We start from the raw sequence: 144,179 nt of genomic DNA, 5'->3' as shown, positions 1-144,179 counted from the left end.
AGCAGCTGTAGCTGCAGTGCAAGCCTCGGAGAGCTGGTTTGGCAGTACTGGTGGGCCATGGTGGAGCCCCCAGGATGCATGGGATTGGCCCCCAATGCCAGATTTGGAACGTGGGGACAATTCCATGATCTTAGACACCTTACATGGCCATATTCGGAGTTACTATTGTGAAGCTACATTTAGGTATTGACCTATATGTAGTGCATGCGGGTAATGGTATCCCCGCACTCATGAAGTCCAGGGAATTGGCCCTGGACAGTGTGGGGGCACCTTTGCTAGTGTAAGGGTGCCCTCACACTTAGTAACTTCGCACCTAGCCCTCAGTAAATGAAGGTTAGAAATATAGGTGACTTAGAAGTTACTTAAGTGCAGTGAAAATGGCTGTGAAATAGTGTGTACACTATTTCACGCAGGCTGCAGTGGCAGTCCTGTGAAAGGGTTTGTCTAAGCTCCTTATGGATGACAAAACAAACACTCCAGCCCATAAGGATCTCCTGGAACCACAATGCCCTGAGTGCCTAGGTACCATATACTAGGGACTTATAAGGGGGGTCAAGTGTGCCAACTGGAAGTGGAATATGAAGTCACTAAACTATAGTGACTAATTTGGAAGCAGAGAGAGCATAAGCACTGAGTTGCTGGTTAGCAGAACTTCAGTGACACAGCTAAGCACTACTGACAACACACACATAGGCCAATAACTATGAGCACTGGGGTCCTGGCTAGCAGGATCCCAGTGAGACAGGCAAAACACACTTGCAAATAACACTGACACACACTCACAAACAGGCCAAACGTGGGGGTAACCATGCTAGAAAGAGGCTACTTTCTCACAGTGCTCTCTTCATGCATGTAAGGTGGTATGATTTTAAAACTTTATAGTAGATGAAACTAAAAATAGATTCATTTTGGTGGGTGGTGCTAAACAAATTGCTAAATGGAGAGTATATTTACTAAAAGCACAACTACCAAGGAAAAATGCAAAGGAAATGGCAGTTTTATGGAAATGTTTGTACAAAGCTTCACAACATAAAGTAGCTGTAACTTACCCTTCCTAAAAAACAAAGGATGAGCAAAGGACAGGTGGCAGTAGCAAGAGAAACATCATGATTCTCTCCCATGTACAAGACAAGTACAACACAGGCAGCTAACACGCTCAGGAGGGGAGTGAGTCTGTCTACCTAAACAGAAATAAACGTAGCAGAATTACAAAACCCCTGGAAGAAACAGCCAAACTGCTTATTGAATTACCATGCAGTGATTGAAAATTCATCTATTTAGGGGCATATTTAAGAGACCCTAGCGCTTCCTTGCTCCACATTCGTGGCATTTTTGTATGTTAATGTGGCCCAACAAGGCCAAAATCACAGTGGCAAATTTACGAAGTGGTGCCATGCATACATTGCCCCACTTTGTAACCCTTTGTGCTAAATTCTGCATGCACCACGCATAATGTATCCAAAGGGGGCGTTCCCCCGTTATGGGGGGCTGAAAAAATGGCACAAAGAAATCTAAGAGATTTCCTTGCGTAATTGTTTTTAGCACTTTTAATGCATGCTCGGAGCAGACATTAAAACGAGGTACACCATTGTTTACAATGGGCCTCAATGGATTTTGCAGGATTAGCGTTTGCTAACCTCTTGAAAAACGTATTCAATGTATGCACAACAGGCACTGTGCAATCCCAGTCTTGGTGCTGCACCTGTTCAAAATAGTAAGGGCCATTACTGTCCACAAGTGCATTAACTCATTAAGGTTTTGTTTCCACTGAGTGTGTCTGTCTGGATTACACTTTGAATTCTCTGCCACACCCTCTCTTTTTACATTTGTTTCCGCTCCGTTCGCACAACGAGCCATTTCCTCTGTAAAATCAGTTTATGACTGGTCCAGTGGAAAATCAAGACCCCAGTATTCCACATACCCTGACCTCTGATCTCTCTGACGTTAGAATCTTCTCCCCTGAAAACAAAATAGGATTTACTTGGGCAGTTTTTAGTGACCTTCTGGTAAAACCTATCATCCAAATTGCATAATCCACCCTAACAAAAAGCGGCTTTTCTGTGAACTGATATAGAGAGTCACTTGTGCTTTGACACCACTTGGACCACAGGAAATGAAAGTAGGTTGTGGGTCTCTGGAAGTGACACACAGGCTCATAGGGCACCACATGAGCATTTTTTTCATAAGTGACGAGGTGTTGCGTAGTGATTAGAACGGCCACCTCTGGGGAATGAAAAGACAGGTGTGCTGAACATTTTGGGGCAGATTAAAGAGCTCCTTGGCCATATATCGCCACATTAGCGTCCTTGTTTTGACACTAATGTGGCGATATTATGGCAAAAACTTCGTGCCATATTTACAAAGTGGCGCAATGCATACACTGTGCCACTTTGTAACCCCTTCTGCCATATTATGCCTGCACCAGGCATAATGTATGGAAGGGGTGGCGTTCCCCTTTTAGGAGGGGAGAAAAAAAGGCGCAAAGAAATCTAAGAGTTTTCTTTGTGCCATTTTTTGTCATTTTTAATGCCTGCTCAGAGCAGGTGTTAAAAGGGGGCACACCATTGGTTACAATGGGCCACTATGTACTGTTTAGGGTTAGTGCCAACATTTTGGCGCTAACTCTGAACAGTACATCAATAGTGTAAAAAATGCTGAAGCTATTGTCCCCTACTCTGTGCCTTGGTGTGCCATATTTTAAATACGGCGCACACATGGTGGTGGTAGAGAGGTGCTAAGGGGCGCAAGGAAAGTGGCGCTGCACTGGACGCAGCACCACTTTTCTTAATTTTGCCCCTTTGTGTTTGGAATTACTACGGTGCTGGGTTTGTACAGCAAACACATTTTTTCAACATACAAAAGCCATGTTAGGAGTCTTTAGAGTCTTACTGACTCCTACGTTGGGTTTGCTAATGGATAATGTTGGACCTGACACTCTCTTCGGGTCGCCCCAAAAATTTCGCCTTTCCCCTCCACTTTTTTCGGATTTTAGTCTTGTTATCTTTTCACAGGGCTTGTAAATGAAATGCTACCAGTGGGCCTGGGACATTTGTTGTGCTACCCACTTAAGTAATACATGTCCCTGTGCGGCCATGTCAACTTGGCATTAAAATCCCCTTACAAAGTCTTAAAGTCCCCTTTTATTACATATGTCACCCCTGAGGTAGTGTGGGGTGACATATGTAATATGTGCAGGGTGCATTGTAATTAAAAGGTTGGACCTGTACTGTTTAGTTTTATATGTCTTGATAGTGAAAAACTCCTGAACTCATTTTTCACTACTGTGAGGCTTAACTCTCCCATGGAATAACATTGAGGATTATTTATTGTATTTAATAAGCTGTCATTTCAATTGGGAGCAGGTTACTATATCATGTTGTGTCTTATTTAATGATAAAGTCCGTTTTTTTTTTACAGTTTTTAAAATAACATTTGTAGAAAGTTGTAATTTTGTTACCCTTAGCCCTGTTGTGCCTGCAGCCTAGTCTGGGCCACATGACTGGATGTATTGGACAGTTAGACTTTGTGAATTCCTCCCAGAGAGTTAGACAATAGATGGATTAGGTGTGCCTGAATGGGGCATCTGTTTGCAGAATTGGGGGCAGAGCTGAGCACAGTCCCACTTGCAACTGGATAGCCTGTGCTCTGCCTCCACACCAGAGGCTGACTAACCTCACATTGTCACTGCAGCCAGCTTGGAGCCAGGTAAGGGGAGTTGGGAAATTCTAAGCACTTCAAAGCCACTGTCTAGAAGCTCCTTTCACCTTCCAGAAGGGTGACACCAAAATAAAAAAGGGGACCTCAGACACCAATACTTCAGTAGACTTCTTGACCTGTGGATACTCTGCCAGGGAGAAGGAATGCTGTGCTGCTGGAAGGAATGACACTTTATTGGACTGCTGCTCTGAAGGACTGCTTTCCTCCTGGATTTCCGCTCTGTTGTCATGCTGCTCTGCTGCCTTCTGCCAGGGTACACGGACTGGAGCTTCATCTGTCCCTGGACCTGTAGAGTGACTCTCAAGGACTGCTTTGGTGGCCTCCTGTCCAGAGCCACAGGAACCCACACGTGGACCCAGCCTCAGTGAGTCCTGACCGCCCATATGGAGACCCTCCAGTCCTAGACCCTTGGACGTGGTGCCAAAGGTTTCCAGATAGCCAAAATTCAAAAGTGGTGACTTTAAATATTTTTGGCTAATAACTGCTTTATGAACCAGGAGGAGACCGGGACCAACCTGCTCACCTATCCGCCTGAGGTGCACTGTTGGTCATATTGACTTGGGTGCTTCTCCCGCTATGTTCTTCTATGCAGCAGCAAATCCTTTTCAGTGGTTCTTCACCAAAGGGTAATCCGGCCTCGTGGAACTGTCTTCGGCTACTTCTGCTGCCTCATCCCACTGGAGATTTTCAACTTCCGTTTCAGAGACTAAATCTAAATGTAGAAATTCACACTGCAGCTTCCCACCAGTGCTATACAATGACAATGCTTCTTCCGTGGACACCTCATGACCCGTTAGACTTCACCTTCTCAGAAAAAAAAATTATCAGACATTTTCCAAAATGCCAAAGGGAAGCGTTGACCGGCCCAATCCACTGCTTCAACCAAACCACGCTCCATCATGGTCGGCCATTTTTTTTCGACTTTGAGACGATCTTGCGTGACTTGATGTCCAAGGTTGGCGCTTTGATCTTTTAAGCACTATTTTTCCCTAAAACCTTTAATAAATCATAAATTTGGTTCTTCTGATTGGATTTTTGTTGTTTTGGTGTTAAATAAGTTAAACTTTTCTCTATTTTTCAAAATTGGTCTGGGATTTTTCTTGTCTTGTGTTTTCACTTTATTACTCTTTGTGTGCTGCATAAATACTTCACACATTTCTTCTAACTTAAGCCTGAATGCTTTTCGTGCCAAGCTACCTAGGGTTAAGGATAAGTTAATGTAGTTACTTTTTTGTGGTTCACCCTGCAAGGGGTTGAGGCTGTTGCTTGACCAGGGCTGACACCCTAGTCAAGCAGCAACCCGATTTCTAACAGATAATGATTCAGTATTTGGAAAGTGTGTCTTTTGGACATCCCTTCCAAATACAGAATAGGTATCAGATGTATCAATGAACCATTAAAATGTTAGTGGCCCCAAGCTGGGAGTGGCAACTCGTTTGCAAAAGAGAAGGGTTCCCTTTTGACCCTCACTGATAAGTGACTTTTGAATGAAGTTTCTGGGGAGTAGGCAATGGTCCAACATTAAAAAAAATATATATATATTATTATTGTTAAGTAACCACAGGCAGTTCCAACACAAAGGTTGGGAGGGAATCTTGAACAACTTCTGGTTGAGGCCCTTATTGTCATGTCTAATCCCTCTGTTCCTTGGCCAATCACCTCTTGCGATGCTGTCCACCTGCCTTCCTTCCCACCGGCACCATTCCAACATCAGGATTATGCCAGCTGTCACCGACATGTGAGAATTATTAATAACCAGTGCACTGTAAACTGGCAGTCTGTGTACCGGATTACACCTGGCTGGCCATATGTGTAGTTGAGTTTGGAAGCATCAGAGAAGTATGTAATATTTTCTCAAAAGCCTAAATGTATTAATATGTAACATTTTTCCAAACGTCTTGGACTTTCTCCATGTGGCTTTTCCAGTCACAGAGACTGACACACAGCTAACCCTCTCCTGTAAAGAATTGATATCAATTTCTCACTTTGAAATTGATCAAGTAGGTTCATTTTGTGAAGCAACGTACATTTTAGTATAGTTCTCTCAAACATGGAAACATAGATAGATAGATAGATAGATAGACACATAGATAGATAGATATATAGATAGATAGATAGATAGATAGATAGATAGATAGATAGATAGATAGATAAATAGAGTAGAATCAGAATTAGAAAAATCTTTATTCGACTGGTTCACATGCATAAACGTACACAGAAGCATTAAAATAAGATTAAAACCAATCCATTATTCCACATTTACATAAAACACAATTACAAATATGATAAAACACAAATCATCTGCTTTAACGAAATTGCAAGTGCCTGAAACAAAATCCAATATTCAGTTCCACCATAAAACAAATTAAAAACGAGTTAAAAAAGAACGGACACACAATATACATCCTATTAACTAACATGGAATATTTATAAGCCAGAGATCCAGTTTACTCCAAGCACATAGTGACCCTAGAACGCACAGCCACACCAAGCAATGAATTTACACAAATGTAGGTCTCTTCATCTCGCAAGTGCTGCAAGTAATGGTAAGTCCGGGAACAATGCCAAATGTTTCTGCATCGCATAAGGGGTACTAAGAACGGTCTGATGTAAATTTGACAAAAATCACAGAAAAATATAACTGTATTTGATCGTGTCCGCTCTAAAACGAAATGACAACAAGCGTTCCCAGCTCCTGCTGATGTTCCACAGGAAACTTGGGGCGGGGGCGGAATCCTGAAGAGGAAGATTCAAACAATTCCCAACTGTTGGATTTAAACCTATACCTACTAATGACTATTGTTTTACATATGCCAGCCATGGGATAAGACGGCCTTTATCACCGGCCAGGCAGTCAGTGATTAAGGTCCTAGTGAGTGATGCTTTCTCTGTATTCCAAATGGATCACCTAAGGAAGGAAGGACAAATTCAAATAAGGCCACTCAGGTATGTTGAGGCCAGCTCCTTGTGGCATTTAAAATGGAGAGTAGATTCGGGAACTGCTAAGATTTTTGTGCAGAATAGATTTTCTTCCCTATGAAAATCTGTGAGTTCTACAGTTCCCTAGATTCCTGCCCCATAAGTTGCTATTGGTACACATGAGGCAGTACATATTTGTAGCCAGGGAGTGAGAGCCCTGTCTCCCGGCGGGGATGGGAGGCTCAAAAGTTAACCCACTGCTCTTGTTCTGTGAAATATGAGGGCCCAGGACCCCGTTGAGCTAAATGTAACCCCCAAATAGGAAAAAGTGCTGGTGCTTAGTAAAGACTTTGACCCAACTGTGATTGCTGATATGCATGTGCGCTTGGACCACATGACATTGTGAATGATTTAGCGTAGTTCGTTGATAAATGTAGGTGTGCCATAACATGTACAATGAAATCAACCAATAAACGCAGGGCTTTGGGAGTGCAGAGTGCAGCGTCATCTGCATAAAGTAGTGTTGGAGGGGGGCACTGTTTATCCTGGGGACGTCAGTGGTGCACTCAGTTAGCACTATACTAAGTTTATTTATGTATAGAATAAATAACAAAGATGCAAGCACACAATCCTGCCGGAACCCCCGCCTGATACTGAACTCGCTTGACAGTTCCCCAGTTTGGCCAAACCTAACCCTGCCCTTGGTGCCTGTGTGTAGAGATACTAATGAGTGTACCAGAGCCATATTCATTCCTATCTCAAGAAGGAGCTGCCACAGCTGTGACTGATCACAGTCAAAAGCCATCAACAGGTCCATAAAAGCAAGGTGTAGTGTTGTCTGCTCGGCCACTCTATATTTCCGATGATTAAATGCAGATTACGACACTGCTCCACCATGCCTATTCCGCTGCAGAAGTCATATGGACAGGCATTTATGATATTTAAGATGATATTATCCTTAACCCACTCTAATATCCTATTATATAACACACTGCTAAGGATCTTTGCTGGTACGTATCAGTGATATCAGGTGATAGCATTTTAGTGAGGATCAGTCCTCTTTCTTAAAGAGAGGGATGATGACTGAAGTAACCCAACCAGGTATTGTAGCGTGGGTTAAAGTTTTAAATATAATAGTAAGCAATGGTGCCCAAAAATTCAAGTTGCGTTTCATTACATCAATTGGAACCCCATCCGGACCCGGTGCTTTACCTGCTGCACTCTCCTGAATAGCAACAGTAACTTCTTGTAGGGAAACTGTAACACATGGGGGAAGGACCTGGTCTGCAAACAGTGCATGGTTATCCTCATTGTCGGAATAAATCTGCCCATGCCTCGCTATTACATAACAACTACTAGATGTGGGTGTCTGGTTAGTAGGTCGCATACTCGCCACAGTACTCCAAAAGGATTTACTATCTTTAGTTTGTGCAGTAGCCGATAGTATGTCCAACTGCTGAGTTATAACCAGCTTCCTCCTCTTAGTTGGTGTTCATTTATATGGCTTCTGCAAAGCGGCCACAGCCATGTGGTCTCTGGAATTCTATTCATAAGCAGAAGGCTGGCCCCACCGCAGGCCGCTAATGTGATGCAGCTGGTTGAAAACCCACCTGCGGGGTAACATTGGGAGGCTATCATGTTCGATACTTAATTAGCTATTGGCAGAATCAGTAAAACCTAGAGAATTCTAATTACAGTATGTAGATGGTATTCATCGCACAGGCATCTGCTCTCCTACTCACAATAGTTTCCAGATGACATTGACAGCTGCATAACCTCTGATCATCTGATATCCATCTGATATCCATAATAAGATTATCTGCAGAATTTAGTAGTGTCTTCCTTTGTAGGCAAATAGTTTTGAAAGGCCTATTTGAGCAGCTTCATGCAACTGCTTCTAACCTCTTGTTCTTTTGTGAGGTAAGTAAAACTTTGGATGTGTGACAGATGAAAAAACTATCTGTGAAAGAGGCTTTGCTCTTGAAAGTTCTGCCATTTTGAGAGACTCACATACTTTGATTTCATCAAACTGTGGTAAAAAGCCATGTGGATAGCCTTACTGAGAACTAAGGCGATCATTACAACATTGGCGGTAAAAGCCGCTTACCGCCATACAGAAGACAGCCAGCACACCGCCGCGGCAGCGGAAATCCACCACAGCTATTATGACCCACAGCATGGAATCCACCAAAATTCAGACACCCACACAAGTCCACCACACCAAAGGTCAGTGATAAACTGGCGAAAACAAAACCTCCACCATCACGCCTTCAGAAATACGCCCACACTATCACAACCCACTAATCCACGCGGCGGTCTTTCAACCGTGGTATTCCATTGGCGGTACACACCGCCGCGCTCAAAATACACACACATTTACAAAACACATCCACATTGGACAAATCGAAATACACACACCTGATACACATACACACACCACTCTCACACACCCAATACACTATAAAACACACACCCACAAACCACTACGACCACAATTACTGAGAGAAGGCCAGAGAGAGACACCACCATCAACAATACTAGCATCCACAGGCACACTACACCATCACCCACATAACTTCTATGCACCTCACCCTACACACCCCTACATATCAGCACACTTATCACCCCACACACCACCCCACACATCACCTACACATCACCTACACCACCCCATGGCACAGCAAAGACACCCCAGGTTCTCGGAGGAGGAGCTCAGGGTGATGGTGGAGGAAATTGTCCGGGTAGAGCCACAGCTATTCAGATCACAGGTGCAGCACACCTCAATTGCAAGGAAGATGGAGCTAATGCGAAGAATAGTAGACAGGGTCAACGCAGTGGGACAGCACCCAAGAAATCGGGAGGACCTCAGGAAGAGGTGGAACGACCTACGGGGGAAGGTGCGTTCCGTGGTCTCAAGACCCCACCTTGCGGTTCAGCAGACTGGCGGTGGACCCCCACCTCCTCCCCCACCACTAACAACATGGGAGGAGCAGGTCTTGGCGACTCTGCATCCTGAGGGCCTCGCAGGAGTAGGTGGAGGAATGGACTCTGGTAAGTTACATCTTAACTATTACATCCTCCCCCCTACCTGCATGCCAGCACATACCCCCAACCTCACCCTCACCCCCATCACTCTAACTCCTCACAAATGTCCCAACATCACAAACCACACATCCTAACACCAAGCCCTACATACAACAACAAAGCATGGACACCCATCACTAAACCATGCCCACTGCACATACCCATACACCCCCTAAACCATCATCACACAATGTCCGACACAGGAATGCAAGCACTGGGGTACACGGTCACCCACCCATTGCACATTATGGCACACACAGATGTAATAAACATCCTTTTATACCCCTGCAGGACCCCTACCCAACGTCACCGGACAGGAGTATCCACACATGTCCACACCACCAACAGAAGAGGCCCACAGTGATGACAGCACCTCTGTCCAACTGGATCTAGATGACCAGCCCGGAAGATCGGGGACCTCAGGACAGTTGGTTCCCCTCACCCAGTCACAGGCCTCCACAGACCTTCCCCCCTCTGGAAACACCAGCACAGCACCCACCCAGCGGGCCCATACCTCCGTACCCAGGACACGTCAATCAGCAATGTGTCCACCACTACTGGGAACCCAGGCTAACGCACCACCCCAACAACAACAGGGACCTGGGGGCAGTGGTAGTGGGCACACGGTCCAGGGGACAGAGGCCCAGGAACACGGGGGAACTGGGAGGGCTGCTGTGCGACAGGGGGCGGACAGGCACAGGGAACCCACTCTCCACGAGGCCCTCTCCAACATCATGGGAGCCTACCACCACTCCCAGGAGACGATGGCAACGGTACTGGCCAAGTTTCAGGAGACCCAGCGCCTGCAGGAGGAACAGTATTTGGGCTTCAGGGAGGAACTCAGAGCCATGAATTCAACCCTGGGCACCATTGTTGGGGTGCTGAAGGAAGTACTCAACACCAGGAGGGACACTGTGGCACTACAAGGGGCCCCTGACACTAGCCTTGACGATGAACTGCCCACCACCTCCGCCGGCGCTAGTGGACAGGAGGCACCACCACAGGACCACCACACCAGCACCCAACCCCTGCAGAGGGAGAACCACCTCGCAAACGGTCCCTGAGATCCAGGATAAAGACAGAGAACGATGCCAAGACCCCTGCCAAGAAATGAGACCACCCTGAATGTCATCCTACTGTCCCACTTTGTCACCCTGTCCATCCTTAAACTGCCCCAGCTCCACTTCCTATGCCCATTAAGGCAATGCACATGTGAGACTAATAGATTGGACTCTGCCATGGACATTCCTTCGCCATCACCCCTCACCATTTTGCTACCCCCTCCAATATTGAGCTCTAAAATAAACACCCTTAAAGCACAAAACAATCTGGAGTCAGTCTGTGATTTCGGAATACTGTATTAGCAATTACTGTGGCAAAAAGCTCTTTCATTTGTAATGTCAACATACCTATGTCACACAGCTGTAGTCCATGAGTAATCAAAGCAGATGTCACACATTGGGACCCACATCTGTGAAATCGTAAGGGAAAGTGACAACTCAGTGACCATACACTGGGTGAAAACGACAGACAGTAGAGAAGTAGTAGTGTTTCAGTACATGTAGTAGACAGGTTTGTATTCTTACCTGTGTTTCACTGGAAATATTGCTGGATCACTGAGTCCCTGTTGTCCATGTCTTCTTCTTCTGCTTCCTCGTCTTCACTGTCCACAGGCCCACAGCTGCAACAACACTGCCATCTGGACCATCCTCCTGCAGAAAAGGCACCTGTCGTCGCAAAGCCAAGTTGTGAAGCATACAGCAGGCCACGATGATCTGGCACACCTTCTTTGGTGAGTAGAATAGGGAACCACCTATCATATGGAGGCACCTGAACCTGGCCTTCAGGAGGCCGAAGGTCCGCTCGATCACCCTCCTAGTTCACCCATGGGCCTCATTGTAGCGTTCCTCTCCCCTTGTTTTGGGATCCTCACTGGGGTCAGTAGCCAGGACAGGTTGGGGTAACCAGAGTCACCTGCAAATGGCGAGGGACAACTGTTAGACACACACTAACCTGTAGGGATATCCCCAGACCCAGACAACCATTCCCACTGTCTTGCTTCCAGGTGCTCACCTAATAGCCACAAACGGTGCCTCTGGAGTTGACCCATCACATAAGGGATGCTGCTATTCTGCAGGATGTAGGCGTCATGCACTGAGCCAGGGAACTTGGCATTCACATGGGAGATGTACTGGTCTGCCAAACATATCATCTGTACATTCATCGAATTATAACTCTTCCGGTTTCTGTACTCCTGTTCACTCCTGTGGGGGGGGGGGACAAAGCCACATGTGTCCCATCAATGGCACCTATGATGTTGGGGATATGTCCCAGGGCATAGAAATCACCTTTTACTGTAGGCAAATCCTCAACCTGAGGGAAAACAATGTAGCTCAGCATGTGTTTCAGCAGGGCAGACAACACTCTGGACAACATGTTGGAAAACATAGGCTGGGACATCCCTGATGCTATGGCCACTGTTGTTTGAAATGACCCACTTGCAAGGAAATGGAGCACTGACAGCACCTGCACTTGAGGGGGAATTCCTGTGGGATGGCGGATAGCTGACATCAGGTCTGGCTCCAGCTGGGTACACAGTTCCTGGATTGTGGCACAGTCAAGCCTGTAGGTGATGATCACATGTCTTTCCTCCATTGTCGACAGGTCCACCAACGGTCGGTACACCGGAGGATGCCGCCATCTCCTCACATGTCCCAGCGGACGGTGCCTATGAAGGACAACAGCGAGCACAGAGTCAAACAACTCAGAGGTACGTACCCACAGCTTACACAGAACACCAATCATAATCTAAAAAGTGGCCTGTATGTGTGTTGAGTCTAGGCCTAGGTATGTGTGACGCAGATAAAAATGAAGCCATGTGCGCCCCTGAAATGGCAGCTGCCTGACCTCTAAAGTGGGACAATTGGATGTGAGGTAACTGCCTGGTGTTGTACACCGTCGCGGTGGGCGGTCAAAGACCGCGGCGCAATGCTCCATTGATTAACATTGGACCCTATGGGTCCCAGGAGCCAATGACGATGTACGCCGGCAGTGACGGTACGCACCGCCGCAGACGTGACCGCCATTTTCTATCTGTTCAATCACTCGATACCTGATCTTCGACAGGAGAGGACCTACACTGCAAGTGCTGCTGTGACCTCGGTCTGGAAGAGACAATGGCTCGAGTGTCTGGGGAAAGGGCCCCTGCCTTCACATTGGAGGAGTTCGAGAAACTTGTGGACGGGGTCCTCCCCCAGAACACGCTACTCTACGGTCCTCCAGACAAACAGGTAAGTACACTGGGAGCTGTAAGAAGGAACGGGGGAGAGTGCGGCATGCATGAAACAACGGTGAGTGCATGTGCCACTTGGCAAGGGTAGGGATGGGGGCCAATGACTGTGACGGTGCACTTGGTAATAAGTTTCTCTTCCCCCTGTACAAATCATTTAGGTCAGCGCCCACCAGAAAAAAGATATTTGGCGTGCTATCGCCACATCGCCAAGGACGTCCCGACCCTGGGGGTCTACCACAGATGGAGCACCCACTGCTGGAAAAGATGGGAGGACATTCGCCGCTGGAGCAAGAAGACAGCGGAGGATCAGCTGGGGATGGCCTCCCAATGTGGGAGGGGTGCCCGTCGCACCATGACCCCCCTGATGTTCAGGATCCTGGTGGTGGCGTACCCGGAGTTGGATGGGCGCTTGAGGGCATCACAGCAGCCACAAGGGGGTGAGTACACTCTCATCCTGCTGATTTTGCGCGTAGTGGAGGTGTCTGGGTGGGGGAGGTGGGCTGTGGGTTTCCCTAGGCCAGGGCGAGTTCCGTAGGCAAGCTCCCTCCGTAAGGCAGGCCATGTGGCACCCCACTGCACCTCTGTAGAGTGCCAAGTACACCTAGTCATGCCCCTATGCCATCCATGTGTGAAGATGTCGTCCATAGCCTAGTAGGCCATTTCCCAGGAATTGAACAGTGGAGCCCAAGAGTCCTGCGTAGTGCAGGGGGCTTCTGTGTCTGTCGTGTCCGCCAACGGTAGCGGTAATGCATGCTCTCAACATGTCTTTCTTCTGTTCCCCCCCCCCCCAGGGTGTCGAAAGGCAGTTGCAACAAACCAATGCATTCCTGGAGGGCATTCATTCTGGTCAGGTGGCCCTTCAGCGAGCTTTTCAGACTCTGGCCTCAGCACTGATGGCAGCCATTGTCCCTGTGTCTAGCCTCCCCCCTCCAACTTCCTCCACCCAGACCCAATCCCATGTACCCCAGCATATCCCAAGCATACCTTCAGACCAGCATGCACACCCGTCAACACACAAGGGAAGCTCAGGCAAACATAAGCACCACACATCCCACAGGCACTCACGCAAGCATCACACACATGCAGACACACCAACATCCACTGCCTCCACTGTGTCCCCCTTCTCCTCGTCTCCCTCCTCCCTCCCAGTCTCGTCTACACTCACACCTGCATGCACTACATCTACAGCCACTACTGCCATCACAAGCACACACACCAGCACATACCGCTCACGTGCAGTCACCACCCCCACTACCATTCACACGTCCCCTGTGTCCTCTCCCAGTGTGTCTGTGACGCCACCTCCCAAGATACACAAACGCAGGCACACACCCACCCAACAGCCATCCACCTCACGACAGCATCCAGCGCATGCACCTTCACCCAAAGTCACCAAATGAACACCTCCTACAACCACAACCTCTTCCTCCACTCCCAAACCCCCTCCAGCTACCCGTCCCAGTGTCTCCCAAAAACTTTTCCTATCCAACCTTGACCTCTTTCCCACACCTCCCCCACCCTGTCCATCTCCTAGGTCCCGAACTAACACCTCAGCCACAACATCTCCGGGACCAGTGGTGCCTGTAGACACTGGAATATGGAGTGCACCGGCCACCAGGGCAGCCAGTGTGGCACGGAGCCACAGCACAGACAGTCCCCCACCTGTGAAGCATCAGAAGTTGGCCAGTGCCCGGCGGGAGAGGGGGAAGACTCCAGCCACCAAAGCCGCTCCCAGGGGTCCCGGTGGGAGTGTGGAGTTAGCTGCGACACCTTCCAAGGTAGGGAAGGGCCCCAAGAAAGCAGGAAAGTCTGGGAAGAACAGCACGGCGGAGGAGACCGCCATCATCCCGCTGCCCAGGAGGCCACAGCCGTCATCCCCGCTGCCCAGGAGGCCACAGCCATAATCCCTGCTGCCCAGGAGGCCACAACCATCATCCCCGCTGACCAGGAGGCCACAGCCATCATCCCCACTGTGCCAGAGAGGACCGCCAGCACAAGCCCCGCTGGGCTAGAGAGGACCACCAGCACAAGCCCCGCTGGGCCAGAGAGGACCGTCAGCACAAGCCCCGCTGGGCTAGAGAGGACCGCCAGCACAAGCCCCGCTGGGCCAGAGAGGACCGCCAGCACAAGCCCCTCTGGGCTAGAGATGACCACCAGCACAAGCTCCGCTGGGCTAGAGAGGACCGCCAGCAGCTGAGTCACTGCAAAGGAGCACGCCACTCCAAGCACCGCTGAACAGGGCACTGCCATCTCAAGCACCTCTGAACAGGGCACCGCCGTATCAAGCACCACTGAACAGGGCACCGCCAATTCAAGCACCGCTGAACAGGGCACCGCCAACTCAAGCACCACAGAACAGGGTGCTGCCAACTCAAGCACCGCTAAACAGGGCACCGCCGCCTCAAGCACCGCTGAACATGGCACCGCCAACTCAAGCACCGCTGAACAGGGCACCGCCGTCTCAAGCACCACTGAACAGGGCACCGCCGTCTCAAGCACCGCTGAACAGGGCACCGCTGTATCAAGCACGCTGAACAGGGCACCGCCGTATCAAACACGCTGAACAGGGCACCGCCGTCTCAAGCACCGCTGAACAGGGCACCGCCGCCTCAAGCACCGCTGGTCCATGAGCGCCAAGGGCACTGACGCTGCTGAGTCCGTCACGGGCAGAATGAAGCACTCTGGGCACCATGCCCCCTCCAGAACCAGTGGAGAGATACATCCACTACCTCTGTCCTTAGCAGGATGAAGCACTCTGGGCACAAAGCCCCCTCCAGAACCAGTGGAGAGATACATCCACTACCTCTGTCCTTAGCAGGATGAAGCACTCTGGGCACAAAGCCCCCTCCAGAACCAGTGGAGAGATACATCCACTACCTCTGTCCTTAGCAGGATGAAGCACTCTGGGCACCATGCCCCATCCAGAACCAGTGGAGAGATACATCCACTACCTCTGTCCTTAGCAGGATGAAGCACTCTGGGCACAAAGCCCCCTCCAGAACCAGTGGAGACTGTTATCCACTTGAGAGACTGTGGCTTTGCACTCCCCAGGATTGGACAGTGGGCAACCCACCCACTGTAGAGACTTGAGAGACTGGTTTTGCACTCCCCAGGATATGGCAGTGGGCAACCCACCCACTGTAGAGACTTGAGCGACTGTGGCTTTGCACTCCCCAGGATTGAGCAGTGGGCAACCCACCCACTTTAGAGACTTGAGAGACTGTGGCTTTGTACTCCCCAGGATATGGCAGTGGGCAACCCACCCACTGTAGAGACTTGAGAGACTGTGGCTTTGCACTCCCCAGGATATGGCAGTGGGCAACCCACCCACTGTAGAGACTTGAGAGACTGTGGCTTTGCACTCCCCAGGATTGAACAGTGGGCATGTGGCCCTCTCGTGGATTTGGTGTTGTGCACTCAACCGACTGAGGTGCCCCCCTTCCCCTCCCCCTGAGGTGCCTGTTTTCTTGCTCTCTGATGCCCCTGCAGTGTTCTCCCCGTCATGGTCGGGGATCTTTTGTGGGCCTCGCCCATACTGTGTGGGCCCAGTGTTCCACGGACTTAATTGGAGCACTACCTGGACTACTATGCTTGGTGTATATTTTGTTAATGGTGTATATATATATTTTTTCATACTTGATTTTAATATATTACAATGGTTACACTCATTTCCTTTTGTCTTTGCATTCTTCCAGGGAGGTTGGGGGGGTGTAACTATCATGTATTAATATGTATTAGTGTGTGTGTTGTAGTGGGTGAGGGTGGGGGTGATGCGTGTGTGTGTCACTGTTTTTTCCCTCCCCTGTGTCATAGGTGCAGTACTCACTGTGGTCTTCGCCGCCGGCGTTCGTGCTCCTGGTAGAGGAGCAGGAAGACTGTTGCAGGGAGAATTTGGAGTTCCGGCTCCATGGTGTCCTAGTTCCTCGTGGGGTGTGTAGAGGTGAGCGTTTTCCCTGCGGAATCCTGTTACCGCCGTGTTTTTATCCGCGGTGAATCGGCCCCGGAAAAGGTGGCAGATTGGCCTGTTGTGATACTGTGGGCGGTACTTTGTCCTACGCCTGTCTGTTGGCGGTGTCCACCGCGCTGTTTGTTTGTACCGCCGTAGTGGTCGAAGTGTTAAAGTGGCTGTCTTTGTTGGCGGTTCCCGCCACGTCGTAATTGCAAACTTTTTACCGCCGGCCTGTTGGCGGTCTTACCGCGCTTTAACACCGACCGCCAGGGTTGTAATGACCACCTAAGTGTTCATTTGCGATGTTCAATATAATCTTAAATTCATGATTTACCTTATCTTGCTGGACTCAGTCACCATTCTACAAGCCTTGGAATAGGAACAGAACGAAAATATTCCCACGTTGAGGTTAACAAGATTAGTCCTCACTTTTGCATGGATCACTCAAGCCTTGCTATCAGACCTGAAGAAGCAAGCCTCTTGAATTGAAGCCCAGGCCGGTGGAGTTCTGATCGTTTTAGCATCTCCACCCTTGTAATCAATATACACCTCAAATCTGGAAATGTCTATTAGGTATCTGTGCAGTGTGCTGGAATTAGAGAAACCTGTAACCCTAAATTAAGGCTCCATATTGTTCTTATTAGAATTAGTTTTGCAGAAGGACCATCAAAAATCTAACTAGCACCTATCTGAAAAATACATGAACTGCCTGGATTGAAGAAGGGCCTTTCCCCACAGGGAGAATATTCAAGACTGCTCGACATGCTCCAGCACAAGGATAAAGCAAACGTTGAACTATTAAAAATGTTAATGCATTTTCCTCGAGTGCTTTATTTTCAGGAGCTTTCTTTTACAGGATGGCTTCTTGAAAATACCCGAAATCCAAGAACTTGCAGATACAGCAGCTGCTGAACTCGTGTGCTACATGATGAAGACCAAGAGACTTATTTAGAGTTGGGTCCATGCCGGACATCTGCCAAAAAGAGGCAAATGTCTTGTCTGCAGACAGCATTGATGCCAGTGGCACTCTAGCTACAGTGGGTTGGACTTCTGACAAATTTTGACCAATATCCCATTCCATCAGATCTGACTAAGGCCCTAAATTTGAATATATAATTCCTCAACAGCTGTGTCCTTCATTCTAAAAACATTTTGGATTTGTGGGTCAGCCGGATAATAATTCTATGAGAGGATTTCTGAGATTCTCACCTTTCACATAGGAGAAAATTGGACCTATGACTTCTTTGTAAATGGTTGAGCCCAATAACCATCAAACCATATGCTTGGAAATACTTTTTCTCTTTTGATCTGCCCTTTCTAGCTTTTTCAATTTCTAGTTAATAAACATAAGCATTTCTTATTAAAATGTTTTTGGAACTTTAAATTATTTAACTCTTAACTATATTGTTTCAGATGTTACCACACTTGCTCGGCATATTACTTTTTTGTGCTCAGCCAAACTGCCAAAAGTTAAGTTATAGGATAACCTTAAGCGGAAAATCACATTGAAGTGAAATCTTGATCATCAGATTTTAGGGAAACTCAACAATGAAAACACACACATTTTTGGATTCTCTTCTTCTCAGTCTTTCAAGTGCATTTTTGGAATGAGTTTTATCTCAGGTTTGTTGGTGTAAAACACATTCATGCAGGGTTGTATAAAATGACCCCTTGTGACAACTTGCATGTTTGACAGTTCGTGAAAATTGGTGTCTCCTGATCCATTGCTCTAAACTTTCAGACCACCACAGTTTTTGTCATGTAGTGTATGGCTAAGATATTTCCATTGTACTGTAATCTACACTATGGGTAACGTGGTGAGATCAGAGGTATGTATAAAAACATAAAAGCAAAAAAGTGATGGATAGTATGCATGGATTAGTCTCAGCCATTGGTAATAATTCAAAGCCACTTTACAACCCATTTTTAGTTGCCCAATAATGCAACATTCAGTTTTCAGTTGCTTGCCTTTTTTTCATCACAGAGCTTTCATACTTATAGGCTTGTTTTCCTCAAAGACATTGTGTCTGGGTAGGAGGCTGTTTTGGTAAGAAGGGATTATCCCAAGGAGGTGTTTATCTTTAAAGGAACCTGCAATATAATGGGCATTCATATTCCAAAATGATAGTCATATGTGTAAGATTTTAATTTGACTTTAAAAATTGGTTCACAGATTTTAGTAACTATGAAACTGATTCACGACAGCCAAAAGACAGATGAGATCAATTGAGTTGGCAGCCTTTGACCACCCTGATGTATTTCATAGCTCATCTGATTTGTTGTGGCCATCATCTGAACCTGTTTGGGGCTATGGTCAGTCTATTAAGTGTTGCTATTAAAATCGTGAGGGCATTGAACAGATACATAAATGTAGGAATCTTTTTCATTTTTGTCACACTGCAGAGTCCAACTATTGTTAAAGGTAGATGGTTTCAATTTGATAGTGTACTATCTATTGTCTTCATTGTAGGTTCATTGTTGCATTCCCATGTATATTCCCTGGTTCTTTGCAGTGTTCTGCTATCTAGAGTCTCTTCATTTTAGTGGTGTACATGTTTGTATGTTATGAGAAAATAATGGGAGTTTTTTTCTCATTGTGGGCTCGATTTAGGCGTATAGGCTTAGCTTAAATGTCCAAAATTAACTTTTTCATGAAAACACTTTTGACTTTCACAAACATTTGACTAACATGAACCTCTTTCCTTTTTGCCCCATTTTCTGTGACGCTGACACCAAATTCAATAAAACAGTTTTTTGCAAAAAACAACGAAATAAATAATGTAACCTTTTCTTGATACTTTACCAGCTCAAAGTTTACATTATTTAATGAGATAGAATGAAATTTAAGTACAGTATGTCAAAGTTAGTATTTTAAGCTTTGTTATGCCAAGAGTTGTAAATTGATGTCCTGGAAGTTCACCCAATAATCTCACCAACGTCAATGGTTTGGAAGGCACCTTTTCCATCAAAGGTCTATGACTTGACTCACAAAGACAGTTGGAAATTCACTAGCTTAAGCTTGTGTTTGTGTTTTAAGTATATTTCTAGCTTTCTGGAATTTATAAAGGATTCCAGAAGTGGCCATGGAAAGCTGATATGTTTGTAGCTTTTTTGATTACTCAGGAGCAAGATGATTTTAGCATCTTGAAATGCAGCAAGTTTACTGTCCTGCTTGCATAAATATAATTCATCCATGCATCTGTCATGCCAAACTCTTTTTTTGTTTTTCAATGGGGAAAGTATTCTTTCAGTGGAGAAACCCCTTCTTTGCACCCTCACCATTTTCTTAGGGTGGCCTCAATAATTTCCTGACTTGTAAAAGTCCTTGAGAAAAGCACCTAGCTTAAATTTGCAAGTGAGCATATCCAGCTGCGAGGGCAAATGTAGGTTAAAGAGAGTTTGCACTCAGAAAAAAAAAAATCTGCACCAATGTGTCACTAAAGTGCACAAAGTGTTTTGTGAATCAGAACCCCATGATAGTGCCATGCCATGAAACTCGAACAAATTACTTTTCAACATCAGGAAGAGAAGCTGCTGTCAATGTTCACACCAAACGTGGAATATGTAGAAAAACTGTGATACGATGAATGTGTGTTCTATTGAATACATACAAAATGGAACAACACTGTCATAACATTAATGTTTTCAACTGTCCTCCTGCTCACCATGAAGCTGCCTCTGCAACTTACTTTAAAGACGTTAATGATTAGTCTGATAAACTGGTTATCATTAGTTACCATATATTTTCCACTCATTATTAGTACTAACAATATAAGGTGACCAGCGAATAGAGGTATTGCTGCTCCAAGATTATGGCAAACCTGGTATACTAATACCAATAACATGACATAATCCATTAACAAAAGGCAGGATTTTGCCAAAATCATCATCACTGGTTACTTCGAACCACTGAACTGCAACAGCAACTTTCTAAATATGGAACACAATATTGCGAACTGACAGCGGGTGAATGACGCTGCATTTAAAAAAGGGGAATTAGACAGGCGAATAACTTACAATTTTTTATGGAGGTGTTTATGTTGTGACCTTTGAACCTAAGTCAGTTGACCTACCAATGTACTTTTCTGCCTTAGCACAGCAGAGTTCTAGATTAGCTTCTAAATTTCCAAAAGGAAAAATCTAATTCATACGTTCATTTGCACAACCTAACTTTTTTAATTTTTTTCTCCATATACAAAACATTTGTCAGCAATTACAAATCAGTTTCGCTATCTCTGCCACCAATTTTGGTGGTGTCCCCCACCCTTACCCATCCTGAAAACCCATTTATGCCTACCCTTAACTGAAATCATGGATCTAAGATGTCAGCTACTAGGATCATTTCTCAATTAATAAGGCTGAAAAGATGTCTAGGATTATCTGTTTTGAAACCCTTAGGATCATAACAGGGCCCAGCAATTTCCGAAATGGCTCCTGAAAAAATGTTTTAGTTCCATAATCTCTGATTTACAAATTGCTAGATTACAAAGAGTATTCTTCACATTTTACAAATAACTCCTAAAGGTTTGACCTTCAAAGCTTATGTGATGAATACAATACTTCGCTCAATATCAGTAAAAGAGTAGGTTATCAAATTTCAAGTGAACGGGCAAAACATAACTATTAATAAAATGTTATCTTCTTAATTGCTTCTTATTCGGAACCTCGTGGAGAATTGACTCAATATATTAATGAAATAATTATGTTTTGTTAGTCTTTGAAAAAAAATAGGGCTATTCAAATTAATATTTAGGTGTGGGTTTGACATCAACAAAACCAGGGCTTTTCAAAAGAATATTTAGGTGAGGGTTTGATATCACAAGATAAATAATCACTCTAAATGCAAATTTCTTCGGATTAAATTGTATTTTCCATAACTTATTTTAAATCTGAAAAAGTGTTTGCCCATTAATATTCAAGTTGCGCTTTATCATACTTTATTTTTAGCAAACTGTTCCTTTCTATTTATGATCATTTGCTCAATCCAACGAAATGTTCTTGTTTCTGGCTCTTTTACTAATTTTTTCTTGTGTTAACTGGATAAATATCCCCTCTTGTCCCGGCCTCTTTTGACTATAAGACATATGCTCAGTCAGTTTTTGAAAGGCATAATATCTTCCCGTAGCACTAGATTGATTCGTCTGGTACTGTTTCTGGCTAAATCCATTTTGTTACCTTTGGCTTTGTTGCTTCTTTATGTTCAATAAACATTTGATAAAGATAACTGGAAATAAATATTCATTTCAGGCTATGCAATTCTTTTATGATGGTCTATTCTTAAGTATTGTTGAAGACACATATAGCACACTTGTAGTTAGAGTAAACGCAAGTGACCTTTTTTCTAACTCATTTAGGGGCAGATTTATGGAAAGTGCCAAAAAAATGATGCAAGGAATTCTCATAGATTTCTTTATGCCATTTTTCCAGCTCCCCTAACTGCGAAACACCCCGTTTGCATACATTATGCCTGGCGCAGGCAAAATGTAGCCCAAAGGTCAAGAGTGGCTCAATTAATGCATTGCGCCACCCTGTAAATAAGGTGCAGGGATTTCGGACTCCTAGGGCCACATTAACATAAAAAATAATTACATTAATGTGGCGCAAGGTGGCGGTAGGGGATTATAAATATGCCCCTTAATGTTTTCAGGGTTGCTTAGTAAGATTGTCATTTATTACATTTCCCCTTCCAAGTATCAGGCCCTTGATGTTTTATATCTGTAAACCGAATCTTACTAAATGCACTGTGATTGTGAGGAAATGGAAATAAAAGATTCAGTTTAGACAGATGATGATTTTGGTTAATAATTGCCCTATCATTGCAACATCAAGTATTATTTAACTCACTGAAGTTTATGCTATAATTTTGGGATCTACTTTGAATCTTAATAGAACTTATTTTTTCCATTAAATGTGCCCTTTGCATCTCACATATTAAGTTGGTTGTCAGGCTGACTGAGTAAGTATCAATGTGCCGGAACGTGTTCATTAGTGTCTTAAATAGCATCTTTATATCTTAAATCTACACGGGGTTCTCAGGGACAGTGTTTGTTGGGTCTGGGTAAGTCAGGATATTTTAGAGTGTGTTTCCATCTGAACATGTGCTTAGGTGTTCTATCTTCTGTATAGGTGGTTGAACACATGCATGAATGTCAGTGTCTGACAGCATTAATGACTGTTTGATGGCTTTTGGGAGTCTGATGGTGTGTGTGTTTGAGGGTGCAGATGTGGATACCTGACAATGTGTGTGGGTATTTGATTAGTTTGTGTGAGCTTCTGATGGTGTGCACATGGATGTTAGATGCTCTCTAGATGAGGGCATCTGATGGTTAGTTTTGGGTGTATCGTGTGTGGGCCAGCATTGATGGTATTTATGTGGGTATCTAATTAAGTGTTGTGTCGGGGTGTCTGATGGTTAATGTGTGGGTGTCTCATGGTTAGTGTATTTAAATCCGGTATTTGATGGTGTGTGCGGGTGTTAGATGGTTTGGATGTGTTTTCCCACCCTTGCACAAGGGCAGTGTAATAGAGGGAAGGACCCCCACCAAACATACGGGCAGACACATATATTTTTGGCAGCTACCAATGGTGGTGGTAATAAAGGGCCTTAATCCCTCACCTTGCGCAAAGGAAGGATTTTTGTTTTTGCTGTCCCTCCTTTTTAGCCATGGGCAGGGTTATAGTATCCCCTCCCCAATGTATCACACTATTGTGAGGGGGCACTCCATGCTGTGGCCAGGATGCTCACAGCTGCCTCGCCGTCCTGCTCCCATTTATAAACATTGCAACAAGAAAACACAACCCTGCTTCGTTGATACACAAATAAAGTCATGAATGGGCGGTTGATGGTGTGTGTGTGGGCGTCTGACAATATGTGTGGATGTTAATAGTGTATATCAGTGGTTCCCAACCTTTTGACTTCTGTGGACCCCCACGTTATCATTAATGGAGCCCAGGGACCCCCACTGAATCATCATTGGAATCTGGGGACCCCCCCACTGAGTCATTACTGGAAGCTTGGGCCCTAATTTGTCAATATTTATTAATATTTTTTAATCTTCTAAGCAGTCGCGGACCCCCTGAGAAGGCTTTGCGGACCCCCAGGGGTCCCCAGACCACAGGTTGGGAACCACTGGTGTATATTGCTGTTGGGTGCTGTTATCGGTGTCTGAAAATGTTGGTATGCATCTTGTGTTCTGTGTTGGCTTCTGCTGGGGTTTTGGCATCTGACATTGTGCATAGGCATATAATGACACGTGTGAGCATTTAATGATGTGTATGGTTCCTTGAAGGTGAGCGTGCAGGATTCTGATGGTATGTGTGTGGGCATCTAATTGTGTGTGCTGTGGGTGTCAGTTGGTGTGTGATGCTCTGCCTGGGTGTCTCATTGTAAACATGGGGGCCTGATGTTGTGTGTGCCAGTGTGATTGTTTGCATAAGCATTTTGTCATATATGTGAGTTTGTGTGTCAGTGAGCAATGGAGTGTTTTGAAGTCTGGTGGAATCTGAACATGTTTTAAGTCTCAGCGTTTGCAAACACCTGAAGAGATTTAGATTAGTTGCCGAACTACCAGGACTTTAATGAAAGGACCAAACATCAGCAAATCTATTGTAAAGTTTTGTTGTGTCCATCCCAACATAGAGAGTGGAAAAGATCTGCCTGGGGGATTTCCTATCATTATCCCCCCTTGCCCAATAGGCGATGGCGGAGGAGTATTGGGAACGTTTAAGTTCATTCATCTTGCACAATGTCTACTTTCTAAAACCGTGGTGAATAGGTTTAAATGTGTCTCCCTTTAGCCCAGGAGTAGGAAAGGAGTGAAAATCCCCTACCCCTTCTTGCCATAGGGCATAGTGGGCATATTTTAGGCCGACAGCAAGGGAAAATCAGTGGCCTTAAGCCTCACATCTTAAGGGGTTTTCTCCCCTGCACCCCTCATTCACCCACAATTACCCACCATTCCTTGCCCAAGAGCAGGAATGTGGTTCCCCCCGCCCCCACCTAGTCCTCAAACGATTGTCTGTTTTTTTCAAGAGACCACAAATATTTATGAAATAAAAACTCACACATACCCAACTGATAAATCACATTTTAGCATACATCTCTGAACAACAGATGGCACTGAATAAAGGAATTTGACCAATCTGCACCATGGGTCGCTCTCTCCAGGCTTAAATTTCGAACTTCAACCATGCAAATTTGCCAGGGACAAAATTACGGATGGTACAAAAACATCCTAAGGATGTGAGTTGTCAACCTTAACAACAAGCAAACGGGCCGCACAGAGCTTCATATCTTGCAATTGCAAAATCACTAGTCTTGAGTCAGATGTGGACAGGCGATTAAGGCCCCTGATATGCTAGCATCGCGTGTATGTTGAAGGCTTGGGTTTTATCTCTGACTAGTAAGCAAAACATTTTGTGATTTGCCCCTGTGCCTCATATTCTATAAATGTGTAATGTATGTATCGAAAGTGTGTTATTTAGAATTGTTTATATTACTTGTTCCACCATATCTCTGACAGGTTCTGCTTGGAAACTAAGGGGCAGATTGTGCCACATTAGCATAATTTTGTTTACGCTAATGTGGGCCAACGAGGCCAAAATCCTCGTGCCAAATTTAGAAAGTGGCACAATGCATGCATTGCGCTACTTTGTGACCCTTTGCACTACATTATGCCTACGCCAGACATAATGGGCCTGATTTAGGAAAAGTGGCGCTACAACCAGTGCAGTGCCACTTTTCTTGCGCTCCTTTAGCGCCCCCTAATGCCACCATGTGTGCGCTGTATCTAAGATACAGCACACCTTGGCGGTAGATTGGGGAACTAGCATCAAAGTTTTTGAGGCTAGTTCGGAGCTTTGCAGGATTAGTGTCAAAAATGTTGACACTAATCCTGCAAAGCCCATTGAAGCCCATTGTAATGGGGGAACGCCCCGTTTGCATTCATTATGCCTGACACAGGCATAATGTAGTGCAAAGGGTTACAAAGTGGCCCAATGCATGCTTTGCGTCACTTTGGAAATTTAGTGCGGTGATTTTGGCCTCGTTGGGCGACATTAGGGTAAAAACAATTACACTAATGTGGCACAAGAAGGTGCTAGGGGCTCTTAAATCCACCTCTATGTATGCAAAGGGAGACGAATAAATTGCGTAATTTTTTTGGCACTTGTAAAGCCTGCTCAGAGCAGGCGTTAGAAGGAGGCACACCATAGTTTACAATGGGCCTCAATGGGCTTTGCAGGATTAGCATATGTACACTCCACATTGTGGTATGTCTACATCCCGGCAACAAGCATCAATCTTGCAAGGAGCTGGATTTGTACTATGTCAAACAGCAAAAAACTAGAAATTGAGTTTACATTTCAGATGAACAATAGACAATTTACACTCAAAGCTGTAGTGTACGTGAAACAAGTACAACGCAATGCCTCTAGGTGCTTGGAATTTACCAGGTATGATTATAATCACCTTTTCAGAATCTGTGTTGAGGCTGCATAAATGGTGTAGATTTGGTACTTAATGCATCAAAATCGGCATGCACTGGTTCTTACCAGGAAGATTTCACTGCTGCATTTTAGTTTAGTTTACTAGATTTATAAAGCGCATGGCTACACGAAGGCTTCTAAGCGCTAATGCAAATTCAATATAACAGATGTTAAGGACTTTACCGCACCCAGTAATACCCACGTACGGTAAACATGGCACCACTCATAATTGCTATATAAGATTACGCAATTTACCGTAATCAACACGATGGCGTAGGCTTCTTGCAAACCATTACAGTTGCAAAAAGGGTTGACATTTGAAGGTATGCATTTTGCCAGCTATCTGTAGAAACAAAGCCGGCTTTCTATATTCCATCCAAATTGCATTTCTTTGCTAGATGAGACAACCTGAAACTGCATGTCCCCTCAAAGTGGAGATGCGCCTCTGAACAGAATGTACGGCGGTCGCCATTTCCTGAGAAGCGACTGCTGTGGTCTTCACATAATTGGGGTTATTAGTGAAAAGGGACTTCCTGATGCGTTAACTGTTAATTTACCGACAGTGATGCAGCCGCCTGTGATGTAGGCGGCTCGTTCAATATGAAATTGTGGAAATAAATATGGCAGATTTTTAGCACCTAATGTGGGTTTAAAGTTTCTGGGTGGGAGGAAAGACGGATTCCGAATTTAGCCTGATATCTCATAGTGAAGGATAAAACGTATTTTCCTCAGGGAACTATCTTCTTTTTTAGAAACCAATTAGCTGGCCTGCTTTAGGGCAAAGGAGTTTTGGAGCCTCTCGCAACATTGCATTTTGCTTCTTGAACACTCCACCTCGCCGGGCAATATGACCTTTAGAAGGCTATTTTAGTAATCTGGCGTTCTCTTATGGCCAATTATTTTGGATCGAAAGGCAGTTGCCTGCAATCACTATAATATGGGAGCAGTTATGTCACAGTGCCCTTACAGAAGTGCAGCGGTTGTGTTGAGAAGTGTTGGTTGCAATTCAAAATGTATTTTCTGCAAATATCCAAAAATATCGCTGAGATCACCGAAGATTCTAGGCCACTTCCAGAAGCATTGGAATTCATAAAAAAATCACTACGTTGCTCCGTACTGTGGCAGGGAAAGGAAGTGCTACATTGAATACGGGTATTTGTCAGGCATGAAAAGTAAGGGTAAGGTTTGGTCTACGCGGACGTGTGCCAATCTTGATTTTGGCCTGGACACTAATCCCGCGTGACCAGAATGCAGCGCACACTAACTTGGATGATCAAAAACAGTAATGGAATGTCACATAAAAATATTAAACGTTTCCTAAATGCACAACTAGGCCTGGAAGAAATTTACGTTAAGTGGTGGTAATCTTGCATAATTGCCATAATGTCTTGCGTTACGCTTGTTTTGCGAAATTCCTGAAATACACTATTAGGTCACATTGTGTAATTATTTCCTATTTGCAGCAAGCATTTAGGGTGAGAACACAGGAATGTTAACGTGAGACACTGGTGTTTTGTGTGTCTAATTTTAGTTAAAAATGCATCCTTGAGTCCAAAAAATGCATGTGAGGATGCTTCTTAACTCAGTCCCAAATGCCGGTTTTTCATTTTGCATATACACATGCGTTTTCCAAAATTCCTTCTAATTACACGGAAGCAAATTACGCGAATTTCTCCTTCCTCTGCTCGCATCACTCTGTCTCTGGCTGTCCAATGCAGGCTGTATTTAGGAGGTCTCTGTCTGGGATTATTTGAATGAGAGTCAAGTAGGGTGAATAATACATTCGATATGGCACACCCTTACTCTTGGCACCTGAACGATGATTATTCGTAGCATCCCTAAAATGTAGTTGAAATCTAAGAGCAACATGTTCCTCGAAAGAAAGACAGAATACGAATGAAGCAGCAAACCTAACCTGCAATTCCTAACTCCCGGAGCTAACACAGCCCTGCCAAGTTTCCCAGATCTATGCGTGGTGTGCTGCTGCAGTCCAAGTTTTTTCTTTGAATTCTGGGACTTGTAGTCTTGTTTGTTCCATTACAAAACAAGACTACAAGTCTCAGAATTCAAAGGAGAAGAGCTGGACTGTAGCAGCGCATCACACATTGACCTGGGAAACTTGGCAGCTATGCTAACAGCAGCACAAGGCCCTGATTCAAAGTGAACGCACATAGTCCCACCTCCATGCTACTCTATTAACAATGCTACTTCTTGTTTCTCTTTAGCAGACATGCTCCAAATAATTTTTTGAACTTTTTTTCAATGCATCCTGTCCAAGAGGGTCACAATCTTTAGCAAGTTTATTTTGAGCCATCTTTTTTTTGCAGTGAATCTACATATTGAGTAAAGGTGCAGTCTACCTCACTGCCTTATCCTGCTTTATATAGTATGAAGTGCTTCATGGTGACATTAGCTAACTTTGAGTCTTTTTCAGAAGGGTCAGGGGTGGGTGTGGGTGGGGCATTTCAGAGGAAATACACAAGTGTGGTCAGGTACCATGGGATGTCATCCTTCAGTTATTCCCTGTGTAGGCCTGATACATAGGGATGTAAGTTCAATCAGATGATGATGTTTTGCTTTACCCAGGAAGCCACATGGCTCCATGTAACGCAGTGGTTTTCATGTTATGGGTTTGAATCCCAGCAAGGCCTTTTATCCTCCTGAGGTAGACACATTCAGTCCATTTAGTTGTGTAATAGTAACACCTAATATTTGTAGGGGTAAGAAAGGGGAGATGTGCCTTTTAAACTAGGCATGCATGAAAAAAGAGTAATTTTGTCAAATACAGGTGAAATTTGTGCTTGGCAAATGGCCGGCTAATAGTAGTAACTTGGGAAGGCACAAGCAGTAATTTTGCATCAAGCTTGTTATTCTTCATTACCAGGACAAAAACTTGTGATTGCTTGGGAATGGTAGGGTGATACCGCATAGAACCAGTAATTTGGGGTGCAGAACTTGCCTTCCACAATTACTGTACAGCATGCAATAAATCCCTAAAATTGTATCTAGATTCTTTCAAAAGTCTTTGATTTTTAGTGGTCCTGGGATCATCTGGTTCAGTAATGGTCTCACGAGAGCATTGGCAAATGCTAAGTCTGAATTATTTGGTATCATAGAGTCCTCTCTCCTAGAGTCAAGGTCAGGGCCATGTAGAGAAACCTCTTCTAGGTATATCTCTAATGGCATCAGGTAGTCAGCAGCCTAGACTCTATACTTTATTGCCCTAGATTGTAAAGGGGATCATAGTCTTTTCCAACCATGTGGGGAACTCAGAGTTAAAAGCTATCAAGAAGAGGATGCTATGCCTCTTTAGGGTTAGGGTCGCCCTCAATCCTGTTTAAATAGACTTAAAACCTTAAAGCATATTTCAATACCCCTTTTGGATTCTGGACTTTGCATTTCTACTCGCACATTTCCTTCAGAGGAACATAGCACTCAGGCCACCCTTCTTTAGATTCCTGGCCATATTTCTTTATACTGCAAGGGGCCCTGGGAGAAGGTTGTGCTTTCTGTTCACATACCTGAGTCTGGTGGAGAGCGATGTCCCTTGTGAGGGTCTCATCATTAGGAAAGTAAACTTTTGTTTTGAAACCTGGGGATCATTCCCCACCTGCGATCGCGGGGTGAACAGATGTACCCTCACCAATAGCATTCTTGTCCTCTGCCACTCTTCGCAGGGCCGGACTGAGAACCAAAAGCAGCCCTGGGAAGATTTTGCCATACCAGCCCCCACACTGCATAGAGATAGAGTGAAGAGAAGCGAGAGACCCCGACTACTACATGGCAGGTTTGAGAAGTTCATCACTCGTTTTTTTTTAATTGGGGAAAAGTGATGATTTTAGCAACGCATCCGCCATACACTACAATTTTTTTGCATCTCTTCTTCTCCCTCAGTACTCCTTTGTTCTGCCTGCTGATTCTTTCTCTTGATCCCTCACGTCCTACTTCTGAATGATTACCACCAGCCCCTACTCTCGTATGCTCCCTCCTTTTCACTGTTCCTGTCCTTCTATCTCCCTTGTTATTACTTCAATGTTCCTTCTCTCCTTTTCTCAATGCCTGTCTCATTTTCATTGCTCGCCTCACTGTATGTCCTAATTTCCTGAGTAATTCTGTGTCTGACTTTCCTTTTTTCATCTTTGTTCCTTCTCCCTTTTTCTTGCCCCTTTATCTTGCTATCCTCCCTTTTTACGTTCTCCCTTCTGCTCTTCCTTAGACCCCTTTCCTCACCCCGTCTCCTCTTCTACCCGTTTCTGTTAGCTTCCCTTACTTAGCACACAGGTGACTAGTAATGATTTGAGTGCGTGAGGAGTGTCTGCTCAACGGTGGGCCTTCTCTAGACTTTTATGTCAGTGTGAAGAAGTTAGGGACTAATGAACACACATTGGCAATGAGTTTACCTAAATGCGTGCTTTGCTAATTTAGGGGCATATTTATACTCTAAACAGTGACAACGAGGAAGATACTCATAGGATATGGGCGCTCACAGAAAGTCCATAGAATAAATCACACATTTAGTTCATGGCACGGTGCTTCTGACAGGAGGATCTCCCTCAATCCTCCAATGTTTCCAGAGAAACACAAAAGCATACAAACAAAAGTCGTAGCACTCGTGGTATAAAAACAGAGTTAGACGTTGTACGTATATCCAGTCTTCTTCGTAAATTATCAACCAAACTTGTGTTTGTATCAAGGTCCAAATTTTATTAGTACTGTTCAGAAATCCTCCAAAGGAACAGCCTATTTATAATGTTCAGATATCCTCCATAAGAACAGCCAACACGTGTTTCATCCTCTGAGAAGTATCTCTCATTAAGGACTTCATCAGGGCTGAAATAAAATAAAGTAGTATCTATATATATGTTGTGGAATAAAGGATAGGAGCAGAATATTGGACCAAATTCAAAATGTGACAAAAGTGCGATTATGCAAATGCATGCTCTATTGTGACTAGTGTGATAATCATTAAAAAAGAAAAGGAAAACACAAGCTAACAAAACAACCCAATTCATAATAACCTTAAATCCAATAAAAAACATCTCGATCCGTGATCAAAATTAAGGTCTAAAAGCGTGACCAAACATGTCTGAAGATCAGAGTGCCCAAAATTCATTTTAAAATCAGTGCACATCACTGTAGACAATCTAATTAAGGGTAATCCATGTGACTAAAGTAAGAAAGGGACCCCGATTTGTGTAAAAGTAATGTTACTTAGAGGTTTACCAGTATAATCGAAAACATCCAGGAAAAAATCTATCATAAGCAATGTGGGGCGAGAAAAAACTCCACTAACCTTACTGTACTTCATATATTCACAATAATCATATCGTTAGGTAGTCATCGAATATTATCTGCGATGAGATTAAGAAACAATCAAAAAAAGGCAGTAATGCGGTCAGCCCCATCCATCTTGTATTTAAATAACAATTAAAAATAGAACTTCTATACGCTGATACGGAAATTTAGGGTGGGTATTTACAAACGGTAAAATATGCAAAATCTCACCTCCATCAAAGTGTCAGAGTGACTCAATATCGGAAAAAAGGGGAAAAAAACGCCGCGCGGTCTTATTCACCCGCAGCGTTCCCGAATCTAGTGGCCGCAGTGTATCTGAACGTCCGGATACCGGAAGTCAGATAAGACGCCTGATCGCACCAAGAGTGAAAATAGAAAAAGGACTGATATTAGGAAAAAACGGATGCCATCTTGGAGTGTCTCCGTTGGTATACAAGGAGACAAGCTTAGTATTCCTAATCCATATAACAAGTCACTAAATAATAATGTAAAGGTCACCATAAACTGGCGCCACTTCAAGGTATCTCAAATCGGACAATCTGGAAAATTATGTCATCTGCTAAGTTATATTGACAGTATATAATGTCAAGGAAAATTGGGGCAATAACTGGTAAGTACCAATGTAAGATAAAAAGTCCTAATGGATAAGGGAAATCTAATATAAGTAAACCTCTGAGTAATTAATAATCTACCCAGAAGAGATATACCCAGTGTCAAGAGAGACAGTCACATGGTTATTATATCCTTCAAATGCTCTCAGTTCCAATCCACTAAATACTTATAATCTAACATCCATAGCATATAATAAGGCAACCAACAGTGTCACTAGGCATTCAAGAACAGTCACATTGTTTGTATGTCTTCCAAAATGCTATCAATCTAAACCATTAATTATTGGTAATCTAACATAGTATTAAGTATATACACAAGCAACTGCGTACAGAATAACTGTAAGTAAGTAGTCAGCACATAGATAGCAGCATCATGTTATTACAACACAGAATGAGAATACAATCATCGACAAGGTATTCAGTTAGTGTAAATAACAACTAGAAAATAAATTGAGGACAGTAGGTTAATCCCCTAAATAGTATTCCATCTCAAAGTTGGTATTTAGGCCATCCTCCACAGCTCTAAGTTTTAAAATCCAATAGCATTCCCTCCTCCTGAGTACTAGCGCTCTGTTACCCCCTCTAGGGTCTCTTATGATGTGATCAAACCCCAAAAATTCGAATCCACAGGAGTCATTGCGTTGAGGGCAATGTCGCATGTGATTTACTATGGGGTATCTCCCATCATCTTGCCTGAGGGCTCTGAAATGTTCACTTGCCCTGATTCTGAGTGGTCTGATAGTACTGCCTATATAATATAGGCCACAGTTGCATAAGATCATATATACCACAAAATTGCTGTCACATGTGATATTGTAGTTGATATTATAAAATACCTGAGTAGAGCTCCTAAATGTGGTGATACCCGATTTGGCCCATCTGCACATGCCACAATGTCCACATTTAAAGAAGCCTTTACTTCGGTTGCTCAGCCAGTTGCCTGGGTTCTGTTTTTTGCGAAAACTAGGGCATAGAATATTTTTGAGAGTTTTGCCTCTTCTGAATGAAAAAATAGGGGTTCTGGGGATCACTTCTTTTAGATTAGGATCGGCTTTGAGAATGCCCCAATGTCTATTCATACATTTTTTAAGTAGCGTTGCTGATTCCGTATAGTTGACTATACATCTAATGGTATTGTCATTAGATTGAGGTTTATGACACAATGTGTCCGATCTTTTAAGACGCATCGCCCTGGTGCGAGCATTTTCAATCACATTAGGAGAATACCCCCGTGCCTTAAATCTGTTGCTCATATCCTTGATACATCTATCAAAATCTTCTTCCAGGCTACAATTGCGTCTTGCCCTCACCATCTCACCGTAAGGTATTGAGTTAATTTGGTGAATAGGATGTGCACTCCTAGCATGTAAAATGGCGTTACACGAAGTCCCTTTCCTGTATAGACGACTCTCTATTTTGTTGTCCTTAACAAATAGTTCCACATCTAGGAATGCAATATTAGATGTACTCTGTTCAGATGTAAAATGAATATTATAATCGTTGTTGTTGAGATATTTTACAAAATCGTTTAGTTTTTGTCGATCCCCAGTCCAGATCATCAAGCAATCGTCGATATATCTGCCCCAATAAAGTATGTCTGTCATCCAAGTACTCCCTTCTTTGCTCCAGATCTTATTCTGCTCGAAATGTCCCATAAAGAGATTCGCATAAGCTGGCGAGAATTTAGACCCCATGGCCACGCCTTGTCTCTGTCGATACCAGTCATTTTTAAACAAAAAAACATTGTCATTCAAAATCAAATCAACCATATAGACCAACATAGTCGTGTGGTCATACAGTCTCGCAGGTCTTTTGTATAAAAAATGACGCAACGCCTCCTTTCCTTGTTCGTGATTGATGCTGGTGTAAAGAGAGGTAACATCTAGTGTGACTAAGATCATACCTGGTTCCCATGTCATGTCCGTTAATATGCTAAGTATGTGCTTAGTATCTTTAATGTAAGATGGTAGATTGATTACAAATGGTTGTAAAAAAAGTCAACATATTCCGAGAGTCTCTCTGTGGGACCACCTATGCCTGATACAATAGGCCTGCCTGGGGGGGATGTAGGGTTCTTGTGTATTTTAGGCAGTATGTAAATGCAGGGATTCTTGGGTCTGTGAACACGTAGGTACATATACTCCTCTTCCTTTAAGAGAGACTGGTTAAAACACTGTAGTAAAAATTTGTTAATCTTGTTAGACAGTGCGGGAATGGGGTCTGCGCGAATCTTCTCATAGCAAGTACTGTCTCCCAATTGTCTAAGGATCTCAAGTTCATAGTCCATGGTGTTCATAATCACAATATTGCCCCCTTTATCTGCCTCCCTTATAGTGATGTCTTCATTACCACGCAGTTGTCTCAGATTAATCATTTCTGTTTGGTTTAGGTTACGGTGCCTAATGTGTGTACGAGTGGTATTTTTCAACTCTAGCTTATTGAAGTCACGCCAGACCACCTTGAAAAAAGTATCTATACAATTATCCTTAATAAGGGTGGGAGTCCAGGTAGATTTATTCTTTAAGCCGCTAGGGAGTGTTTCTGAGGGAATATCCAATTCCGATAAAATCTGTGTTAAGATAGAAGGATCTTGTTCATAATTGGCAATAGACAGTAACGTAGCCGTATCCTGAACGTCCTTAATGGATAAGGAATGGCCCTCATGGAGGGCGTCCATTAAGGTACCTTTCTGTCTGTAATCAGGTAGATTGATAAAGTGTTTTTTTAATTTAAGACGTCTAATAAATTTAAAGAAGTCGATTTTAGTACTCTGAAAATCTCCACTCCCACCTGGACAGTAACCCAAACCCTTACTAAGAAGAGTAAGATCATGAGTAGTGAGTTCAAGACTAGATAGGTTAATGACATTTATATCATTATTGACAGAGTTACCTATTTCCCCCTGTTCCAAGAGCGTGTTTTCATTCCTTTCTTTACATCGGTGTTGTCTACCTCTCCCACCACGTCTGATTTTCCTGGCTCTACCAGTCGCCGATTCGTCTCCCACTGTCCCTGTCGTATTCTCTGGACCTCTGCTAAAAAAGAGGCAGTACCCTGTTGTGCTACTATGTCACATCTAGATGTATTTGAGCCAACGCTTGTCTCACTGTTACTGGTGGATACACTGTTCAAAGACGATGAAGAGCCCGCCTCAGCATTCGGCGGGAATTCAATCCTTTTGATCAAGTGATCATATTTGCGTGAGAATGTAAAAATCCTACCATTTTTGTAGTCCAGTTCATCTCGTCTGAGTTTACGTGCTTTTCTTTGTGCAACCTCATTCTGATGTTGCTCTATGATTTCATTAAGAATTTTGAAATTTTTAGCTGTTGGTTCTTCCAAATTCATATTTTTTATTTCCGTTTCTAGTCCTGTAATCTCTATTTGGAGTCTAGTGACTTTCCTATTTGAGTTTTCTATCAGAATATTCATGAGTTTAAGTGAACTTGACACTAATTCTTGTTCCCAATCATTCAAAAGATCCGGATCAAGATCATCAAAAGTGGGAAAGATGTGCGATCTTAAACCCCTTGGTATCCTGTTAAGTTTGATATATTGTTTTAAGGTGGCTCCGTCCCACCATTTCGACACTTCCTGTTTCTTCAGTTTCTCTAATTTAAAGAATTTATCACGTAACCCCATTTTGTTGTGTGAGGTATTTGTCCCTTGTGGTTTGAGTATAGTCCCTGTCTGATCTAGGTTTCCAAAAATGTCTGCTGCTAATTTGTCACGGTCCATATCTACAGCAAAGAATACAAGACAAATAGTATACAATTAATCAGCAGGTCTGGAGCAGCACCCCTATGTTACAAGACGTAATCAAAACAGTGACAACGAGGAAGATACTCATAGGATATGGGCGCTCACAGAAAGTCCATAGAATAAATCACACATTTAGTTCATGGCACGGTGCTTCTGCAAGGAGGATCTCCCTCAATCCTCCAATGTTTCCAGAGAAACACAAAAGCATACAAACAAAAGTCGTAGCACTCGTGGTATACAAATATTGTGGCATGTGCAGATGGGCCAAATCGGGTATCACCACATTTAGGAGCTCTACTCAGGTATTTTATAATATCAACTACAATATCACATGTGACAGCAATTTTGTGGTATATATGATCTTATGCAACTGTGGCCTATATTATATAGGCAGTACTATCAGACCACTCAGAATCAGGGCAAGTGAACATTTCAGAGCCCTCAGGCAAGATGATGGGAGATACCCCATAGTAAATCACATGCGACATTGCCCTCAACGCAATGACTCCTGTGGATTCGAATTTTTTGGGTTTGATCACATCATAAGAGACCCTAGAGGGGGTAACAGAGAGCTAGTACTCAGGAGGAGGGAATGCTATTGGATTTTAAAACTTAGAGCTGTGGAGGATGGCCTAAATACCAACTTTGAGATGGAATACTATTTAGGGGATTAACCTACTGTCCTCAATTTATTTTCTAGTTGTTATTTACACTAACTGAATACCTTGTCGATGATTGTATTCTCATTCTGTGTTGTAATAACATGATGCTGCTATCTATGTGCTGACTACTTACTTACAGTTATTCTGTACGCAGTTGCTTGTGTATATACTTAATACTATGTTAGATTACCAATAATTAATGGTTTAGATTGATAGCATTTTGGAAGACATACAAACAATGTGACTGTTCTTGAATGCCTAGTGACACTGTTGGTTGCCTTATTATATGCTATGGATGTTAGATTATAAGTATTTAATGGATTGGAACTGAGAGCATTTGAAGGATATAATAACCATGTGACTGTCTCTCTTGACACTGGGTATATCTCTTCTGGGTAGATTATTAATTACTCAGAGGTTTACTTATATTAGATTTCCCTTATCCATTAGGACTTTTTATCTTACATTGGTACTTACCAGTTATTGCCCCAATTTTCCTTGACATTATATACTGTCAATATAACTTAGCAGATGACATAATTTTCCAGATTGTCCGATTTGAGATACCTTGAAGTGGCGCCAGTTTATGGTGACCTTTACATTATTATTTAGTGACTTGTTATATGGATTAGGAATACTAAGCTTGTCTCCTTGTATACCAACGGAGACACTCCAAGATGGCATCCGTTTTTTCCTAATATCAGTCCTTTTTCTATTTTCACTCTTGGTGCGATCAGGCGTCTTATCTGACTTCCGGTATCCGGACGTTCAGATACACTGCGGCCACTAGATTCGGGAACGCTGCGGGTGAATAAGACCGCGCGGCGTTTTTTTCCCCTTTTTTCCAATATTGAGTCACTCTGACACTTTGATGGAGGTGAGATTTTGCATATTTTACCGTTTGTAAATACCCACCCTAAATTTCCGTATCAGCGTATAGAAGTTCTATTTTTAATTGTTATTTAAATACAAGATGGATGGGGCTGACCGCATTACTGCCTTTTTTTGATTGTTTCTTAATCTCATCGCAGATAATATTCGATGACTACCTAACGATATGATTATTGTGAATATATGAAGTACAGTAAGGTTAGTGGAGTTTTTTCTCGCCCCACATTGCTTATGATAGATTTTTTCCTGGATGTTTTCGATTATACTGGTAAACCTCTAAGTAACATTACTTTTACACAAATCGGGGTCCCTTTCTTACTTTAGTCACATGGATTACCCTTAATTAGATTGTCTACAGTGATGTGCACTGATTTTAAAATGAATTTTGGGCACTCTGATCTTCAGACATGTTTGGTCACGCTTTTAGACCTTAATTTTGATCACGGATCGAGATGTTTTTTATTGGATTTAAGGTTATTATGAATTGGGTTGTTTTGTTAGCTTGTGTTTTCCTTTTCTTTTTTAATGATTATCACACTAGTCACAATAGAGCATGCATTTGCATAATCGCACTTTTGTCACATTTTGAATTTGGTCCAATATTCTGCTCCTATCCTTTATTCCACAACATATATATAGATACTACTTTATTTTATTTCAGCCCTGATGAAGTCCTTAATGAGAGATACTTCTCAGAGGATGAAACACGTGTTGGCTGTTCTTATGGAGGATATCTGAACATTATAAATAGGCTGTTCCTTTGGAGGATTTCTGAACAGTACTAATAAAATTTGGACCTTGATACAAACACAAGTTTGGTTGATAATTTACGAAGAAGACTGGATATACGTACAACGTCTAACTCTGTTTTTATACCACGAGTGCTACGACTTTTGGTTGTATGCATATTTATACTCTGTTTGCACTGAATTAGCATCATTTTTTTTACGCTAATTCAGCACAAACTTAACTCTATATTTATAATTTGGCGCTAGGCATGTCCAGTGCCAAAATATTGGAGTTAAATTATTTTTTTGCCTGCGGAAAACTACCATGCATCAATGAGATGCAAGGTAGGTTTTCCTGGGCAATAAATGATGATATGGCCTCAGCGCTAAAATCAAGCCTGGGGGGATGGAGGCCTTACCTAATGGCGCTAAGCTTGCTTAGCACCATTACTTAACGCCTGGGTCAGGCAGGCATTAGGGGACCTGTGGGCCTTTTCCATTGTCAGAGACCATGGAAAGCGCCCACAGGTGCCCTTCCCTGGCCCCAGGGGGCCACCCAACCCACACCAGAGGGACAGCAGAGGATGGGGGACTCCCATCCCAGGTAAGTATAGGTGAGTAGAGGTATTTCATTTTATTTTTTAAAGTGCCATGGGGGGGGCCTAACTTGGGCCCCCCTACATGGCACTGGGCCCAATGTCCATGCCCAGGGCACATATGTTGTAACTAAGACGGGAGTCATGTCCATTGGGTTGTAATGTAAGAAAATGGCGCTAATCCGGATTACAGGCATTATTTATGCCTCTGCCCATACTAGCGTCATCATTTGACCCTAAGCCCCCTGATCCACCTATGCCTCACCCACCTGGCTAGCGTTCTTTTTTATGACGCTAGCCGGGCCATACCGCTGGCTACCGTTACCCCATAAATATGACGCTCAGCCGACGTCTTGGGATGGCACTAGCCGGTGGTATACTTTTTGATGCTAAACTGCAATAGCGCAGTTTAGCGTCAAAAGGTATAAATCAGGGCCTTAGAGAGCAGAATCATCATGCACAATGCAGTCAACACAAGGCTTCACGTTTACATGGTACTGTTTTGATGAAACATTATGAAGGGCAATATAGCTGCACGTTATAAATGTATAAATTTCCAGTCATGCGGTCATGGACTTGCTTCACTAGCGTATAATAACCGAAAGAACTGAAGCTAGGCTGCAGTGCCATACACCAAGCCTCGCCGTCAGAGGTTCTCGATGACTGCGCCCTGTGCTGATTGGCTGCCAGAACAACCTCGGGCAGCTACGTTTGGTTGCACTGAGGCTTGATTTATGCCTGCACTGGCTGCTGGAATTACTGACTCCATTCCAGGCCTTTGGTGACATCGGCCACTGGCAGGTGAAAATTGGTCCCCTGGCCTCCAGCCCACCGTGGAAACAACGGATACCTGGTCCGACCAGTCTAGACCTGAAGATGAGGCTCTTTTCATTTTCCATTCTTTGGCGGTGAACTACGTCAGATAACTTCAAATAGTCTCAGTGTGGAGTACAATGCTGCACCAGTCCTCCCTAGGCATATGGTAAATGCATAATATTGTTGATACTCAAAATTGAGTGTGCCACCCAATGTTGCCACAGCCAGTGCAGGATATTCTTAGACACGTTTTGTGATTAGTTGACACTTATAAGCAGAAAGCAATCAGTTTTCGGCTGGTTGGCTAGCTGCTTTCACCTGCTATCACAGGCAATCTACACTGGTGACAGACATATCTCTACCAATGGCGTTTTTTACGCCTCCCACTGTAATAAGACGTCTATCTCTATTTGAAGGACCCATATGGGAAGCCATTCATGTCAAAATTAGGGCTTCATTCATGTCAAGATGAGAGCTCCCCACATGGGACACCTCTTGAAATGCATAGCATGCTGCAAAATGAATATGACACACGCCAAAATGAATATAATATGTGTCAAAATAAATATGATACCTGGCAGAGCGAATCTGACTTGAACCAAAGCAAATATAAAACCTGGCACAGTGATTATCCTACTTAGTGAATAATATGATTAACACACACTCCGAATTGAATAAGAGACACACTGAAATATATATCAATCATACTGAAATAAATAAAGCAATAATTGAAATAAGTAGAATATTCATAAAAAAGAATGTGACATTTCTTGAAATGACTGATGTATTGCCAGAGGAATACATTTAAATGAATATGACAGATTGAAATGAATATAAGGTACTGAACTGAATATATCATATTCTGAAAATAATATAATGCACATTGAAAATAGTATAATATTTTTAAGGGAGAATGGGCACGCTTTATTGTTTGGCTGTGACGAAGATCACTGAGATCGAAATGCATTGCTGAATAAACTAATTTTCACGAAACCTCTGCCCTGGAGTGCGCTCCTTTGATGTCCGTAAAATCAACACAGCATTGTTTGGATATATATAAATTCATATATATTCATTTATGTATATGTATGCACACATATGTATATATCTTGATTGTTTCAGGATAACAGTGCCATGTATATTAAGCAAAAAAAGAAGCAGGGAACTCTGAGCAGTTCCCCAGTTTAGGTGGAGAGCACTTTCTTTCTAAGGAGCACCTTATACCATCACCAGCGCTCGGAATCTGCCCACCTCAAATATCCATTTGTCTAGCAAAGTTTTTAAGCATAGGATTTGCACATTTCCATTCATGCCAAGCTAGAAAGTGACAAAGGGCCTCATTGAGATCTTGGCTGACAAGTTATTCAGTCACAACAGTGACAGATATCCAGTCCCCCAAAATATAAATCCTATCTAAGATCTCAATCAGGCCCTAAGTCTTTTGGCATTACCGGTGGCTCGATGCATTCTTACTTGCTGCGATGGGGCACTCTAGGGGCTCACACAATTCACTATATCTATTTAATTCATATCCTTCGCCAGTTCAATCAATATTTTAGGTATCTCAATGTGATTCATATCCAATTTCAGTGGTGCACATATTAATTTTGAGTACATTGTTATTTACCTCAATGTTGTTTCTACTCATCTCAAGATTTGTTATATTTAAACCATTCTTTGATGTTCATTTTTAAAAATTAGCTTTCATGTTATATTAGCTAAAAACAAAATAGTTCACTTTCCAGCACTAGTTCACAGTACAGTACACATATGGAACCATGTATCCTATAATCAGGGCCACTGGAACTATGTGATTCTGCAGCTGCTGCATTTTTTGCACAGTTGTGGATTTGCTTCATTTGGCACATAATCTGCAGTTTTGTTCCAAAAACATATGCTGTTACTAGCTCAAACGCATGAAAACGTATGAAAAACATGGCAAAATGTAGTCCTGCACACTGGAAAGTCCTTCAAAATGTTATTTGGTCATCTTTCATTTGCTTGTTGCTGCATTTGGCATTCAGTTGGAAATAGATAAAATCTTTTCACAATCATTCATTCAATCAATCACTAGTTTGTCAAAACACTACTTGTACCCATGAGGGTATCCAGGTGCTGGTAGGGTCCAGCTGATTAGCTGAATAGCCAGGTCTTCACTGACTTTCAGGAACTCTGAAAGAGATGGGGAGGTCCATAGATGAAAGGGTAACTCATTCCATGACTTCGCTGCTAAGTAGGAGAAGAAACAACCACCGCAACTGCTATGTTGTATCCGAGGGTTATAGAAACAGACGTGGAGCGGAGGTGTCTGGTCGGCTGATGGAAGTTTAGGCAGTGGTTCAAGTAGGCAGGTCTGCAGTTTTCTAGGGCCTTGTATGCGTGGGTCAGGAGCTTCAACTGCCACCTTTTCTGTACAGGGAGCCAGTGGAATTCCCTGTGGTAGGGAGTGATGTGTGTTCATCTAGGGAGATCCAGGACAAGTCTGGCTGAGGCATTCTGTATGGACTGTCATCATCAGAGGTGAGCTGTGAACCTTGTATAGAGAGCATTGGCATAGTCCAGGCTAGCTGGAGATGAGGTCTGAGGGATGGTGCATTTTGAGCTTTGGGGTAGCAATTTGAATATCTTACTTTGCATGGGGTGGATGAAGAAGCAGGAGGAGGAGACAGAGTTAACTTGTGTTGTCATGGCTAGGTTGTTATTTAGAATGATGCCTAGGTTCTTAGCATGGTTAGTTGGGGTAGGAGTAGGTCTGAGTTCTGAGGGCCACCAGGATGCGTCCCATGGGGAGCTTTTGATTCTGGAAATCCGTACCTCTGTCTTGTCCGTGTTGAGCTTTAGACATTTGTCCTTCATATAGTTGGCGATGTCTGTCATGCAGTTATGGAAGTTAGTCTTGGTGGTGTCTTCTGAGAGAGAGAGGATGGGTAGTGTGTCATCAGCATAGGATATGATGTTGACTCCATAGACTTTGGCGATGCTGGCCAGAGGTGTCATATAAGTGCTGACGAGGTTGGGGCTGAGCGAGGATCCTTGGGGTACTTCACAGATAATTTTTTTAGGTTCAGAATGAAAAGGGGAAGGAGGAATGTTTGCGTTCTTCCGGCGAGGAAAGACGCAAGTCATCTGAGAGCGGCTCCATGGATGCTGATATTGTGCAGCCTTGGGATAAATGTGTGGTGAGAGACCGTTCTAAAGGATGCTGAGAGGTCTAGGAGGATTAGACCCGCAGTCACTCCTCGGTCGAGTTGGGCTTGGATGTAATCGGTAGCGGTGTTCGTTATTGTGGGTGAAGAAAGGGACCGTCTATCAGGTCTCCAGTCAGGTCCCGGTATGTGTGGGGCCCGTCGACGCTCAGCCTGGGATCCTACACAAATCCCTGTTGCCCCTGCCTCCGCCCAGGGCCCGTCCTCGCACGGAGTTACTGAATTAGGCAGCCATTACCGATCGTGGCCAGACCACACCCCCTCTATCCCACTTTAAACCCTAAAATCATCCTTACCTCCCTTTACCTCTGCGCGCCCATAAAAAATTATAGCCCTCATTACGACTTCGGCGGTCTTGCAAGAAGACCCGCCGAAGCTGTGGGTGCCACAATACCGCCAGTGCTTGCAGTATTGTTGGCTCCCTATATTGACATTTCCGCTGGGCCAGCAGAAAAGTCACATCAACATTGCAGCCGGCTCATAATGGAGCCGGCTGCAATGTTGATGTGCAGCGGGTGCAGCAGCACCCGTTGCGCATTTCACTGCCTGAAACACGGGCAGTGAAATGCGCAATGGGGCTGTGCCTGGGGGTCCCTGCACTGCCCATGTCAAGTGCATGGGTAGTGCAGGGGCCCCCAGGGGCACCCTGAGTCCCCCTTACCGCCAGCCTTTCCATGGCGGTGTTCACCGCCCGCCATGGACAGGCTGGCGGTTGGGGACTCATAATCCCCAGGGCAGCGCTACTTGCACTGCTGCCCTGGGGATTGTGACCACCTTACGGAAGCCTGGCGGTCAAGTGGAGGGGCCGCGGGATGGCCGTGGCTAATGCGCCATGGTCATAATTCACTGGTGGAACACCGCCAACCTGTTGGCGGTGTTACCGCCAGTGTACTGCCAGCCGCCAGGGTCATAATGAGGCCCTATATTATTTACAAAAGTACTTACCTGTGTGATGAAGTACTGTGTGACAAATGTAGAAATACTTACCTGTATTGTAATTAGTTACATGTAATGGATTCATCCTAAAGGCTGGTTCCTTATTTTATACTTTGTTAAATGTGGCATATTCATTTTATTGAATTCAGTTTAGTACATATCATATCCTTTCAGAATATGCAATATTAATTTTGATATGTAATATTAATTTTAAATCAAATAAACATAAGTTCAATACACACCATATTCATTTAAACAGTGTGCATAATCCTGGGTTCACTTCGATATGTATTTTATTCATTTCAAAGCTTGCTACAATTATCTCACATAGTTCCATATTCATTTAAAAGAGTGTCATACTCATGTAAATGAATGTCATATTAATTTTGATGTGGGCAATATTAATTTCACCAGGTGTCATATTCATTTCAATGTTGTTCATATTCATCTTAACATGTGCCATATTCTTTTCAATGAATTCCATATTAATTTCATTGGATGTCATATTTACCTTAATACCTGTCATAATAATTTTAACACGGGTCATATCGATTTAAACATCTGTCATATGAATTTCAATATATGCAATTTCATTTTGATGTGTGCCATATTACTTTTAAAGCATAACATACTCATTTTGACACGTTTCATGAGAATTTCAGCATTGGTCATATTCATTTTAAGGCATGTTAAATTACTTTCAATAGGGCTCATATTCATTTCAGTGCATGTCATATATTAATCTTAGCATGTGTCATATTCCTTTCAATGGATGTCTCATTCATATTAACACATCATATTAATTTTAACATGAATTATATCCTTTGCAACATGTATCATAAGCATGTCAATGTGTGTCATATTACTTCAAGGCAAGCCGTATTCATTTTGCTAAATGTCATGTTCGTGAAAAGATACTCATATTCTTTTTTTAAACGTCAAATTAATCTCAACTCATCTCATATTTATTTTAACGTGTTATATTCCTTTAAATCAATATTTTATTTATTTCAATGGATGTCATATTCATATTAACACTTGTCATAATCATTTTAAGATGTAACCTATCCATTTTAATATATATCATATTCATTTGAATATATATCATATTAATTTCAATGCATGCCATATTCATTTTGACAAATGTCATGAAAAGTTTAACTTTGATCATACTCATTTGAAGAAATGTCAAATTTAATTCAATGGGGCTCAGCACAAACCATTTTCAGTTCAGCTCACTGAGGGGGAACATAGAGGGCCGCGTGGCAGCCGCTCGCTAGAGCGTGTACCTGGGCCCCTCCTGACCGTCTTTTTTCATTTCCTCCTCTCTGTGGCGGCACAGGCCAGCACTCCGATGTGTACAATCAAGGAGAACATGTGGAGTCTCTGGAGAGGCTCCTCTGAGTGTTTCATTTTGACTTTGCTTGGTTACATGCCACCCTGGAGCTCTGAAAGAGCCGCAGGGCAGCCTCACGCATTCCCTTACAGGGGATCGTTGGCATAGCCAGCACAAGCAGTGCAGCAGTCCAACCTGTTGCTGAGAGGCTGCTGGAGGTGGAAAACGTAGGGGTTACGTGAGCTGCAAAGGAGTTGATAAACGGCGAGGAGAGTGTGGTGAGGCTGCAGCTAGGAGCTTGCCTTCTAGGCTTTCGGAAAAAGAAGCCAATGGGGCGCCAGAAGAGAGTAAGTGGACATAATAACAGGACGGTTAATGATAAAGTGTGGGAAGGGGCAAAATAGTAAAATCTAGACAGACTATCAGGGGCTTCGGGAAGTGGGGAGGTACGGAGCACCATAAAAAGTAAAAAATTAAGGCAAAAGCCTAATATAGTTCACACTAAGGTAGCACCCTCTCTTAGGGTATATTTTAAAGCCTTACTCTTGGCTTTGAGCAATTGCTCCACAAGTTTAAGTGGAATGGAGTTCGATCTAGGAGGGAGCCCTCCTCTCACACAGAATATGGAAGATGGGTGGAGGGGAACTAGTGCTTGCAAGGGTAGTCAAGCTAACCAAATTATGGCAGATATTTCCATGGCATTAGCCCGATACCCCAGAATTGCCTGAAACCTTGGTGACCCCCTTGGCCCAGCCAGTCAGTCAGTCCTCTTCCACCCCAGCTGTGAACATCTCACTGGAATCTATGTTCTTGGCACTTTCTGAAAATATCAAGAAGGGGTTGGCGGTCTCCAAGGTGAATCAAGGCGAAATAAGAGTAGCTTGTGACTCTCTGGAAAATAAATTCGACCCCCTGACAATTAGAACCCAAGCACTGGAGGAGTCGGTGTGTACCATGAGGGAGGAGATGAGTAAAAATAAGGAAGAAATCTATCAGTTAAAAGAGAGTTATAGGGGAGACTGGAGCAGTTGGAAAATCACTCTAGCAGGAGTAACTTGCAGATTCTGAATGTGTCAGAAGGGGGGGGGGTGAGACGATCTTAGGATGTTTATAGCCTCCCTGATCAAGAAGGCACTCTCACTGGAAGAAAGTAAGGAGGAATTGGTGAGCGATGTTCAGGGGATCCACAGGGACCCTTTTAGGAGGAATCCCAACATCAAGAAACCACAAACAAATGTTGCAGAATTTTCAAATTTACCTGTTGAAAGAAAAGATTCTGTTAATCGTGTTAAAATTGAAATTGAATCCCTGAGAGGGGAAGATTTTTCATTTGAAATTAGATCTAATTTATCCAGGACAACATTGAATAAGTAATGGGAGCTGGGGAAACGTCTAGAGGAGTTTAAAGGGCATGAAGCAGTTGCCCAGCTTAATTTTCCAGGATAACTTCGAGTAATGCACAATAACAGAATGCATCCCATTAAAGATCCTACAGCAGCAGATGAGTTGTTGGCAGCCATTAAGAAGAGGAACATTGCGGACTGAATGTTCTTGTGTATGCAGATGCTAGTAGGTTAACCGGCCGGGTGAAGTGGTCCAAAATCTCTCTAAAATTGGGCCAGTGGGCCCATTACAAGAAGAGGGGGTTCCCCGGTGAGGGGGGAATCCTGGTTGAACGCACGGTGGAGGGGAGTAGGACGTCACAGGGTGGGGGCATGAGGGAAAAAGGACAAAAATAGGGTTTCATTTCTTAGCTGGATAAGGTTGGAGGAGGTCAGGAGTCAGAAGCAAAGTCAATAACAGATCTATCCAAATTATAGGGCTCAATATGAACATGGCGATTCAGACCACCATATAATAAAAACACAGGGAGGGCCACCTGTGGCGATCCTGTGCCACCGCCAGGCTACTGCCAACAGGCAGCCTAATGATGGAGGAATACATTATCCGACAGGGCTGCAAGCAGCGCTGCCCTGTGGATAATGAACTCTGTTTCCCCCAGCCTTTCCCCGGTGGGTTCCCCCGCCAGGACAAGACTGGCAGAAGGGGTGCCTCGGGCCCCTCTGGGGGCCCCTGCACTTGGCATAACGGGCAGTGACTAGACTTTGGCGATGCTGGCCAGAGGTGTCATATAAGTGCTGACGAGGTTGGGGCTGAGCGAGGATCCTTGGGGTACTCCACAGATTATTTTTTTAGGTTCAGAATGGCTGGGGGCTGATCCCCTGTCTTGCCTGGGACAGGAGAAGCAGACTGCCCTGAATTAATCTATCTCTCAAGCAGATTTAAGAGCGATGTTGAAGGAGAGCAAGGGGGGGAAAGCAACTGGGCCAGTTGGTATCCCTGTTGATTTGTATAAAGTATTGGGGGAATCTATTGTTCCAGCCATGTCATTCTCAAATTTTGTGATGATGTATACCATTACCAGCTTTGTGGAAGGAAGCAATTAGTTCACTCATTTTGAAGCCAGGGAATAGCCCACACTGTTGTGAGTCCTGTAGACCAATCTCTTTTCTGAACAGCAATTCTAAGCTGTTTGCAAAAATTCTAGCAAATAGGTTGAGTGGAGCAATAAGTGACTTGATACATCCAGATCAGAGGGGTTTTTATCAGAAATAGATATTTGCATGGATTAACGTTCAATATAATAATAGGAGCTATTGTTCTGGGTACAATGTTTCAGGAACCCCTAGCTGTCATTGCGCTTGATGCCATGAAGGCTTTTGATAGGGTTAACTGGAACTACCTGAATATGATTCTTGAGGGTTATAAGCTGAGTGTAAAATTCTGCCAGGCCATCTGTTCTATATCATTCCCTTTCAGCAAGGGTATTGGTGAATGGAAAGTTAACTGCAGCCTTTGAGATTACTAGATGCACAATACAGTGCTGTCCTCTCTCCCCTCTGTTATTTGATTTGCATATGGAGCCCTTCTCTGAAAAGATTAGACAAAGCTCCACAATCTCTCCCTTTTGTTGTAGGGGTGGGGAAAAAAGTTGCTTTATTTGATGATGATTTGGTGGTGTACACGTCAGATTTATCTACGTCCTTCCCTACCTTGTTAAGTATTGTGGAGGGTTTTGGGAATGTTTCGGGTTACCATGTCGATTCTGGGAAAACTGAGAGAATTGCATGGAATCAGAACGGTAATCAGAGGCAGACAAGGAAGTCAATGAGGTATTTAGGTATAATGATTGCACATAAAACCGAACAAATATCTATGATCAACCTAAAAACTCACTTGTAGAGTGTGGTAGGCCAATGCGAGGTTGGCTGCATCTCCCTCTCACAATTATTGGCAGAGTCAATCTGGTTAAGATGATAATCTTACCCAAACTGAATTTTGTATGTGATTCTATCCCTTTACAAATGGACAAAAAATTACTGGACGAATTTCAACAAAATATACATTCTTTCATTTGGGCTCAGAAGGGCCCATGGATCGCATGGAAGAAGCTGCACAGATGGAGGGAAAAGGGGGGTCTCTTCCTCCCTGACTTGCAATATTATACTTGCGCATTTCATCCTAAGAATACTAGGATGCCATTCTCCTCTCTGGATGCGTCTGCTATCGGAGTTATGTTTAAAGCCATGCTGGGTACAGTGAAAGGCACGGCAAGGCATTTTGTGTATAAATTCAGTAACCCCAAATTCTTTAAAAAAGTGAAATGTAAGGGATTACAGGATGTGGTCAAGACCTGGCATAAGGTGCAGCAAGCAGTAAAAACTGAGTATTATAGTCAATTGGCCCCGGTCTGGGATTCCCGGGAACCCTGGAATGTTTGGGCGATGTACTTGCATCGCCTCTCAGGAGGGCGGGGATTGAATACTGGGGAGATTTGGGCAGACACAGCTCCTTACAGTCCTGGGATGAACTTACAGTAATGACCAGGAGAAACCTTTCTAGGATGAAATATATCCAGTTGAGTAGTTGGTTATAGAGGTGTGGCAGTATAATGTTCGGTCATGGGAATTTGCTAGAGGATAAGCTAATTAGAGATATGGTATATACTAACAAGATCTCCAGCTGGTATTGGATAATTTCAGAGACACTTGACAATGACTTTAACCTACCTGGAGAACTTTGGGAAGGAGATATGTTGTTGAAGGTGGAACAATTACAAGACAGATGGCAATCATCGATGCGTATGTTGTTCAGTACAGTAAGGCCTGTTACGCTGAGGGGGAACCATCTCTTTACATTGCATAGAGCCTACTACTCTGCATATAAAGTGTCAAAGATGAGGAAGAAGGGTATTGTGAGTAGTCCGAAATGTGTATTGCTGAGTGCATCGGATGTTCATATGCTCATGGACTGCTCAGCTGTCTTCTTGGGATGAAGTCTGTAAAACTATTTCAAGTATACTAAAACAAGAAGTCTCGGCGACCCTCCCTTTAATAATCTTTGGTCTACCAGATGATGGCAAAATAAAAAGTATGATGGTGAAGAAGGTATTGGTTCATGCAATATTGCTGGCCAGGAGAGAAATCTCTCACCAATGGGTGTCTGTAGCCCCCCCTCACATAAAGATTGGCTAAGTGAGCTCTTTCAGGTAGCAAAATTAGACATGTTTGTGGGCACTTCAAAAGAAAAGAAGGAAAAAACATGGGCCCATATTTATACTTTTTTAGGGCCTCATTTATGTCATTTTTTGACGCAAAATCGGCGCAAACTTACAAACTGCAATTGTATTTTGTAGGTTTGCGCCATTTTTGCATCAAAAAATGAAGCAAATGCAGCACTAAAAAAGTATAAATATGGGCCATGATCTTTGCTGTTGGAATGGAGGGGACTTTAAGGGTAAACTGTGAACTGTGTTGGACTACTGGGCTCATGGTTGTGTCCTAAGATTAATCACCACTTTACTCTGCGCCACTGGAGGCAGATTTTGGCTTCAGGGTACTAGAGAGAGAGAGATTATGGTGCCCTGGCATTAGCCACCTCCACATAAGTGATGGTACATCGGAATACATTATGGAGTTGGCTTAGAATGAGAGGTGTATGAGAACAAAAAAAAAAACATATTCATTTTAAATGCTCTCCTATTGATTTCTGTATATTTCCTATTCATTGAAATCTGGGTTATATTCATTTCAACGCAATTCATATTCATTGCAACGGGTTTAATGTTAATTTCAGTGTGTTATATTATTTTCAATGTGCATTATATTATTTTCAGAATATAATATATTAATTTCAGTACCTTATATTTATTTCAATCTGTCATATTCATTTTCATTTCAAAATATGCCATATTCCTTTTGGCATATGCCATTCATTTTAAGAAATGTCTCATTCTTTTTGATGAATATTGTATTAGTTTCAGTGATTGCTATATTGTTTACAGTAAGGGCCATATTTATTTCAGTATGATTGATGTACATTTCAGTATATCTCTTAATCAATTTGGAGTGTGTGTTATTTATAGTATTCACTAAGGAGCATATTCACTCTGCCAGGTTTCATATTTGTTTTGGTTCAAGCCAGATTCACTCTGCCAGGTAACATATTTATTTTACACATATTACATTTATTCTGATGGGTGCCATATTCATTTTGGAGCACACTATGCATTTCAGGAGGAGTCCTATATGTGGAGCTGTAATTAGGACATGAATGGCTTTCCATAGACCCATTCCATCTTCAATTAACACCGACTTCACTTTAGGATTGAATTGTCCAAATTAACTGTTCTTGAGGTGTAAACAATCACTAATCAAGGCTGTATCGACTACCACAAAGCACTCGGGGAGGAGTTTTCTAGGCTTTCTCCTCTAAACGACTATTACTGAATTTCATCTGGAGAGCTTTTCTGAATATGAAGCAAGAATATTGCCAATAGTATCAGAGTGGAAAATAAGCTTCAAATCACTGATTTTTCTGTTAAAGAAATTAATTTAATTAACTGGTCATTAATTAGCATCCGATCTACCAGGGACAGTGGAATGGAGGGACCTTTCTGTTTCCACAGGCTGAGACGTTTCTGTAATTGCTGTCCTCTGATCCACAACCCTAACAGAGAAGTATCAAGATGGTCAGTGGACTCACTCTGCGGCCCTCCCCCTCCTATTCCTGACAGCTTCCGGGGAGGGACAGAAGTGTCATATGGCACTTCCTTTTACCATTCTGAAAGATGCAAGATGGACGCATCCACTGCAAGAGAATTATCCCTGTTCTCTGTCAGCGGCCATCAATGAGCCAGCATCTTGCAGCACCTGATATTCAACACCTAACACCACCAACCAAAAGGAACAAAATGCCCCTTCAACAGGAAATGTTTTCTCGTTCCAATATCCAATTAGTCCTGCTTCTTGTTTCCTAAATAGGATTTTGAGAGACCACATTATAACCAAATACATAATCCCCCTGTAACACATGGGAGTTTGGTCTCAAAGAGACCTCAGTTGAATTCTACAGTTTACCATCCTGAGAGGAGACATATTACCCATACATCCCTAGTCAGAGTTATTACAATGATATAGGATGTCACTTCACAACAGGAACAAAGAACAAGGGGGCAATCACCATCCACTCCACCTGGGTGCCATAAAGGGTGGTAGCACTCCTGGTTATTCCTGTTTTTAGTTTCCTCTGGCAGGATGAGTTCGGGGAGGTCCTTGCTGTGCTTGGTCTCGCCTTACTTGGGGCGTGACTCATCTTTGCTGCCAAGCTCTGAAGGTGGCTGGAGAGAGAATGTGGGGTTCCCTCCTGTTGTCCTGGCCCTGGAACGCATCCTTCCTTGCATGGCAGAGAATGTTGTGATGTGGACATCTTCGTTTCATCACAACAGTCCCTCCAGTAAGTCGGGCTGAGGAAGGGAGCATTGTGGGTAAGTGCATACGCGATAGGTTGGAGCTCACACATGTGTATTTTGTGAAGCTTTGGTGCAAGCATCCATGTAGAAGGCAGGGCACTTTCCACTTTTAGTTAAAAGCCTGAGGTGAGAGGATTTTACATTGTGCTAGTGTTCTGCTGTTAAACCTGTCAGCCTTAGGGTGGTCTTCCCCCAAACCTTTTGCCTACTTGCCTCCATTGTGTCTGGATTTTTGCTCTGTTGACCTTAGCACTCTGTGCACTTTAACACTGCTAACCAGTGCTAAAGTGCATTTGCTCACTCCTCTAAACATGGTTTGACTGGCATATACCTGAATGGGATATTTAATTTACATGTAAGTCCTTTGTATAGTGTTATACCATATACCCAGGGCCTTTCAATTAAATGCTACCAGTGTGCCTGAAGCACTTATTGCTCCACCCATTTAAGGTCACCTTAGAAATTGTCCCAGGCCTGCCATTGTTGCCTGAAACCATGGCGACTTAGTGTTTAAAATTCCTTGCCAAGCCTTAAACTAAACTTTTATTACATATAAGTCACCCCTAAGGTAGGCCCTAAGTAGCCAATAGGGCAAGGTGCTGTGTAATTAAAAGCTAGGACATGTACTTTTTAGTTTTACATTTCCTAGTTGTGAAAAACTCCCAAATTTGTTTTCTCACTACTGAGAGGCCTTAATGAATAAGTTGTAATTCCTAAACCAGAGGTGGTAGATATGTCATGTTTGGTACCTATGAACTTGTAATGATAAACCCTCTTTAATGGTAAAGTCGGATTTATCATTACAAGTTTGAAAATTCCACTTTTAAAAGTTGGCATTTCCCTGCCCTTAGCCCTCTGTGCCTGTAACCTGCCTTAGGCCACATGACTTGGTGTACCTGACAGTTGGGTCTTTGTGAATTCACCCCAGACAGTCACACAATAGGGTGTTTAGCAAAGCCTAAATGGGCCATTAACTGAATTAAAGGGGGTCTGAGCTAAGCACAGCCCCACTTGCTATGAATAGGCTGGACTCTGCCACCACACAATAGGCTTAACGACCCTGTGTTGTCACTGCAGCCAGCTAGGAGCCAGGGCAGGGTAGGCAGGAAATTCCTGGAACTTAAGAGAACCCTTCTGAAAACTGCTCCTAGGAGCAGGGCACCAGGGTATAAAGAGAGTCCTCTCAGACCTGCTTCTCAATTCACTACTAGACCTGTGGAAGGACCCTCAGAGGACTGACTGCTGCTGTAACCTGCTGTGCACTCTGCCAGACTGCTGCTGTACCTGGAAGGACTGCTTTGCTGTCTGGAGCCTGCTTAGGACCTTCAGAGACTAGCTCTGCTGCAGAGCCCTGCATGCCCACCTACTCCCGGGACTCTAGAAGTGAGTCCAAGGCCTAGTTCAGCTGGTCTCCTGTTTTGAGCCAGAGGGACATAACAGGCTTCAACCATCTTAATTCTGCACCTGGACCCATCCTGAGTGAGTCTTGCACCCTCAAGAGGTCTCCCTCCACTGAGGACTGCTGATTGGATTTTCATGGTTTTGATGTCAAATAATTTACTACATTTTTTCTGTTTTAAAAAATTGGTTTGGGAATTTTATTGTGTTGTGTTTCCATTGTGTTGCTGTTTGTGTACTGCATAAATACTTAACACATTGCCTCTAAGTTTAGCCTCACTGATTTTTGAGCCTAGCTACTCAGGGTTAAGCACAGGATAATTTAGTGACTTTTTGTGATTCACTCTGCAAGGGATTGTGGCTGTTGTTTGACCAGGGATCACACCCCAGTCAACCAACAACCCAATTTCTCACATCTGCTATTTAGGACCTGCTGTTTCTTTGGGCACTATGGAGAAACATTTAACAAAGAAAAGACATGCTTCTCTCTGTCTTTCGACTGCTTCTTACTGTCTTGGTCAGTCTACCGTCCCAAAGCACAGATGAAACATAGGAGGGAGGAGGAGGAGAAAATTAAGAGGATGGTTTTGGAGACCTTGGCTGTCTTCAGGAATGGGACCACTTTTGTTCATAGCAAGAAGGATGCAGAGGACTTGCCTATGTCTGGGGTCTTGGATTCTTCAGATAGTGCCCCTGTCCCTTCTGATTTCAAGGGGAAATATATTTCAAAGGAAATTCCTGGGCACTTGTTAGCCCATAGAAAGGAGAGTATGGGTTTTCCTCCTTTTGATAAGCCTGGAACCTCTGATGATTCCCTGTTGAGGCAATTCCAAAGCCATCGAGTTCTGGCCTGCCTATCAATCAGTTTGCTAAGAATGTCATGAAACAGGAGTGGAAGGATCCAGGTAAGGTAATATTGTCCCAGTTTATGTCAAAATTACATCCCCTTGAGGATATGGACTTTGGCCCTCATTATGAACTTGGCGGCAAACGCCACTGACCGCCATGCTGACGGCCAATAAAAGACCGCTGTGGCAGCGGATTGCACACCACTGTATAATGATGCCAAAAAGACATACCACCAAAAAATTGACAACCTCCACCCACCTCCAGGGCCAAAGACTGCGGAAACGCAGAACACATCACCCCACCACTGCCATGCATACAACCCCCCATCCTCAACACATAATGATGCACAAATCAGCACGCCGGTGTGGATGACAGCGGAAAGACGTCAGCGGTGTGGGACTGCCCATGCACAACATGGGACCCCAGCAGCCGTCATCGTGGACCCCGAAGAATGTAAAGCAAGCAGGGTCCTTAGGTGAGTGTGGGTGTCCCTATGTGTGTCTGGGGTTTCTGGGTGATCAAATGGGGAGTTTGGGTGGGTATAGTTGATCCGTGTTAGGAAAAATGAAATATGTTTAACTTGCTAAGTATGTGGGGGCATGCGGTTAGTGGCTGGGGACGGCGTTTGAGTCATGGGTGTGATAAATGTGGGAATGGGAAGTGCCCATGTTGTTGCTTCCCAGTCCCCCATATACTTACAATGGGGACCGCCATGCTCTACCTGGCCGTGATGACCGCTGCGGCACACATGGCGGTCTTTGACATCATTATACCTGCAGCAGAACAGGGCTGAAAATGCCCCTGAAAAGGCTTACCGCCATCGACGGTGGCTCTCCAATACTGGCGGTGAGTGGCTGACCCGCTGGCTGATTTTACTGTGCATCATTCTATGGCCGTTTGGACCGCTAGCCTGTTGGGGGTAGTTACAGCCACTGCCAGCGGAGCGGTGTTTATCGTCATGTTCATAATGACTGTCTTTGTGTTGTCAGACAATGTTCACTTTGACTCTGTGGTGGCCGGCCTTTTGGATCCTCTTCCATGGCAGAGGAGAGCAATTTTAGGGACTCCTCAGACAAAAAAGTGAATTCTGCCTTAAAAAAGTTTTTTCTAGTTCCCATGTGGCAATGAGAGCAGGGATTTATGGGACATACACAGTGCAGTACCTCATTACTGATTGCAAGGCCTTGTTTACTGCCATTAAGAATGGGGCAGATTGCCTACCCTTGCTGGAAGACTTAGAAATTCAGATTTAATTTCTTGCTGACATTTTCTTTAATGTTGTTGGATTGGTGGCGCTCGCAGGAGGGGCATGGATTGCTTCAAGAAGATATCTTTATTTGAAGTGTTCGAATGCTGACACAGCACAAAGAGCTGCTGCACTCAAAATGCCTTTTGAAGGTTCTTGTCTCTTTGGTGTGGAGCTGGAGAAAAGATTACATTGTATTTTTAAGGGATGGAAACATTACTCTTCTTTCCAATGCCATTCCTCAAAAGAGTCAAGTTCTTCTGAATACAGATCATCATTTCGGCAGGCCTCAATAAAGCAAAAGAATCCGGATCAGTCAGCTAGGTTTCAGCCTAGATCTTCTTTCAAATCTTTTAAGAACAGCAAAAGAGATACAAACTCTAAAGAATAGCGCTCCTGACTATGCATTGAGGATCGGTGGAAGGATTCAACAGTTTGCTGCTCAGTGGCAATACTGACAACGGATCAGTAGGTACTTAAGGTGATAAAGAGAGGTTATCTGACAGCCTTTCTGTCTCCTACAGTTTCTACAGGGTTCATTTGCGCTTAGTTGCTCTAGATCCAATCAAGAAGAGGGCATTTTTAGGGGGATTTCATTGCTTCAAAAGAAGGGTGCAACTGATCCTGTCATCAGAGAGGAGTGGGATCAGGGAGTTTACTCAATTGTCTTCCTGGTTCCTAAGACTTCAAGAGATTTTTGTCTGGTCATCAATTTGAAGAATTTCAATTTCTTCATCCAGGATATCAGATTCACAATGGAAATCCTTCAAAGGATTATTCCCCATATCCCACTCAACCATTTCCTGATAACCTTGGGCTTATGGACGCCTCCTTACACATTCCTATTGCCACCCAGCATCACCGAATCTTGAGGTATGCAGTGGGGGATCTCCATTGGCAATTCATAGTTCTGCCTTTCAGCCTGAAGCCAGCCCCAAGGACCTTCACGAAGTTGATGGCACCAGTAGTGGCTGACTTGCCTCTATTGGGGATTCCGTTTTTTTCCGACCAAAATGATTGGCTCCTGCATGCTCCAAGTTTGACCAGATTCATCTTCTTAGGAAAAAGATGAAAGAGGTTATCTCCAGTTTGGGCCATCTTCTGAATCTTCCCACGTGCCAGCTGTCTCCCTCAAGAGAACTAATCTTCATAGGAGCCCTCTTCAGAAAGGATCCAGGGAGAGTTTTTCTGCCTGAGAAAAGGATTTTGTGTTTACAGTTGGCAGTACAGGGTCTTCTCTCCAGGGATCAGGCTCTGGCAAAGCTTGGTTGGACGTTAAGGGGTACGTGTTGTCTACAGTGCATACAGTCCAGTGGGGAAGACTTCATCTGCAGCCTCTTCTGTGGCACTTGAACAGTTATTTGGTCATCAACACTTCATTCTGTGGACAAATTGATCCCTCTGTCGTAGGAGGTGAGACTCAGTCTTCTTTGGTGGCTGGACAAAAGGAATCTTTCCAAATGGATGCAGATACATCTGGATCTTCCGCTAGTCTTTATAACAGATGCCACAAAATTGCGCTGTGGGGCTGCTCTGGTGGACAGATCCTGCCAATTTAAGTGGTCTTTCCTGGAGAGATGCAGATCATCAAGTTGGAGGGAGTTAATGGCCATCTTCAGGGCTTTCAAGATTTTCCATCACCATCTGTTTTAGAAAAATGTGCTGTAAAAGACAGACTACATGGTAGCTGTCACTTACATCAACCATCAAGGAAACACATGTTCAAAATCCCTCAGTGCAATAGCAGTGCAATTGGGTTCCTGGTCGGAGATCCACCAAGTGCATTTGGCAGCAGTTCACATCAAAAGGCATCAACAATGTGATGACTTCATAATGTGTCTGGTTTGCATTTGAGTTTGGGTACAGGTATTTTGAACCATGGATTATAATCACTACGTTCTCATTACCCATAGCCCATCTTGTCACAGTCATTACACCCCGCCGACCCTCCCTCCTGTCACTCCTTTGAGGAGGGCTTGAATATATATACAGAAGGAGCCAGGAGTGCCAGCCCATTTTATGACACCCAGGTTGGGTGGGACTACCCTTTAAGGCTCCTACTGTTCCTTCCTCCTGTAGTAAGGTGACATCTCCTCACATTGTAATGACTGGGACCAAGACATGATGGACTTTGGGTAATGGAGATTACTGGTAAGTAACCAGGGCATTATCCACCAAAGCAGCGTTTTAAACGGGCAGGTACTGTCAAGTGCTGAATGTCTGCACTTCTTTCATTTGAGAGGTAGTGTACCTTCAGTTCTCAAAAGGGCATGCTGTACTTTTAATGGGAGAGTACCTAAACTTTAATTTTTCTATTTCAAGCAGGTCAGCCAAGTACTTTATTTGTACTTACCTCCCCTTTGAAGTGTGCACCGGTACTGGCAGATTAGCTGTACTTTTCCTACACAAATCTGACACACCCAGTGAGTGGTGCAGCCTTATTATTATTTGAATACAACATTCTTTTTGTTCCTACTAGGACTTCGAGGTAGACCTTTTTACCCTTGCCTTAATAACCCAAAATTCAGAATTGCAGGGTCAGTGGAAAGCCACTCAGCAATCCTGCTCTCTCTAGGACCCAGAGGCGGTGAGAAGGAAGAGCAGAAACCGTATACGGGGGAGAACAGAGTTGGGATACTAATCACCCACACTTAATCTAGCAACAGTACCTCTATCACTGCAGATTTCCCCGCATTTTCCTACCTGGTTTAAAGTTGATGACACTGTGTGAATCACTGGCCCACGGATAGAGTGTCGTTGGCAGAGAAGCAAGACCAGAGATTCTGAGCTTGAAAAGGTCTACAAAAGGATTCATGGTTATGTTACACAGAAACCTAAACAGGAGGAAACTATGGGGAATGTTACACAAAACAATGATAGAGGAAGGTGTAAAGGATGCTAACCTAAATCGATGCACTCAGTATTTCAGTTGAGTTGAGTTGAGTTTGATTTTATTGTATCAGCAATAACAAGCCTTACAAACATTTTCTTCCAATTAAGAAGCATTCCTTCACAGCACGGCCGATATAAAAACGTTTCCTACTTAAGCTCAAAAAGGTGACATACATAAAATACACCATTTAACAATATAGCTAAAATCACACAAACTTACGTTGAAATACATGATAAAAGATATAAGATATAGAATGATGTAAGATATGGAATGATGTAAGATATAGACAGTAATGAAGTGATTGGTGTAATAAACAAATTTAAAACTGGATACTCTTCACTAGCTGATGCACCACGTGGTGTAAAAAGTGCAAGCAGTTATACAGTGCCTAGAATAGTAAACTACAGACTGGTATAGGGCACAGTTCATACTCCTGCAGGGAAGGAGGGAAGGAGGTAGTTATACAAAATTATACTTGCAGATCAATTTATCACAGCAAACATTGGATGTCAATACAAAGCTGATGCGAGCAATTCCATGTAGTGTTACCTACATGTTTCGTACTTGGTTGTGCTGCACACAACTTCATATCAAAACTGTGAGCATTAGCTGCTTTGAGGAAATTATTGAGTACGTATTGGCCACGTCCCAAAGGAAGGCTGATACGTTGTTAAAAATAACCTCCCTATCTATCCTACTGCATATGCAAATTTGATACAGCGAAAAAAGAGGTTGTAGCCATCTGGATTAGATGGGAGTATATTTAGAGCAAAACAAGAGCAGGTGGTTATAGTAACCTCTCCACCAGCAATTACAAATTAAGTCCTCCTCTCAACCGTTTTGTTTTCAGGAGGTATGACCCTGTTGGTAATATCACTCTGTTTCTCAAAAAAGGTTTATCCCACTCCAAGGTTGGATCAGGCGCTAGGACCACTGAAATAAGGAGGCCCAGTTCAAGACACGATCCATAGTGTCAAAGACTGCAGATAAATCAAATAAAACCAAAAGTAATCGTTTATCTTTACCAGTGCCAAAGTATGCCCTTTTGATGCCCTGTCTGGGGCAAGTTATGAACTGGTGAGTTGGCCAACGCCTTGGTCAGCTTGACAGTTAATAAGTGATTTAGATTCAATATTGAATGATTCAGCAAGGAAGCCAAAATGATTAGGGCAGATATAGCTTTGAGGCGACCCAATGTGATTTTAGTGGGAGCTGAGACTGCTTCAAATGTTTTGCATATTTCTAATGAATTGTGGCAGAGTGTTTCTGTGGTGGGTTCAATTTTTAGTGGGGACAATTTTGGCGGATGCTATTTTTGTTTGGTCAATGCTTTCACAGTTGTGTTGGGAAATAGGCAGATTTGGGTTTCAACGCACCAAGTTGGATTATAAAGTATGAATTACGCGGGATCTGTGCATCGTGATGCAGATGGGTCATTTCAGTGACATCCTAGGAAACAGAGGTAGCTGATCAGAATAGGCAGACTTACCGGACAGAACAAGTACGGCAGAGGGCCAGATTATACCTATTGCTCAGGAACACTGCATTGGCACAACCTGCTGAAACCAACATAAATTCAAAGCCGCAAGTTTTGAGGCTTCTCCAACTACAGGTCACAGACTAGCTGCTTTGGGGGTTTCTATCTAAAGAGCAAAGAGGGCAGAACAGAAAGAGAATGATTCATATATAGAGGAAGATAAGGCTTCTCTTCTACAAGAGCCATTAATTTGCTCAAGGTACTCACAATTTGCCACCACAGTTCCCTAAAAATCAAGGGACACCGCCCTGAAAACCTTCTTTATATGTTTTTAAAATCCAACAGATTTAACAAAGGTCACTGACATTATGCTTCCTTGGTCGAGGACGGTCAAATTACCAGGACTGGTCAGAAAATGAACTTGCGACCTTGCAAACATTTTTCAAAACAACTCCTCACCGCAGGGGGTGCGACCAAAATGGAGCTGTAGGGGCATAGCAGGGTCATGGCAGTCAAACTTTGTCTGAAATCAGCCCTCTAGCCCGTAGCCTACCGGGAGTTCCAGAGCGGCCAGCCCGGGTCTTCAAATCCCACCAGGTTTCGACAGACTTTCCCGCCATAATGTGACGCAAACAATAACTATTTGTCACTGCATTTGATAAAACATCCTAGGTGATTACACCAAGGCAGAAACACACTTGTCAAGCCTTTTGAAAATATTTTGAAAACCACGTGTGCCGTGGGCCAAGGGATCCAGGGTGTTGGCACCGTACACATGCCTGAACGCCACCAACAGTGGCAACTACCTTGTCTACACATAACTGAAGGACTGCTTATGTGTGCTGTGTGATGCACAACAACACAATTATTCTTAAACATGTATCCTTTGTAAGTAAAGTGATACACTGTAGCTATTGCTGTTTGACTATTGTACACTTCCCTCAAACCAGTGCTTAATTTGTGTTTGTTGTTTCCGGTGCGCACCACTGGCACTTATTTTTGAGGGCCGAAACGTATTTTTCGGCCTCAAGCATTTACTGCGAGTAAAAGCGTTACAATGAGAGAAAGCAGAAAGGTGCCAGAGTGAGCTGAAGGGGCAGTGAGTGGCTTTAAATGGACCGAAGGGGCCCGAGATGGCTCCAGGATTACTCCGCCTCAGTATTCCGTGTTCGCACATCTAATTGCAGGAGCCTCATGTTTAAGAGGAGGGCTTTGTGCACCGGCACGTTTTTAGTTACAAATTAAGCACGGCCACCTAAACTATAGGACTACTTGCCCATCCTCAGCACATTACAGAGGTGGCAGGGAAAAGTCAGCTGCTTAATCCCTCTGTTGTGGTTTTGTTCGATGTGGGTTTGTTTTTTCACCACAGAGATGTGTCGTCTCCTCCTCTTCGGAAAGCAGAGTTCTGTGCGAATCTGCCCCCAGACACAGCTGACTGTAGGTGAGAGGGTTGTTTTATCTCTGTGGCTGCCTGTAGGTGTCTGACACATTCACCTAATGAAAGCAACAAGATGTAGCGAGATGCTGGCAAAACTCTCGCCCCTGCACCTTTACCCATGAGTAGTCCATGGGTGTTTAACACTGTGTCGGTGGTGCACATCTGTTTGGGACCACAAGTGCTTCTGCAGGCATCTACGTGTCACCCTGGTGTAGATCAACCCCAGCATATGGTGCCACCTACTGGCGACTGACACTACCTTCCTCAATATTTATATGGATAGCTCTTATTTTATATATATATATATATATATATATATATATATATATATATATATATTAGGTGGAGAGCAGATCTAGTAAGGAGCACTCTGAAACACCAGCAACACTCTAGATTTGCTCACCTCAAATGTCTGTTTATCTAGCAAAGCTTTTAAGCATAGGATCAGCACAGTGCTATCCACGCTGAGCTAGACAGTGACATAGGTGGTCATTACAACCCTGGCGGACGGTGTTAAAGCTGTGGTAATACCGCAAACAGGCCGGCGGACAAAAAAAGGGAATTATGACCCTGGCGGAAACCGCCAACTAAGACAGCCACTTTAACACACCGCCCGACACGGCGGTACAGACAAACAGCGCGGCGGTTACCGCCAACAGACAGGCGGAAGACAATGTACCGCCCACACTATCACAACACACCAACCCGCCACCTTTTCCGGGGCGGATTCACCGTGGATAAAAACACGGCGGAAACAGCTTGTGCTATGGGAAAACGCTCACCTCAACACATCCCACGAGGAACGAGGACACCATGGAGCCGGAACTACAAATACTCCCTGCCCTTACATTCCTGCTCATCTACGACCAACAGCGACGTAGGCGCAGAACATACCGGTGAGTACAGCACCTACGACACGGGGGGAGCAAAAGTTACGGGGACACCCACCAAACAACCCCACCCCCACCCTCGCATATTACAACATACACACCAATGCATTCACAAAAATCACAGTAACAACCCACAATCCCCCCGGAAGAATGCAAAGACAAAGCGAATAGCGGTCAAACTTTGTATTGTGCCAATATGCTACTCATAAAAAAATATACGGATATATATATCACAAAATCTGTCAAAAATAAATGTACAATACAAGAAGTAGTGCAGATATGTACACAACAATGTCCGTGCACCAACAGTCCAAAAATGCATGGCCGACGCCCACAATAGATACCTGACCAAAATCCGAGAGAACACTGCCGGGGCATCAGATAGAAACAATACAGGCACCTCAGGGGGAAGGGAAGGTGGGGCACCTCAGCCAGATGAATGCGAAGCCAGATCCACAAAGGGGCTCCATGCCCATTGATGTATCCTGGGGAGTGCAAAGCCACAGTCTCTCAAGTCACTTCAGTGGGTGGGTTGCCCACTGTGCCATCCTGGGGAGTGCAAAGCCACAGTCTCTCAAGTCTCTACAGTGGGTGGCTTGCCCACTGTTACATCCTGGGGAGTGCAAAGCCACAGTCTCTCAAGTCTAACAAGTGGGTGGGTTGCCCACTGTGCCATCCTGGGGAGTGCAAAGACACATCTTCGCAAGTAGATGCAGTTCTCTACTGGTACTGGGTGGGACTGGTGCCCAGACTGGATGAGTCTCCCCGTGAAAGTACATGTCCTGTCACAGTCCCAGCTGCACATGGGAGAACGATGCCTGATGTGCCGGACTATTCATACCCACACGGTCTTTGCCCTGTTCAGCGGTGCTTTGCCATGGCAGTCTTTGCCCTGTTCAGCGGTCTTCACCATGGCGGTCTTGGCCTTGTTCAGCGGTCTTTGCCATGGCGGTCTTGGCCTTGTTCAGCTGTCTTTGCCATGGCTGGCTATGGACTGTTCAGCGGTGCTTTGCCATGGCGGTCTTTGCCCTGTTCAGCGGTCTTCACCATGGCGGTCTTTGCCCTGTTCAGCGGTCTTCACCGTGGTGGTCTTGGCCTTGTTCAGCGGTCTTTGCCATGGCTGGCTATGGACTGTTCAGCGGTGCTTTGCCATGGCGGTCTTTGCCCTGTTCAGTGGTCTTCACCATGGCGGTCTTTGCCCTGTTCAGCGGTCTTCACCATGGCGGTCTTTGCCCTGTTCAGCGGTGCTTTGCCATGGCTGGCTATGGACTGTTCAGCGGTGCTTTGCCATGGCTGGCTATGGACTGTTCAGCGGTGCTTTGCCATGGCAGTCTTTGCCCTGTTCAGCGGTCTTCACCATGGCAGTCTTTGCCCTGTTCAGCGGTCTTCACCATGGTGGTCTTTGCCCTGTTCAGCGGTGCTTTGCCATGGCGGTTCTGGTACGGATTTTGGTGTGTGGCATGACGATCTCCACACTGGACATTGGTGTGTGGCATGACGAACTCCACACTGGACGTTGGTGTGTGGCTTGACGTTCCATCATTGCCCAGCGGGGCTGTGGGATTCTGGACCCTCATGGGCTGTGTCTCCAGCGGTGGCGGTGGTCTCCTGACCAGTAACGATACTTGGGCCCTCCTGGGCTATGACTCTGGCGGTGGTCTCCTGACCAGTTACGATACTTGAGCCCTCCTGGGCTGTGACTCCGGCGGTGGCGGTGGTCTCCTGACCAGTAACGATACTTGGGCCCTCCTGGGCTATGACTCTGGCGGTGGTCTCCTGACCAGTTACGATACTTGAGCCCTCCTGGGATGTGACTCCGGCGGTGGCAGTGGTCTCCTGACCAGTAACGATACTTGGGCCCTCCTGGGCTATGACTCTGGCGGTGGTCTCTGGACCAGTGACGATACTTGGGCCCTCCTGGGCTATGACTCTAGCGGTGGTCTCTGGACCAGTGACGATACTTGGGCCCTCCTGGGCTATGACTCTGGCGGTGGTCTCCTGACCAGTTACGATACTTGAGCCCTCCTGGGCTGTGACTCCGGCGGTGGCGGTGGTCTCCAGACCAGTAACGATACTTGGGCCCTCCTGGGCTGTGACTCTGGAGTGGTCTCTGGACCAGTAACGACGGTGCTGGCGGTTGTGTCTGGACCGCCGGAAATGATGGTGCACTTCTCCGCCGTGACACTCACAACAGGTTGGGGAGACTTCCTCGGGACCTTCCCCACCTTCTTTTGAGTTACAAATGACTCACCAATCGCCTTGGATCCCATTTCACTGTTTGTCCCACCAGGAGTCTTGACACGGTCCCGTCATCCACTCTCCAATTTCGGAGCCTTTACAGGGGGTGGGCTGACAGTGCCTTGGCTCCGGGTCCTACTGCCTGCCCTGGTGGACGGGGCACTCCAAAAACCTGGTACACGCACCACTGGTACTGGAGGCTTTTTGGCTGAGGCGCTACGACGGGACTGATGAATTGGAGGGAGTGGGGGTGGGGGCAAAAAGGCCAATTTGACATAGGGACAGTTTCTGACGTACACTGGGATGGGTAGCTGGAGGGGCTCTGGGAGTGGAGGAAGAGGAGGTGGTTGTAGGAGGTGTCACTTTAGCTGTTTTGGGTGCAGGTGCAGGTACTGGAGGCTGTCGTGAGGTGGATGGATGTTGGGTGAGTGATTGCCGGCGTTTGTGTACTTTGGGAGGGGGCGTCACAGACACACTGGGAGAGTACACAGGGGACGTGTATATGGCAGTGGAGGTGGTGAGTGCAGGTGAGCGGCTTGTGGTGCTGGGCGTCCTGGTGCGAGTCCTAGTGCCTGTAGATGTGGTGCATGCAGGTGTGTGTGTAGACGACACTGGGAGGGGGGAGGGAGGAGGGAGAAAAGGAGGAGGGGGACACAGTGGAGACAGTGGATGTTGCTGTGTCTGTATGGGTCTGATGCTTGTGTGAGTGCCTGTGGTATGTGTGGTGCCTATGTTTGCTTGAGCTACTTGTGTGCGTTGACTTGTGTGCATGCTGGTCTGTAGGTGTGCTTGGGATGGGCTGGGGTACAGGGGATTGGGTCTGGGTGGAGGAAGTTGGAGGGGGGAGGCTGGACACAGGGACAATGGCTGCCATCAGTGCTGAGGCCAGAGATTGCAGGGTTCGCTGAAGGACAGCCTGACCAGAATGAATGCCTTCCAGAAATGCATTACTGTGTTTCAACTCTCATTCTACACCCTTGATGGCATTCACAATGGTAGACTGCCCAACAGTGAGTGACCTGAGGAGGTCAATGGCCTCCTCACTGAGGGCAGCAGGGGTGACTGGGGCAGGGCCTGAGGTGCCTGGGGCGAAGGTGATGCCCACCCTCCTGGGTGAGCGGGCACGGGGCGAACGCTGAGGGGCTGCTGGGAGGGCGGTGCTGGTAGGGGGGGTGGCGGCTGTACCTGTAGAAGTGGGGCGCACAGATGGTGCCGCCACCACAGGGGAGCTCACATCGGCGGACGAGTCCGTGTCACTGTTTGGTGATCCTGTGGCCGACGTGAAGCTCCCCTCGCCCTCTGTCCCACTGGTGAATTCAGAGTCTGTGGTGTGGCCCTCCATGGCCATGTGGGATGCAGCTCCCTCGTGCTCCGGTGCCACTGTACCTCCGCCTGTTGATGCTGATGTACAGAAGGACAGGGAGAGCACAAAGGGTGGAGACAGAAGAAAGAGAGTTTTAGTGCATGGCATACCGCTACCGTTGGCGGACAAGAAAACGCAGCATCCCCCTGCATTACGCCGTGCTCCTGCCCTCTGCACATGCAATTTCTGGGATATGGCCTACATGGCAATGGTAGAAATCTGCCCACATGGATGGCAAAGGGGCAATTATCCATCAATTTGCCTTTTTTTGAGCTGGGGTAGAGTGCCACATGGCCTACATAACGGAGGGGCCTTGCCTACCTAACTCGCCCTGGCCTAGGGACACCCACAGCCCACCACCCCCAGCCAGACAGCTCCACTGCACGCAAAGTCCATAGGATGAGGTTGTACTCACCCCCTTGTATCTGCTGTGATGTCCTTAAGCGCCCATCCAACTCCGGGTAGGCCACCGCCAGGATCCAGAACTTCAGGAGGGTCATGGTGCGATGGGCACCCCTCCCACGTTGGGAGGCCATCCCCAGCTGAGCCTCCGCCGTTCTCTTGCTGCAGCGGCGAATGTCCTCCCATCTCTTCCGGCAGTTGGTGCCCCGTCTCTGGTGGGCCCCCAGGGTCCGGACTTCCTTGGCGATGGCATGCCAAATGTCCCTCTTCTGGTGGGCGTTGACCTACATGACATGCACAAGGAAAGAGGAACAGTCATTACCTACAGCACCGTCGTTGTAATTGGCCCCCTCCCAACTCTATCCCTGTGGCCCATTCATCCCCATGCATGACTGTTCTATGTACTCTGCCCCCTTCCTTCATCCATCCAGCCCTCTCCACCCAGGCCTAGCCCATACAACTTGCTCCCTGTGTACTAACCTGTTGGTCTGGAGGACCGTAGAGTAGCATATACTGGGGGAGGACCCCATCCACAAGTTTCTCCAACTCCTGTGCAGTGAAGGCAGGGGCCCTTTCCCCAGACGCAGCAGCCATCGTCGCTTCCAGACCGAGGTCACAGCAGCACTAGCAGTGTAGGTCCTCTCCTGTCGAAGGTCAGGTATCTAGTGATTGAAGAGATAGAAAATGGTGGTGACGTCGGCGGCGGTGATGTCCGCGGCGGTGCGCATCATCACCGCCAGCGCAGCAGTTCATTGGCTCCTGGGACCCATAGGGTCCAATGTTAACCAATGCAGCATTGCGCCGCGCTCTACGACTGCCTACCGCGAGGGTGTCCAACGCCAGCGCAGTTACCCCACAATTCCATTGTCCCAGTTTAGAGGTCAGGCAGCCGCCATTTCAGGGGCCCACATGGCTTCAATTACTACTGCGTCACACATACCGAGGCCTACACTCAAAACCTTTCCCGGATGGGTTAATTGTCTGGTGTAATCTTGTGTGTGACTGTGGGTGCATACCTGGAGGAATGCTGACAGTTTCTTCACTGTTGTCCTTCTTAGGCACCCTCAATTGGTACATATTGGAAGATGGCGGAATCCGACGGTGTACCGACCGCTGGTGGACCTGTTGACAATGGAAGAGCGACATGTCATCGTGACCTACCGGTTTGACCGTGCCACAATCCAGGAACTATGTACCCAGTTGGAGCCAGACCTGATGTCACCAATCCGCCATCCGACGGGAATCCCCCCTGACGTGCAGGTGCTGTCAGTGCTCCATTTCCTTGCAAGTGGGTCTTTTCAGACAACAGTGGCCATGGCATCAGGGATGTCCCAGCCTATGTTTTCCAACGTGTTGTCCAGAGTGTTGTCTGCCCTGCTGAAACACGTAAGGAGATACATCATTTTCCCTGAGGTGGCGGTGCCTACAGTTAAAGGTGACTTCTATGCCCTTGGACATATCCCCAACGTCATAGGTGCCATTGATAGGACCCATGTAGCTCTGGTCCCCCCCGCAGGTATGAACAGGTGTACAGGAACAGGAAGAGTTATCATTCCATGAATGTCCAGATGGTCTGTTTGGCAGACCAAACAGACCAGTACATCTCGCAGGTAATTGCAATGTTCCCTGGCTCAATGCATGACGCCTACATCCTGCGGAATAGCAGCATCCCTGATATGATGGGTGAACCCCAGAGGCACCGTGTATGGCTATTGGGGGACTCTGGTTACCCCAACCTGTCCTGGCTACTGACCCCAGTGAGGAATCCCAGGACCAGGGCAGAGGAACGGTACAATGAGGCCCATGGACTGGCTAGGAGGGTGATCGAGCGGACCTTCGGCCTCCTGAAGGCCAGGTTCAGGTGCCTCCATATGACAGGTGGGTCCCTATTCTACTCACCGAAGAAGGTGTGCGACATCATCATCGCCTGCTCCATGCTCCATAACTTGGCATTGCGACGCCAGGTGCCTTTTCTGCAGGAGGATGATCCAGATGACGGTGTTGTTGCAGCGGTTGAGCCTGTGGAGACTGTGGACAGTGATGAGGATGAAGCTGATGAAGATGAAAACGACAACAGGGAGTCAGTCATGCAGCAATATTTTCAATGAGACACAGGTGAGTACAATTTCATGTTTCACATTATATTACATTTCACACGTCTACCTCTATCCTGTACCTACATTTCACTCCCTATTTGGTAACTGAGTTGTGCCCTTCCATTTCAGATTCAGTAATGTGGTAACCTACGTGTCAACAGCTTGCACCCTTGAAAGGCTTGTGATGTGTGACATTGGTATGTTGACCTTCCAATGGGTAACCTTTTTTAACACTGTAATTGACAATACAAAGTTCACAATCATTGACTGACTCCAATATTATTGAGGTTTCAAGGGTGTTTATTGAAGTGCATAAAAATATAGGGGGGTTGTGAAATGGGGAGAGGTCATGGTGGAAGAATGTCCATGGCAGAGTCCTGTCTATTAGTCTCACAGGTACATTGCACATCTGGCCATTGGAAGTGGAGCTGCGGCAGTTCCAATCTGGACAGGGTAACAAAGTGGGACAGTGGGGGGACATTCAGGGTGGTCTTATTTCCTGGCGGGGGTCTTGCCATCTTTCTCTGTCCTGTTCCTGGATCTCAGGGCCCGCTTTCGTGGTGGTTGTCCGTCTGCAGGGGGTGGGGTGCTGGTGTGTTGGTCCTGTGGCGGGGCGTCCTGTCCACTAGCGCCGGCGGAGGTGGTGGGCATTTCATCGTCGTGGCTAGTGTCAGGAGCCCCTTGGAGTGCCACGGTGTCCCTCAAGGTCTTTTGAATGTCCGTCAGCACCCCTACGATGGTGCCCAGGGCGGAGGCGATGGTCCTGAGCTCCTCCCTGAACCCCAAATACTGCTCCTCCTGCAGACGCAGGGTCTCCTGCAACTTGTCCAGGACCGTTGCCATCGTCTCCTGGGAGTGGTGGTATGCTCCCATGATGGAGGATAGGGCCTCGTTGAGAGTAGGTTCCCTTGGCCTGTCCTCCCTCTGTCGCACAGCAGCCCTCCCAGTTCCCCTATGTTCCTGTGCTTCCGTCCCCTGGATCGTGTGCCCACTACCACTGCCCCCAGGTCACTGTTGTTGTTGGGGTGGTGGGTTAGCCTGGGTGCCCTGTAGTGGTGGACACACCGCTGATTGACCTGTCCTAGGTAGGGAGGTATGGGCCCGCTGGGTGGGTGCTGTGCTGGGGTTAACAGAGGGTGTAAGCTCGGTGTTGGGCTGTGGCTGGGCAAGGGGTACCGACTGTCCTGAGGCCCACGATCGTCCGGGCTGGTCATCAAGATCCAGTAGGGCAGAGCTGCTGTCGTCACTGTGGGCCTCTTCTGGGGGTGGAGTGGTGTTGTCTGGACCCTCTGGTGTGGTGACGTTCCTTCGGGTTCCTGCGGGGGTATAAGTACATGATTATTTCATGTGTGTGTTTCATGGTGTGCAATGGTTGGGTGTGCGTGAACCCCAGTGCAGGCTTCCTGTGTGGGGGCTTGTGTGGTGATGGTTGGGGGGTGTTGTGGGTCTGTGCAGTGGGCATGCTTTAGTGATGGGTGTCCATGCTTAGTTGTGTCATGCAGGTCTTGGGGTTGGGATGGGTGGTTGGTGTTATGGGTAGATTAGTGAGGAGTTAGGGCAATAGGGGAGGGGGTGAGGGTGGGGGTGTGTGATAGCATGCAGGTATGGTGGGGGATATGATAGTGAAGATTTGACTTACCAGTGTCTGTTCCTCCAACGACTCCTGCGAGGCCCTCAGGATGCAAGATGGTCAAGACTTGCTCCTCCCATCTTGTTAGTTGTGGGGGAGGAGGTGGGGGTCTGCCGCCAGTCCGCTGTACCGCAATGTGGTGCCTGGATACCGTGGAACGCACCTTCCCCCGTAGGTCGTTCCACCTCTTCCTGATGTCCTCCCTATTTCTTGGGTGCTGTCCCACAGCATTGACCCTGTCAACTATTCTTTGCCATAGCTCCAACTTCCTGGCTATGGATGTGTACTGTACCTGTGAGCCAAATAGCTGTGGCTCTACCCTGATGATTTCCTCGACCATGACCCTGAGCTCCTCCTCGGAGAAGCGGGGGTGTCTTTGGCGTGACATGGGGTGGTGTGTGTGATGTGTGGGGTGGTGTATGTGTTGATGAGTGTGGTGAGTGTAGTGGTATGTGGTGTTTTGTGCGTAGATGTTGTGTGGGTGATGGTGTAGTGTGCCTCTGTGTGATGGGTTCTCTATTCTGTGCTGTCTCTTTCTGGCCTTCTCTCAGAAATTCTGGTCGTAGGGGTTTGTGGGTGATGTGGGTGTGTGTTTTATATTGTGTTGTGTGTGTGGGAGTGTTGTTTGTATGAGTATCAGGTGTGTGTATTTGGAAGTGTCCAATGTGGCGGTGTTTTGGAGGTGTGTGTGTATTTTGAGCGCGGCGGTATGTACCGCCAATGGAATACCGCGGTTGAAAGACCGCCGCGTGGATTCGTGGGTCGTAATAGCATGGGCGTGTTTCTGTTGGCGTGGAGGTGGAGGATTTGTTTCCGCATATTTATCGCTGACCTTTCGGCGGAATCCGTGATGTGTGTCATAATAGCTGTGGCGGTCTCCCGCCGCCGCCGCGGTGTATTGGCGGTCTTCTGCACGGCGGTAAGCGGCTTTTACCGCCAATGTTGTAATGACCCCCATAGTCTTTTGCCATTTGTACAGCAAAGTCTTTATGTGTATATAACCATATATATATATATATATATATATATATGTATATATATATATATATATATATATGTATATAACCTAGTGGTGGTCGCCACTAGGTAATTATAGTTAGGACCATGTTTCCATAGGAAAAGCGTGTTTTGACTTGCCTATATCTCTGGCACCGTTTGACAAATCTTCATGAAATTTTCCCCCAAAAAAGTGTTCAGTGATCCTTGTTGTGCTTGGAAAGTTTCAGGGTGATCCGATCAGCAGGGGCCGAGAAAAAGGGAGCTAAAAAAGGTTGCGTTTCCCATATTAATTTCAATAGGATTCTTTAGGCACAACTATAGGCCAAACCACTGGACGGAATTACACCAAATTTGCAGAAAGCTACCTGTTGGTATGCAGATTACACTTTCGCATATTTGGTGGGAATCTGTTCAGTAGTATTTGAGATATTGAAGGGGAAATACATTTGTATATCTCTGGCCATGAATTCGTGAATTTTTCACAAATATGAAAAGAAACGGTGCAATTGGCTGACCACAACCAGACTACAAAGTTGCTGTTGCCATTTTATTTCATTAGACACGGTCCCTGGGGGTGAAATTCCAAATTGAAAGTGGCATAAGTGGTCAAGCTGAAGGTTCCCTGTCCCCAGGGGGGTGTTTTAGGTGTGTTTAGATGCATATTATGGGTTTAAAATCATTTTGCATCACCATGTGCGATATTTGTGAAAATTCGCAAATTTTCATGAATTATTTGCAAATTCGAAAAATCTGAAATAAAAACCACAGACTCATTCATACACTTATTTATTCACTCATACATGCACTCAGAGACTCATGCGTCCACTCACACATTCACTCAGACACTCATGCAACGCCTCACACCCACTCAGACTCACACACCCACTTACAGACCCACACAGAACTCACGCACCCACTCACAGATCCAATAATAGAGACAGGCCCTGTGGCCAACCTGCGCTGTCCACAGCCAAAGGACATGCTTTGCTTGGGGTTGGGTTATTATAAGGGCTTTTGCTGCAGGTAACTATAACTCATGCCTTCGCCATGCACAGCTAAATACTCTACATATGTTATCATTGATGAGATCTTGTATAGCATCTTTGATATTATCATTGCAATGTTTCCAATAAAATTATTGATAAGAAAACTGTGCATGGCAAGGGCATAAGTTATAGTTACTTTAGGGTGCGAGTTATAGTTACTTAAAAGAACTTTAACTAACTATAACTGCTGAATTTCTATGGTTTGTATGAGTAAATTCAGAATCTAACTATAACGTCCCTGTAACTTTGGTTGTTTCATGGAATATATATATATTCCATGAAACAACCAAAGTTACAGGGACGTTATAGTTATAATATATATAGTAGTCATTATATATATATAATGGCAGTGTGAGGCCCTCAACGAGCAGGGCCTGGGACACACAGTCCCAGCCACTCCACCTGCTTTATAAAAAAAGTATTACAATTAGAATTTTTTTTTTTTTTTTTAAAGTATAAAGTACTGCTCCCAGCCAATCCTAACATTGCTCTGAGCTGCACCTGGATTGTGCGCAGGGCAGGCTTGAAGCCTGTGCCATCCTGCTGCTGAGGAGACGTAGGAGCTGTGGCGCAGCTCAGAGGTAATTAAAACATTTTAAAACAATATTCCCCCTCAACACCCCACCCTGCCCCCTGTAACCCACATGCGCCGCGACTGGCTTCTCCAGAAATGAAGGGCCCCTCCAATATTTAATGTATGCCAGTGTGTGCAGGTGGTGGGTACCGGTGCTCATTTTTGGTCACCCTGGCTTACTTTACATCATCGTAAGAGAGAAAGGTAGAAAAGGGAGAGAGGTGGCAAATAAAAATAGGAAAATAGTGAAAAAGGGACAAAGTGTAACTACAGAAAGAACTTGCAAGAGTGGGATAGAAAGATAAAGTGTATGGTGGTGGAGAAAAGAGGCATGGGGTGGATAATACTAGGCAGCACTTAAAAAACAATTGCCACTTCATAGAAGAAGCAAGATTATATGGAATACACATGTAGACGTATTTTGAAAAGCTTATTTTCTCTGCCTATCGACCTCAACACATCTTCAATTATACCACAGCAATTTATATAACTATAAGAAGGCTTTCTAATTGCAAGAAAAAAAACAAAAATTAATAGCACAGTGTCCATGAAAAACATATACTAAATATCAATTTCATGTCAAATGCACATCTCTATGAAATATGTGACTCAACAAACTCTTTCAATTATTCAACCATTTGAACATTCTAAGGGGCATATTTAATAGAAGGTGGTGCATCGGTCCTGATGCAGCACTTTTCTTGCGTCGCTCCTGCCCCACCTAACAACAACATGGTTGAACTGTATTTGCAATACGGTGCACCATGGCGGTCATTAGGACAATAGCATCAACATTTGTGATGCTATTGTTGTGCTTTGCTGCACTAGCGTCAAAAAAAATTACGGTAGTGCAGAAAAGCAAAGGGAGGCCCATTGATTAAAATATGTGTGTTATTTTAACTCCTGCTCTAAGCAATTGTTAAAAATGACAAAACAAATGGGACAGTGAAATGTTAAAAATTTCACTGCGCCATATTTTTGGGCCTCCCTGCATTGGGACACCCCTTTGCATGCATTATGCCTGGAGCAGGCATAATGTGGCGCAAGGGTTTACAAAGTGGCACAATGCCAGCGTTGCACCACTTTGTAAATACATCGTGGCAGAAAGGCCTCATTAACGCAGCTGTTAAAGCTGAAATCTTACTAATGAATATTCATGTATTCTGAATATTAAATCTGCATAGAAAATGAATTAATACAGAAAATAATACAGAAATGTGAAAATGTGGATTAATGCAGTAGTATGTCATAATAATGGTCATGTATTATGTATTTGTAAAATGGCTGCTTAGTGAATTAAATTGTAATTTTCCATTGCGTTGACCGAATGCTAGTTGCTGACGTTCTTTTCCATGAGAACTGCTTGCTAGAATATGTTGTACTAGCTAAGGATAGTTTGTAAAAAGGCGATGCTCCCAGGAACTAACAATAGATGCACTGACTGGAGTAAAATTGGATACAAATTAGTTACCTGACGAGCCCAACAACGGGAAAAGGAGAAGAGGAGGCAATCATCAACGTGTGAACAACGGTTTAGTAAATTCTTATATTTGAGGTTCTACTTTCATTAGACTAAACATGAACATACGATTCTTTGATGTTTCTTTGACCAATAGTAACGTGAGAAGTAGTTTTAGGGAATCTAACTTAGCCAGACTGCACTGAGAGGAGAGAGCCCCTTTTTTTCCTAACCGTCACTACTTTTTCCGAACTGCATGAAGAGACATTTCCTATCTTGAACTTTAATGCTTAATTCTGATGCATTGCTGACCGAACAAATGTCCAATTGACGAAGACAGTCGCAGCTTGCTGAACCATACTGAGGCAAGGTATAAGACGATGTTACGGACTGCTATGTTTATTTGCTTTTGTCTGTAGATACCAACCCCTAATTTTGATATAGTTAAATGTTTTCCAACTTTGTTTTGACTAAATTGTTTTGCCTGAAGCTCAAACATGCCATTCTAATCAGAAGGTTAGTTAGGATACTCACCGATTGATGCCTGCTAAAGATTAACAACAATTGATGTCTTTTCTTTGCTGAAATATAAATGTATGCCATTTTTATCGCGCAGGTATTCTTGCTATTAATTTGAAACTTTAGAATGTGTAGTGATCCAAGCTTTGATTAAATGGAGATTCTTTAGAAGATTTGGTCAACCAGTATTGTTTCTGGATGCTTACCATTTGATTTTGAGACTAAGGGGGTGAATCCGACCCTGGCGGTAAAAACCGCCAGGGCCGGGGTCCGCGGGAGCACCGCCAACAGGCTGGCGGTGCTCCTTTGGGCATTCTGACCGCGGCGGTACAGCCGCGGGCAGAAACGGAAAGTCGGCGGTGTACCGCCGGCTTTCCGCTGCCCAGGGGAATCCTCCATGGCGGCGCAGCTTGCTGCGCCGCCATGGGGATTCCGACCCCCATACCGCCATCCTGTTCCTGGCGGTTTCGGCCGCCAGGAACAGGATGGCGGTATGGGGTGTCGTGGGGCCCCTGGGGGCCCCTGCAGTGCCCATGCCAATGGCATGGGCACTGCAGGGGCCCCCGTAAGAGGGCCCCACTTAGAATTTCAGTGTCTGCTTAGCAGACACTGAAATTCGCGACGGGTGCTACTGCACCCGTCGCACCCCTTCCACTCCGCCAGCTCCATTCGGAGCTGGCTTCCTCGTGGAAGGGTGTTTCCCGCTGGGCTGGCGGGTGGCCTTTTGGCGGTCGCCCGCCAGCCCAGCGGGAAACCCAGAATGACCGCCGCGGTCTTTTGACCGCGGTACGGTCTTCTGGTGGTTCCCGCTTGGCGGGCGGCTCCCGCCGCCCGCCAAGCTTAGACTCACCCCCTAAGTTACGTGATATACGCATTGTTAATATAGGGAAATAAACATTCAAATTTTTACATAAAAGTGTGGTTATTCATTGCCAAGGGGTCATGGTGTGGGGAAATTACTGACTCCCAAGATTATTGCTGTTATTGATTGTTGTTGCTATTGATGTGTATTGGAACTGAATCTTATGGTGGGAACTACTCTAAGCCCAGTCAAAAGGACATCAAACCTCTTACGCATTTCCTTATAAACTAATGATAAATAACCAAATAAGGTCAGATGTGCTAACAGTGATGGTAGCAGAGTATGATTTTTAGTCTCCTTAAGAGCTCATCATAAAGGCTTGGTACAGGGTTAGTCCCCTAAAGAGAAAATAATTCACAGAAAGTTTAGATTTTTAGATTTGATGATAGAAAGTGAAGAGAAAATGTATCCCTAAATACTTAGAATTACTTTCCCAGAACATTAGAACTTGCCAATGGTTATTTGAGGATGTTCTCGGCATTCTAGTGACAGTGTGAATGAAATAGGTTTTCTGCTTGCACAGCTTATGCAAATCACAGGCGAATTGTGATGTACGTGAGGGTTTAGGGAGTTTGCATACTTCAAAATTAACTTGTTGAAGGAGTTTGCGTACTCCTTGCGGGAGTAGGGAAGTCATCGAACTTCACATGTGTGTGGTGCTTTGTGCTCAAGAATTGTCCACATGGTTGTTGGTATGCAGGCCCTGCATGGTCTAAGAGTATATTGAAAAGTGTATGAGACGCTTGGTTTTTGTTGCAATTTGCCTGGTTTAATAGGTCAATTGGGCGTGGTCCACAAGTCAGAGTGTAAGTCAAATTGAGCTAAATAATTCTTCAACTGAGATCTGGCGAGTCCTATGGCACTAGAATGGATCACCTCCTTCCTCTCTGACAGGACCCAAGCAGTCCGACTCCCCACTTCTACTCAGAGGCCACCAAGATCATCTGTGGCGTCCCTCATGGCTCCTCTCTGAGCCCCACTCTCTTCAACCTCTACATGGCCCCCCAAGCCACCATCGCCAGATACCACACACTCAACGCCGACAACACTCAGCTAATCATCTCCCTCACCAATGACCTGCACACAGCCAAAACCAACTTCCACAACGGAATGAGGGCAGTCGCCATCTGGAGGAAGGAGAGCTGCCTCAAGCTTAATACTGAAAAAGCAGAAGTCCTCGTCATCTTCAACAACCCCTCAGCCTGAGACATTTCCTGGTGGCTCACTGCCCTTCGAAGCGCTCCGGCCCCCACCGACCACGCTGGCAACCTTGGCTTCATCCTGGACTCAGCACTCTCAATGAACCATCAAGCCAGCACAGTCTCCTCCGCCTGCTTCAACACCATGCTCATGCTCCGGAAGATCTTCAAATGGATCCCAACTGAATCCAAAAGAACAGTCACCCAGGCCCTCGTCACCAGCCACCTAGAATACAGCAATTTCCCTCTACGCCGGAACCACCACCTAGGTACAGGAAAGACTGCAAAGCATCCAGAACGCCTCCGCCTGTCTCATCATGAACACCCCAAACACACAGACACACCTCCGCTCTACTAAGTGACCTGCACTGGCTCCCAATAGACAAGAGAATTACATTCAAGCTTCTCACGCAGGCCTACAAAGCCCTCCACAACTCTAGAACAGAATACCTTAATCAAAGACTCCACTTCTATACGCTAAGCAGACAGTTCCGCTCCGCCAACCTTGCACTCGCCGCCCTCCCTGCGTTCGGAGGACCAAGTTGGAGGAAGATCCTTCTCCTACCACGCCGCCAAGACCTGAAACTCCCTTCCATCCACCTCAAAAGATCTCACACTCTATCGCACTTCGGAAAGAACCTCAAAACTTGGCTCTTCACCTGATCCCCTCTGATCACCGATGACCACTCACTTACTGCCCCCCCAGCGCCTTGAGATCCTAGCGGGTGACTAGACGCACTTTACAAGTATTATGATTGATTGATTGATTGTGCACCAGGACAGACCCACTGATCAGTTGAGAGTAAAATTTGCTGGTCGAATTTTGCTTGCGAATCAGGGAAACTGAGAAAGAAGGAGTAGCTGCTAGAGCAGAAGGCTGTCAGTGAAAAATCCATAAGTATTCTGAAGCGATTGTGTTACCCTACCTTTAGTAAACTACACAAATTGGATTATGATTTTGTTCAGTGCTCAAAATAATTTTGCATTAGTTGAGTGTGAATTTAAGTTTGGGGGGACAAACCGCAAGGCTTTGGCAGCCGCTGTACATGTGAGTGTGAAGTCATTGGAGCCGCGCTGGGATAGGTTAGTTAGTGAGAAGGGCTGGGCACGGACTGGCGAACAACCGTGAAGCGCAATTGGTTGAGGTCGGTGAAAAGGATTCTGGGACTGAAAGTCACTTCCTGATTTGATTTAGAATAACATAAATGTCGCACAAATAAAAATTTTCAAAGCTTTAAAGAGTGCCTTACAGGGAGATGCTTATATTACAACGAGTATAGGAGACACTGCACAGCCAGAAGGTACACCTGCTTATATTGTAATAGTAGAAAAGGGTGCTGCGCCATGTCTTTGGCTGAAACAATGGTGCAAAGTGACAGAGAAAGTTGGGAGTTTAGCATTTCCTGCCCATAGAACATTTAGGGGGTTATTACAACTTTGGAGGAGGTGTTAATCCGTCCCAAAAGTGACGGATATACCACCAGCCGTATTACGAGTTCCATAGGAGATAATGGACTCGTAATACTGCTGGTGGTATATCCATCACTTTACCGTCACTTTTGGGACGGATGAACACCTCCTCCAAAGTTGTAATAAACCCCTTAATTTGAGGAGCTTAGTGAATCTGAGGAGGGTGCCCTATGATTTGAAACCCGCTCTGAGACCAGCACAGTTCGAGGCATTGGCAATCCGAGAATTAGTAGCCAGACAACAACAGCAACAGAAGTTTGAGAGGAGAATGAGAAAGGCAGAAAAGACACTAGTGGAGGCTAGATGGGACAGTGATCAGAAAGTTTGGAGAACTGAGACTTTACAGTAAATTAAATTGTTTCCTGCAATTACACAGGACAGCGAGTGAGAAGAGAGGAAAGCTATGAGAAAGGCAAACAGAAGTCCCTCCAAGAGTAGGGAGCGGAGATCAAAAGAGTCTAGGAGATCTTTAACACTTGAGGAAGAGTCAGAAGATGATGAGTTTATTTTACAGCTACTGAGAAATCGTCCCCCAATGTATGCAGCACAAGAGAGAGGTCCGAGCACTACTGTAAACCCTTCGCACCGACACTGGTTAACATGACAATGAGTCCAGTGCAGATAAATCCTAGCATGACACAGACCCCAATGCAGAGCAGTCTTAGTCTACCTACTACATAGGAAGCACAAAATCCGATGCCACAGCTGAATGTCCAGAGAATTTACCTTGATGTACCCATTGTGGAAACTGTCACAAACTTAATAGTGCCAACAGGACAGGTTTATCAGAAACCGACAGTGGCTCAGACAGAGCCAGCTCCACTCTGACTGCCTCAAGTGCAGTTACTAGCACAATACACTCCTATAACAGAGACACAGACAGATATGTCTGTACTCATGAGTCAGAATACAGGAATTATGCACCCACAGAACCCGAACGTTAGACCAAGCCAAGATGCTGTATCTGTACCTTTCACCATTGGTTCAGTTATACCCTTGTTTGCCTGGAGAAATAACAGTACAAATGGACAGGGAATCCTCAGTCAGAATTAAATGAGGGAGGACTCAATGAGAGTGCCAGAGTGGTCTCTCCTGTGGGACAGACCTTTGATGGAACAGGATAATTATTAGATCTTAGTGGCTTTGGAGTTCATCCGAATGCTGGAACAGGGTCAAACATCAGTCATAGCCTGAAGTTACTGAAACCGCAGTTTCCAAAATTAACTGTACAACCGTTGCCAAATACCCAGCCCAACAACATTTCGCTGCAAGGTTTGACTGCTCAACAATTGACTGAATGGTTAGATAAGTTAAATGCCCCCCCAGAGTGCTCTTAGGGGAGAAGAGTATTTGAACTATGCTAGACTAGGGATGGAAGCGGGTAAACTTATTGAAGGAACTATGGGTGTGAACATACTTTAATCCTACACTGAAGCGAAATTGAGATTGTGCCCGAAAATGACAAGGGAAGCAAGCGAGATGCATCAAAATCTAGCAGACTTAGCAGAGAAATATGGCATATAAATAGGGAAAACAAAACACTTGAAAAGGAATTACAGGCTAGAATTTGACTCAAACGATTTTTAACACATGAGATCTGCAGGAATGAAGGCACACCTGAGGAAGTTACTTCAAAGCGTCCAGACATGGGGAGCAATAGACAAGTGGGAAGTCAGATGGGTAAAGAAGAGAGATAAAAGGAAAAGGGATTCCGCAAATCTTACTGCAAATGTGCAGAAGGTTGAGGATCTGGTAACATTTTTACCAGTGAGAGAAATTACACGGGGGAATTTTGTTCATGTCCCTAGGAGCAGAAGTGATATTCTGTCATTTACCAACGATTATCCCAGGTTCAGAGCGAAACCAGTAGAACGGTATCAGCAGCAGACAGACTGGTTCATGAAACTTGCAAAATGCCTGTGGGAGGATTTGGACTCCCTGTTAGAGATAGTAGTTCCAGCAGATTTATGGATTGAGTGCAAGAGGAGAAAAGATTGGCCTTCAAAGGAACCAGAGAAAGACCTGATTACAGGTGCACCATCTCCCGATGTGATGAAATACTCATATAGAGTGATTGAACTTTTGAAAAAGAGAATTTCGCCCAAAAACATTGACTGGCAGAGAATAGACAGGACAGTCTAGGGAGCGAAAGAGTCAATACATGCATATTATGAGAGACTGTTGCAGGCGTTTAAGCATTACAGTGGTCCAAAAACAATTGAGCCGAAAGACATGATTCATTTTGTGTTCAGATTTGTGGAAGGATTGAGACCTGAGATTAGCCAGATGATTAAGAGTCATTTGGTTTGCTGGCAAGTGAAGCCAATTGATATTACAGTATGCAAAGTACTGTAGTGACGAGACTGACTTGAAGCAGAGAAAGTTGAAAGAAAAGGTGATGGTGATGCAGATTAGAGAGGCACAAACAGGGATGCAGGGAAATTTTCTGCAGCAGCAACAGCAGGAAAATGTAGTATTTCAAACTCAGGTGAAAGGCAGAGGTCGCGGAGGAATTGGAAACGGAAACCGTGGTGCCGATTTAGGTACTGCAGTGGTTCCGAATGATGTGTAGGGAATGAAGAGATTGTTGCAATGTCACGCTTGCGAAGGGATCGGACATTGGAAGCGGGAGTGTCCGATGATGGTACAGGAAGGTGTTGTTCAGCAAACAAGTGACACCTATTCGTTCCAAAACATGAGAGGACGAAGAATGAAGGGTCATAATCCAAATTTTTAAATCAATGTGAATCAGATGTGAGGCTTTCAACCCATGCAGCAGGTGCAAATGTCATGTATGCAGATGGCACAGTTTTAAAGCCAACACAACATCAGGTTCAAATAATACCTAGACAGCAAATCCAAATATCTCAAGCCTCAATGTAACAGCAGCAGGTGATGCTTCCTCAACAGGTCACAAGTCAGATGTTTAACCAGAGAAATAACACAATACACCAATTCCCATTACACCGTGAGAATGGAATAAACAATGATTGGGTGAGTGAGAGTTCGGCCGAAGAGGAATGTGTGCTTGCAGCTTCCTTAGAAGTAGATCAGAAAGGTCCATATGTGAAGGGAAAAGTAATGGGTCACAAAGTTTTGTTCTTGGTTGACACAGGAGCTACGCGCTCTACAGTGAGAACTGCAGAAGTTCCAAACTTGCCCCTTTCAGGAAAAACAGTCCAGATTGTAGGAGTAGCGAATCAGTATTTGACCAACCCAATTACAGAACCAGTTCCGGTTAAAATTGGCAACTTTGAGGAATTACACAAATTCGTAGTCTGTGACTCAAGTCCAGTATTCCTACTGGGAAGTGATTTGCTGTGTATAACAAGATGCTCGATTACTTGCTCAAATGATGGAATTGAGACACAGATGAACAGTGATGATGATGACTCGGCTCCAGAGACAGAGCGTGAGATAATAAATGAAGAGTACCCTCTGATTAGTTTCTTTCCAGTTTTTAGAGTAAAGGATCTTCCTTCTGACTTACAAGGAACAGTTAAAGAGAAAGTGTGGGATTTGACAGGGAAAGACATTGGCCTGATAAAAGAAGTTGAGCCAGTTAAGGTTCCAGTAAAGCCGAACACAATTTTTCCCCAGATTCCCCAGTATCACATAACACAGAACATAATTGAGAAGATTCCTCCCAACATTGCAGAATTTGTGAACCAATGGATCTTGAAAGAAGTATTGAGTAGCCCATGTAATTCACCAATAATGTGATTGAGGAAACCCTGTGGGAATGTTTGGACTGTTCATGATTTGAGAAAAATAAATCACATTGTGATTAAGGGGGTCATTCTGAGTTTGGCGGGCGGCGGTTGCCGCCCGCCAAACTTCCCCCGTCGAAAGACCGCGGGGGCCATTTAGACTTTCCCGCCAAAAGAGCGCCCGCCGGCCCAGCAGGAAAGGCCCTGCAACATTGAAGCCGGCTCCGAAGGGAGCCGGCGGTGTTGCAGTGGTGCGACGGGTGCAGTTGCACCCGTCGCGATTATCACAGTCTGCAAAGCAGACAGTGAAAATCCTGCTGGGGCCCTGTTAGGGGGCCCCTGCACTGCCCATGCCAGTGGCATGGGCAGTGGAGGGGCCCCCAGGGGCCCCACGACACCCGTTCCTGCCATCCTGTTGCTGGCGGTGAAAACCGCCAGAAACAGGCTGTCAGGAAGTGGGTCGGAATCCCCATGGCGGCGCTGCAAGCAGCGCCGCCATGGAGGATTCTCCCGGCCGGGGGAAATCCGTCGGGAAATCCGTCGGGAAATCCGTCGGAAAATCCGTCGGGAAAACCGCCGGACCTGGCTGGGCGACCGCGGCACCGCCAGCCTGTTGGCGGTGCTTCCGTGGTCGTCGACCCTGGCGGTCGATGACCGCCAGGGTCAGAATGACCCCCTAAGTGTTGTCTGTGGTGCCAAATCCAGCAGCAATTCTGTTTAAGATTTCATGTGATGCTGAATGGTTCACCGTAATTGACATGTCACAAGCCTTCTTTTCTGTGCCTCTTCATGAGGATAGTCAATTTCTCTTCTGTTTCAATTTTTTAGATCAAGTTTACTGTTGGTATAGAATTGCTCAAGGGTTTTCAGAATCATCTTCCATTTTCATCCAGATCTTGAAAAATAACATGGAGTTGTTGGAAATGCCTTTCCAATTGACATTGGTACAGTACATTAATGATTTGTTGATTGCATTCAAAACAAAGTAGGAGTGCAAGTATTACACAATTGCCTTACTGAACCTTTTAGGAAAGAATGGTCATAAAGTGTCCCCAGTTTAATTACAATACTGTCAGAAAGAAGTGAAATATTTGGGTCACCAGATTGAGAAGGGAATTAGGAAAACATCCAGAGAAAGGGTCACAGCTATATTGCAGATGAATCCCCCAGCCATATAGAGATGTCAGGATGTTTTTGGGGATGGTAAGCTACTGTTGCCAGTGGATTCCCAACTTCTCAGTCTTTCAAAACCATTGCAGAAGCCGACTCACAAAGAAGTCACTGATCCCCTAGTGTTAGATCAGGCCTGCATGAAAGTGTTTTCTGAGTTGAGAGAGAGATTGTGCAAAGCCCCGGCTTTGGGACTGCCTGACTACACAAAACCATTCATGTTGTTCTGTAATGAGCGTGATGCATGTTCTTCTCTGTCTTGACTCAAGTCCATGGTGCTATAAACCACCCTGTAGCATATTTTTCAGCTACTTTAGACCCAGTTGCAGGAGCTTACCAGGCTGTTTGCATTCAGTCGCTGCGGTTGGACAGAGCCTCACACAGTGTGAGGGCATTGTGACTGCACATCCCCTGACTCCCCTGACTATTATAGTCCCTCACTCCATTGAAGTTTTTACTTACATGAACCAAAACGTAGTAGCTAACAGGTGCCAGGATGACTCGCTATGAAACGAGCACCCTGGGGACCCCAAATGTGTCATTGAAAAGATGTATAGTTCTTAATCCGGCAACCTTACTCCCAAATGAGAATGCTGAAATTGAAAAATTGGAAGATATTGAACATGATTGTCTTGAAGTAACTCATCTGTGCACAAAACTGAGACCCTGTATTAGAGACACCCAATTGGAAGAAAATGACCAAATTATCTTTGTTGATGGTTCCTATCTAAAGGACAATATGGGAATACTGAGAGCAGGATACGCTGTGTGCACAATTTCCGGTATACCTGAAGTGTCCTTACTTCGAGGAGTATACTCTGCACAAGTAGCGGAACTGGTAGCCCTTACTAGAGCTTGCCATATTTCTGCACAGCTTAAAGTTACCATCTATACGGATAGCCAGTATGGATTTGGAATAGTGCATGATTTTGGCCAGTTGTGGTCTCCGAGAGATTTCCTGACCTCTTCTGGTTCACAGGTAAGAAATGGTGAGAGAATTCAGGAGTTGTTGCAAGCTATTCAAATGCCTGAAAAGATTGCCGTGGTGAAATGCAGTGCACATCTGAAATCACAAGATTTTGTGTCAATGTGAAATGGTTATGCGGATCAAGTCGCAAGGTTTTGCGCATTGAACTGCATATTGTTCAAGGATAAGTAAGAACTGTTATCCAAGTTATGTATTACATGTTATAGACACATTGGGAGAGCTGAAAACACTGCAAAGTAATGTTGATAGGGAGGAGAAAAGGTCATGGGCCAAAATGATATGTGTGCAGTGTCAGGATGAACTGTGGATTTCAGAAGAAGGTAAATTAGTACTGCCGAACAGTTTGTTGACTCAAATGGCTAGATAGTAGCATGGTCAAGCACATGTTGGGAGGGATGCAATGGTTCGATTGTTCAAGCAGAATTGGTTTAATCCAAAGTTTAGACAGGTTGCTGAAGCAGTTTGCCATTGTTGCATCATTTGTCAACAAATGAATGCGGGTAAAGGGACAGTGGTCAATTTGAGCCACATTGGAAGAGAAGGAGGTCCATTTAGCAAAATGCAGATGGATTTTATTGATATGTCTGTGTGTGGAGGATTGAGATATGTGTTAGTGATTGCTGTATCTTTAGTCATTGGATTGAAGCTTATCCTACACAAAAAAATTACAGCCTCATAGTAGCAAAATTACTACTTAGGGAACTGATACCCCATTTTGGGTTTCCGATCTCTTTAGAATCATATAGTGGAAGTCACTTCAACAATAAGGTAAATAAATTGCTATGTGCCGCCTTAAACATTGAGCACAAGTTGCATTGTAGTTACTGCCTTGAAGGAACAAACTTCTGTTAGTTATGATGACAATGAGAAACACACTCGACAGGAAGACAGGACTGTCACTGCATGAGTTCCTCATGAGCAGAGCAATGTGGTTTCCATCGGTTCCTGCAAATGCTCTGGTGAACCTAACAGATGATATGGTGTTGGATTCCTGCAAGGGTTTGGCTGACGTGGTTCGCTCATTCTCTCATCAGGTGGAAGCCACCACACTGCAACTGTCCTAAGATCAATGACACATCCTGAGAGTAGGTGACTGGGCTATGATCAGAAAGTACATGAGGAAGACGTGTTTGGAGCCTTGGTGGAAAGGCCCTTTCCAGGTAGTTTTGATCACTACCACAGTTGTGAAGTGTGCTGGAGTTCTGAACTGGATCCAAGCAAGCCATACGAGAAAAGTGCCATGCTTTGGACAATGAAGAGGAGTTGTTGAGAGTACCAACAATGACCAGACCAACCTCAGAGCCGGAAAGAGGAGAAAGAGGAACTGAGACCAGATCTGAGCAAATCGAAGAAAGGTACAGCCACTCCTGTGAGAGATATAGGAGAAAACCCACAGGAAAGTTAAAGTGACCAAATCTCAATTGAAGCAACAGGAGAGTCTGGTCAGGGGAGGCTCTCCCAGAAGTAGACGATCTTGAGAGACAAGCAGAGCAAACAACAGACCCCGAGGGGGAAGGAGTTGAGGCAGATCAAAGCCACTGTGGTCTGACTTCTGAATCAGTTGCAGGTCCGTCAAGAGAAAGTCCTGCAGAGCAAGAAGAAGTTACAAGTTTGATACTGAAAAGAGCATTGATGAAAGGTCCACTGAAAGGAGACAAGTGGCTGGAGTCACAAGCCAAGAGAAAGGAAGCAATTGTAGTGAAAACTATTGAAGAGGAAGTAGATACGGCAAGGAGAGAAGATCTGAGTGAAGGAGAGTTGAATGATGATCGAAAGTGGAAAAGAAAGAGGATTGCAAGTCGAAGGTACGCTGGTCCTGAATGGGCATATGCAACAACAAGTGAATGGCAAAGATAATTTTTGTTCTTCTGTTTCGATCAAGACATTCCAATTAAATATTTTGGCACTTGAAGAGAACCAATGAACTGAACTGTTGAAACTATACGCTGAGAAACGTACAAAGAAAAGGAGACTGTTGAAAGTACATGGAAAAGGCTTTTAATAAACTGATTTGACAAAAGAATATCTGATTTGACAAGCTGCTAAACTGATTTTTGACAACTTTACCAATTTTGAAAAAAGGATCCTGGAAGTAAGACTGAAAGCTGTAAATAATTGCTGAAAGAAGTTTGAAGATTTTGTTTTTGATTTTTGCTGCATAGTTATTATTTTCCTCTTCTACTTTCTGATTCTTTACAGATCATGAGAAATGTTAGCCAGCGGGGTAGGAAGAATAAATGCTGTAAATACTTCAGTATTGGTTTGGCGATTGTATGCATGATATTTTGCCTGGTATTGATTGTGGGAATGACTATTCTTGATAAGAGTAAATCCAATCATACTTCAGCTTTAGAGACAACTACCGCACTCACAGAAATAGAGAAGTTTAGGTTAGATGAGAAGTATCTGCACGTAGATATTGCACAATGAGAACTTTCTCTAATGTTTGCTATGGCTTATTGAGTGCGTATGTTGAAATGATGGATGCGACAAATTCTTATATTTGCTTGCAGATTCCTTCATCAGTCGAAGAAGGAGTTACCTAGCATAGTTTGCCCCTCACTTATGGGATGAGTTGTAGTCTGTTACTAACAAGATTCTATAACCAGGAGTACATCTAGTATTTCTACTCCAACTACGATGTTGTGTTTTCGCTTGTCCCCACAATTAAGTACCTGAGTAGAGTAACTAAACAGAACACTATAGAATTAGTGAGAGGATTCTTTGAGCCTACATTAACCTTTGGCACTGCATATGCACATAGAAACAATTTGACATGCTTGCTTACACCACTAGAAAATAGTTTTTTAGATCAGACAGATGACAGGAGAAAGACATTAAAGGAGATGTTAGAAAAGGGTTTAGAGAAAAGGAATTTTAGAAATGATTATGCATTTAGTGAAATAAAAACACAAGGGAGGTTAGCTTTAGATGCGCAACACATAGGAAAGCTTTGTATATATATAGGCCTAAATCTAGTACTGATACATTGTTTGTGGGAACGAGTGAATGTAGACATGTGTTTGTGTTTCAGAGTAAGTGGACGTTCATGTTGAATGGACAGGATCCAGCGATTCCTGGAATTTATTACATCTGCAAGCCGAATGCCTATTACAGTATTCCAAAAGGATGGTATGGCACATATTACTTGGGGCTAGTTTTCCCAAAGATATTTCAACTTGACTACTTGAAAAGATTACCGAAAATGAGAGTCTCCTTCTAGCATAGTGGGAGATATATTACAAGCAGTGAATCCTTCAGTAGGAGTTGTCCTGAATTCTATAAAGATTTAAAAAGTGTCTACTATTGAGGATAACATGTTGACAATTTTTTCACAAGCCATCATCTTAATGGATACATAAGTGGCTGCGGTAAGATCTATGACTCTTCAGAACCGCCTTGAGTTAGACATTCTTTGTAAAGAGCTGAATTCAAAGTATTGTTGTTCATATATTCCTGATAACAGCAAATAAATTAGAAGCTTACTTACTAACCTGACTAATGATAGTGCTGGTTTTTGGGAGAAAGTTAGCAAAGGATTTGCTTCAGTGGGAAATTGGCTCAGAGACATTAGAAAAGGGATAATACTGTAAATAATACAAGGGATATTGATTATTGTGATTTGTTTAATTGGAGAATGGAGAATATGTCAATTGTATCATGTGATTAAATCAAAGAAAATGAAAAATGATCAGAGGAGGGAAGAGATAAAAAGGGAAAATTAGTTTAGGGAAAATTCAAGGAGGTAATGAAGATTAAAAGGGATAGAGATGACAAATTTTAGCTGAAGCAAAGATTTGTGTCGGAAGATGTAAGTGTGATGACATACCTAGTGATCAGAGGAGAGATTGTTAATGTTGAAATCTTTAAAATGAATATTCATGTATTCTGAATTTTAAATCTACATATAAAATGAGTTAATATAGAAAATAATACAAGACTTTGAAAATGTACCTACTTGAGTGACCCCCTAATAATCACAAATTGTACTTACTAACAGCTTATTAATGTAAAATGTTGAGCTCATGTTTGGATTAATGTAGTAGTATGTCATATTAATGGTCATGTATATTGTATTTGCTTTAGTAATCATAGGCCTTAATTTAGCAAGGTCTTGGGCCTAGTTGCACGGCCTCATGTCAAGTTGCATAGCTTAGACAAATCATAAAATGGCTGCTTAATTAATTAAATTGTAATTTTCCATTTTGTTGACCGAATGCTAGGTGCTGACATTCTTTCGCATGAGAACTGCTTGCTAGAATATGTTGTACTAACTAAGGATACTTTGTAAAACTTAGTGTGTGAAAAGACGATGTTCCCAGGAATTAACAATCGATGCACTGACTGGATCATAAGCTGATACAAATTTGTTACCTGATGAACCCAACGACGGGAACAGAAGAGGAGCCAATCATCTTAGATTTGAGATTGTACCTTCATTGGACTAAACGCAAACATATGATTGTTTGACCAATAGTAACATGGGAAGTAGTTTTAGGGAATCTAACGTATCCAGACTGCACCGAGAGGAGAGAGCCGCATTTTTTCCTAACCGTCCTGAGAAGAGATGCACTATTAGCCACTATTCTTTCCAAACTCTATGAAGAGGCATTTCCTATCTTGAACTTTAATGCTGAATTCTGATGCATTGCTGACCGAACAAATGTCCAATTGACGAAGACAGTTGCAGCTTGCTGAGCCATACTGAGGTAAGCTATACAGATTGCTATTTTTATTTCTTTAGATACCAACCGCTAATTTTGATAGAGCCATAGTTGGATGTTTTCCAAATTTGCGTTGACTAAATTGTTTTGCATGAAGCCCAAACATGCCATTCTAATCAAAAGGTTAGTTAGGATACTCACCGATTGATGCCTGCTAAAGATTAACAACAGTTGATGTCTTTTCTTTGCTGAAATCTAAATGCAAGCCATTTCTATTGCACAGTTATTCTTGCTATTAATTTGTACTGTAACTTTATAATGTGTAGTGATCCAACCTTTGAATAAATTGAGATTCTTTAGAAGATTCGGTCAACCAATATTGTTTTTGTATGTTTACATTTTGATTTTGAGACTAAATTAGGTGATATTAGCAGTGATAATATAGGGAAATAAACATTCTAACTTTTACATAAACATGTGGTTGTTCATGGCCAAGGGGTCATGGTGTGTGGAAATTACTGACTCACAAGATTATTGACATTATTGATTGGTATTGCTATTGATTTGTATTGGAACTGAGTCTTATGGTGGGACCTACCCTAAGCACAGTCAAAAGGTCCATCGGACCTCTTACGTGCACCCTTATTAACTACTAATAAATAACGAAATAAGTTCAGACACGCTAACCCAGCCTTAGCATAAGAAAATTACACTAGGGCAGCGCAAGGAGGTGGTAGGGACTTGTAAATATGCCACTAAGAGGGTCACCGACCACGGGAGCACCGCCAACAGGCTGGCGGTGCTCCAACGAGCATTCTGACCGCGGCGGTTCAGCCGCGGTCAGAAGCGGAAAGTCAGCGGTCTCCCGCTGACTTTCCGCTGCTCGTGTGAATCCTCCATGGCTGCGGAGCGCGCTCCGCAGCCATGAGGATTCCGACCCCCCCTACCGCCATCCAGTTCATGGCGGGAAAGCCGACATGAACAGGATGGCGGTAGAGGGGGTCGCGGGGCCCCTGGGGGCCCCTGCCGTGCCCATGCCAATGGCATGGGCACGGCAGGGGCCCCCGTAAGAGGGCCCCGCAAAGTATTTCAGTGTCTGCCTTGCAGACACTGAAATACGCGACGGGTGCCACTGCACCCGTCGCACCTTCCCACTCCGCCGGCTCGATTACGAGCCGGCATCCTCGTGGGAAGGTCGTTTTCCCCTGGGCTGGCGGGCGGTTTTTCAGCAACCGCCCGCCAGCCCAGGGGAAAACTTGTAATACCCGCCGCGGTCTTTTGACCGCGGCGCGGTATTTTGGAGGGCGGCATCCTGGCGGGCGGCCTCCCCCGCCCGCCAGGGTCATAATGAGGCCCTAAGTGTCTTATTTCCATTGTGGACAAAGACGTATGTTGTGCAGGGCTGTGGGGTAAGCAGGGGGAATACTTGATAGTATGTTGTGTACCCCAGCATAGTATCAAGCCCTTTGAAATGATCTACAGGCTTTGCAAACCGTTTCACCTGTACGTGTCGAGGCAGGGAGTGGTGTCCATACCTCAAAGATGCCAAACAAGTGTGCTTTCTTTGTGCTTTTCCACCACTAAGCTGCTCTGGGTGGGATTCAATTGCTAAACTAAGCCTCTCAAGGAGGTTTATCATCACTTTTGGTGGCCTGCATGAAGGCTAACAGTTTATCCCATATGTGTGCCATGGGATATTTTCAGAGGCCACTTGCCTCTTCTCTCAGCAGCTAATGGCTTTAACAGTTAGCTCAACATGTGCCTGCTCCCAACCCATTGTGCAACTATAGGGCTGACCCCTGATTTCTGATTCATAGTGATCGTCCTCTTGGCGAATATTAACAACAATTTGACAAATCTTGTTTGTGCTTTGTTTTTTGAGGCATGGAGGGAGCTGCACCCAATACGTAGTCCTCACGTGCAGTATTGCGGTCATACTCCAGAATGGGTCTCAGTAGACTACTCACCGTCTGCATGAACTGGTTAATCCTGGGGCAGTCCAGTGTGGCGTGATTAAAGACTGTATGTTCTGAGTCACATCTCGGGCAAGTCACATCAAGGGCCGGATTCATCTTCTGACCACTGGGGAGTAATACATGTTGTATGAAAGTGGATAAGTTTCAGTTATGCATTTCTGGATACTTTTTGGTTGTATTCCAACATCAAGTCTCATTCCTTGTCATGCAGAACACTGAAAAGGTCCCTCTACCATTTACATTTTTTTTATTGTTTTCTGCACATCAAACGTTAGCATCTACAGTTTGTTACAAAACTTTAGGATTAATCCGACATAGCATATAACATTATTAACAATAACGATACCCATAACAACACAGGTCTTGTCTCCATCTATCTGGCAAATTTTACACCTTACAGTTAAATCACTTGATCTCTCCATTATCATTCTAGTTCTAATTCTAGGCGGGTAGCGTATATTTTGTTATTTATACATGTTTTCCTCAGTTGCGTCGGGGGGGGGCTGGGATAGCTGTCACGCCTTATTTTGCGTCTGTTTATTCTGCTAATACATGTTGTGGCCCTGTGGAATGTTTTTGTTTCACGTGTATTTATGTATTGTTTCGTGTCCTATGTACTATTCTGAATCTTTGTATATTTTCATGGTGGGCGCTCATCATTTTTTACCTCCAATTTGGCCACAAATGTTTCCCAGGCCTCAGACCCGGTGTGTTTCTGGCCACCATCGGACATCTTACGTAGTGCTTGATACTCTGCGTGTGCCCAGCGCAGTGTCAGGGCACGCCATGCCTTCAATTCCGGTGGTTTAGAGGCTTTCCAATTCATAGCAATTAACCTTTTATACATTACAAAAGCTAGATCTGCAAACCTGTGTATGTGTTTATGTTTTTTGTCTCTCTTCCTGACCCCGAGCAGACAGGAGCTAGGATCTAATGTGAATATAAAGTCTGTAATCTCTGATATGTCAGATGCTACTGTTTGCCATTCCGCATCCACTGAGCCACACTCCCAAACCATGTGGTAGAAATTAGCTGATGGTGAGCCGCACCGGGGGCACCTGAAGTCCGTCTTGGGGAACATGCGTTTCAGCCGCAAGGCGCGAGATATGTTTGATGTATATAATTGAATTGAGTGTATCTAAACCGGGGATTTCTTGACACATTACGTGTATGAGTCAGAACCTGAGCCCACTCTTCGACTGATAGTTGGTTCGGTAGTACACTGTTCCATCGACTTCTGGCATTTTCTAGTCCATTTATGGGGAATGTATTTAAGGCTTTGTATGTGTTTGTTATAGCTTTATTCTGGTTGTCATATGTAAGCATGTGGTGTAATATAAGGGATGTGGTGGGTTCACGATCCCCCGACAGCCATGCCTTTTTACTTAAGTGGCAGATAGAATGATATGCTATAAATTGGCCTATTCCTACTGAAGTGAGTTCTCTCATAGCTTCAAACGTCATTAGCTTTCCGTCCTCAAAGCAGTCACCCACTGTTAAAATGCCTGCTTCTGACCAAATCACAGTGGAGAACATGCCCGTTATGTTCCCCTTCGTTGGGATTTGCCCCAAAGAGATGAGGGGGGAATATGGGCTTCCTTTTGGGCCCTTTTGTACGTATTTTGTCCAACATTCGTGTGCAGCTATCATTAATAAGTTACTGGTTGCCCCTTTCGTCTGGGCATTAAATAGCCACTTCAAAAATGATTTGCCATGCAGCTGCCTCAGGATGCATGTGGTTTCAGCCGATTCAGGTATGTGTATCCAGTTTAGGATCCACTGTAGTTGCGCCAAGGCGAAATACACTTCAAAGTTTGGGGCTCCTAGTCCCCCCTCATTTAATGGGTGTTGTAATGTGGTGAGGGCCACTCGTGCTCTACCACTCCCCCATATGAGTCTCAGTAGGACTGCATTTAACTCTCAAAAAAAGCTTTTGGGTACTAACACTGGTAATGTCGCAAAGAAGTATAAAAGTCGGGGGAGCAGCAACATATTTGCTATTGCCACTCTTCCTAGTGGCGATAATGGTCGTGCACACCAGAACCGCAGTGATCCCTTCATAGAATTTAGTGTGTGTCCCAAATTCTCATCTCTCAGGTCCTCAGGCTTATGATATATATGAATTCCCAAATACTTGAAGGTGTCAAAGCACCATCTCAAGCGCCCCTCTTGTATTGAATCCCTGTTTTCAATCGGCCATATAGTCATTGGGAACACACATGATTTGTACCAGTTTACCTTCAGTCCCGATATTGCACCAAATTCCTCTAATAGGGATATCACCAACGGTATAGTTTCATTACACTTTCTCACATATATCAGGGCATCATCTGCATATAACGAAATTATATGGCGAGTCCCCGATGCTGTCACTCCCGATCGCTCCCCTTCCTCGCGTAATCTAGTCACCAAAGGTTCCATCGCTATGGCAAACAGTAAAGGAGATAGTGGGCACCCTTGCCTAGTACCTCTTTCGATTGAGAAGCTATCAGAAATAATGTCCCCTGTTTTTACTCTGGCCCTGGGTTGCGCATATAATGTCTGTACCCAGCCTATGTAATTGGGCCCAAATCCCATGCTCTGCATCGTTGCAAATAAATAATTCCAACCTAGTGTATCAAATGCTTTCTCGATGTCCAGTGATATTGCTACACTATCATGTGCCTCCGGTGCAGTATCTCCTAATATGCTCAGCAGTCTGCGAATGTTCAGGAATGTGTTACGTTTTGGGAAAAACCCATTCTGATCTTTATGTACCAGGGTGTGTATTATGGGGGCTAGTCTATTTGCCAGGATTTTACCTAATATCTTACAGTCCAGATTTAGAAGTGAGAGTGGTCTATAAGACCTAACATCTGTGGGGTCGCGTCCTTGTTTAGGCAGAACCACTATCAATGCTTCTCGCTGTGAATATGGAAGTAATTTATGTGTCCGTGCCTCTTCGAACACCTCTAGTAAATGTGATTTCAGATGTTTGGAGTATATGCTATAATATTCTATTGGTAAGCCATCTATTCCGGGCACCTTATTTCTAGCCATCTGTGCTATGGCTGCCTCTAATTCTACCATCACCAGAGGGGCTTCCAGCGCCTCAATGTTCGGCCATGACAGTTGTATTAAGTTTGCTCCCCTTAAAAAGGACCCCAGTTGTTGATTAGTGCATGATTCCTGTCCTTGGTAGAGGTTTGTATAATAACTTTCAAATGCCTTATTGATTGTTTCTTGGCTAGTGGCCATTATACCATCTGATTGTCATATAGCCCCTATTGGAGCATGCTGGTGATCCTCACGGAGTAACCACGCCAATAGTCTCCCTGATCTATCCCCCTCCGTCTGCAGCCGTAGTAGATAATAATTATAGTCATGGCGGCGGAGTCTCAAATCCGCCTCATTATATTTTAAGCGGGTGTTCGCTAATTCTTCCTGTGATGCTTCATCCTGCGCCCTTGCAGTTTCTAGCCTTCTCAGTTCCTTTTCTAGTGTGTTAACTTCACCGTGTAATGAGCGCCTAACCCCCCAGCTAGCAGACAGACAGTGCCCCCTGACAATAACTTTGTGGGCGTCCCATTCTGTCGCTCTTGTGTCTGTGGAACCATTGTTAATTTCCCAATAATCTTTTATAGTTAACATTAGTTCCTCCCTAAAAGCCTGGTCTAGGAGGGCTTCCCTTTGCAGGCGCCACGTGGGTATCATGGATCTTCTCCTTCCCCAAAGCAACGTTAGCCTCAGTGGTGAGTGATCAGATATCGTTTTAGCTAAGTATTCCACCTCCTTAACCAGTGAGCATATTTCATGGGTGCCCCATATAATATCTATCCTAGTGTGCACTTTGTGTGGTATGGAATAGAACGAGTATTCCCGCTGTATTGGGTGTGCTTTTACGCCAGATATCATATAGTCTTAGGTCGCCAGCCCATGCCACCAATGGGCCGGCGGCTGGTCTGTGCGTCAATCACCCCCAAGGCAGGGCGGAACGATCAAGTGTTTTATCCGGTGTGCTGTTGAAATCCCCACCCCACATTGCCGGTGCCTCAGTGTTGACCATTAGGGCCGGTGTAAGAGTACGCAGGAATTCAGGCAATGCACTATTAGGAGCATAGATTCCCACTAGTGTGAGTTGTCTGCCGTCCAAACACCCTTCCAGTACCACATATCTGCCCCCTTGATCTATTTTATATGTATGCTGCACAAATGGTACTCCTTGGACTATCCATATAAGTACCCCCCTGACATAAGCCGAATATGATGTGCCTATTATCTGTCCTCCCCAGCGTCCCCGTAGCCCCCCCAGGTCAGCCTCTAGTAAGTGTGTCTCCTGGAGTATGGCAATGTGTATTCGTTGGCGCATAAGTCGGGCGTGTACCCGATATCTTTTACTCTGAGACGCCATTCCCCGCACATTCCATGTAATTATATTGTATTCATGCATGACACAGTTTATAATTTATCTTGTACGCTTTTAAATCATCTTAATCCATGCACCCCCCCCATCTGCCCATATTGCCATCTGCTCTATATTAGTAACATCAGCTGCAGGTTGTATCACATCATTTCGCTGTTTGGAAAGACCTGTGAAACATAACTTCCTCTCAAACCACCCCCCTCCCATCCCAACTAAACCCCCACTGCAATCTTGAACTTGCGTAAACATCACATGCATAACATTTCTAATAATAAAAGGGTGTATCCATACGGGTACCTTCTGGGGATGCATAATAGCAATTGGAAGTGACCCTTATAGGGGGTCTCCACCTTTGGTCAAGATATAAATATTTGGTGAAAAAGAAACTAAAAAACAAATTGCGAGTGTCGACGCCTCCAGTGCTTGCCGGTCCCAGCAGCGACCCGGAGCAATGGGGCTTCTTCTCTAGATATCCACCTTGCCGGCCATGTCTCAATTGTATTGGCTTGTGCTTCTTCATCAATACCGTATAAAAGTCCTGCTGTAGTCTATAAAAGATAAAATCTCTTTACCCCCCCCAACCTCATCACAGTGCATCCGCTGATCTGGGGGTAACCTTCGGGCCCCTCAGTGCTTCCAATAGCATTGAGTCGGAACTTATTGAGTCGGAATCCGTGTGGTCGCTTACGTTGGACCGCAATGTACTGAAGGAGTTCTGTGTGTGTAAGGACGTCTCTTGTAATACCTTAGCCATCTCGGCCGTGGCCTGTTTCACTGAGGGTTGTGACTTAGAATGTTTCCTGGCTTTCCTTTGATCCGATGGCGTGATCCATTCCTCCTCCTTCCCCGTTCCTTCTCGGGGTTGTGCTAGCCCCTTAGCATGCAGCCATGTCCACGCATCTTCGGGAGAGTGAAAAATATGTGTTTTGTCGTCTGAAATTACTCGTAATTTAGCGGGGAACATTAGAGCATATTTAATGTTGTGTTCTCTGAGCCGTTGTTTAATCCGCAAATAGGAGTTAAGTTGTTTCTGCACTTCTTGAGTGAAATCCGGATAAGCAGTAATAGATGAGCCCTCGTACTGGGCAGGGCCTTTATTACGGAAGTGTTGTAGTATAGCATCTCTATCCCTGTAGTTCAGAAATCGTGCTATAAGTGGCCTAGGCTGTGCTCCTGGTGCCGATTGTCTCCCCGGCACCCTATGTGCCCTCTCCACTGAGAAAAACTTTGACGGGCTACCCATCATGACTTTGTTTACTAACCATTGCTCCAGAAATATTTCTGAGTCTTGACCCTCTGATCTTTCAGGGAACCCCACAGGAATCATACATTGTTGCGGCTAGATCTGCTCTCCGCCTCCTCTGCTCTATGCCATAGCACTTTCACTTCAGATTCCAAGCGAAGAATCTGCTTTTGATTTTCTTGTGCTAGTGGGTTCAGTTCACTCAGTGTGCCTTCTGCTGCGCCCACTCTTTCCACCAAGTTGCGGTGATCCACTCTTAGCAGGTTAAGATCTTGGGACACTGTGTCAATTCTACTTTCTACTGAGGATTTAGTGTCCAATATTGCCTGTAGGATTTTCTCAAATTGGGTTGAGTGAGCTTGTAGTGTGGATTCTAAAGAGGACAGGCTGGGCATTGTTTTCTGGTCAGTTGGTGTTGGTCCCAACGCGGAGCGTTCATGGGCTTTAGCAGCCTTCGATTTCCCTGCCATAGTCCCTGTTTTATGATGTTGCTCTGTGTTTGATTAACTGGATTACTGCGGTCGTGGGTGGAGGGGGATCCACTTCCATGGGTTAGATTAGAGGCACTTCCTGCACAGATCTATCGGGTGATCAGGTGGCAAGGTCTATTCAATTCTGTTGCAGCACTCGCATTGGTGCGAACTAACTTCTCCTGTTTACTCACAGCAGTAATGATCACCAGAGCAGAGGTCTGCCGCCCCAGCAGGTTATGTACTAGCATCAACGTAGAAAGAAGGGGTGTCCTCCTTAACTGGTTCAGACCATGATAAGCGACTTATGGCAGTACTATTCCGCCATCCTATTGTGCCTGGCCGTTTTGGTATTGAAGACTAATTTTAATATGAAACTTTGTGCTGAGGGGCCTACCAATGGTACCTGATCAGTCCAGGCGCTGTTAAGGATCCTTCGTTGGCATGGCAGTCCAGCGTTGATTAATCTCTAGAGGGCACTCAGCTCCTCCTGATGCCGTGCACGGATAATATGCTGCTGCAGGCAGAGGAGGGGGGGTGGTCAGTGGGGGAGGGAGAGAAGGAAGCAAATACTCCTCTGTTGGGGTAGTGGGGGGCCCGGAGTGATAGTAGCGGCCCCCCCTAAAAATCCCTCTCCCAACACCACCCACTCCGAATGTCACACAGGGGCTCTGGAATCAGTTTGGTCCGCTTTCACCGTTTCGTGTGGGGTAGGTGATCCCAATGTGTGGAGGCCTCACGCGCACCGCGGGCCTCCCGAAGCCGTTTTACACCCCTGGAGCTCCTTCTCGAGACGCCGCCAGGATCGCGCACTCCAGAGGAGCAGAGCTCGCGTCGAGATGTTTCACCTCAATCGGCGGTCAGCTCCAGCACCGCCAAAAATCACTCGCTGGCTTCCCCAGCCGCCGAATTGTCCCGCAAGGTGGGGGAGGGGGAGGGAGCAACGATCCATCAAAAAAGAAGGGGGGCCGGTAAAAGAAACTCCGTACAATACGGCAGAACCATGGTGTTGTTAGGTGCCAGTGGGGGAACGCAAGAAAAGTGGAACATCCCAGCTGATCCGCCACTTAAATATGGGCCTTAGTTTTTCAAACACCACCTTTCATCTACTGGCTTTCCAAATAAGATCACCAATCTAGCTCCTTAAAGAATTTCCTTAGGACGATTGAGGTGTTGGCAAAATAATACAGAAGGCTTAGGAACAACACCATTTTAGTCAGTGCCACTCGCCAGGCAACAAATGACAGTCTCCAAATAGTGACCTGGTAGTACAATGTCCCCATTGCACATCCCAGATTTCCTACCAGTAGATCAAGGTCAAAGTGGTACATATTTATTCCGAGATATCTAAAAGTAATGAGTTCCCACTTAATCCTCTCTAATCCATTTTCCACCAAACTATTAAGTAGGTTTCTTTTATTGGGTAGAGACATGATTTTCTACAAAACACCTGAGGCCATATTTATACTTTTTGACGCACAACTGCGCCAACGCAGTTGTGCGTCAAAAATTTTAACGCCGGCTAACGCCATTCCAAAGCGCCATGCGGGCGCCTTATTTATTGAATGACGTTAGCCGGCGGAGCTGACTGGTGTGCGTCAAAAAAAATGATTCACACCAGGCAGCGCCGGCGTAGGGGAAAATGGAGCTTGGGCATCAAAAAATGGGGCAAGTCAGGTCTGAGGCAAAATTTTCGCCTCAACCCGATTTCCGTCATTCTTTTTTACTCCCAACCCCCATTGAAATGACTCCTGTCTTAGCACAGACAGGAGTCATGCCCCCTTGCCCAATGGCCATGCCCAGGGGACTTGTGTCCCCTGGGCATGGCCATTGGGCATAGTGGCATGTAGGGAGGCACAAATCAGGCCCCCCTATGCCACAAATTTGTTTTTAAAAAAATACTTACCTGAACTCACCTTAAGTTCCCTGGGATGGGTCCCTCCATCCTTGGGCGTCCTCCTGGGGTGGGCAAGGGTGGCAGGGGGTGTCCCTGGGGGCATGGGAGGGCACCTCTGGTCTCCTTCCGAGCCCACAGGTCCCTTAACGCCTGCCCTGACCAGGCGTTATAAAATGACGCAAAAGTGGCTGGACGTAATTTTTTTTGACCCGCCCACTCCTGTGCGTCATTTTTGCACAGGAGTTTAAATAAGGCGCACATGCCTTAGAGTCATTTTTTTGAAGGGAACACCTACCTTGCATATCATTAACGCAAGGTAGGTGTCCACGCAAAAAAATTACGCAAACTCCAAGATCTTTGGCGCTAGACGGGTATAACGCCAAAGTATAAATATGGAGTTAGCTTTGCGTCGGATTTGGGTAAAATAAAACAACGCAAATCCGGCGCAAACAGAGTATAAATATGCCCCCTGAAGTCTTGAGATATTCAGGAATCATTGTAGGGCATTAATTATAGTGTTTAAATCCACCCTAATATACGTTATACACAGTAAAAGGTAATCCGCATATAAAGGGATTATTTCACTAGTGCTCCATGTCAGAATACTCCAGTCCCACCCCAGGCGCAAGAGGGGCATTCCAGCGCTGGGAGGCCCACTAAAAGGGTGGAGTGAAATGTAAAAAGCTTTCAGTGCATCATTTTTGGCATCATCTTTAACGCCTGCTCAGAGGTGTAGAGCGGCATCTGTTGCTGGTGACAGTGAGTGTCACAGCTGCAGAGGTTTATAGGATCAACCTGTCTGTTAATCACGCTGACAGAACACTGAAGAAGGCTGGAGATGCATGGATGGGGTAAGAATTAGTGGGCGGTAAAGAATGCCATGTGGTTGGCGCAGAGTTTTTGCCAAACTCCACGCTGCAAGCAGAGTGCGGAGTTGGCCAGTGGAGCAGAGTTAACCACCCACCCTTATCACAAACCCAAATGTTGATTCAGTAATGTGTTACCAGATCACAATTTGGGTGTCATTCATGACAAAAAGCCTTTTTGTTGTTGCAATAGGCCCGATGCTGCAAATCTGACCTTTTACAAATGCAAAAAGGCTTCAGACATATTGTCCTAACTGTCCTCCCTCCCTTTTGCCCATGCTTCATTCGCTGCAGGTCTTCATCTCAGGCAGTGGGTGGTGAACAACACAGTCAGCATCCGGCACACCACTGCTGCCAGGCACGCTGGATGGTCCATCCGGTCCAATGCAGGCCTAAGACCCAGGCCTGCTGACTGTCTGATGTAGTGGTAGCTGCCACCTCCACATGGTGTAAACCTCACTGTCTGGCAAAGCCAGAGCTGGGACATCCTGCACATCCGTGGGAGCACCCCTAGAGTGTAGGATGCAGGCAGATTCATGAGCACCGATCAGGAGCCCTTTCAAATGGCGTGCCATGTTGGTTCCCTCGTCACACTCCAAGACAAGGCAGTCTTTGTTTTCATCAGCTCCAGCATTCATCCGCAGCCGGAACTGCGCCACTGGGTTAAGCACTACCTCCCTCCTTGGTGTGAAACATATACAAAGATGTAATGTGTTCTCATCAAAGGAGTCAATAGAGTCAATACAGCAGGGAAAATATAGCCAGATTAGGACCAGGTGAAGTAAAAGACTGTGGGCCTCATTATGACCCTGGCGGGCGGCGGAGGCCGCCCGCCAGGATCCCGCCCTCCAAATTACCGCGCCGCGGTCAAAAGACCGCGGCGGGTATTACGAGTTTTCCCCTGGGCTGGCGGGCGGTTCCAGTAAAACCGCCCGCCAGCCCAGGGGAAAACGACCTTCCCACGAGGATGCCGGCTCGTAATCGAGCCGGCGGAGTGGGAAGGTGCGACGGGTGCAGTGGCACCCGTCGCGTATTTCAGTGTCTGCAAGGCAGACACTGAAATACTTTTCGGGGCCCTCTTACGGGGGCCCCGGCCGTGCCCATGCCATTGGCATGGGCATGGCAGGGGCCCCCAGGGGCCCCGCGACCCCCCCTACCGCCATCCTGTTCATGGCGGCTTTCCCGCCATGAACTGGATGGCGGTAGGGGGGGTCAGAATCCTCATGGCTGCGGAGCGCGCTCCGCAGCCATGGAGGATTCCAAAGAGCAGCGGAAAGTCAGCGGGAGACCGCTGACTTTCCGCTTCTGACCGCGGCTGAACCGCCGCGGTCAGAATGCTCATTGGAGCACCGCCAGCCTGTTGGCGGTGCTCCCGTGGTCGGTGGCCCTGGCGGCCACCGGCCGCCAGGGTCAGAATGACCCTCTAAGTCCTGAAAGCCAGACTTAGCCATGCATTTTGCAAACAACAGTGAAGTTCCCCAAATTCACCTCAGGTATAGTTTAACTTTTTTCCCAGACCTCAGTCACTTCAGCTGTTTCTCCTTGTGAACAGCGGCGGCCCTTAACATTTTGAACAGGTGCAGAACCGAGGCTGGGATCACACAGCACTTGCTGAATGCACATTCAAAACCTTTTCGCAGAGATTGGCACTTGTGTGCCTGTCTACAGCACAGTTTCATAGCCTGTGGCTTACTTCTCCAAATAACAACGAGCTACTTGGCATATCCAAAGCGCCAACACAAACAGCAGATCTCTAAATGACAGTAGCAGAACTTTCAATTTGCTGATGTGGATTATCACTTACGTGAGAATTGTGTCCGAACGTGTCTGCCCTGTTGGTTCTGCTCAGAAATACATGATAAGGAATTAAAAAGATTTCAGAATAACCCCATAAAGTTTCCAGAACGTTATGAGGACCATAAACATGGATCAGATGCTAGCTATCACCACCGAATTGAGGTGAGCTAGCTGGTGGCACAATCCTCAGTGTCAAAGGTGCAGAAAAACAAAACATTATCAGAAGTATAGTTTATCTTTTTACATTAAAGTATCCACCGGTTCCATCTTCATGCCATTTCTCTGGCAACAAGTGGACTGGTGCTCGTCCGTGTCCAGCACTCTTATAACTAGTTAGCCAATGCCTTGGTCCGCGTGAAAGCTATTTAAGGATTTAGGGCCAGATATACAAAGGCTACTAGTGGTCGAAAATCCTCTGATTTGGTAAAATACAGGGTTTGCAGCTGCAAAACCCCTTTTACATGTGTACTAGCCCTATTTTACGATTCAGGAAACTTTTTCTGAGTCACAAAATGGAATAAGAATTCATTACCAAATCAGAACTGTAAAGGGACGTATTAGGGGAGTTCCCTCTAAATTGTGATAAATATTAATTGTTTGTGACCGTAACTCATATAGAAACCAGGTTGGAGTGATAACTGATTCGGGCTGACAACTTTTGGGGGAGTAGGTAGTGGCCCAGTGGAGCACTGCCAACTGTCACTGAAGTTTTTCAAAATGGAAAACCTTTTTTAACGCAACCACTTTCCTTTTAAGGAAATCGGGTTTCTTTAAGGAAAAAGGCCTAATGAGTAGGGGTGCAATGCACCATGTTGCACTAAGAAATATATTTTAAGGCGTATGTGCATTTTGGTGCACTGAAAAGATATTTCAATGACACCCTACCCAACAGTGGATTATCATGAGAATAGGCAGAAAGATTGTGGGTACTATGTACAATGGATAGGTGGATTCTACCCATTACACCAGGAATACTGTGTAGGCACAATCTGTTGAAACCAACATAAATTCAAAGCAACTACTGTTGAGGCTTCTCCAACTACAGGTCACAAAAAAGCTGCTTTTAGAGGCTTCTAATTATAGCGCAAAGAAGGAGGAAGTGAAAAAGAATGATTCAAATATGGAGGGAGATAAGACGTCCACCCCTCCCCCAGAAGATTCTTTGGTGGAGGGTAGGGTGACCACCCGTCCGTAAATTTCACGGACTGTCTGTAATTTCGCCCTGCCGTCCATTGTCCGTGATGAAAGGCTTAACGGACGGCATTTGTCCGTAATTTTAGCCTTTCACCAAATGGACAAGGGAAGGTAGAGCGAAATTAAGGCCGATCAGTTTCCCCAGCTGGGAGTCTCTTGTGCTCTGAGGGAGGGAGGGGCAGACAGATAAGAATCAGACCTTCTTGCCAGGGGGTCTCCTTCCCTAAAGACATGCAAATGTGCCCAACTGGTAAATCTGCAAATACAAAGGGGCTTGAAAACCTGCATTGACTTTACTAAAAAGGAGTCACTTGAAGTTTTCTGGTGGTAAAGATATTTCTTTCAGAGAGGTATTGTAATGGTGTCCCAAGGTGAGCTGTGGAGTGTGTGGTTTTAATGGAGTGTTATAATTTTTTTTAGTACTAGGTATAAACAGTATATTATTCAAATCTGTATTTGAGAAGCGCTTTTTTTTATTTAACCGAAATGTATTTGCGCATTTTGTAGCAGCTTTTGTTATGATGTAATTGTATTTTTCACAGTTCTTTCTGTTAGGGTTTGTGCACAGCAAAGAGCATGTCCCCTCTCACTGCACTAGTGGGTTCTGTAATAGCTCCCTTTTAAACTTACTATTCAAACCCTTTCTTGTTATCTCACCTTCCCCCCCCCTTAGGCTTCTGTGTATGTTGTTTAATGTGCTGTTTTGTTTACACATTGGGCCTTGCTTTTACCAAGGCTTCTTTAAAACACTCCTCCCTAGGCCATGTGTTAATTCAACTCATTTGCATAATAACTGAAACTCTGCACACCTTTCAAGAACATGTGCAGCATGTGAGGACCACACCCAGCCCTTCAAACCACACCCAGCTCTGCTCACCTTTCAAGAACATGTGCAGCATGTGAGGACCACACCCAGCCCTTCAAACCACACCCAGCTCTTCGAACCACACCCAGCCCTGTCTATAAAAGGCAGCTCCGAGCCTCACCCAGTGCTTGTGCTCGTCTACCTCCCGCTTACCTGAGAACAGATCCCTCGGCGCTGGCACTCCTGCTCTCTACAGACTTTCATTGGCTTCAATGGGCGCAGCTGCTGGCTCTTCCTTCTTCTGGTTTCCGGTTCCTCCTTGCCTCAGCCTCTCTCCTACAAACAACCCGCAAAAGAGAAAGAAGACAAGGTTAGACTGATCAGTATCTCTTGCCAGCAACAAGTAAGTGCAAAACTTTTTATTACCTGAAGGAACTTTGACAACAATTTCTGGATTCGTGTGTGGACGGTTTGAAGCAAGATACCTTCCACGAACATTGTGATTCAGGCGCTTTGTTGCAAGAATACCTTGCGGAGCTTTGTGAAACAAACATTGTTTTTTTTTTTTTTATGGAACTTTTAAGAATCGAACAGTGGAAACCATTAACAGCAAGGCAAACAGTAAATCAAGGACTTGCACAAATTACATGCTGTATTTTGATGTAAAAGTACAGTATTTATTTTCCAAAAGATTCTGGAGATATGGGAAAAGTGAGTCTGCTATTGGGAATTTAGGCTTTAGTTATATTAAGATGAATGTTTGATATTGGTAATTCTGATAACGGTATTTGTTTAATGTTTTAGAAGCTTTACAGTAATAGAAAGCACATCCCAGAGCAGTAACACATTCCAAACCTGGAAACTCGAGACCAGGATCCAAGAGGTACTTTTAGAAGAGAATTTCTAATAAATAAAGGGATAGTCAGGAACCCATTTAGGAATAGGTTGCACTTATCTGTTCTTTGTTTATGTTTCATTAGGCACCAGTTTCTACAGAAGTCAGAAAGGGCCGCAGATTTGTGCAGCACTTCAACAGTGGGAACGCAAGAACAGTGTTGTCTCTCTTTTTTATTTTATCCACTTCCCCCCTACCCTTGAGCTTCTGTTCTTAGTGCACTGTGTTAAAAACTAGTGTGCTGGAACAAGCAGTTTCAGGGTGGGGTCGGATTGTCTTCAACCTCCATCAGAACTGAACAAGAACTCAGGTGAGCTGGGCTTTGACACTTTCAGCGACCTCTGTACCTCATAGTACTAACAAACATTGGCAAAGCCAACAGGTCTCGTCTACGAAAGAGTTATTGTCTTTGCTAATGTGTTTTAGCCATTCTCCATGTTATACACCAGAGTAGCTGCTGTTCAGCATGGCTTAAAGTTAGTGGCATAGTGGTGTGGAGTGGAGTGGAGTAGCATAGGATCAGTGGCGTAGAGCCCAGTGGTGCAAAGTACAGCGCAGTGGGGTACAGTGCAGTTGTTTAGAGTGCGTTAGCGTAGAGTGCAGTGGTTTAGAGTGCAGTGGCATGGAGTGGCGTGGGACAGAGTACAGTGGCATAGAGTGCAGTGGAGCCGAGTGGCATACAATAGAGTAGCAGAGAGAGCAGTAGTGTAGAGTGGTGCAGTGGCATAGATTGCAGAGTAGACTCACATTGCAGGGAGTGCAGTGGTGTAGTGTAGAGTGGTGCAGAGTAGAGTGCAGTGGCGCAGAGTGCAGTGGCGCAGAGTGCAATGCTGTAGAGTGTCAGTGCAGTGATGTAGAGTGGCACAGAGTGGCGTAGAGTCAGTGGTACAGAGTAGAGGGCAGTGGAGTACAGTGCAGTTGTTTAGAGTACATTGGCGCAGAGTGCAGTTGCATAGAGTGGCATGGGGTAGAGTTACATAGAGTGCAGTGGAGTAGCAGAGACTGCAGTAGTGCAGAGTGGTGCAGTGTCAGAGTGCAGAGTAGACTCATGTGGCATAGAGTGCAGTAATGTAGAGTGGTGCAGTGTCAGAGTGCAGAGTAGACTCATGTGGCATAGAGTGCAGTGGTGTAGAGTGGTGCAGAGAGGAGTATTGTAGAGTGGTGTAGAGTATAGTGCCTAGCGTTCAGTGGCATAGAGTAGAGTGGTGTAGAGTGCAGAGTTGCAGAGTAGAGTGTCAGTGCAGTGGTGTAGAGTGGTACAGAGAACAGTGGTTCAGAGTAAAGGGCAGTGGCACACAGTGCAGTTGTTTAGAGTGCACTGGTGTAGAGTGCAGTTGTATAGAGTGGCATTGAGCAGGGTAGAGTGGCATAGAGTGCAGTAGAATAGAGTGTATTGGTGCAGAATGCAGTAGTACAGAGCAGAGTGGTGTAGAGTACAGTGGCGACCAGTGCAGTGTGCAGGTGGGAAGGCTTAGCAAAGGTAGTGCAGGAGCATAGGGTTTCTTCGGGTCAGTGAGTTTACAGGTTCTGGCAGGGCAAGAGAAAGCTGTGCATGATAACCCCAGATGGTGATCCATGGAATGGTCAGTAGGAAACAATGAGCAGTGTATTAAGCCTTCCTTAAAAGTATTTACTGGTACACCCCATCTAATGCAGGGAGGTGGGCAGAAAGCCAGCGAGCCACCCATTGGACCTGTGCAGCTGAATAATAGCATTCTAAATCCAGAAGACCTAATCCACCCGCAGTCACAGGTAACTTTAGAGTGGAAAGAGCTATCCGATGGCACCGCAGCAACCAAATCAGATGTGTGGCCTGTCTGAAGAAGGAATGAAGGACGAGCAGGGGAAGGTTTGCAAAATAATACTATCATTGGGGTAGCACACCATCTTCACTAGTGCCACATGGCCCACTAAAGAAACCAGAAGAGAAGACCAAAAAGCAAACTGGGCTTGGAGGGACCACTCGCTCTGCCGAGATTTTCATCCTGGAAATCAGTGTAAGAATGGTAGATCTTAATCACTAGATATCAAAAGGTAACTGGTTCCTAGTTCAATCTGAGATCTAATTGTATATAAAGGGGAAAACAGTGCCATATGTTTAAGAAACACTAATTACATTTTAAAATTTGTACATTTTGTTTGTAAAATTTACATCCCAAATATTTTGAAGATTCTATGTGTACTTGACACTTAAGGATAACCCAGATCTCTAGTTTGGCTTTTGCTCAATTTCAAAACCATTTAAAGACATGGACAAAGCAGGCAATTGTCTTGCACAACCTTGCAAGGGGTCTGCCCCCTGCTCATCCTTCACAAGCACTAACAGCGGACCATTGCACCAGAAGAGTTTGCCAAGGTGGATGGGTGTTGCTTGTTCGACCACTTGACAGTGCCTCTTCTGTTTCGCTCCTGTGTGCAGAGACAACTCCCCAGGTACCCAATACCTTCGAATAGTCTTGGTGGACCCATCTTGTCTGATTTTAGGAATTGTCCCACCTTGTTCTTCTCTTCTTTATTTATCCAGTTATTAGCAACAACGCTTTGAATTACTTGCTGAGGATCTCCCATTTTATCTCAATTTCATCCTCCTCTCTTATCTTCGATTTGTAGTCCAGACTCCCATTTCTGAGATAAATGTAGAGTCCCAGGCATACACTCTAGTGCAGTGAGACTACAGACAAGTTATGGGTGCCTCTCATCCTGACATTAGGTGTGAGACTGTCGTCCACACCATCTGCCCAGCCTCTTTAAAAAAAAAATAGGTTGAAAGTCCATGGGCGGTTGGGGTAAGCCAAATGTTTTTGTTCAATTTGTTTAAATACGCATAAGGTTAATTACCTTAATGTTTCCCATACTGTTTGCCAGGAGTTTTAAAATGTTCAGAAACATAATCAAAATGTTGCTGTTACTTTCTCTTCAAGAAAGATCGGGTAGATTTGGGTAGGGGGGATGGGCTTTCCACAGTATGGAAAGGACATTAATTTACTACTGAACAAGGACGTAATGTGACACCTGAATGTAGCATACCAGGAGGCAATCACAAAAAGACCACAGTGAATGAATAGTGCTATGTTAAAAAAGAGTAAATAAATGCACTGACAACATAGTGAGTCATGGCCTCTCTTGCGTGTGTCTGTAAAACTGACGTTTGTTCTTGAATTTTTGTCCTGAATTTTGACTCTTTGTCCTGAATTTTTGTCCTGAATTTTGACCCTTTGTCCTGAATTTTTTACAGTCCTGTCCAGAATTTGCCTCAATCCCAGGTGGTCACCCTATGGAGGACGGTCAAATAACCAGGAAATAAAAATCAAAATTAAAACTGGTTCAAAATGTTCAAACCAGCTTCCTCCCCCCCCCCCCCCCCCCCCGCGCGCACGCCACAGGGGATTCAACTTGGCAATGGCAACCCATTCTTCTCTGAAAACAGCCAAACAGCCCCCTAGCTTGTTCCCTTCCGGGGAAGTGCCAGAGTTGAAGAATTTCCTACCCCGCTCTGCAAATAATCTATAAAGTAGTCTTCAAATCCTACCTGGTTTTAACAAATGTTCCTGCCATAATGTGATTTAAAAGCAACATCTGTCACTACGTTTGCTAAAACATCCTAGGTGAATACACCAAAGGAAGACACACACTTGCCAATTTCTTTGAAAATATTTTTAAAATGCACGTGTTGCCCGGGATGAAAAGCGTTGCCCTTGTTCAGATGGCAGAGCGCCTCCACCGCTGACGTGTACCTTATTCTATAGATAACCGTATACTTTCTTATCTGTGCAGTGCGATGCACAAAACGCTCAGACGTTCTTAAATGTAGTTATCCGGTGTATATAAAATGAGGCAGAGTAAAATATTGCTCTTCCACTATAGTATATTCCCCTCAAAGCTTGATTGACCCGCTCCCTCTTCTTAAACCTCTTCTTTTTTTTTTTAAAGCGTCCACCGTTGGCACACATTATAGGTGAGGGAGGGAAAAAGTCGATATCTTAATCTTCTGTTGTGGTTTTGTTCGAGGTGGGTTTGTTTGCTCACCGCAGAGATGTGTCTTCTCCTCCTCTTTGGAAAGCGGAGTTCTGTGTGAATCCGACCCCAGACACTGCAGCCTGTACAGGGTTGTTCCATCTCTGCGGCTGTCTGTGGGTGTCTGACACCCTCACCCGATTAAAACAACAAGATGTAGCAAAATGCTGGCACAGCTTCCTCTCTTGCAGCTTCACTCATGCGTACTACGTTGTTTAACACAGTGCCGTGGACCACACCTGTGGCCACGGGTGCTGTAGACCTGCCACAAAACTTGAACATGTGACTTTTTGACGACCCCATTTGGGAACTTCCAGCTGACCAGCTCTTTCTCACTTCTAAGATGTGGCTATGGATTTTTTAAATTAATTCTACTGTCATGTGCACTTGCAATTACAAAAACAGCATTGGCAAAGCCAATAGGTTTCGCCTATGCGAGATCTATTGGCTTTGTCAATTGTTTTTTATTTGCTCAAACCATTGTAAAGCAAACGCACCAATCATTTCTGGTCCCTGTTTTGCCTACGTGCCATTTGAATAAACTGGCTGCTCGGATCATCTGCTCTTTTAATTTGCTGTTTTGAGGTTAACAAAGCGCTGGCCCTCTGTGGCCGTTGAAAGTTCCCAACAAAGAGCGAGCAGCGCGTGGCTGTGCACCACGAAACCAAGGGCCTGGGGATCAGGCACAGGTAAGGGCATTCCTAAGTCACGGCACTGGGATGTGCACTGCCAGCTCTAGGATGTTCAATGGAAGCTGTGAGATGTCAATATTGTGGCCTGTCAGCCTAGGAATGTGGACTGGAAGCCTTGCTATATGCAATGAAAAATAACTCAACCTTCTGAGTAGGGGGGGTCTTCTGTCATTCCTTTTGTGTCCCACAATGCCACGTTTACTATACCGCAATTAGAGTTGCTATTGCTGTTCCAATGCGTCTGATTCTTGCACGGGGTACAGCTGGCACAGTGCTATCCTCTCCCTGGCTGCCTATGACCCTGGGACAGGAGGAAGAGTCAGTGAGATAGCTCGGTGGGTTAATGTACCTCTTCATGAGATCTACACTCAAATGACTGTTTCATTTACAAGTAAGTCACTGGAATGATGTAAGCTGCAGAACGGTGTGTGTGTGACCTGGAAGGTCACAGGCCAGGGGTCGCAGTAACAGACTGCGCAGCAAGTAAAGCGCCTCCTGCAGAGGTCAAGTTGGAAACTGCAGGTCAAACATTCGAACCCTAGTAAAATAACCTTTTCAATGGATTAATGGGTCTGCTGCAGAGACAGAGTCATCTGTAAATTATAAAATGAATTCCCAGTAACACAGCTCTGTCGGTAAAGAAACCATCAGCAAAAGTCAATGGGCAGCATCCCTCGTCACTTGAGCAATTAGGGTCAAGTTTCCTCGCATCCTTGTGTGGATCTGATATTTCTGAGCCTTGTGAGCTTCTAAAAAGCTTCTAAAAAGAAAGAACATTAGCATGGTGGATGGAAAAGCCTCAGTTCTTCCGGCGAATAAATGAGCCAGAAAGCAGGAGAGAAAAAAAGAACAATAGGGATTCACCCAGCTCTCGACAGGATTCACCTCCTAATGGGGAGGTCCCGAGAAACACCGTAGAGAGAAGGGCATGCATGCATAGAGGTTTAGCATTCAGAGAGGTTTATCCATGTTTGTGTCAGCATTTATTACTAGCATGCATAGTTTTCACTAAGGATGCTGCTCTTTCAATATTTTACTTATTGCTCTTTAATATAACTGATATTGTGCTCTGCATTTATTTTTAAGTACTGTTATTAGTACTTATTGGTATTTTTTTTATTATGATATTTAACCAGAAATGGCCACTGAACTCTGCATTAGCTAAGGCTTGAGCTGAAAAAGGCTGGCTATCCAGCCACTCTCGTGAAAATATGAATGAAATTAGGCAGTGGAGGTGGATACTCAGAGTGAGCCCTCAGAAAGAGTGACACCAGTCTCTTTACTTGCAATCTTATTACAAGACCAGAGGCTCATATTATGCAGTCTTTTCTTGCTTTATTAATACAGCAGCAAGCAAGAACTACATTTCCCAGAAAAACAAACATTTAGAACTAGAAAATGATATCACAATGGGAACAGCAAATAGAACATCGAGTAAAACAATTCTAATGTTAATTGTGAACGATTCCTCTTTTGTTGCTGCTCGCAGTCAAGATACATCCTTTTTCATGTACCTCTTTCTATTTCTTAGTCATTGTGCAAAATTGATCATTAGTATGTTAGACTTGTTCTTACTATGTACTCAGGTAAAATTTTCTCCCTTCACGTGCTCAGATTCGCACGCTCCCAAGGCTCTCTCCCTTCCGCTCGCGTCTTGTAGCGGTCAATAATCTGCTGTTACGGGATGCTCAACACCACTGTTTCCTCGTGGTGCCTTCCGCTTCACGTCCAACTGCATTTTTTACTTCCGCTGCATCATCGCCTTCAAGAGTTTCCCTCTGCAGCTCAGAACAAGGATTTCTGACACAGTGACATTCAGTTGAGCCCGGGCGTGGCTTTCTCTCACTCTCCACCCTTGCTCCATTTTTCTGTTCACTCCTGTTGCCCTCCCCTTTTCCATATACACACCCTTTCACCATAGCAGCACCCGCTAGGATTGTAACCCTTTATTTACTAATGTTGGTATCACAATTGTTTACAGTTAATTATTAAATTATTTAGACAAAATTACAGTTATTTACTATATTTTAAAGCATTATTATTACAGTTCTTGAGGAGGAAGAATCTAAAATTTTTAAAGACAATTTAAAGTCTTCTATCAAACGCTCTGTTCAGCAGGCTGTTCCATTTTCTATGCTGGAATTTTCTAAGAATTTAGAAACCACTATTTCAAAAATACTTTCTTCCTCCAACAAAAGTCCTTCTACAAAGGGCAGCGACCCCCCCCCCCACCGCATCCTCTAAAGGCGTTTCTGTAAAACTTGGTCCTCCCACCTGAGGGTTTTCCAAATCGGGGCCCCTCCTCCTATTCACATATCCCAGTTAAGAGATAGTGATGATGATGATGATGACGATGGTGATGTTGTGATGTATGACACAGATACCTTGGGTGGATCTGTGGATCCCACTGTGTATGAGCCTCCGGAGAAAAGGCAGAACATTTCTCCTCATGATGGTGGTGTATCTCACCTAGGGCCAAATGTACCATTATTTCCAATAGCGATTACCAAATTGTGATTTTTTTGCAAATCGCAATTAAGTAATCGCTATTGGAATGTATGATACTCCAGGAGTTTCATATAGTGATTCGCAAGGGCTCGCAAATGGACATACCTCATTAATATTCATGAGGTAGGTCGCAATTTGCGACCCATTGCGAATGGCTACAAATACAGGGATGGTGGCCTGCTGGACTCAGCAGACCACCATGTCTGTGATTGCTTTTAAATAAAGCAATCTTTTTTTTTTTAATTGCAGCCCGTTTTCCTTAAAGGAAAACGGGATGCGTTCAAAAATGAAAAATGAAAAGTTTTTCATGGGACCACTGCCTACTTTAAAAAAATGTTTTTGCATGCATTCAGAAAGGGTTACCACCTACTTGCAATAGGCGGTAAAATGTGAATGTTTTGCAACCGCATTTGGGTCACAAAACATTTATACATACCTCTGTGATTTGGTATTAAGATGCCCTTGACACGCCCCTTACTAATACTGAATCTGTATGTAGTCGCAATTCAAGTAGCCCACCACCCTTGGCATGTAGATTGATCTGGCCTCTCTCAAAGGAGAGATGCTGACCCCCCCCCTGCTCCAGGGCCCATTTGGCACCTGGACAGGTGGGAAAATTAGTAGTCAGAGAGTTGTGCCCACCCCTCAGGCCAGTCCTACCCATACAGTGAGCTGCCTGATGTGGACACAACTTTTGAAAGTCTGCCATCTTGGTGATGGCAGAACTAGGAACTCTGAGACAGGGTTATGCCCACTTCCCACAGGAAGTGGTCATATTACGGGGTGTAGTGAACACAGGGGTAAGTAGCCCATTGACTACTACCCCACACTCCCTGAAACACACCTAAATTCAGTATTTAAGGAATCCCCTGGAAATCAAATTCCTGCTGACCTACAAAGAAGGAGGTCACTAAAGAGCTGCAAAACTAAAAACTGAGGAAGAAGCACTTGACTTGGACCCAGCCCTGCCGGCTTCCTGTAGAATTGCACCAAAGTCATCTTGTCCTGCAAGCTGTTGTGCCTCCAAAAGCCTGGGGGGACTGCCTGCCTTCAACAAAGACCCATGAACTTCCATGGAGCAGCAGATCTGCTTCTCTTCATTTTGCAGGAACCCCAAGAGAACTGTGAGGACTTCGGACCAGGAAAACCTGACACTTGAAAGCATCACTGCACCTGTGCTGCCTAGCCCGAGTTGAAGTGGACCAACAGTGCCAAAATGGTCCCTCAGCCCTCTAGAGACAAAGCCCCCCTTGGACCTGCCCACTGTGGGCTCACCAATGCCGCCTGCAGCCTCTGCCCGCAGGCCCCTCAACCTTGAGTGCTCCCTGTTTAGAAAACCCGATGACTCAAGACACCTCTGCACCTGTCGCCCCTGGTCCGTGGAGAAGAGGACCTAAGTTATCCCCACATCCCTGAGCATCATGAGAGCTGACCCACTTGTTGGTTGAGCCTGACTGGCCTCCCAGTCCAAACGCACAGCCGCATTGTAACTGGACCGATCCCCATAGACTAATATTGGGCTCCTGACACTGTTCTGCACCACTGCACCTGGCCGTCCCAGTGCTGCCTGGCATAACCTGTTGGAGTGGCCTTGGACTTTGCCCCATACTCACCTTAAGTCCAGGAGATTGGCCCCTTAAGTCTCTGTACTTTACCTGTATGCAGTACTTGTTTTTCCTCCATAGGATTAACTTTTGAAATCCATAAAGATTTTTCTGGTAAAACATACTTACCTGCTCGTATTAAATTCTGGTGCCTAAACATATATAAAGATACCCGTTATTTTTCTAAATTGGTGTGTATCTCCTTCTTGAGTCATGTGTCTCATTTATTGACTGTGTGCGTATGGTAAATGCCTAACACTCCTCTCTGATAAGCCTAAAGCTGCTTGACCGCACTACCCCCCTAAAAGAGCACCTTGGGAATGCTAGAGCAAGCCCCTGTCCACTAGTAAGGGAACCCCTGGACTCTGCACGATATATCTAATTTTGAGGTATCATATGAAGAGCCAGCTTTCTACATCATCAAATTAGCAGCACACCAAAGGCCGTACACAGCAGTGGTTGTATTAACATGCCATAATTATATATTACTTTATGTTAGAAAAAACGTGGAAATTCACTGAAAAAAACAAAGGTTACAGGAACGCTATGGTTAGATTCATATTTTATCCTCACAAAACCATAGGAATTCAGCAGTTATAGTTATACTTATCTGAATCACAGTTAGAGATGCAGGCTCAGCCTTCGTTTATGAGATATAACTATATTTAGCAGGGACAGTGTGGGGCCCGCGAAGAGTAGGCCTGGGGCAAAAAGCTCTTGCTGCTCTACCTTGGTGATGGTTCTGCAAACTCGTTTTTAATATAAGATACATAACAATAATTTTTGATGTATTAAGTCCTTGTCTCAGTCAGTCATTGACAAAGGGAGTGCAGTGAACAGATAATCCTATTATGAGTTGAAATACAAATTACACAACCTCACTTTACCACCAGCCTCAACTGTATCTGTAGTTGCATTGGCTTTGTAGAGTGCATCATACACCAGAGGGCTTGTTTCGCCAAGAGATGCAGCTCACGTCACAATGCAGGGCAGTTAAGAGGGATAGAACCAGGTCCTGTTGTTTATGTTTGTCCACCAGAAGGAATTTTCAACAGAGAAGATTAACAGCCTACAGATTAATTTGCATGCTAGTAATTTGTAGCCTAAAGCAGACAGTCTATGTCAGGCACCAGGGTGGAAAATAGACATTCAGGGGGCTTTCCAGTTCTTCATCACTAACAATTACCAACAACAGGCATTCTAGAATGTTGTTCAAAAACATGGTGGGAGCACAATGCCTTGACATCCCAGTATCCGGTTCCCTCAGATGCAATCTGGTAAATTCTGAGCATGGTAACACTTACTTCCATTAAGCAGTCTTTCTTTTCCACTGTGGTTGGTGCAACCAGAACTGAGTATCTCTAGACATAAGTGTACATTCCACAATAATTTTCCTATTCTTCAGGAATTGCCTGAAGAGCTGGTTCACCCTTAGAGTACACATGTGATGGCTGGAACAGGCAGCAGAATATTGCAGTCTGTAGGTTTTCAGAGGATGGTAATGTATAGTGTTATAGCCTCCACCTTGATAGTATTATCTGAGAAGTATATTTAACATTTTCTATGTGATATTGTGAACTGTAAATCTTTGGATATGGAATTGAGGCAAAAAATCAAATAATTCAAGCATTGTATGATCCCTTACCCAGCTCAGTACTGAAATATCTATATATCTATGCCAACTTACCAGGTAATCGCTGGAATGGTTACTGTCTTTGTATATCGAGTGCTCTATTGAGTCATAAAGAGATTCATGAGCTGAGGGGTGAAGCCAGCTCATCTCCCAACTCCATTTACTAGATAGGAATGCTCGTTTTTTAATTTTAAAAAACATTCCTAGTGGGGGTTATTTCTAATAGCATCACAATGAACTCAGTGTGTTCTAAGCATGGAGAAAGTCTCCTCTCCAATGTGATTCCTGTAATCTTAAATGTCTTTTTCTGGGGAGGTTAGTGTATAAGGGGTATATATCCATAGCTACCAGTAACTGATGTTCCCTATCTAAAGGCTAATCCTCAATTATTTGACAATATCCTGTAGTGTCTCTGGCTAAAACTTTAGTTTTAGGAACACAGAGCTTCAGGAAATAGTCTTGAAAGGTACACAATGGCTCTAAAAAACAATCCACATCCAGACACAATGTGTCTTCCAGGTGAATCGAATGCACTTCACAGAGCCTATAAATTGTGGGCACACAAGGTGAACTTTTCTTAAGATGCTTATGTTTACTGCTGCACCATCATTTACTTCTTTGATGCAGCAGGTGATTTCAGCTGTGGGATTTCTCGTCAATATAGTATATTGGTCTGGTACATGCCATTGTTGCATGACCTAATTTGTTTAGTTAGCAACATCCTGGATAACTATAGATCCACCCTTATCTGGGGGCTTGATTACCATTTCATGATTGTGATTTAATGGTGTAAGTGCATCTCCATCTTCCTTCAAGATGCTATATTTAAATCACTTTTTGAGTACATCTTCTACATCTCTCAGTACCACTCGTTCAAAAGCTAAGATTGCATCAGATACCAACTGTAAGGGAGAGATGAGGTAGAAGGAAGTCCAGGCCCTGCTTCATCAGTCTGTCTTGAGTATGTTTTATTTTCCAAAATAGTATTTGAATCTAACCTCTCGAAAACAACACTGGTGGAGTTCAAATTTACTAAGGAAGGGATTTGGTCTATTTGTGGGAATAAATTAGGCCTGGACGAAATTGTGCTGGAGTAATCAAGAGTAATTTTAGCAATGTCAGTTACTTTTGTGATGCCAAATTACGCAATTATATCAGTTTGCAAAATTTGGAGTAATCTGAGGCAAAGATGCCTATCTAAGAGAACAGGAACAGAGCACGAGTGGTTGCTGACTGCTGCTGTTCCTGTTCTATTGCATTTAAGGCTATTTTCTTAGTAATATATTCATCCTCTGGTTCATTGTGAATATGATGGTTTATTCTGTGCTAAGAAAATAGCGCCATGAGCACTGTTAATCTCCTTGTATAATTATTCATAGCCCTGTAGAGTTTTGCTGTCATTTTGCGTGATTACTCTATGGAAAATTACGCAAGTTACACCAGCCCCTAAAATTAACGAAAGCCTCTTACATACAATTTAATTTCCCATGGAGTATTAAAGAGATTCTTTATATGGTGAGGTTGAACGCTGCTCCCACAAGTCTCTCTTTTAGTCTTTTTTTTCTTTTAGTCTTTGAATGAATGAATAATTTACTTTGGATAATTAAAATCATAGATAAAAACACAGTGCTACATCGAATTTCGAGTTCATTTTAAAACGATGTAACAGATGCAATTGAGCAAAGGTGTTTGGAGAATTGATCAATGAGAAGCACTGTTAAAAGACAGGCTAAAATAGGTTTCACAGAAGGTCTCTTTGAGAGGCATAAAATGCTGACTTGACCCTGGGGGAGAAGACTGACAGAGTGCGTGAGTAGATGACTAATGCTCAGCGGGGTATTAGCATCATTACTCTTGAATCCCACTAACAACCACACATTACATCTTTTTTTAAGCAATCTGTATTAAAAGGGAGGTTTAGCCACGTGGTTTGGTCCCATTGGATCTCTGCAGAGCAGTGAAGCACAAAACATCCAACAAAGGTGTTTAGTGTCAAGGTGAATGGTGTTTTGCCCAATACAATGCCGCAGGGAATAGAGGGAGGTAGAATTTGGCCACTTATGCTGCTGACTTACAACTGCCTCCTGGAGCTTTTCGGCAGATTCTGTTAACAATGGTCGTAGAGCAAGGGGTTTAACCACTATGAGTATAAACTTAATGAATCTCACTGTAGTACTTGGGAGATTTCCTTGCAGACAGAAAATTGACACATGTCAACATGTTCTGACTCTAAATTGATTTAACACGTTTGGGAAGCCTCAAGCGATGTTCGTTTAATAAGAAAGTGCAAGTGCATTGGATGTGAGATAATGATTCCTCCTGGATGTTGCAGAGGTGACATAACCTTGACAGGGGTTTTGGAAGGCATTTTGATTGGTGCTTCAAAGTTAGGGCATTGCCAAAGCAGAATTGCAGCAGGGAAAAACTTGGTCAGATTAGAATTAAAATTTGTGGAGTAGGGTAGTGGTCGCTCTGGCTCCCGGAAACTCGGGGAGTGGCAGAGCCAGCACATGTGCAGGCTAAACCGTGGAGCCAGGCCTCGAATTGTGATGCTCCCTCATCACGTTGGATTACTTTGAAAGAAGAGGTGAAGTCGAAGACCTCTTCAACTTCTTACTCTTTTTCTTCTTGTGGGATTTATCAGAAAGCTTAAGCGACTTCGACTGTGACGAAAATTGATGGCTCCACGATCAACCCCTGGACCTTCCACTTGACCGGGATCGAGCCCATCACAGCCTTGCATGTTGAGCAGCAAAGAGATTGAGGGACCCCCATGTCCCTTTGAGGTGCATGGAACAGCAGTCGATTCAGGTCTTCGCTTCATGGTCACATTCAAGGCACCAGAGACAGACAAGATGCGGGTCCGTCACTGACATTTGTTGGTGACAGGGCTTGACATCAGCCTTTCTAGTGGCCATCCCTGCCACACCAGGAGAAAGATTTAAAAAAACCTTGCAAAAATGTAAAAATATTCAGTCAAAAAACGGCTGGGGGTAACTCTCTCCGAATCTGCTTTGACTAGCACGAAAGGAAAATAACTGACGTCAGCATGCTTGGGTGGTGCCAATATAGGCACTGCGCATGTCATTTCCTGTGTGAACGACACCGACAATGCCATGCATAGCCAAACAACATTACCTACCGGCACATAGGGGTACTGCTCATGAAAATTTCCAGATCCTGTCTGACGCCTGGGGATAATTCTAAGGTAAGGAATCTGTGGCTAGAATTCTCTATCAGGTATGTATTGTGACATTGTTCACTAGATGCCCCCTTAAAACAGTTTTCCAGAAGTGAAGGTCTTCCTCCAGTGCTTTGTTTGTGTCAGAGGTTGCAGGCAGATGACTTCAGCGCTTGTTTTTGGGGACCAGGACTTACTTTTCAGGCTCTGACTTTAACCCAGAGGTAGACAGAAAAAGGTAGAAATCTGTATGAGAAAGATGAAGAGAAAAATAGGAAAATAACAAAAAGGGAGAAATGAATTATACAAAAAGAACCTGTAAGAGTAGGAGAAAGAAACAGGAAGAGTAGGTGGTGGAGAAAAGAGGCATGAGGTGGAAGAAAGACAAAGAAGGAAGCTTTATTATTAGTCACCCCAGTATTCATCAGCACATGTGGCAAGTTCACAAGATAAGCTTTGCCCTCTTCCCTTTATTTTTTATTTTTTTACAAATTAATCACTGTCTTCCTCCAAGAAGAGAGACAGACACAAAGATTTAATTAAGATCTAATTACAGATGTAGGGGCAGATTTACAAGAAAGTGGTACATCAGTCCCGATGCTCCACTTTTCGTGCGCCACCTAATGACACCGGTCATTAGCACAATAGTGTCAAAATAATTTTTGACACTACTGTGGTGCTTTGCTGCCAATGCCTTCAAAGTAGGATTTAGTCAGCCATTTTGCAAACAACAGTGAATTTCCTTGACTTCATCTGAGGCTTTTGTCAGACCTCACTCACAGCAGCCTTTTTAACAACTCCTACTGTGTTGGCGTGGCTGCAGGCAACTACTCAAGCAATATCAACCAGGTACAAATCAATAAGGACACTCAGTAAGGAGCAACACACATGTAGCTGATACAATATGATTTTAATAAAAATCACCTAAATTAACAATGGTGGCTAAAAGTGGAGCAGACTGGTTAACTGTATCGGTATATTGCAATGCAAGCATAGTGACAGTATAAGAAAGAAATGGTCCTGAATCACCCACAATACAGTAAATCAAAAGCACAATAATAATTCTGCAAATCGAGACACAGCAGGTGAATCTGGCCTTTGACCCCTGAAACGTAACTTTCAGCACTGGTAATCCTGCTCCGATCTCTCACTCTCTCCCTCCCTTGGAATGGTGCAGCAGGGGCAGCAGCTGTGGGCACAACAGAAGATCTGCATAATTGTCTGTGAGCTTCACTGAGGCATCCACACCCCTCCTTATTTTACACTAAAAGCTGGCTTACACAACATCATTTTCCTTTCCCACAGCAGTGGTTCTCGTGATGTTATCAGTATTTTTGCTAACTCAGGATCTTCCTGACTCTTTCTGTCACTGGCACCAATCAAGCACCCTCCCATGGCGTGTCAAACGACTTCCCGGCTCATTTGGTGTCAGTAAAACTTCAACGGTATGTCTCCAACTATCCACATGCCTCGGCCTGGTACAGTAAATATAGTACTTTGGCAGATAGTTTTATCTATTATAAATTGGCAAAAACAAGTGTCACAGGCTCATCTGCTATCTCAGCACAGTACATGAGTTTCCTGCATGCATTTTCACTCATCACCACTGTCTAAGCTAATTACCCCCCAATGTCTTTCCCACACTAGGCCTATACTGCACCCTTACTGTGAGGAAATGCCTCTTTTGCATGTTCGACCTCACATTTTTTGACTGATGCTGCTGATTTTTCAACTCTGAGAGTGCACTGAGTCCTCCTAACCAGACCTCAGTGCCACTGTACTGACCCTATTCAACTTGATTGTTGAATTGGACCCACCGAAATGGCAAGGACTCACTTACTCATAAGTCTCTAGTATATGGTACCCAAGGTATGTATGGCAGACTGTTTTCACTTAGGGCTGCAGCACTATTTGTGACACCCTGTGTGTGACAAAGTACATAATGGCCCCCAGCTTGCCACTGCAGACTGAAAAGACAAAGTTTTCACAACCGGTTGGACTTTACCATTCATGCCAATGACAAAGCACCCTATCCCTTAACACTATATGTAAGTCTCCCCTAAGGAAGGCCTGTAGAGCCCTATGGCAGGAAGCTGTATTTTGGTAAGAAAGATATATTTTTTATATGTTCTGACAGCAACACGTCCAAATTGTCATTTTGCTGTGAGTAAAGGTAGTAACCCCATTGGCTAACATAGGGTTACCAGGTCGGCATCCCAACCCAGATAACTCCTGAATGGGACTACCTCACTGGGTCAAGTAGTGAATCAAATTTATTGTGGCATTAGACCTGACCTGATGCCGAGGTCGAACTTAATACCACTATTAAATAAAAGCAACTTTTAGAAAGTTGCCACTCTGTGCTCCAACTAGCCCAGCGGACTCACAAAGGCCCTGACATCTTTCTGACCACCTGGGGAGACATATGAACAACTCCCCAGAACAGGAACAAAGTCAGTTGCCGCAGACAGAGGTGTCACCTCCTCCCCCAGGTTGGCCACTCAGGGTATTAGCCCAAGAGGCGTGCTTCAAAAATGTAGCTGCCTTTGTGAGGGAGGTAGCACCAACATCCTCAAACAGAATGCCTTTTGTTCCTGCAGACAAAGTGAAGACAGGGTCAAGGAGGGAAAACTCACCCCCAAACCAGGTCTACCATAGGCGTGTAGCCCTCTGGTAGCCACACTTCAAGGGTGGGCTACCCAGCTCCTAATGACTGAAGTTGTACCATCTTGAAAGGGGCAAGAATGTGGCACTCTGAGATAGCGAGGTGTCACATATCACAGGAACTTCATCACTAGGTAGGAAGGGACCCAGTAGCGCATTGGCTAGTGACCACATGGTCCCCTCAGGGCACTTTCCTGGAATAAATATGGCACTCCTGACACTCTGACCCTCAGATCATGCTGGAATCTTAGAGAGGCCCAAAGAAGGACTGCCCAGCTGCCTTTGGACCCACACAAAGAGAGGCTGCACCGTTAGAAGGACTGCACCTGCTGCATTCTGGGCTAGCACAGATTTGACTGTGCCTACGGCTCTTAGCACGGTGAAAGGTTGATTCCCATGCCCAACCTATAGCTGTGATTGCAAGGATCAGTTGGCTGATCTCCTGGAACCAGCACCAGGGACACAAGAGCTGAAGTTGCCCAAATCAACAAGTTCAATCAATCAATCATATCAAAAAACATTTATAAAGCGTGCTACTCACCCGTGACGGTCTCAAGGCGCTAGGGGGAAGGGGTTACTGCTGCTCGAAGAGCCAGGTCTTGAGTTGCCTCCGGAAAGCGAGGTGGTCCTGGGTGGTCCTGAGGTTGGTGGGGAGGGAATTCCATGTCTTGGCCGCCAGGTAGGAAAAGGATTTCCCACCCGCCGTGGTGCGGCGGATGCAGGAAGCCACCGCAGAAGTTTTGCTTCAATCAGTCGTCGGGCACTCAAAATGACAAATCCGATATAGCCAAAAGTTACATCCAAGTCAGCCTAACCCAGTAGTGCTATCAAAGCCTGGATTTGTTTCACCCTAGGGATCCTAGCCCCTCCTCAAGGATTTCGCCCCAGCCGCTGTTTAGACTGACCAGTAGCCCAGCATTGACTGGCCTGCTAGTGCAACATTGAGGACATCAGTGGACCCCGAGCCCTGTGGCAAGTTCGCCCCACTTCACTTATGGACCGATGAACACCCACAAAGACACCCCCATTGACTACACCACAACAGGAGCATCCTTTGAGCATCTTTTGCCTGCATTCCTCAGCATCAGGACCACTACATTATGGTCTGCAGGGCTTGTCCAGTAAAGTTTGGAGTTTGCTTCAAAAACACTTTGGTGACCAGGAAACTGTCCAAAGTATCCATTCTGCCCCCTAGCTCTCTGTCCTGCTGGAATTGGTCACCCAACCCAAGCCGGAGTAGCCAAACTAACTGTTTCAAACTTTTCAAAAGTTTCCATAATTTTTGTTGACCAATGCTTGTTGCATGTAAAAGTGACAATGTCTTCTCAAGTCTGTATTTCCGGACACTCTGGTGGATTTTGTTCATCAAGGTCTCTAAAAATGAATAAAAATATAATCCATTTTTATAAATTGGTGCATTTTTTCTTTTGTGTGTTGTTGCTTTCTTATTTAGTTGTTTGGTTCTGTTCAATGATTTACTCATATTTCCTTTGCTAAGCCTTGCTGCTCGCAGCCACAGTTACCCAGGCGTGAGCTTGAGGTTAAGAAAACAAGCCTGACCAAGCGCAGGATAGTATTTGTGAGCGTACTGCACGATAAGGCCCACAGCCATATCATATAGGACACCCAAATCCTCACACCTACCCACCATGAACGGAGATCAGGCTAAGCAGCGGGGGATAGCTATATCACTTCACCTCAGTAACCTCATGTCCTGTCGGAAATCAGGATCTATGATTTCTGTAAGTACAGTGTAGCGGAACGTATGTACAGCTGGAATAGGAAGCCACAATGAGGATCCCTTTTTGCCCTATTTTCTTTACACTTTGTTGACTTCACAGTCTAAAATAAAAATAAACAATTAAAAAAAAAATAGAAATGTTCAAGTTGCCATATCTAAGACTTTGCCACTTTGCAGCTCCTTGATATAACCTGCGCTGCCGCAGCTGAACTCCTGCTGTAGCGTTCCGAAGCAATTTCAATTTGCAAAATACTGTTCTGCGTTAATGAAGATAGAAGGAAATGCAGAATTCAATATGCCAGGAGGCAGACTCTATGTCTATAGTCATTCCACGCAGAAAAGATAAAAGGTCCACGCCGTAAAAGTACCCCAATGCAAAAAATACAATTATTAAGGGAAAATTGGTAGGGCGCCTGTATTAAACGTTTAGAGAATAAGACTGGATATGGGTATTTAGGGCCAGATGTAGGAAAATCAAATTTTGCAACTTGCAAATTCCGAGTCTGACCAACTCGCAATTCGCAAGTCGCAAAATTGGATGCAGAATGGTGTCTCAGACACCTTCTGCGACTCGCTATGGGGTCGCAAAGACCCACCTCATCAATATTCATGAGGTGGGTCGCATTTTGCGATCCCATTGCGAGACCCTGCACTCACAGGGATGGTGCCTGCTGTAGTCAGCAGACCTCCATGTCTGTGACTGCTTTATAAATAAAGCAGTTTTTTTTTTCATTTTGCAGCCTGTTTTCCTTAAAGGAAAACGAGTTGCAAAATGAAAAGTAAACCGAAACCATTTGGTTTAGTTTTTTTCAGAGTAGGCAGTGGTCCATAGGACCAGTGCCTGCTCTGATTTTTTTTTTTTTTTTTGACATTCACAAAGGGGAAGGGGTCCCATTAGGACTCCTTCCCTTGTGCGAATGAGTTACCACCAGTGTGACACTGGTGGTAACTGCGAGTTGGTTTGCGACCGCATTCGCGGTCACAAAGCAACTCTGAATTGCGATGCGGTCGCAAATAGGAAGGGAACACCCCTTCCTATTTGCGAGTCGCATTCCCAAATTGCGAGTTGGTACCGACTCGCAATTTGGGAATGAGCATCGCGTTCAGCCGTTTGCATGCTGCAAACTGCGATTTTTGCAGTTTGCGACATGCAAACGGCTTACTACATCTGGCCCTTACTTATTTTTAAACAGTTTCACACAATTTATTTGCACTTCAGGGTCAAGGAATGGCAGGGGTGTAGTGTCCGTTGGTGCAGCGGCACCAGCACCCAGTGGCCAGAGAGGCCCAATGAACTCTGATTATTGCTGTATTTCTCAGTTCAACCAGCTGTATACCAAATTAGAAGAATACAATACTCCGAGCTTTAAGTGGGCCGGAGCTCTCCAGGTCACAGGGCCGAAAGTAATTAAAAACGGGCATTGAAACATGTACCTATTGGGATCTATATTCATGTCCTTAACTTTATTGGCAAAAGCATTAATCAAGCTGTGAACAATAAATGTATACATTGTTAAGATAATTCATGTCAGTGATTTAGTTCCTGTTTATATTTAACATTTTATTTAATCTTGCATTCCTTAAGCTATTGTCAGGATTTTGTTTGACTTTTTTTTCGTGTCGCACATTACTCTTGTATAATGCATATTTCAAACTAAATCACCTCCAGGTGGTTTTGACAGGCCACAATAGAGACCTCTGAAGTTGAGACTGGACGCACTGAGAGTTTTTCACAGTGCTTGTCATTGGGGCAGAAAGGTGTTCAAGAATACACTGTAATCCAATCCTTAACCTCGCCGTAAAGTGCACATAGCAATAGTCACATATTCTGGGCGCAATTATGATTCTGTACAAATGTGTGTGATGGAGGAACACAGTTGTCCAAATATTGACAAAGTGAAAATAAAGATCAAGGAAGTTATTAAAGGTGAATGGATGCATTGTGTTTTTGGAGGGTGGTGAAGTGAAAGAGATGCAAGGAAGTGCACTGAGGAGAGAGTGAAAAGAGGGTGATTAGTGGGAAAGAGATGAGTTATAAGATATGCAGATGGGCAAGACATTGAGAGAAAAAGGGAGTACAAGTCGAAGATTGAGTGAACATAACAGAAGTGATTAAGGAACTCTGAAGACCACTATCCCCTTCCACAGACCTCAATAATGTTTAATTCACAGTCTCTCAATTTCACAAATGAAACATTTTCAAAATTATTTACATTGTTGTTAATCATTTAGATTAAACAGCTAACAACCATTGACAAAGCCAATAGTCCTGGATCAGTTTAGGTGTATGTTAATTGTTGTGTTATATATCTGGATACAATATCATAAAGCTCAGAGAGGAACCAGAATATGGGTTTTATGGCACAAAGTGAGAATCACTAAAATTTAGGGCCTCATTTGCAAGGTTGTGGAGTAGGGCAGAGCATCAAGTATTCTTGCTGCACTGAGTCAAACGAAAAGGGCAGGAATGCGACATATATATGAGAAATGGCCCATTCCTGTCCTTTTCCCCTGCGCTGGCGCACAATGGGCACCATGTGCCAGTGCTGGCACCCTTGCACCAAGGTTTGCTGATTGTCTTTGAGCGGGAAGGGACACCACGCCATAGGCGTTAAGTGGGAACACCCACCGTAACGCCCATGGTATGCCTCTCTATCGTCGGGTGAAGCAATGCAGCGACCTGCGCTGCGTTGCCTCAGTCCATATCTGCAAAGCCATGAAAAACCACGCAGGGTGGCTTTATGTGGCCTTATAGATATGACACTGCAGTGTGGGCTGCTGGACCATCACTAAAAGTGGCGTTCCGGCTGCGCACAGGGGCTTGTAAATAAGCCCCTTAGTTTACATGTTTAAGCCATGTCATTCATTACATAGACTATTCACCCTCTCTTACCTTTTTCGCCCTTCTCAAAGCCCTGACAAAAAAATTAAAAATCGGAAGTCTCTCATCTGAAAAGGATCTGTTGGCATGCATGCCTTTTGGAAGCAAACAGATGCTTTAAACTGTTCTCAAACTTCAAGTCATACTTTATAGAAATAACAGAAACACATTTTTTTTTCAAATTTAAACTCCGTGTCCCTACTCTGGCAGGGTTTAGCAGTGCCTCGGTGAGCACAAAAAGCGCCAGGAAAGGCTGAGCATAAAGCTGTCTCCCAACAGTACAACACGGACATCTAGTGGCTATCTGGAGGATAGCACTCGCAGGGTGCCTGCATGGATATCCAACCAGCCTTCACCTGCAAGGGCCACTATCCATCGTGTAACTGCTATGAAATGTGGATAGAAATGTTCGATGCCAGATTTTAAAAAAACAAGCTACATTTAACACAGTTGCAGAAGACCCAAGATAAGAAAAACTACTTTCAAAAACTTTCAAATATACACATTAACACAAACACATTCCTTCAAAATATGATAACAATCAGTCACTGAAGAGTGGGACAGTACATTGCGAAGTCAAGCACTAAAGAATGGGGCCTTGCGTCACACTAAACAAACGAAATGCAAGGACATATAAGCTCATTTTTTAGGTCCAGTGGCACTGTACTGGGATAAACATTGGGGCATCTTTACCAGCCCCTAGCACCACCAGAGCGCCACTTTTTGTGACGCTCCGGTGGTGCTGTACACTGTGCCTTTATTTACAAGCGGTGTTAAGCCACTTTTTGTGGCTTAACGTAACCTTGTAAATACGGCCCCTTAACATGTAGCATTTTGCGTATAAGTGGCGCGCAATGGCAACACACATTGCATTTAGATGCTGCCCCAGATTTACAAGATTTTGTAAACCTGAGGCAGCACCAACATCTAACATGGTGCAGAGAGGAGCAATGCTTTCATTTCTCCTTGTTTCTTGCTCTTTTTATGTGTTCTGCATCCTGCAGCACGCATAAAAGGAGCAAATCGGCATTAACAATTGTTTTTGTGCAGGAAGGTGCTCCTTCCTGCACAAAAACAATCTCCCCCGCATTGCCGCCATCCTTGCACCATGGCGCAAGGAAGGCTACATTGGGGCTTGGCAACTAATTTAGTGCCTGTGCAGGGGACAACCCAAGGATACACTGGATTCTTTTAAATAAGGCGCACCCCTGAGGTTTAGGAATGACGCAGCGAGGCTCTGCCAATTTTGGCACAGTGGCTGCACTGCGATACTTCTAGTAAATATGCTCCATTGTATTTCTGTTGGCAGTAGCGTAGCCAGTGTATAACAGGCGCTGGTGTGAGGAATCAAATTGCCTCCGTGGCTGCCTGTTTGAATTATGAAATAAAGGAATAATCAGGGTTCAGTGTGCTCCCGGACCTCTGGCCTGGCTTTCACTGCACCTGTTGTATCAATGAAAGCTGTATGCATGCCTGTTGGCTTAGACGGACCCCCTGTACATGTTGCTTTCCACTACTGCCTACACACTGATGAGTGCATGTGTGCTGCAGTGCAAAGCAGTGTGAGTGTGGTGCACTAGTCCTCTTTCTGTAAACTGAGGAAACCTTCACATGGCGAACAGAAGCAGGACCGGCTTTAGGGCTGGTGGCACCTGGTGCGACAATCTTTGCTGGCGCCCCCAATGACTTCCTTCTCCACAGATTTCCTCATTACTACCCTTCAACAGTGCCTCTCACCTCTCCATAACTCTGTCTCCAATGTATTTAATTCATTTATAGTGCTACTCATGCCAATATAGACTGTCAGGGCACTTTGCATGAAACACATTACACAGAGCCAATGAATCACACAAGTATGTAAATCATTGTAAAGGAAATGTTACATAAGGCAATGAGGTCTACAAGGTGTAGGAAGCACATATCATCCATACTGGTAGGTCGAATATTTTAAGAGTGCTTGCTATGAATGTAGAAAAGTGCCATTTTTGTATGGTCACCCCCCCCCCACACACACTTTTTTCTCCCAATGCTGATGTGTATGTGTGTATGTAGTGCACTGGAAGTCTGCTAACGTGGCCCCAATGCCTGTGCTCTCTCCCTAAATTGTTATGTTAATTTGGTGATTACCTGTTTGGCAAGACTTTATTCACTTATAAGGCCCTAGTAGATGCTACCCAGGGCATAGGGGGTAAAGGCCCCCCCAGAGCTGCAGTACAGGTTTGTACCACCCTGGGTGACCGTCCCCAAGTACAGACTCCCATTGCAGACTCCCAAAGATGTGCAAACTGCTCCCTTTCGACTTTGCCCTCATCGAGATCGGCACAGTCCAATGCACTGCCTTACATATGTGTCAGACACCCCTAAGGTAGGCCTCTGCTACCCAGGAGGCAGGGTGCATTATTTAAGGTGCAGATATATATAAGCACAAGCTTCTATGTCTCTATAGTATCCTATCCAGTGACCTACACTGTAAGTGCATTCCAGTCCATAGGATCCCATGGGACTTAAGTCCTTGTTGACCAGGGCTGCTAGTTCCACTATGGTACCACCTAGATAAGTTGAGTTTGGTGTCAAACAACTTGCTTTCTTTCCCCCAACATGATTCTTGTGTTGAGGAACAGCTGGCATGCACCCATATGGCACACTAAAGGTTGCCCACATGTTTGCCACCTTCCTTTGTGCTCTGGCTGAGCAGCCTGAGCTTTTTCCCATGCTTGCTGCCAACGAGAGAGAGTTCTGACATCCTGTCAGGCAGCTAGGGCACTCTCAGAGGTCAGAACAACAGGCTGAGGTGGAAAGGAGGTCACACCTCCTGCCCCCCAGCTGGGCTAGTGAATAAAGCCATCAGGACGGTGAGCTTCAAAGGCTTCACCGCCCCTGATAGTCATCAGCGCCACCCTCCCTCCAGTGAGGAAACAGCCCTCCCACTGCCTCAGGCACATTTTCTTTTGGACAGGTGGGAAATTAGGTATGCAGGACTGTGCACCCCCCAGCAGACTGACCACACCACTAGGTTGAGCAGCCCGGTCTGTGTACTAAACTTTAGTTTCTGCCATCTTAGGAGTGGCAGAATAGAGGGTTCTGGGTAGCTTAAGGTGACCTATCCCACCAGATGTGGTCACCTCCGGGGCAGATTTGCTGGAGGAGCTAGCTGCCCTTTGGCCACTATTCTCTACATTCCTAACTCCCCTATGTCCAGGATTTAAGGGACACCCCTGATACCAGAACCTCAGCTCTGATCGACCAACTTCAAAGAAGGACCAAGAGAAGCTCTGCATTACCAACAACCTGACTCTGTCCACTGCTCCAAAGCAAAAGAAGGAAACTCTGTCCCTGAGGCAATAGTGTGGGAACTGCGTGATCAACATTCATTCTTGGCTGAAACTCATCACTTCCTACCAGAGGGAAAACTGTGGAAGCAGGAAGCACCTTCAGTCTCCCTTGGACTAGTGGCACTAGGCCCTTGCAAGCTGCAAGTAAAAATGACTGCAGGATCCGAAGCTTCACTGGCCATTGGGCCCGCCATGAGATTGTCAAAAACCAGGGGGTCCAGTGTCTTCTGGGAGTTATAGTCCAGCCAGCCTCCACATTTCAGGCTGCTACCTCACTCCTTCGGACCCGGGTAGCTTCCCCAAGCATTCCGACCCCTTATCGTTGCCAAGGCTTGTTGATTGCCAGCTCAGTTACTAACTCCTTTACTCGACGCAGTAGGTGAAGGGCACATCATGCAACCTGCATCTGACATCTCCAACGCAGCCTCAGCTGAGATTTTGCATCCCCTGGTCAGTATAATCATGCCAGTGGTAAAATCAGCACCAGCGCGAGCCCCGTTTAGCACCACGAACAGAAAGGGCAACTATGTACCTGGATCCCACAGCTCTGGTAGAAGTGAACTGACTATTTTGACCTGCCCCAGGGCCCGCACAACCTTAGCCCTGCAAGGGATCCCCGCAGCTCATCCCCCTAGTCGTCGTTTGTCACCAGTGGCATTTCTCCAATTGATGTCTAAATGAGTGCCGTTCAGCACCACGACCAGCCCAGACTACTCTTCACCCGAACAGCACAGGCAGGTAAAACTGCTCTGACTGTCATGATCTGGCCCCAGGGGCTGCACTGACTGAACGCCCCAAGGGTTCAATGCAACTCGCCTTTAAAGTGCATTTTTGCAAGATGTGACATTTTCCCATTGACTTCAATGCAACGTTTAAATGCCATTTCTGCAGTGATTTTCAATTGCTTCTAAAATCAATATCTCTGTTTCTGCTGTACTTATACTGTTTGTTTTGGTGTCTAAATTTATATAAAAAAATAAGATCTATTTTAATAAATTAGTGCTGGATTTCTTTCGAGTCATGTCAGTTACTGATTGTCCATGTTTGTGATGTGAAATGCTTTATACATGTTCCTCTAAGTAAAACCTGATTGCTCTTTTCCACACTATCGGGACAGAGCTAAGGATTTACTAGTGCGAATCCAAAGACCATTTCTGGGGTATTGTGAGATTATTACATGGCGAGGACTAACTCCCACACCACAAAATACTCCACTTTCCTACACTGAAGTAGCACAAACTCATCACCATCATTCTAATGTCAGCAGTTCTACATCCATTTCTCATCTGACCTTCCTGGCCCTTCTTTCTTAACACCATATTCCTTTTGATCCCTTCATTATTAGCCCATCAGCCCTTTCTCTCCTCATCTTAGTCCTCTCAAGAGTGTTCTATGATGTTCGTCCTACCAGCTGTTCCTGGACTGCCAAAAAATCTTGTGAGAGGGGATCTCCCTGGTGAAGTGCAAGGGTAAGGGAGCAAGTTGCCAGATGGGCACCATGCCCTCTGCACGAGTCAGTTCAAGGTTGCATGGTGCTCTGGCTCGAGGCTCAGGGCCCATGGTGCCTGCCGCTAGACTGACTACGTCTGGTTAATGCTGTTTTGGGAAACACATGACCAACTTTTAATCCTTCACTCTCTTTTCTATCCACTGTTTTATTTTTTAGACTGGTATTTTTAATAGATTTCAAGCACAAACTGGCATGCGTAAGCAAAGAAATGCAGTGCACTTAGAAAAAAAAGACTCAACGGAAATGAAAAGCTTTGCTACTTCTTAAAAAGGATCCCTTGCCTCTAAACATTTCAGATCCTCTACAGCGAATCCTGATTGTCTAAGGATTGTTCGCCTCCCTGAGTCTGCTGGGGTATAGTATATTGACTTAGCAAGATAATTGACAAAGTGTTTCCTCAAAACCTTTTAAAATCCTCTTTTTAGCCATGGGCAAACATCTGGGAAAATTATGGCCCTGATTGAAGCATAACTATAACAACCTTGTTCTTTGAAGCTCATCTTAGCACATCACAATAAACCTAATTCTGTTAAGTCACCAAAACTGGAATAACATTGTCCTTAAGATCTCACCTCAGTCATACTGATAATCTGCTGGCCAGCTTTAGTTGAATGGGATAATTTTCAGGCTTCAGGTTCATCTCCCTTCTCAGAAGCTGTGAAATAAGGACCAGCATGATATGGCCATTATTGGTTCCCACCAGCCAATCGGCCTAAGGTTTGCAGTCAGGCTGTAATTCTAAAGTCTCTCAAGTCTACCCTACTAAAAAGTTATGGAAGATATTGCACATTTCTTAACATAAGTAGTCTTTTTTCCCTTTCACATTGGAGGTTTATGTAACTGTACTGTATACTTTGAGAAAACACAATTTTTTCAGTGGCTATAACCCTCACTGTAATAGAATCCAGTCTGCCCTCCACAGCAGTAAATTTAAATTCTACATTACCCACTTTTCATGCAGTCTGATCTTGGAGGTTTTCAAGGATTTCTCTTCTCTGAACAAGCAAAGTAATCCTTCAATGGGGCAACAGGTGTTGACTTTCTCACAGAAGCTTCTGTGGCATCAGAAGGATAAGCTTTATGGGTTTCCCCCCCCCTGAAGCCTGATCATTGGACCGTTTGTCTTCAGTTAGTATTTACAATCACTCCAAATCAGTAAATCAAAGACTTTGTGAATGCTAAAACTCTTTTTCCTATGTGGTTAACACATTTAGCAATTTGTAAAAGTATTTCTGATGCACTAAGGCCCATATTTATCATGGGTTTGCCAGGCATAATGTACGCAAGGGGAGGGTTCCCACGGAGGGAGGCTGCAAAATAAGGCGCAGTGAAATTTACACGATTTCACTGCAACATTTTTTCCGGCAATTTTTAATGCCTGCTCTGGGCAGGCATTAAAGTGACGGGCCCATAGTAGCCTATGAGGCCTCCTTAGTGCTTTGCTGCACTAGCGCCATAATTTATAGCGCTAATCCAGCAATGCGCCACAATAGCATCATAAATTCTGACACTATTGTGGAAACGAGTGCCATGGTACACCGTATTGTAAATACGGCACAACCATGATGTGGTTGGGGGGTGCAAGAAAAGTAGGGCATCCAAGCTGATACGCCGCTTTCTTGTAAATCTGACACACTGAGTGGCGGAAGTTTCCATTACTTGTCTTCAATATCAATATTCATTAACTTTAGCAGGTTAGCATCGAAGTTACCTGCCAATAGCCATATAAAGTTTAAGTTGTCGAGTCTTAATCGAATAAAAGTGTTAAATAAATATTCTGTTGTCTCCGGATTGGTATTATATACATGTCTGCAAGCACCAAAGAGCTGAGTGGGCTGTTTGCTCAGCAGATGTAGTACATTTTAGAATAATGATCACATCTTTTAGTTCGGCCAAAATAGTGGCAGTAAAGCCCAGTTACATACATGCACATATATTGAAAGACCACCTGAAGGACGGCCGCCCTTAGCTGATCTTATTGGTGCAGGTTGATACTCGCTGTAATCTAACCAGGGGATTGAGCCTACCTGCCAGGTCTCTTGTAGACAAATTAGACTGAAGGTGAGTCGGGTAGATAAGTATTCAGGTGAGGAGATTAGATAATTCTAGCCTCAAATGTTCATTGAACAGATATTTCCCATGCTGGAATGCTGGCTTGAGTCTGGGCCGGGCTGATTTTGGATGGCGCCTGGTGGCCAGGACCAGCTGTTCACCATTGCACTCGCTAGACAACAGGCCTTCGCCTTGATTCCAAATCTTCATGCAGTGTTGACTTGTTCTGCAGGTTTTGGTAAAATTTACTATCTAGTTGTCCAATGGCATCCTGCAGAACCGAGTTCTTAGAAGGGACACATCTCATTCCATGTTAATCTCTTATAGGCTGTCTAGCAATTTCAAAGATCGGAGGATATTTTGCTCTAACAGGTTCAACGATCCTTACATCCCTTTGGTCAGCGTTTGTTTTTCTGCATGATTTCAGTAGACAACGCTTTTATCAAAGAAGCGGATTTCTGTTCTTTCATTGAATTTCTCCTTTAGCCCAGCAGTGAAGGCGATGAAGGGTTATATTTCTCAGGCTTGGAATAACTGTGAATAACTTTAGTATATTTCCTCTATTTAATAGATCTTCTTTGCAATGTGAAATATATTTAGGATATAATATAACGTTGTTTGGACTGTCCCCTTGAGTATCCTTTGGTCTAGCCCTTAAATTGAAATCTAATGGGCCTCCAGGGTCCCTCCAACAGTTCTTTTGGGGGCTGCCTTGCAAGTGAATGTCAGCGTGTCGAATACCAAGGGTTCAGAGACTTCATTCAGGTTCTTGCCAGTCATGGCTGGTAACGGGGTAAAGTGGTGGGGTGGGCAGGGGAGGTGGGGGTATATAACAAACAAAAAAATAAACTTTCCTTAATGTCGCCGCATCTGTATCGCAGCTCTTCTGGAAGCACAAGGCACAGGCTCCCAGACTGCCCTGCGGCCAATCCTAACGCTGCTCTCATGCTTCTGGGAGCATGAGAGCAGTGTTAGGATTGGCCTTGCTCTCAGAGACAGACTGGGAGCCTGTGCCTGCGGGCTTGCACCTGGCAACGCAGCTCGGGTTGGAGAGAGCTCAATGCGCATGTGTGTTTGGCTATCCTATGACGGCTTGCCAAACACGCATGCACACTCAAGGGAGTGCACACCACTCCCTCCCTCTGCCTGTCATTCCTCATGGCCCCACCCCCTTGAAAAGTACAACAATGATAAACATGGTATATTATTGTTATATTTTTCAAGTTTTGCAGCTATTGCTGCTGGCGTGGGGAGGAAAAAAAAAAGGGGGTGACTGGTGACTCTCCTCCACCATAGCGGAAAAGCTGTCATAGGTTCTTGCCTCTTTTTTCCACCACCAGATACTTTCTGTCTCTGTATGTCACTCTTGTAGGATCTTGTTTTTTCTGTTTGACATGCTTTTTCTGTCTTTCTCTTCATCCTTCTTTTGCTCTTGAACGTTTTACCTCTCTTGCTACAGATCAAAGTCTGATTTAGAAAAAATAAGTGTCAGTCCCCAAAAAATGAGTGCTGGTGGGCCCCACCGGCAACCACTGGCTCAAATTAAGCACAGCTTTAAAGATGCCTGGAATACATGGTTTCCTCAATCAGTGCCCCGTAGTTTGTAGAGAAAGTGTGGCACTATTTTTTGTCAATTCCATTAAAGTTGATGTCAACAAAGAAAAGCAGGCTATCATATAAATGTTAGGTGTCAAGGCCCATCAACTGGACTATGCTCTTAAAAGACACTAGGGGCCAGATTTATGGAAAGTGGCGCTTCACCCAGTGCAGCGCCACTTTTCCTGCTGCCCTACTGCCACCATGTGTGCACCGTATTTAATATACTGCGCACCATGGCGCAGGATAGAGGGCAATAGTGTAATTTTTTATGACGCTATTGATGTACTCTGCAGGAGCTATTGGTGCTACTCCTGCAGAGTACCTAGGGGCCAACTTTAAAGAATGGAAGCCCCCTTTTAACGCCTGCTCTTGAACAGGCGTTAAAAGTGCCATAAAAAATGGTGCAAGGAAATCTCATTGATTTCCTTGCGCCATTTTTACGGCTCCTCTAACGGGGAACATCCCCTTTGCATACAATATGCCTGTCACAGGCATAATGTAGCACAAAGGGTTACAGAGTAGCTCAATGCATGCATTGCGCCACTCTGTAAATACGGTGCGGGGATTTCGACCTCATTGGGCCACATTAACGTAAAAAATAATGATGTTAAAGTGGCGCAAGGTGGCGCGAGGGTACTATAAATATGCCCCTAGATTTTTTCTATTTTAGGCAACAAGTTAAATTCTGGATGTTAAATTAATTCAGAAAGTGTTTCCAGCCCTTAGATGTGTCTAAAACTCACTCACTCTAGTCACAATTTATTTATAGGTCATTCGACGAAAAACCCTATTCCTGCGCACCGCAACTGTTGCAGGGCACAAAGAAAAAAAATATTTTCAACTAACTCCACGTTGTAAAGAAAATGGCCTAAGACACCCAGTCCATACAGTACAATGGGCTGTTTGTGATGTAACCAAATATATTGTAAGCCATACTTCCCATACGGTATAAGTAATTTTTATGGTGGATTCTCACTTGGATCAGATATTGGAGTATTTTTCTATAACTACCAAAATACATCCAGTTCCCAATACTTTTCTTACAATCGTGTTGTTGAGGTTTGTTAGCTTTTAAAGCTCAATTACACATAGTAGCCGCAAGAGGGCACTAAAGGAACACAACATTCCTACGTCCTAATACTTTTGGCCCATTAGCAGAGAAACCTAGCTAGGGAAGGAAATGCTACCATTTGATTCAGGGAAAAGCAATGATTTGCTGCTTTCTTTTTAGCTGCCTTTTAGTTTTAGGCATACATGCCAACCGTCCCGTTTCTGGCGGGAAACTCACGATTTTTTAAGTACAAAGGGGCTTATCTACAAGCCCCCTGCGCCTCAGGTGCATCACTTTTTCCCGTATGAAAAGTCACATAACGGTGACGCAAGGCATTTGTAAATAAGTCCCATAGGGGCAGATTTAAGAGCCTCCAGCGTCTCCTTGCACCACACTAGCAATTTTTTTTTAACGTTAATGTGGCCCAATGAGGCCACAATCGCCGTGCCAAATTTACCAGGCATAATGTAGGCAAAGGGGGCATTCCCCCGTTAGGGTGGCCAAAAAAGTGGCGCAAACAAATCTAAGACATTTCCTTGCGTTTGGCACTTTTAACACCTGCTCAGAGCAGTCATTAAAAGGAGTAACACCATTGTTTACAAAGAGCCTCAATGGGCTTTGCAGGATTAGTGTCAACATTTTTGATGCTAATCCTTCACAGCTTCAAACTAGCATAAAAAAATATTGATGCTAGTTCCCCTAAGTACCGCCATGGTATGCCGTATCTTAGATGGTGGCGTTGGGGGGGTGCTAAGGGGCGCAAGAAAAGTGGCGCTGCCTGGGTGCAGCACCACTTTTCTTAAATCAGGGCCAAAATTTCTTTATTTTGGCTGTCTCCTGCCTGAATTTCCCTCTGCTTCAATAGCAGTCAATGGGGAAAATACATTCTCCCGAATATTATTTTTTAATCTCCCATTTTCCGTTTCTAAAATGTTGGCAACCAATGATGGTTTTAGGAATTCACTATACGTTTAGCGGACTGGACACCTTTTGTGCATATATTTTCCCTAAAAGTGAAGCTGTTTTGGAGCAAAAGATCGACTGCAGTTCGGGCACGCAAGGAGGATCTTTCTTCACCTCCTAACATGTCATTTCCGGAGTCTGTCTTCAGAAATTACATGACTCATGCCCCCCACATGATGAGAGTTTTCTCCCAGTATGCAGAGGAAAATTCTGGACCTTTTATGTAAGGGATTTTCTTGGATGATATGGCGGTGGGAAAGGTGCCAAAGCACCCTTAATAAGGTGGGCCATTTCTATAGCACATTTTCTACCTAAAGTATTTTCCTGTGGTGGAGCCACTGGTGGAACTGCCGCTGGAAGGGGAACAATAGGAGGGTGAATCAGGCATCCACCAGTTTTTGCCTTATGTCCTAATACTGCCCTTCTCTAAATCAAAGCCTTGGGGCCTGTTTAGACATGCTGGTAATAGGGCTGTGCTGAAAAATTGGCAAATGCTATGCTTGTAGGAGGCTGGACTGGCTTGTAGTGAGTACCAAGGGGTACTTGCACCTTGCACCAGGCCCAGTTATCCCTTATTAGTGTATAGGGTGTCTAGCAGCTTAGGCTGATAGATAATGGTAGCTTAGCAGAGCAGCTTAGGCTGAACTAGGAGACGTGTGAAGCTACTACAGTACCACTTAGTGTCATATGCACAATATCATAAGAAAACACAATACACAGTTATACTAAAAATAAAGGTACTTTATTTTTATGACAATATGCCAAAGTATCTTAGAGTGTACCCTCAGTGAGAGGATAGGAAATATACACAAGATATATATACACAATAGCAAAAATATGCAGTATAGTCTTAGAAAACAGTGCAAACAATGTATAGTTACAATAGGATGCAATGGGGAAACATAGGGATAGGGGCAACACAAACCATATACTCCAAAAGTGGAATGCGAACCACGAATGGACCCCAAACCTATGTGACCTTGTAGAGGGTCGCTGGGACTATTAGAAAATAGTGAGAGTTAGAAAAATAACCCTCCCCAAGACCCTGAAAAGTGAGTGCAAAGTGCACTAAAGTTCCCCTAAGGACAAAGAAGTCGTGTTAGAGGAATAATGCAGGAAAGACACAAACCAGCAATGCAACAACTGTGGATTTCCAATCTAGGATACCTGTGGAACAAGGGGACCAAGTCCAAAAGTCACAAGCAAGTCGGAGATGGGCAGATGCCCAGGAAATGCCAGCTGCGGGTGCAAAGAAGCTTCGACTGGACAGAAGAAGCTGAGGTTTCTGCAGGAACGAAAAGGGCTAGAGACTTTCCCTTTGGTGGACGGATCCCTCTTGCCTTAAAGAGTCGTGCAGAAGTATTTTCCCGCCGAAAGGACGCCAACAAGCCTTGCTAGGCGCAAATCATGCGTTTGGCGTTTTTGGACGCTGCTGGGGCCCAGGAGGGACCAGGAGGTCGCAAATTGGACCTGAAGAGAGAGGAGACGTCGTGCAAGACAAAGAGCCCTCGCTAAAGCAGGTAGCTCCCTGAGAAGTGCCAGAAACAGGCACTACAAGGATGCATGAAACAGTGCTCGCCGAAGTTGCACAAAGGAGTCCCACGTCGCCGGAGACCAACTTAGAAAGTCGTGCAATGCAGGTTAGAGTGCCGTGGACCCAGGCTTGGCTGTGCACAAAGGATTTCCGGCGGAAGTGCACAGGGGCCCGAGTAGCTTGCAAAGTCACGGTTCCCAGCAATGCAGCCCAGCGAGGTGAGGCAAGGACTTACCTCCACCAAACTTGGGCTGAAGAGTCACTGGACTGTGGGGGTCACTTGGACAGAGTCGCTGGATTCGAGGGACCTCGCTCGTCGTGCTGAGAGGAGACCCAAGGGACCGGTGATGCAGCTTTTTGGTGCCTGCGGTTGCAGGGGGAAGATTCCGTCGACCCACGGGAGATTTCTTCGGAGCTTCTGGTGCAGAGAGGAGGCAGGCTACCCCCACAGCATGCACAAGCAGGAAAACAGTCGAGAAGGCGGCAGGATCAGCGTTACAGAGTTGCAGTAGTCGTCTTTGCTACTATGTTGCAGGTTTGCAGGCTTCCAGCGCGGTCAGCGGTCGTTTCCTTATCAGAAGGTGAAGAGAGAGATGCAGAGGAACTCGGCTGAGCTCATGCATTCGTTATCTGAAGTTTCCCCAGAGACAGAGACCCTAAATAGCCAGAAAAGAGGGTTTGGCTACCTAGGAGAGAGGAAAGGCTACTAACACCTGAAGGAGCCTATCAGCAGGAGTCTCTGACGTCACCTGGTGACACTGGCCACTCAGAGCAGTCCAGTGTGCCAGCAGCACCTCTGTTTCCAAGATGGCAGAGGTCTGGAGCACACTGGAGGAGCTCTGGACACCTCCCAGGGGAGGTGCAGGTCAGGGGAGTGGTCACTCCCCTTTCCTTTGTCCAGTTTCGCGCCAGAGCAGGGGCTAAGGGGTCCCTGAACCGGTGTAGACTGGCTTATGCAGAATTGGGCACATCTGTGCCCAACAAAGCATTTCCAGAGGCTGGGGGAGGCTACTCCTCCCCTGCCTTCACACCATTTTCCAAAGGGAGAGGGTGTCACACCCTCTCTCAGAGGAAGTTCTTTGTTCTGCCATCCTGGGCCAGGCCTGGCTGGACCCCAGGAGGGCAGCTGCCTGTCTGAGGGGTTGGCAGCAGCAGCAGCTGCAGTGAAACCCCAGGAAGGGCAGTCTGGCAGTACCAGGGTCTGTGCTACAGACCACTGGGATCATGGAATTGTACCAACAATGCCAGGATGGCATAGAGGGGGCAATTCCATGATCATAGACATGTTACATGGCCATATTCGGAGTTACCATGGTGAAGCTACATATAGGTAGTGACCTATATGTAGTGCACGCGTGTAATGGTGTCCCCGCACTCACAAAGTTCAGTGAATTGGCTCTGAACAATGTGGGTGCACCTTGGCTAGTGCCAGGGTGCCCTCACACTAAGTAACTTTGCACCTAACCTTTACCAGGTAAAGGTTAGACATATAGGTGACTTATAAGTTACTTAAGTGCAGTGTAAAATGGCTGTGAAATAACGTGGACGTTATTTCACTCAGGCTGCAGTGGCAGGCCTGTGTAAGAATTGTCAGAGCTCCCTATGGGTGGCAAAAGAAATGCTGCAGCCCATAGGGATCTCCTGGAACCCCAATACCCTGGGTACCTCAGTACCATATACTAGGGAATTATAAGGGTGTTCCAGTAAGCCAATGTAAATTGGTAAAATTGGTCACTAGCCTGTTAGTGACAATTTGAAAGTAATGAGAGAGCATAACCACTGAGGTTCTGGTTAGCAGAGCCTCAGTGAGACAGTTAGGCACCACACAGGGAACATATACATGCACACCTATGAGCACTGGGGCCCTGTGTGACAGGGTCCCAGTGACACATACATATAGGCCACAAACCTATGAGCACTGGGGTCCTGACCAGCAGGATCCCAGTGACACATAACAACCATACTGAAAACATAGGGCCTGATTCTAACTTTGGAGGACGGTGTTAAACCGTCCCAAAAGTGGCGGATATACCACCTACCGTATTACGAGTCCATTATATCCTATGGAACTCGTAATACGGTAGGTGGTATATCCGCCACTTTTGGGACGGTTTAACACCGTCCTCCAAAGTTAGAATCAGGCCCATAGTGTTTTCACTATGAGCACTGAGGCCTGGCTATCAGGATCCCAGTGAGACAGTGAAAACAGTGACAAACACCCTGACATACACTCACAAACAGGCCAAAAGTGGGGGTAACAAGGCTAGAAAGAGGCTACCTTCTCACAATGCTTACCAGCCTCTCACCTCATCAAAAACTGCCTGTGAGGCAACTGCCAGCATTCAGCATGGAGTCGAAAACCCAATGTCAGTAACGAGACCAGGATTTCTGATACGATGAGCACCTTTAGGAAAAGATCATCAGTATCACAGATGTGCTGGAAGAACTCTTTCAGAACTCCAGGAACATTGCTTAAACCTTTCCAGCACAACCCCTTACTTTAACTTTGGAAAATTTAAAAACAAATGTGCTCTGACCGATTATTTTACTAAGACATGGGGGCATATTTAAACTCTGTGCCATTTATGCGCCATTTTTTACGCAAAAACAGTGCAAACTTAACTCCATATTTATATTTTGACACCAAACCCCTCTAGCGTCAAAATATTGGAGTTATCGTCATTTTTTGGATTCATGAACCCACCTTGCATCAATGAGATGCAAGGTAGGCGTTCCCATCCAAAAAATGATGCTATCTCCATAGCGCCATATTTATCCCCCGGGTTAAAATGCCACACGGGTGGAAGGCAGACCCAAATAATGGCGTTAAGCTTGCTTAGCACCATTATTTGATGCTTGGGTCAGACCAGGCTTTAGAGGACCTGAGGACCCATTTCCATGGCTAAACGCCATCGAATGGGCCCACAGGTGCCCACCCCAAGCCCCAGGAACACCCACACCAGAGGGACACCAGAGGATGGGGGACTGCATCCCAGGTAAGTATGGAAAGTTTAGGTAAGTATTTGGAAAAAAAATCTAAGTGCCATTGGGGGCTCTGTCATTGGGACCCCTGCATGGCACTGGGTGCAGTGGCCATGCCCAGGGGACATTGGTCCCCTGTGCTGGACATTGGGGTGGTGGACATAACTCCTGTCTTCAGGTTGTGCATCAGGAAATGACGCTAGGCTGGTTAACTGCATTTTTTGCCTCTAACCAGCCTAGCGTAATCTTTTGAGGCAAAACCCCCTTCACCCCTTCCGCCACCCCCACACGGCTAACGTCTTTTTTTCTGACGGTAGCCCAAGCTTAGTGCTGGCTTGTGGCATTCCATAAATTTGGTGCCCAGCTGGTGCATTAGAATGACGCAAGCCGGCGGTAAACTTTTGGACGCGGGAGAGGTTCAGGACGAGTCTGGCGGCGGCGTTCTGGATGAGTTGCAGTTTCCTGATTTTCTTTGTCGTGGTGCCAGCTTAGGGTGCATTACCGTAGTTGAGCTTGCTTGTGACTAGGGTGTGGGTGACTAGCTTGAGGCAGTTGTCCGGTACCCACTTGAAGATTTTGTTGAGTTGGCGGAGGGTGTGCCAGCAGTAAGAGGTGACTGCATTTACCTGTCAGGTCATTGTTAGGGAGGAGTTGAGGATGATTCCCAGGTTGTGGGAGTGGTCAGTCAGAGTTGGTGGGACACTGAGAGATGTAGGCCAGCACAAGGGCAAACAGGAGGGGGGACAAAGGGCACCCCTATTGGGTTCCCCTCCCAATAGGAAACTCTGGGGAGGGGACTCCGTTAATCAGAACCACAACTGTGGGTGCCTGACAGAGCAGAAACATCAATGACAAAAAAATGAGACCTGTTAGAAATTAAGTTCCTGGTTGGCTAGGCTAGGCACCTCAGCCAGGCAGGGAAAACCACTCTAGTCAGGACAAGGGGGCTACACACCTAAGATAACTCATGCTCACCCCCTTGGTAGCTTGGCACGAGCAGTCAGATTTATTCCAGAGGCAATGTGTAAAGCGTTTGTACAACCCACACAACACACGTGACACAATAAATACAGTACAAAGGAAACCCCACAACAAGTTATATAAACAAAAATTGTATTGCGCAAAGAATTATTAGACCATTTGCAAAATGCATCAGTAATAACCTGCTAGACAAACAGTTGTCAGCTTATCACACAGTTTGCTAATACTCTGCAAAGGCAATACTCAGGTAAACACTTTATTACCAAGAATAAATGCACACAGAACAAAATATTCCCAAACGGCAGGTCATCGTTATCACCAAGATAAAGGCTTATATCTTGAGAACATTTGTATATTTGCATTTGTCATAAATCCACCCTGCAATGCACCTCCTGAAAATACACATGTCTCCCCCAACTTGGCAAGTACGACATGTAGTAGTCAAGTGGCGAGAACTATACAGAAACAATGAGGGCGGGAATACCCCAGTGAAATGAAATTATTACAGGAGTCACAATCACCACCTTCTAAGTGAAAGTCCCAGCGTTCCTCTCATAGGACGTGCGAACCACAAGCATCTTGTCCAGCTAAGGGGCTCCCACACTCCTACTACAACAAATACAGTGATCAGGGACACACGTGTCTCAATCCAGAAGTTAATGTGCTCCTAGACTAAATCATGCGGCAATACTAAAATGATACCAGCAGGACCGGGGACCTCCGTTGAGGGTCGTCACCTGCTACTGACATTGGCAAGGCAGTATAGCCATGGGCAACAATGCCTCATGGGCTGACCTTTCACAGTCAAGGTCCCACCTCATGGTACGGCAACCTCAGGGGAAGAGCAATGGGGCCCATGCAGCTACTCTGTTGGCAGGGAGACTGCTCTTAGTCTCCTCGCATAGGGAACAATGGACCCTCCGTACACAAGGCTCTCGCACCCAATCTATGACTCTCACAGGCACGGGGTAGCCTCATTGGTTCTCCGGCGCTATGAGGAGAGGGTGGAACGGCTCCTGCTGGCTCTGCCCCTCCTTTGAATGCTGCAATTTAGCTGAATGAGCCTCCAGCCTCAGGGGCACAAAGCTCAACCCTTCTGCCCAACCAGCAAGAATCTCTTCCCTCCTGCCTGGCCGGTCAGATGACTTTGTTCTCCCCAGTGCCTCCAGGAAGATGGGCGCCCCTTTGTTTTGCTGTTCGGGCCGTGGCGGTGAGAGCACTAAAGCAGGTGCCTTCTTGTGCCCTGGAGGCACTTCCAAGAGCGTGCCCCATCCACACTAAGAAATTCACTGCTGGTGCTCTTCTCCTGGGCTACGAGGGTGCAGGATTCCACCCCCACAGGGATACGGGGCACTTTCCTGTGCTCAGGGACACAGCTTCAAACAGAGGCTCTTTCCACCACAATCCTGGAGCAGCAAAGTAGCACTTCCCTCATGCTGAAGAATTAAACTCAAAAGCGCCCTTCATGTTCCTTCGACACTTGAACATGCAGGGGGAAAGGGAAGCATCCCACCCAGCCCTTGGAGATAGCTGAGGGGAGCACAAGGTTGTAGGGCCCAGGCAAACAGGCCAGCACAAGAGGCCAGAAGAAAGCAGTGGCAGTCCTCCTAGTGACCCAGCAGTTCACAGGTCAGCTCACTAGCAGAGCAGCCCTAAGGCAATTCCTGCTGTCACTCTACCAAAGATGTGATTTGGAGTCAAGCTGCAAAAGCACCAGAGTTGTAAGCACATAGAAATGCCCAGTTTCTAAAAGTGGCATTTCTACAATAGTAACAACAAATCCATCTAAACCAGTAAGCAGCATTTCTCACTACCATTCCAACCAAACTAAACATGCCCAAACTATTCCTCGTAGATCAGAAGATACCACTTAGACATATGTTGGGGCATTTCCAATGCATTCCTATGAGAGGAGCAGCAGTCACAGTAGTAAGAAACTAAATAGGTTGTTTGTCACTACTAGGAAATGTAGTACATAAAGACATATGTCCTACCTTTTACATACACAACACCCTGCCCATATGGCTATCTAGGGCGTATGCTAGGGGTGACATAGGTGTAGTAAAAAGGGAGTTTAGGCCTTAGCAACTAGTTTGACTTGCAAAATCAGTGCGCAGACTGTGCATAGTGGCAGGCCTGCAACATGTTTGAAATGCTACTTCTGTGGGTGGCGCAATCTGTGCTGCAGGCCCATTTAATTTACAGGCCCTGGGTATATGGTATACCACTTTACAAGGGACTTACAGGTAAATCAAATAAGGCAAACAGGTGTAAACTAATTATACCAAGTTGTAGGTTAGAGCACATGCACTTCAGTACTGTATGGCAGTGATAAAGTGCCCAGAGTCCTAGAGCCAACAAAGAGTGTCTGAAAAATAGGAGGAGGAAGGCAAAATGTTTTGGGATGACCCTGCAGAAAGGGCCAGGTCCAGCAGGACTGAAACCAAATCCCACAGTGTTTGCTGCAGGGATGGCCAATGTACCGTGTCAAAAGCCTTTTTGGCATCTAGGGAAGGAAATGGATGGGGGGTCTCTGTGAAAATGTTACAGAGTCTGTAAGGATTAAACCTGGTAGACCGCTGGGGCATAAATCCAGACTGATCACCATGGATCAAAAGGGATATAATACCAATAAACCTGCTGGCCAGCACCATGGCCAAGATATTGGTCTCTACATTAAATAGCGAGATCAGGCAGCATGAGCCACAGTCTATTGCTGGCTTCCAGGAGTTATGGATCACCACTATTGTGGCTCCCCTCAGATCTGGTGACATTCTTCCCATCTTTCTGGCCTCAAGATACATATTGGGGAGATGGGGGCCCAGTATTCCAACATACCTCTTAAAGAATTCCACTGGCAGACAATTGGGTCCCGGGGTCTTCCCCAACTTTAATTTCCTGATAGCCTCCTGTATTTCTGTGAGAGAGATCTCCTCAAGAGCCAGACAGTCTTCTGCCGGTAGGGTCAGCAGGGCCACAGCATCTAGGTAGGCCTCAATATGCTGGGCTTCAGCAAGAGGGCACTTTTTTTA

The sequence above is a fragment of the Pleurodeles waltl genome, chromosome 4_2 (assembly GCF_031143425.1).
Source record: "Pleurodeles waltl isolate 20211129_DDA chromosome 4_2, aPleWal1.hap1.20221129, whole genome shotgun sequence".
NCBI lineage: Eukaryota > Metazoa > Chordata > Amphibia > Caudata > Salamandridae > Pleurodeles > Pleurodeles waltl.
Note: the sequence above shows the minus strand (reverse complement) of the source record.